Source organism: Thunnus albacares, chromosome 7 (genome assembly GCF_914725855.1).
Source record: "Thunnus albacares chromosome 7, fThuAlb1.1, whole genome shotgun sequence".
In the NCBI taxonomy this organism is placed as follows: Eukaryota; Metazoa; Chordata; class Actinopteri; order Scombriformes; family Scombridae; genus Thunnus; species Thunnus albacares.
The window spans coordinates 23,530,162-23,669,096 of record NC_058112.1 but is presented as its reverse complement, the minus strand read 5'-3'; the positions used below and the strand labels follow the sequence as shown (position 1 = coordinate 23,669,096).

The 138,935-nt window shown below is 40.4% G+C and overlaps 2 protein-coding genes and 1 long non-coding RNA gene across 4 annotated transcripts; 1 reads left to right on the top strand and 2 right to left on the bottom strand.

Moving 5' to 3' along the window:
* Positions 1-27,853: 27,853 nt before the first annotated feature.
* LOC122986039 (sialic acid-binding Ig-like lectin 5) lies at positions 27,854-31,347 on the bottom strand. The gene is made up of 7 exons (XM_044357106.1): positions 31,292-31,347; positions 31,053-31,146; positions 30,643-30,957; positions 29,246-29,542; positions 28,802-29,077; positions 28,609-28,720; positions 27,854-28,448 (listed from the first exon to the last, which is right to left on the bottom strand). The coding sequence occupies exons 2-7, from the start codon at positions 31,123-31,125 to the stop codon at positions 28,340-28,342; spliced, it is 1,182 nt and encodes a 393-aa protein (XP_044213041.1). The 5' UTR covers positions 31,126-31,146; positions 31,292-31,347; the 3' UTR covers positions 27,854-28,339.
* A 12,469-nt stretch (positions 31,348-43,816) lies between these two features.
* Positions 43,817-127,524, top strand: LOC122985719 (A disintegrin and metalloproteinase with thrombospondin motifs 20). The gene is made up of 39 exons (XM_044356578.1): positions 43,817-44,241; positions 44,436-44,797; positions 49,152-49,320; positions 59,498-59,751; positions 61,569-61,652; positions 62,696-62,820; positions 62,930-62,970; positions 63,311-63,416; positions 66,996-67,142; positions 70,347-70,488; positions 71,116-71,220; positions 81,569-81,714; positions 81,954-82,135; positions 83,250-83,386; positions 84,369-84,486; positions 87,831-87,926; positions 90,382-90,548; positions 90,700-90,829; positions 91,613-91,739; positions 91,833-92,043; positions 92,449-92,613; positions 92,933-93,103; positions 94,045-94,164; positions 95,499-95,606; positions 98,047-98,211; positions 99,138-99,407; positions 101,591-101,752; positions 102,031-102,207; positions 114,080-114,247; positions 118,323-118,496; positions 119,398-119,568; positions 120,667-120,870; positions 121,054-121,183; positions 122,891-122,985; positions 123,085-123,179; positions 123,380-123,513; positions 125,156-125,247; positions 125,583-125,687; positions 126,418-127,524. The coding sequence occupies exons 1-39, from the start codon at positions 44,151-44,153 to the stop codon at positions 126,505-126,507; spliced, it is 5,736 nt and encodes a 1,911-aa protein (XP_044212513.1). The 5' UTR covers positions 43,817-44,150; the 3' UTR covers positions 126,508-127,524.
* On the bottom strand, positions 105,009-112,304 carry LOC122985720. 2 transcript variants are annotated; one of them, XR_006404175.1, is made up of 2 exons: positions 112,026-112,304; positions 105,009-111,124 (listed from the first exon to the last, which is right to left on the bottom strand). It is a non-coding gene; the product is annotated as an uncharacterized LOC122985720 (long non-coding RNA). The 2 variants fall into 2 exon arrangements; XR_006404174.1 differs by having other exon boundaries at positions 105,009-111,105.
* Positions 127,525-138,935: the final 11,411 nt, after the last annotated feature.

Here is a 138,935-nt window from a genome sequence, read left to right as displayed (position 1 = left end):
ACATATACGCTACATGGTCGAAAATATGTGGACTATAACAGCCTCCACTCTTCTTAGAGAGCCTTCCACAAGACTTTGTGACCTGGCTGTTTAAGTTTATGAGTGTTGTTTATCAGAATGTGATTTTTTTTAAAATTATGAATTAAATGATCTATCAATATATCACTTTCTCTATCTACAAATATACATGAAAAAATCAAATAAAAACACTTTTACCTTCTAATGTTTGCACCTTAAAGGCCTAATCAGTACTTTTTTGACCATATACACTACATGGCCAAAAGTGTGTTGACATTACACAAATACATGTATATGATGAAACATCTCAATAACAGTTTGATGAATTGCCATGAAAATGTATACAGACATTCAAGGTTCCTAAGTGATGAAGCCTGATGACTTTGGTCATTGCCTGATTTTTCCTCTAGCGCCACCATGAGATTGACATTTGTGTTAGTTATGTCCCCCTCAGGATAAAATTGAAAACTTTCCATCTATAGCGGCATTTCAAAAATTTAATTTGTCAGCTATTTTAAGTTTTTGACCAAATACCTGGAAAATAATTAAATTCCCGTCAGCCTTAGCTGTACTTTGTGTTTAGTTCTAATTAGTAAATGTTAGCGTATGTTAACTCAGTTAAAAGTAGCACTTCAGAGCACAATATGTTACTCCTTCTACTAAAGACACAATTTTAGAGGGATACCAGTTTCCAGTCTTATTTGAATTCTGCCTTCTTTGCGGACTGTGCTTTTGAAATGTGTTACTCTGTCATCAGTCTCTCTCTCCCTCTCTCTCACTCCCTTTCTCTCTTTCTGTTGGCATTAATTGATCTGTATTTGCCCTGATGGATGTGGATTCATGAGTGGTATTGCTGGTTGAATAGAAGCAGGTAAGAACTGGACACACTATCACTACATGCTCACTTGCTGTGCAGGTCAGTCAGTCCAGCTGAAACCAAACACCAAACACATCAGAGTAGAAAAACCTCTTCAACTTGTTCTCCTTTTTCAAACTTCAGTAAAGGATCATGAGACAAACAACCTCATCAAACTCAACCTGTGTCAAACACCATTGGCAAACAAATGGAAGCATTTGCTCTTAAGTGCTTAGAGTACCATATTCTCTATGTGTTCTAGCAATACTGGATCTGTTCATGGTGTGTTAATTGCTATTTATACGGTGTTTGTTGAATTGTGCTCAGTTCCATGTGGACTGGAGGGGCTGGCTGTCTCGCTGGATGGGTGGGGTGATAAATTGTGAGGTGTGTGTGTGTGTGTGTGTATGTGTGTGTGTGTGTGTGGAGGATATTATGTTTTAAGACTAAGCATAAGAAAACATTTTGCTGGAGTAAAATCACAAATGAAATCAAACACTGAAACCAAACCAAACATGAAAAGAAATGTGTGCCCCAAACAAATTCAAATAAAATAAAGGGAAACCCAACTTTCTCAAAGTTTTAACCTATTTGAGTTTCGTCAATGTGTTCCATGAAGTATATTTATAGCCATGAATGGGTCACAACAGTCAGTGTAGTACAATCAGTTATGTACCTGCAAAGGCAGCTCAAAATTGACCAATGTTGATGACTCATGACAATTAGCTCTTGAGTTGGAAGGCACTTATTTTAAGTCATGTTGGGGAAATAAAAAACTATAAAAACATAACAAAAACATACGTGCTGGCATAAAACCAAAATGGAAACAGATTTTCAAAAAAATGAAACATTTTAACACCATTGGTATGTGTGATTGTTTTATGGCGAGCAGAATTACACTGACCCAAAGCATATGGCCATCTTTAATGTAGCCACAACAGACATCACCCACATCACATGCAAAAAAAATCCTTTTATGTCACATTTGATTTTTGGGAAAATCTTGATGAGGCCTAATGATGGCAGGGCGACTTTTGTATGATTTTTCACAGCTGAGCATCATTTCAGTTTATGTTCATGCAAACAATGTACACAAAATGATCTAAGCTGTGAGAGTCAACTATCACAAGCACGCCTGTTTATTATGTTTTTAGGGTGTAGGTGGATGAGAGCAAGCATGACATTCAACATAATAAAAGCTTGTTTGTTATGTTTTAGTGAGTCATAAACTAAGAGGGACTTTTTTTTTTCTTTCTCTTATGAACTTTTTATATCCTCTGACAATGCATGCACATGGCCTGAATTACATAAAAAGGAGACTTCACCACATGTGTAAACAAACTGCAATTAAGTTATTTTGTGTGGAACAGCATAATTAGAGCCATTACTGCAATTGTGGTGGCCAAGAGTGTGTATCCTCTTTATTCCTAATGTTTGATACTGGCTTTCACAAACACATAATCCTGAATTTATGAGCATAATGGGTGCTTGTCAGTGGTTGTTTGACATGAATTGTGTGTGTATTTTTTTGTGTGTGTTTATGTATGTATATGTGTGCGTTTGTGTGTGCAAAATGATTTGTGTAATTGCAGGTGTGGGCGAGTTTGTGAGCATCTGTGTGGTAAGTGGTGAAGTGTATCTGCCTGCCCTGTATGTGTGTGTGTGTGTGTGTGTGTGTGTGTGTGTGTGTATGCAACATCTGGGTGTAAACACAAGCCCAAGGTGGTGAGCAGTTAGGTGTTATATTTGTAATGTAAAGGTATTTGTCTTTTGCTTGGGTGACCTTCAAAGGATTGTGCGTGTGTGTGTGTGTGTGTGTGTGTGTGTGTGTCATTGCATCTGCTGGTGTGGGATAGCCCTCACACCTGTGCACAGGCGATGCTTTGAAGTGCCTAATCGTCTCCTTCATGCCTCCTCTAACCTTAGTGGCAAGATCCCAACACCGCACACACAGTTCACACGCAGAGAAAGGGAGCAAGGCCAAACTCTGGGCTCTCCTGTTGTGAGCTGGGAGCTTGAGTGAGCTGACGTGGAGGAGGGAGGAGAGAGTGAGGCTAACGAAGGGAACAAGAGGGAGGGAGACAGCGTGACAGTGAAGGAGTGAGACAGAAAAGTGAATAAAAAACGAAACCCAACAGAAGACACTGAGACACACAATAACAATGAGAGAGGGAGTAAGGGAGGAAAGTTGTGAGGGAGAGCAGAAAGAGTCGTCCCCTGCCGTTTGGGAACAAGGGCAGAGGAGGGAGAAGTGCCAGAGTGGCTTATATCAGCAGGGAGAAGCTCCACGGGAGAAGGAAGTGATCAGAGGAAGTCATATGATGTTCAGGAAACCTCCACAGTGAACAAGGACAGATGAGATGAGAGCTGGTACTAGACACAGTAGGCAAGATATCATGTATTATTATTACAGTTGAGTCACAGAGATAAACGGCTGTTTTTCTGGCAAACTTTCAAAACCCAGGTCATTTAACAACTTTCTTAATCCGAAACAAAGATGGTAACCAAAAGTGACATATCTGATAAGATAACAAGAAAAAATACTAAGATGTTATTATGTATGAAAAGATATAATACATAAAACATTTTATAGATGTCATACAAATCAAGAAAGGAGATACAGCTACTGTATAAGAAAACAGAGTTGAAACTTTGGAAACGGGTTAAAAATCTTTTGATTTTTGAAGGAGACACTTGTTTTTTGTCTAGTGGTAAGCATTGTTACACAAATTTCATTTTTTTTAAAGACTGCTGGGAATTAATCTATCAAAAAATAAATAAATAAATAAAACAGACATTTATTTAATCCAGTAAGACTCATTGAGATTCAGGTTTTACAAGAGAGTTGAGCTCATACAATCCTGTATTGTAGTTGCCAATCATTCCTGAGTGGGAGTAGGGGTGAACGCTTCACTGGGGTCATCAGGTGGGCACCCTCCTTCCTTGGTGTTTCATTGCTAGGCCCAAGTAGCAACAGAACATCGGAGGATCAGTCAAGTCCCGGTTCTGTCAATGATTCAGTCCTGTTTATGCAGACTGTAAATCATAACCAGCAGCAGCAGAACTTCAGGAGGATCAGTCAAGTCCAGGTTTCTTCTGTCAATGATTCAGTCCTGTTCATGTAGACTCTAAATCATAACCAACAGTGAAGGGTAGGGGTCATCAGGTGGGCACCTTCATTTTTGGTGTTTTGTTAATAAGCCCACGACACCTCCAGAGGGCTCAACGGTGACACCTGGCGTTCCAGGTGCACCCCCCTTAATTTTTACCCCTCCTGCTGGCTGGTGGCCATCTTGCCGCTCAGTTCTTGTCCTTTCTTTTCAGCCAGAGCCAGTTACTGCTTTGCTCCTTAGCCTCTGCCAGTGATTTGATAGCCTGTTGGAGGGCCTGTCCTCAGACTCCCATCCCTTTCAGCAGCCTGGTGGTTGACATGGCCACAAAACCCCTGCAGCCGTCCTTCACAGGGAGTACCCATGTTTTCCAGCCCTTTTGTTCTGCTTCAGTTGCTTCAGTTGTTAGGAGTACTTCAGCTTTTTTGTATGCTTCACCAACTGCATCCTCCCATGGCACCGTCAGTTCTATGATGAACAGGGCCTTTTGTGAGGCTGACCACAGGATAGGAACCAGCCTGAGACTGGTTGTAATGATCTCTGGTGGAAAGTTGAGCTTCTGGTCTAGATCGACCTTCATCTTCCACTCCCAGGCTGTATCCATTAGGCTTGATTCTTTTCTTGCAGTTGCTCTCTTTGGTACTTTTCCTGCTGGTACAAAGGCCATGGTGTTTGAGAAACCAGGGGTTGGGGGAGGGAGGGCATCGTTGTTAGTCCTCCTTTCTTCCAGCACTAGTATCAGTTGCCAAAGGACCTAGTTGTGCCTCCAGGTGTAGGGTCCTTGTGTGAGACTGGTCTTGCAGCCGGTGAGTATGTGCCGTAGGGTTGTTGGTGTTTGGCATAGGGGATATGATGGGTCTTCCCCAAGCCACTGGTTCAGGTTCTTAGGACTGGGAAGAACATCGTAGATAGCTCTGATGATGAAGCTAAGTCTGCCTCTTTCCATTTCCCAAAGATCCTTCAAGGCAAGCTTCTGGTGTTCGAGGTTTTCCCATCTTGTCCATTGTCCCTGTTTTGCCTGTGAGACTGCCTTTGCACATCGTTCTGCCTCCCTCTGCTGCCCTATCTTTTTTTACCAAAAGCCTGCTCTTCTAGGTAGGTGTTGCTCTGTGGCATGTGAGTTTACCTGTGCCTAGCCCAAAGCCATCTCTTCCATGCTGCACTTGGCCTACAACATCTCCATGCCTGAGAGCAGATTTTGCCTGCTGCACTGCCTCAGATGGGTTCCACTTTCTGCCTACTGCCACTCTGGGAGCTGCCGCCCATATTGTGGTGTCCTGAGTTTCTGTCAGGGTCATGCCCAGCCTTTGGATGTCATACTTTGGAGGATTTGTATTTTTCAGTAAGGCTAGTGATAGGCATTTCCAGAGCCCCGTTCCCATACAAGCAGATATTGCTGAGGCATTGTGGGAGTCCGAGCCATGTCTTGATGTACTGACTGTTCTCTCCAGCTTCTCGACTTCTTTGGTGATAGGAACCTCATAGATCATCAGAGGCCACATCAGACAGGGGAGCAATCCAAACTACAGGCACCAAAGTTCAACTTCCCTGGAAGTAGGGTCTTGTCTATTTGATTGTTTCTTCCTTCAGTTGCTTACTCTGGTCTGAGTCCTTAAGGCTCGCAATGTACCACTGCCCTAAGCTTTAGTACAATTAAAAACTATGGAGGATACTGAATAACAATTAGAATAGAGTAAAAATAGTGTAATAGTGTAATAAAAAACATGCTTAGCTCTATGACTTGAATGTAATGGAATACATGAGAGGCACAAACTAGGGTTCAGAGGCTGCCTGCAACAACTGTCCTTGATTTGTGATTATCATTGTCTACAACTCTGTGCATCCTGCTTTTCAGGTTGAACACTTAAGGCTTATGTAATTAGATGTACACCTAAAGTAAGACTCTCTGATGTATGTCTGTATGCAATACTTTGAGTAATTACTGGCTTTAGGCAGGTGCATCTAACTCTCCAGAAGAAAACTGGCAGATTTATGTTCAGAAGTCAACACCAAAGAGGCAGTGTGTACAGTTGCTGTGATTAATTAGCAGTCTTGTCGTGTAGTGTAACAGTTCACCCGGCTCATCAGAGGTCTCCCATGTTGGAATTCAAATGAGCCAAATGAATGGGAGGACCCGCTTGGGGAGACAGAGAAGAGCAACAGGGGGTATGGGCACAGCATCAGGGTCGAATAGAGAAGCTTCAATGTATGTCTGTATACCAACTGCCTGTCCACACAAGGCTTTTAGCAGTGTGCCACTGATAGACATTCAGAGTTCACAATAGGGAGTCTCCTCTCAAACTGGGACACTGTCGAGCCAGTTAAATGTATTTTTAAAGGAAAATCTCCTGGGAGCATTCAAAATTCTATTAGCTTTTGTTTTGGAATATGTTTTATTGCTATGATCTCAGAAAGTTTACAGCCTCATTTAAAGGCCCTGCCACAGTGCAGCATGGTTTAGTAATGCTAATTTTGTTCAAATGAGAGTACATGAGGACACTGTAGTTGCCTATTGAACACATAGAGGGCAGTAGTGGCCTGCAACTATGCATAATTGACCAATGTGGACAACATTAACACATGCTTAAACATGAGGAAAACAGGTTATAACATGAAATAACATAGAAAGGACGTAGTGACATTCCTAGAAAACAAATATGATTTTGTGCAGAGTTTACAAATGACTGGGGTTCATATAATATAAGGCAATACTCCAGCCAACCAGAAATTAAGGTCAATTTTGTGTTTAAAGTACTAATTTAGGAACAGTAACTTCTAATTGCCTCCTCATTTCTTTGCTGTGGGTTGTAGCACATCTAGGAAAATATCTGAAGCAGCTGTTTGCTTGTCCACTCTTTTCCCTGAGTCTTTGAAACACACACATCCACAGCTCATCGGGAGTCTATTTCTGAGGAATGATCTGGCGGCATCTTGAGTGGCAGCTTGCCGTTGCGTTGCACTCGAGTGGTCACCAACACTGCCTGATTGCAGGAGGTTGCCCTCTCATATTTCCTCAAAAATCTCTGGCCACAATCCCAAATTATCTGTCCAGCCGAGCGCGCCAGCATGAGAAAAAAAGAACACCCTCCTCTGGCTTCTCTGCTGCTTGAGGGCTACTTGTTAGTCGGGTGTATTCTGGGATATCTGGCAATATGCCATGAGTCTTGCAATGCAAAGCCATGCACGCAAGCACCTGGATTTAACATGGAAACACATAGGCCATGGATAAATACAACATTTTAGGTATATTTACCATATTTTAATATGAGCTTGCATTTATTTCAATAAAGGGGGAACTGCAAAATTAAGTATAATGTTGATTAAAATTAAATTGAATACATTTGCTCTTTTATTCAAACTTAAAGTGTTCATTTTTTAAAAAAAATCTGTACTCGATTGAAACAAAAGTATTTCATATCCAGGGATTACACTTTTATCAGCATTTAGCTATAACATTTGCCATTGACCAGAGTGTCAACCAAAATCCTCAACTGCAGTCTTTCAGCAGTCTGCTTTCACTTTCAATTTCTGACAGCCTCAAAGCCGTGCTGTTGCTGAGTGCTACAGACCCAGACCCTCATTACTCTCAGTCACCATATTGGCTTTGAAAATATGTAAATGTTACTAAGTAGGAAAGGGTATTAAATTTAAAAAATGTTATGACTTGTTGGGCATTTCGTATGAGGACACTCTTTTACATCATAAAAAATGTTATATTGGGTGGTAAACTGTTTTGTGATGAATGATGAAAAAGGTGTTTGGCCTAAGCATATTTCTGCAAACAGGGTGCCCTTTTCAGCCAAACCTGTTAAACTAAGGTGATTCTTTGGCTATGGCAATACATGTGGATTCCATTTGAATTAGTCTGGTTTGCATATTGTTTAAGGGACATTTCCCCATATTTTATGTGGATGACCAATCAGTGTCAATGGTAAATGTAGTAATTTGAAGCAATAAATTCCTCTGTGGGTGCTATATTGACCGAGAAAGCTGAGTTTTCCTGCTTGCTGAGCCATGCTGGCAGTGCCTACATGTACCAGGATGCATTATTCACAAGCTTCTGATGCCCAACCCCCAAATCCTTCCAAAACCCACAGCCACAGCCTCAGCCTCAGCCCCTCTCCACTGCATTTCTTCAGCCATATACTCTGGCTCAAATAAATATGGCTGAATATCTGAGTCAGCCAAAATACTGTAAGATGTATCCTTGTCCATAACATCCTCTGCACTCATATTTTGGGATGCTATTTTTGCTGTTGGAAACGTAGCTAGTTTGCCATACAAGCAAAGAGAACAAGGAAGTTTTTGAGCGGCATCTAGACCAAACCCCCTGGCTACCGAGAGGTGGAGACTAGAAATCCAAGCTGAAATAGCTTGTAGTTCTTCTAGTTTCAGAAGAACAACAAATTTTGTCGCTGTACCAGAGACACAGAGAACATCTGCCCACTATCACACTGTATCCTTAATTTGCATGGCTAGAGATGAGGCTGAAAATCGGTAAAATGTTCCTTTAAGCAACATTGCCATTTGTTTAATTGTCTGGTTGTGTCTATCTCTCATTGCATGGTTGGTAGAGAGTTGGTCTGAAAGTTTGGAAATTATTCTCTCTCCCATGCAGCAGTAATTACTTAGTTTCTTCCAGGGTCCTATTATCTTGACTATTTCCATCGTTATGTTTGTCTTGGACATTTCCATGCTTTTTGGTTGGCTTTCCCATATCACAGTTGAGAAAAATATTTCTGGATTTTAGTCTTTTTATCAATGTAGTGTGTCCATCCAGTCATTAGCCAAACCAGAAGTTGTAATGAATGATAGATGTAGATCAAATCAATATTTTTTAATCAATTGGTGCTTCTACTTTTAGCTTACTGCTTACTGTATGTTTTAAACAGATTATAGAAATTTCAAACCAAGTAAATTTTTTAACTTTCATCAACAATAGTTTTATCATCTAATTTTTGTAGTTTCAATCCTTCATACATTTTAGCCACAGTGCTACAAACTTGTATCTATAACTGCCACTTTCTATTGTATGTACACAATACTTCACTTCCCTGTGGTCAGAGCTCTCGAGTGTCCGCTCATTCTCATTGGGCCTATAACCTCCATTGGTTTGTATCAAGATTTCTATGGGGGATGCTTTTGTGTGGGCTCCCCAAGATATAACTGTGGTGTAATTCATGGGAATGGGGGGCTGCTGCAGGTCAATAGTGACCCCAAATGGTGAAAAGGCCTTCTGATCTTCTTGAAGCAAATCATTGATGGTAGGTAACCCCTGCCACTGATGCTTTGCTCCACCGAGGGCGGAGGTGAAAGACGCCAGCGAGGCCCTTTGACATCCCAGCAGGGACCCTGTAATCCAACGCTCGTCAGTGCTAATCCATAGCTTCACAGCCACAAAGAGCCCAGCAACACATGTGTTGCAATTGATAACATTCCCTTGACGTTAACAAGCATGTAGAAACCTCAATCCACAGATAAATGGAAGAAAACAAACATTAGTTAATTGTTAGTTAATTTATCTTTTGATTATGAGAGGGAAAATGTTTCCTTCAGGCTCTGATTGGCTGTTAATGGCCAGCAAGGAGTCAAGGGTCACTTCACTGACATCTGAGTTGGTCTTTCCCTTTCATTCTCACTTTTGCCATGCGAGTTTCCATGAGAAATGCCAAAACACTTGAGAGGAACTTTCTTTGAGATACTTTAGTATGTGAACTCCAGGTGGGCTAGGACACTAATCTGCTGCAGTCTCTACATACAAAAGCAGATTTTTTTAATGGTTTACAAAGTCCTAATTTGTTTAAGGTTTCTGATCTTTCTTTTCTTGGTTTTTCCCCTTGTATTGAGATCTTAAAATACCAGTCTTTAGCTGGATAAATAACCCAAGGCAGATTGGAGTGGTTGCTCCAGTCTCTCACAATGAGCTTCTCTGAAACTTCAAAGCATGTCTAGACCTCAGCTTTGAGGCCTTGAGAATATGTTCAGCTCACAAATGACAAAAGACCACCACAGGTGGTTTATTCTTCAAACTATAAAACAATGCCCCACCTTATTTGTTCCTCACTTTTTCTTGAAAACCTGTTAGGACATGTTGATGGATGAGGTTTAGGGCTATACAGAGAGGGAAGAGTAAAGAAGAGCAATAAATGGTTTGATACATTGACGGAAGCTGTAACATTTTTGTAATGTTTGCCTGTGTGCTTTTTGATGGTTACAATAACATGTAAATACATTTTCTAATACATAACACAAATACAGTGTAGAATACTTTAATTATTCACATGTAAATTATCCAGAAATCAGTTTAATGTGGAGTCTTGTACACTTGGTATAGCACAAACAAATAAAAAAGTAATACAAAATTCCTGTTGTAGAAAACAAATCTCTATATTTTAGGTCTATTCTCAATAATTTAATCAGTTGGTGGTCAAAGAATTCTACTGTATGTTCCCTTTCAAATGCATTCTCTGTCTGTTAATCCATCATTAAAATGGTGGGTATACAAAAGAAAATATTAGCATTTAAGTCACAGCTCCTCAGCAGCCCAGGATTGTGTTCTCTTTGTGGTCAAGTCATAAATCAAATCTTATAATCACACCTCAAAAGCACAAACATTGAGTTTCTATTCATTGTTGCAAAAACTGAGAGTTTATCATGCGATTCATTCCTTCCAGTGTCTAGAACCAAAGCCTTTTTGTATTGTGCATTGATTACACTTGGGGTTAATGCCAGCCAAGCTCTTATAAGGCACACCTAAAATGCTGAGTCATCTTAATCCCATGGATTTATCTTTTATCCATAGGAAAAACTGTAGGTGGCAATGTGTAGTGGACTATAAATAAGAACACAGGAGAATAATGGTGGCTGTGGATGATATGGAGGATTGAGCATATCCACAACAGATTTAGTCCATGGATTATACTGTGCAACAGTGGTGGTCAGGATGGTTATGTGTGTGAGAGCTATGGCAATAAATAGTTTTCTGTTGATGCTGCTCCCCATCATGATCATATAGGGAGTCTATTCTTTCAGATATATGGATCAAAACAGCACTAGTAGTATGACTTTTAGCAAAATCCAACACTACTTTAAACATGTGATGAAATATTTTAAACTCAATCTTCACATGCTGTCTTTTTCCCGAGCTTTCGACTGCATCTCATGGCCTTCCTCAGTGAATGAAACATGCCCGGATGTCATCGTGTGACCTAAGTAATGAACTTCAGTTACTTGATAACAGGTGAAACCTTGGGAACACACAACTAAGTAAGTTAAGTATGGTAGGTCAAAGTTGAGCCAGGAAGTACCTATTCAAAATCTGTATAGCTGTGACCCAGTTCAGGATTTGGATCCTTTTAAAGACATGGACCAATGGTGTGCGGTGACCAGAAAGGAAAACTGAGCCTGGCCTCCTCCCCAGATGAGACAGTCAAGCCTCAAGAGACCAGAACTAATGGTGCAATCTTTGTCAACACATAAAGTTTAAAATGATAGACTGCTGATATGCCATGTACCTGGTTAATCAAAAATGCATATATGAACTCCATTTATCTGTAACATTCGGGTTAATTACATACAGGCCCAACTGGAAAACAGAGTTAATATTTGTGTTCATTTAATTACATCCTGCGGTTCCTTTTTTCATTGGATCAGATCATGATTTGTATTTACCAGTGAAACACACAGTATTTCGTGACTTTATAAATTGATGAGGATTGCCTGAACACTCAAACAACAGCAGCCCATGATGGATTTTGGGATACTGAATGCTGCCAATGATACACCTGTTGTGTCAAAAGAACGTCACATGTCTTGTGAATCGGCCATGGCAGCTTATTTTGACCAATTCATTCTTGAAATTTGTACTTGAAGGATGCAAACCTGAATTAGGTTGCAGAATATGTTGACAACCAACAGTTTGGTGCCATGATCACTTGAAATTTCTCATCCAGAAATTGCTTTAGATAATGTTGTTTAACTGGACTTGTTTAAAGCCTGTACTACACATAACTTGTTAGATGGACAAACTGCAAAAATAGGACCTAAGTTGTAAAAAAGAAAAATACTTTCACTTTAAATTTCAACATGGGAACCATTGGCAGGATCACAAATTTCATAATCCTTGTGAAATACCTACAAAGGTGCTAATCCTGTCATGTGTTGTATGTGTGTCTGTATGTTAAACCTCTCCAGTGTTCCCCTCAAGAAAAGGTCTGGTTTTTTCAATAGGCTTCAAGTCACTCATGCTTCACCTTTGCACCTTTGGAAAAACCTGTCACATAAAGGAAGGCTTGTGGATGTTCTGAACAGGGGCCCCATTTCCGAGTACTTAGCTGTCATGTAAATCTGAGGGTGTCATCGTAAACCAAAACACACAGTGTTGTCTATAGCTCTGCCTGTTACAGTATGTAGACAAGTGCAGCTACTACTGTAGGGCATGGAAATTAACCGGAAAAAAATAAATATCTGCAATTATAGATTACTTTAAAGGATCAAGAAATGACAAAGTTGTAAACTTCCTTAAAACTCAGTGTTCTAGCTACCTAACATAGCCGAATGTGTCGGTAAATTATCAGTGTGAATCCTTTTAACTTCAATCACCATCTTTGGGATGTGGAGATGATTGCTACATGGTGTAATTGAAGAGTAGATCAAAAGCTGAGGCAGAGGTGCTCGCTGAAGACAAGTGTCAGGCCGAGTCCACGGATGGAGCTGCAAGTTCAGACTGTGGCACTGTAGGGAAACTGAGTCCCACAGATTACAGGTCTGGGATTATCATTATGGCAGTCACTGGGTGAGAAGCAAATCCTGCCTAAAGTCGACTGATCTGCAAATGATTTTAACAGTATACATAGATTGGACTACATACAGTAATTTGGTTTGGTGTGCCCTTACATGACCTCTGAGATTATGGTTAATAAATCATTTGATTATTTCATTTTTATTGATTTATTTATATATTATGTCTGTCTTCAATTGCTGTGTGCAATTCTGCCATATGCATGTATGTGTGGTAGTGTGTACATGTGTTTATGTGTGTGCATGTGTATACATACTGTATAAATCTGCCATTTAACTCTATGCAGATTTTTATTTCCCAAGGTGACCAACATTTTTTTCTTTTTCTTCAGTTATTTATTTTATCTTTTTTGAGTGATTTTCTGCCATTTTACTCTTTTATGCGTTTCTTATGTGTCTTTAATTTGAAGTGAAGCTGGAGTTGTCCTTTATTGCCTTTTATTTGTTTAAAACTTGGGTTAGGAAAAAAAAGGAGCTCCAACAAGCCTGGTTTGGGATTTTTTTTCTTTCTATATTTGTTCTATAATATGTTATAGCAACAAGACCTAAAATGATCATAATGTGTCCAAAATTACACTAAAACCCTTAAAAAACAGTATTGTTAATATGTAGTTTTGCAGTTATTTACAAGAAGTGTCTCAACGAACCTCTCAGAAAGCATCACTGGCCTCATTCACAAAAAATCCAAAGCACAGGTGAACTCAGGTTACGGCTGGTCATTTCCTTTCCATTCCTGACAGATCACCTTGAGTGTTTGTCCAGCAGGTCCCCCTACATCCAATCGCTAACTGCCCCACACCCATCATGCATACGCACATGTACACACACTCACATACGTCCCAAACCCTTGAATCCACCCTGCCACACCCTGTCTGTCATTGATAGAGTACAGATGCTATCAGGGACACATGCCGCCATGTCTGGTGGAGGCTGGATAAGATTGTTTGCTCTCTGTAGTGCACTGGTCACCTACTTTTCTCTGCATCTGTTGCAGAAGAGAAGCAAGAGAGGGAGGAGGCAGACAGTCAGATTAGACCCAGATAATGAAATGTTTCAACTAGACCTCCTGGACCACCAGGACAATTCACTGTTTGCTAATCCCCGCCCCCTCAGTTACAGTTGCTACGGCAACAATGAACAGTGGTCTTTGATTCGCAAATGATAGCTACTTGCATGAAATAATGCTTAAAGATTGAGGCTAAAGCTACATATCCCAGGAAAAAAGTCAGCATCCTTACCGATTGATGATACATGGATCATCAATCCAGGAGGGATTTTGCAAATCGTCAATTAAGAAAAACATGTCATGTTATTGTGTATATCTCATTAGAATCTTGGTCTATGTCAGGATACAGCAAAAGCCTCACACCACAAATTTTGCAAAGCGACTGATTTGCATGACTAATCCCGGGAATGCTCACTGGCAGTTGTAAAGCTATACTCTCTCCATAAACACATAATCACAACACAGGTCCTCAGGGATGAAGAAGACAAATTGAGGTGTTTGAGACAGATGCCAAAGTCAACTGATGGAGAGGGAGATATTCACCAGGGCTTTTATGGGTCATATATTTTAAGTGTGATGGAAGGAGGGGGTTAGCACGTTTACTTACAGAGTGTGTTCCTGTATGTGGAATGGAGGGGGTTGAGTTTGAGGGCTGTTAGGTATGTGAAGAATAATGTCTGTCGGTAACAGAGCAGTGATTTTTTTTTCCTGAAGTCTGAAGAGGCGTCATTGCCTCTAATGTCCTCTCAGACGGTAAGCACTGGGTCAAAGGGCAGGGAGTGTACTTTGTCTCCCTCTATGCCACACTGGAGGTACATGGTGAAGAGAAGGTAGATTAGCGACTGGGAAAAGACAGAAACCTTTTGGACAGTAAGCAGAAAAGTAAAAAATATAATGTCAGAAACAGAAAAAGGAAAACGGGAAAGAATGACTTTGCTTTGAGTTGTTTGAGAATCCCCTATCAATTTCATGTAGTCTACAGTACTTGTTGATCCATATTTGGGTCACCTTGACCTTAATCAAAAAAGCATATGATGTACCTGAACCCCCATCATTGTCTCTGAGCAGCCCCATCATCAAACCAAAAAGTAGGGTGAAAGGTATTGCTGATACTGACAAATCCACAAAGAATCACGCTATGCTGCAGTTCTGCTAAGCTCTACTAAGTGTTTTAGCTCAATGTTTTGGTTCACTCTTACCACTCTTATCAGTGAAATTTCCAGCTGCAGCAGGCAGGTGTTTTTAGTGAAAAAAGCTCTGATAAACCACTTCATTCCACCTGGAGTTAGTTAGTTAGTGCCATCCACTACCTTGACCCCCAGTCTTGTAAGGACATAATAAAGTACACAACACTTCCATTTGGCATTAGACATAAACGCGTGCACTGCAGAATTGTGCAAAAAGAAGGTATTTCCTAGTCTGAGGTTAGCTCTGGAGACTCTGCTCAGTGAAAAACAGAGTACAGCTAAAACTATCAGTAGGCCAAATGCAAAGCCATACACAATTAAATGGAGATGTTACTAAGTAATTCACACAATATGCAGTATTTGTTTTTGCTTGTCTGTGCATCTGCATGTTCAAACCAAGAGTTTTCTTTAATAGAATTTGTATTTGTCTCCACCTGCGTCAGGAAAAAAAGACCAGTGCCTCCCAGGCCATGATTACATGTTACATTTTGCTGTAACATTTCTAATTAGAGAACACACAGGCGCAGAGGATGTGGAACAAGTTGAGTCACAGTTGGTTTGGTGTAAAGAACAGAGCATTTCATGGCTACATATTTTGTTCACTTACAATTAAAATAAGTACCACAAACATTTTTTTAAACTTTAGATTCATTAGATGCTTTGTTTAATTTAATAAAATAATAATAACTTAAAAAACTACAGACTACTTTTCTCATGTGTGGTAAGAGCTTTGTGCCCCAATGCTGACCCTGCAGGGAGGCTACAAGGCTCTCCAGCACTGTACCAACATGCATTTTTCCATTGTTCCATGTGTGATTACATCCATGATGTAATGTGAGTTTGCTACACCCACCCCGAGGCTACAGTGGGACTTCTGCTGTTGGTGGAATAATTTGCAATCTCCTGTTTTGTTTGTTTTACCTCACATTGGATGGAATTCCCCTCTTATCTAAATCCAATGATTACTTAAACCTGGATGTCAAAACACTTTCCATTATTATCAGAGCCCTCTTTCCCCCCTTTTCCTTTGATCCCAGAAGTTACACTGTAGGAACACAGTCCTTGGGTCTTCTTTAGCTCAACTGAGTTGTCAGGCTCCATAACCACAAAAGTTAAGTCTGTCCGAGGGGACAGACCGATGGTGTCTCTGATCTCAGGATATACTGTTGACTTTGTTTGGGATTAAGACAATGTAATACTGTATGTAACTTTCTTTTATGACCAGTCTTTAGATTATATGTATGTTTGCAGAAAACAGATTACATTTGTGTGCAGCATTTGTCTTTTCATATCAAGAAAACAGGTTATAAATCAAGTGAAAACAAGAACATGAGTATGTTTTGAAAGTTTTCTCACTAAAGACAAGGAGTAAATATAATGTTGAAGTGCCATACAGCATAAGAAAATAAACAAGTCAAAGACACTTAATACACATCCAACATTTTTTGTCTTGAATAAAATAGATTGTTGCTTTGAACAAGTATAGTGTGTCACAATATAACTCATGTGACATTGTAAATGCTGGAAAATGGAATTGGAAAATTAATCAGTGTACTTTCTTGTAGGTCTCATAAATGCAACCTCTGATACACTGGGCTGAAGTAACAGGATTAACAAATAAAACACTTACACATTCTAAAGGGAAGGTACTTTATTCTACAAGACTGCAATGACTCCCACTAGTAAATGAATTGCCACCAAATTTGATAGCCTGTTTAGCACTTAGAGTAAAATCCCTCTTTGTTCAACAGCACAGAGATGTTGAGCTGCTGTTGATTAGGGTTTCAGCTTGTGGGCTGTTTTTGGTGCGTTTGCTGTGTTACTTCACCTCTGTGCTTGCACATTCCTCTGTCCCTTCAGTAACCTTGTTGATGGAGGTGGGGGGGATGAGTGTTTTGGGGTAATTAAAAGTGGGTTAAAGCATGGCTAAAAGCACCAATGAAAACTAAAAGCAAAGGGTTAAAGGGCATCAGTGGCTCCACTGCAAAAGGCTTTGTAGATTCCACAGATTTCAAGCAAAGGTTACAAGAAAAATGGCAGTGATCATTTTGGATTTTTTTTTTTAGAACAAAAACAAATTGCCAATTTACACACTTGCACCCATGCGGTAATATATGCACTTTTTTTTATTTGCACTAGTGGCAAAATCCTTTACTGATGTCATTAGAGATAATGATGGATTATTAACTGTGGCTTTAGTCTTATTTTCATAGTTTTGGTCATCATTTCTATTGGTTATGATAGTGTTGTATTCACCATAGTTACTGCTGAGATCTGGGAATGCAGCAAAATTGCTAAAATGAGGTCTGTTGGGGAAAGAAATATAAGAGACAATCAGACAGGTTCCAAGTAAAACAACAGTTTAGTCAGATTATCTAAACCACTTTATTTGAAGGTAAAAATGAGAGTGAGTGCACCCAAAATGACAGTAATAATCCTATATTGCACAGGAAAACTTTGTGCACACAACTACAGTAAGTACGGTGGGTAGATTTTTTGGCTTTGTTTTCTTTTCCAAATGAACCCAGGGGTTTGTTCAAAATAATCTTCTCACTCCTCATATTTTTTGCTAAAACAACAAAAACGGGATCCAAGTTTATGAAACCAGTATTCCCCTTTATTCCTCCTCAGATGTTTAACAGTACACTCACAGAACAGCACAGTCCTGCAGAGCAATTTTTCACAGCTCTACAGACAGACCAGATGGAGATGTAGAGTGGAGGAGGAAGAGAAGGCATGCAGGCAAAACCAAGCAGAAGAAAACATTACCTCCTTCAGGGCTTGCCCTGCATGTCTCCAGCCTTTTGTGCTGTAATAGCCTCACTAAAGTCATTACTTTCTTAACTGGACCAGTCCAACATACGTAGTTTATGATTCAGAGACACAAACACTAATGGCTGTCGTTTCCCCCTGGCCTCAGGGCAACAGGCCTGCATGCCATGGGAGGAAGCAAGGAGACACCTGTGTCACATTTCCCATAATCTCTGTATATGGGGGACAGCAGTGTGTCTGATGATGACCGAAATGTTGGTCCGCTTATTGTTTCCTGGGGGCCCAGTCTCAGATGAAAGCATAATGGAAAGCCATGTCCTTTTCGAACCTCTCCAAAGACACCGCAGGGTTTAGTAGGGAGATGGGGATGATAATTAGAAGGTGCACCACTAGGGCACCTTGTTCACTCACAATCACCAAAAAAAGAGTTAATTCCTCCTCACTGATTCCTATAGAACTCATGTGATTTGAAATTGCATGTGAATGAGCAAGCTGGGCTGCAAACAGCTGGAGTTTCTTTGCTTCACTAGCCTCTATGCATGATATTTGCTGTACATTGTAATGCAATGTTTTGGACACACTGAAGGGAGTTGGAAGCAATCTAGTACAATGAATAGAGACAGAGGTTCTATCTGGGGATCCATTCTTTTGATTTACTGGGACAAGAAATGCCATGTCAGAAGAATGAAAAGCCTTCACTCATATAAATGCCGTTCAATCCCTTCACTTGTCTTGACAAAGATGAATGGTTGGCTATACCGGACTTTTAATCAAGGCTTAAGAATACAGAATGTATCACAGCGTGGGCCAGCAGACCACTTTTGAATATCAACATGAAGTTTGGATCTTTTAACCAATAAATTAAATCACTTGATTTTTTTTAAGAGTTGAGCAACAATTCTATAATAAGTTTGTTGCTTTACAGCTAGAAAACTTCTCTGATTAACTCTGTTGCTACATGAGCAAAATCACAAACTAAGGTCCCACATCTACCCAGTCCAAAAAACTCTGACACCACCTTTAAGCCTCCAAACTCATTTTAATCAGAATGGAGTTCCTTTAAACCCTGGACCGTTGGAGGAGTCATGTATGCTGGGCTTGGCTTTGTCACCTGCATGTGGAGAAGAAGGAAGCAGTGGATGCGTGGAAAGTGTGAATGTGTGACGCGTTGGTGACTGTGGCAAGACCTTTCCGTGCCTCTCTTTTTTTCTTTAGCAGCACCAGGAGCCCCTGCGTGGGGGCCACCCCCTCTGACATCAGCGGGGCCCCGCAGCCCTGGGAAGTTGAGCATGTGAGCTTCCCCAGGTCATTAGGGAGAGGCTTGAAAAGACTGTCACCAGGAAGGAGATAAGCCGCGAGGGGCGCAGTAATAAGGCCTTGAATAATAGCCCCTCTGTAGAGAGCCACTGAGGACACAGACCCAGGGATTAAAGGGAGACTGAAAAGGAGAAAGTCAATGGACCTCCACAAAAATATGAACCAGAGTGCTGGTGAATGGTGGGGGGAGTTATCAGCATTCTGGGGACTCCTTCTCTGGGCCCCAGCAAGCTCAAGGAGAAGGGAGGTGTTCTGTGTCTTCTGGGATGAGACTGGCTATTTTAAAACAAAGTATTTCTGCTGTGTTGGCATGTAGCATTAAAGACACTGCACAGAACCTAATTTCACATGAACTTGGCGACCCTGCGGTTAGTGAAATCATGCTCTGAGTTGCCATGTAGCATCTTTTCTCCTTGCGTGTATTATTTTCTTACTGTACAAGAATGTTAATATGTCTGTATCTTGTATTGGTACAGACTGTGTGCATGTGTGTGTATTTGTATGTATCTACTGTATGTCCCTGACAGTATATGTTAAATCTCCTGGCAAATGTTAACACTGTCCAGGATTTTGTTCCTTATTGAGTCCTGATTTTACCACATCCTGTGAAAGGAGAAACTTTTTTTCCACCACAGGACATTTAAACAGCTACTCAATATTAGCTACAATAACACTACTGAAAACATGAATTTCACCTGCATGTTTGAAGTGCACCATATGGTCAGATATGCCAAGCACTGCCGAAATTAAGTATCTCTGCAGACCTGGCCCATGAAGATATATAGAAAAGGAAAAGGGAATCTCTATAATATGTGCACAATTATGTGTCTGACTGATAATTGACACATACCCTTGAAGTTTACACAACTTCAAGGATAAAGGTTCCACACTTCATGTACTGCCTGATTCCCAGACTTCCTTTAGCAGGACAGTTATTGATGCAGGTGTAAGTCAGTATAACCGCCATGTCTTATTAGGCTAAAACTTACTTTCCTACCTTGGAACGTGTTCCTGGTGCCGCATTGATCATCAAAGTGAGTTCAGATTGACAGATGGTTTGGCCCACTGCACTCATGGGCTGTAACACAAACCTACAGGGTAATTTGGCTTCATGCCAGGTATTGAGGGGAAGGAAACCTCACAAAGCTCTCTAATCTGTCAAAGGAAATTCAATTTTTGGGGACACCCAATAAAATATACTAAAATAGTCGGGGGGGTCTATTTGTGAGTCGCTCTTGGGGAGGTTGTTGCAACTGATCAATTGCCAAGTAATTAGGTCATTCCCTTCGATGCACACTATCTGAATCAATTTCCGATCTCACCGCAGTGCTGTACAGCTTCCCATAATGTGAGCCACATTGTCAGATGCTGGGAACAATAATATGAAGCAGACACGTGAGGCTGAGCTCAGGTGGGCCCAATCCCATCTGCTGGAGCCATGAGGGCTCTGTCAAGGCTGCCCTTCAATGCCACTACACTTATATGACAGTCAATGACAAAGTTACATTCTCTTCTAAGTGACTAATATCCAAGCAGGAGACATATACAGCTATACATTTTGCCCCCAAAAAACGCCAGGCTTTGTGATTCCTGCGGTTACACGCACATTACACCAAAGCGTACAAACACAAAACAGAGCTTAAACTCTACAAATGCCCCCGAATTTCAACACACACTTTCCATGGTTACCCAGTTTTTAACTGCACAAATGAAGGCTGGCCCACAAATGAAGTCTGCCCCTTTCACTCCAACACTCCAGTCCAAGAAGTCTTTTAGCTGAGCCCCTCGAATCTCAACCTCTCTCCTCACCCCACTGTCACCTCCCACACAGCTGCTTGCTGCCACATTGTCCCCCCATCATTGTCAATGTCACTGTCACCACCATGCACAACATGCGCCCACCCTACTGCTAACCTTTCCTCTCACCAAGCCTGGCCCCCGGTGTTTTAGCTGTCGATTGTCTGGGACATGGCTGTGAAGCTGAGTGGCGAATCAAAGCTCTGCTCTCCCGCAGCAGGAGACCCCCTCGACTCTGGCTTACTCTCGCCTGATCGGCAGCCCAAGGCAACCAGACTTCATTCCCCAGATCTCCGCTTTTAGGAACCCTGCTACTCCCCCCACTCCTCAACTGCAAACCCTGGCCAGGAGCAAGCCCAGAGAGACAGGCAGGTCTGTGAATAGGCGCCGAGACTGAATGGGCATTTCTTCAGACAAGGCTAATGGGTGGTCCCTTTACCTCAGGATTGGACTGCATGGAAGCAGCCCAGCCAAAAGAGCTCTCATGCAATGTCACCTCGAACAATAATCGGCAAGAACGCTCCAGAGTTTAGACTTCCTGGAAAGACATTTACTTTAACCCGTTTCTTTTTGTCAAAGGGATTTTCAAAGGCAGCTCTTGCTGCGCAGGGAGGCTGTCTTGAACTCAACTCCCCCAGCTTTTCTCTCTTTTCTCTCCCTTTCTTTGTTTGCTCAAGAGGTGTCGAGGATAATGGTGTCTTTAACTCACAAAGCTTTTACCTGAGAATATGTCCATCACTCTCATGCCACTTGTCCAGTTAGCTCAAGCCAAACAATTTGTACATTCACCACCCCTATTAATCTATTTGCTAATGTTTCTTTCAAATGTCAGCATCAGATCTGCTTTTTTACATTTAGTTGAGCACATGTGGCACCCCCAGTTCAGCGGAAGGAGTGCATGTGAGGTGTTGTGTGAGGCTGGGTGCAGGTGAGCTTTCCATGGCTTGTGTTGTGCAAACAGAGGCTGTCGAAATGCAACAGGGCCTCTGAGGTAACCACACCAGACAGATCTATGTCTGTCATCTCATTGTTGGACACACACACACACACAAATGCACAGTGCTGACACCGGTTGCATGTAAAGGTGCCTTTGATCAGAGTTTCTCAGATCTTCAGCAGCTTCCCTGCCATTTAGACCTGTTTACACAACTTTAGACTCTAACTAGCGGAGGGACAATACCTGGAACACCCATTTAAGGAGCTCGCGAAGATGTATAGTGGTGGAGGATGTCATATTTGGATAAGTTTGACCTTAGTTTGTCCTGTTGCTCAGTTCATCATAATTGTAGTCATGTTCCTTTTCTTCCCCTACCTTGACTTCCTTTTCCGCTTTTTCTTATTACTCTTAATGTTCAAACAAAAGATACAAGCATGTCAGTTTACGTGCCAAGTTTACTATAGGTCTCCACTTTTGTTTTGCTTTTCTACATCAGTCATTCTTTTTTTGCAGTGATAATCTGATACTACAGCTGCAAAACAGAGGCAACATGATGAGAGCTGCAGTCCATCGTAGACCATATCATGCTTAATAGAGATTCAATATTGTTTTATGAGCTGCACCGCTTGGGTGGATAGTGCTGAAACGCATGTAAGAAATCGAGCGGAGGCGGATGGATGGGAGATCAGAACCGGGTGGAGGCTGTGATGACCACGTGCTGAGCTCTTACAGCAGCTCACAGCCCCCTGATGGGGGTAGGGGGCCAAATGAAGACCACCTGGATTGGGGCTAATCCCCCAAACACTGTCCTCCTCCCCAGGATCCTTCATGGACTCAAACCACAGGATTTACACAGTTTTGGATTTGAAACAGGCCCATGAGTTTTTTCTTGGTCTTTTTTTTTTTGTTTTGGAGTGTAGATGGAGGCGGTGTGGAGGAAGGAGGTACTGAACCTTTTATCATGAATCTCTGATGTCATGAACTTGCCGAAAGTCACAACTCATGCAGTTCTACTGCAGAACAGTGTGTCGGAGGTTGTTATGAGTGATGGATTTGTCATTATAAAATGTTTTCATATTAAAAACTTTCAATTCCTAGTATCTGTTTTTTATTAAGTATTTGTTATCTGGAAAGTTTGTTCAATAACGGGGACAAAAAGTTCTTGTTACCAAACTGTGCATCTACTTTCTCTTGCACATTTGCTCATATCTGTTTGGTTTATGCCAAATCATATCTCTTATCAAATCACGGGACTACTTGACATAACTGTAACTCCAAGTGAATGCGCAGAGAATTGAGGTCTTCATTGTAGTGGTATTTAATCAAGATAAGATTTGCAGATACCGGATCTTTTGAAGCTATAAGATAGTAGCCTCCAACGATAATCTTGTTTCAGGTTTGACTTTGTTGCACCAAACTTAAATCTCATATTGTGCTGCACAGAGACAGCAAACACACACACACAGACACACATGCACATACACAAACAAACACACACACAGATAACATGATTAAATAAGCTATGGAGACTGGTTGTCTACAAATGTCTCACGATATGGTAAAAGCAGACAGCCGATTATAAGGTGTTGTGCCCATTTCCTCTTGGCTGCAGGTAGTGCCGGTACTGAAGAAAGGATACAAAAAGCAGAAAATACCTCAACATCATTTAGGCCTGTGTTTCAAGGTAGAGAACTGATTACCTTTGCTGTGGTGCAGATAGTGACTATCAATTAATGTAACACCATCTATGAGCAATACCATATATCACAGTCTGTTGTAAATCCATGAGCAACCAACTGGAATATGGTTAAACTTGTGTATTAGGAGGATATGGTGTTGCAACAGAGCCTACAGCTATGCCAAGTTAATGCAGACGTCCTCAAAAATGTAAGTGCTACATAGAGTTAGTTCATTAAGAGCACTGACTTGCAATAGCTGATTGACATCAGCTGTTTTATTTATGCTTCACAATCAATGATTCATTCAGCAGTGATTTGGCTACCAGCAGACTAGTAGCATCCACTCATATTCATATTGGTGTACATGGCGACCTTTATAACTTGACACTCCTCACTGACTGCTCTGTCTACCTTCATGTTGCAGCAAGTCCTTCCACCAACCTTTTATTTTTATGTGCTACATTTTTAGTATTGTTGACTTTTAGATTTAATGTTCATGTTTGTGTTCATTAAGTGAGGATTAGTTCTGTCAGCAGAATAGAGGTGTAAATTACTAAACTGATACAGATAATTTTGTTCAGTTCAGTTCAAAGACTCATAATTACAGACTATGTACTGTGTTCACTTTTTTTTAAGATAAGCAATGGCATCACTATTCAAATTCGCCTCAGTAAATACAACAGTAAGTCAATGCATCAGCATTTGTGCTGCCATGTCATTCAGCGCTGATTCTAACTGTCATCACTTCAATAGTATCTATATTTAGTTTGTTGCTAGTTCAAGCTGTTACGTACAAAACTAGGCAACACTATTTAAAAGGTTAATAGCTCGGCAGCCACTTATTATCACATTGTGACTGCTTCTGAGGGTTTTGCAGTCTTTAAGTAAGCTTTTAACAGAGAGGTAATTTAATGTGTATCACAGCTGAGCCAACATGGAGCCCTGCTGCTAAAAGCTACTGATTTGGTGATTCAGAAAAAACGGTGAGTCAGTCAGCTCAGTTTTAAGATCCTGTATTAAAGATTTGTTTGTACATGCTCTGAAAGCCTCTACAGAAGTATAATTGTTGCTGGATGGATTTGAAAGTGAGGAGATTCCATTTCAGCCATATTCAATTCTTTCTTATGTCTCTTAATGAACTTGAAATTATCAGGGCTATGGAAGCAAAGGGATATCACATAGAGAGAGCAAGAACTGAGACTGATCAGATTGTGATGTTTGTGTTTCCCTCTACTTTTTAAGCTACAGCAGATAAGGCAAAATGAGGAAGGGCTGAATAATCTTCCCCTTTTTGTTACAACAGACTATTGACTGCATATAAAGATGGACGGCATGACAGCTCCCTAAAAGTGAAGCCAAATGTGACATCATGATTTACAGCTGTGACAGCCGCTCTCAAACCTCTGTCAGGTGGTGTGATACAGTGTGTGTGACTGTGCGCAGTCTCTGGCTCCAAATGACATCACACAAGCAAGATGGCAGCTCCTGGAAATGAGATACTTTGGCTTCACTTTTGCATAGTGGTAGGATGTGGAGCTACATCGTCCATATTTATATACAGTCTATGACACAGACATACCATATGTTGTGAGAGGTTTATACATGCTATGAAAAACACTACAGTCACAACAGATACACATATTCACAATCTTGCTATTTTCAGTCACTGTATTCACTCTGTTCTGTCTCTCTATTGCTCTCTCTCTCTCTCTCACACACACACACACACACACACACACACACTCTCACACACACACACACACACTGGATGTCCCACACAGAGCAGCAGTGGGACTTGAACAAAGTGAAAACCAGTGTGCAGTGTGAAATCTTAAGCTGTCTTATCATGGAGCATTCTGACAACACTAATTTTAGACGTTCTAGTATATCTGAGGCCAAGTTATCTGTGGCTGAAAGTTCCTTCGACCCTCTGAGAGCTGCAATCTTTCACTGTGGGAAAACCAGGTCTTCATCAAGGGACACCTTGGCACACTGAAATCCTCCTTTGACAGAGTCAGCTCGAGCAGAGATTGAACAGAGTGTGGTTTTGAAGTGTCTTTGTAAGGACCAAATACACTCACATTCAACTGGGAATTCAACTGGGGATTATGGTTGTGGTCTAGTATCGGGTTTGGGTTTAAATTTTAAACAAATGTAATTTTAGGCTTGATATTAAGGCTTCAGGTGAAAGAAAAGGGATCTGACTCTAAAACAAATTATTAGACATGAAGGATATGGCTGGCAATTTTCTATTTTTTTTGTACTGTCAGCAAATCTTATGTGCAGAACCAAACCAAGTATTGTGTGTGTATCCAAATATATCATAGTCCTCTGTCCAAAAACTATTACTAACACATCAGTTAGCCACACCATCACACTGGGTGAAGTGTTCCTTCGCCCTGAAGGTGAAGGAACTGTAATTTGTTTAGAAACGGCTCCAATAACTAATAACAGCAATCACATTTTCACTCTCATGAGAGCAGTTCCTTGTTCCATACCACTGCGCATGCGCAAGAATGCAGCTCTGTGAACAGCTAGCTTGTTGTGCTATGTATCACAACTGATACTGAAGCACTGAAGTTCTTTGAGAAATTACGATGTAGCACAAAGTCAAGAGGTTGTAATGTGTAGCATAACAAGCTCATAACAGTGCATATGCATGCATACAAAGAACTGCTCTCCTGAGACTGAAAATGTGATCACTGTTATTAGTCTTTGGAGCCATTTCTAAACAAACTGCTGTAGCCGTAGTCTTTTGGGTGAAGGAACATGTCATGCAGTGCAACGATGTGGATCATTGTGTTTTAAGCATTTTTAATAGTTTTTAGTCCTAATAATCAGGCTTTGGATTGTGGTAGAATTAACCTTGGAGACAAAACACAAAACTGAGTTTTTCAGAAGAGTATGCAAGGTCTTCGAATCAAGAGAAGTCAAAGACCTGAGTTTTTCTGCGCAGAACAACTGACTTTGTCAGTCAATACAGTCTAACTTATACTTTTAGAATGATATGATACAAACACATCTCCTGATCCTTCCTACATCTCTCATTGGTCTTTTCTTATTCATCCCAGTAACTCCACTAAAACATCACTGGTTATAATATTAAAGAGTAGCTCACAGGTTTATTTACTTTGTCTGTTTATGCTTGGCAGACTATTGATTTTGTCTAGTGGCGAGGGCACCCTGCCCCTCACTGACTCCACTTCCGTGTCATGTCAGTTAAACACTTTCAAAATCAAGAGATGCTATATGGCCTTCAAAATACATGTGTAGAACAATCAAAATAAAGAACATATATCTAGTACATTAAGAATACATGAACACGTACACTTAAAGAATATATGTATGCTTAGTGAGTATATATATATATATATTACATCATAAATCTTCAACGCATTATCAAAAACAATTGCATTACACTATGATTTTACACAACAGAATACACACACAATACTTGTAAGTAGGATTAGTTCATTGTTGGTTTGGCTCTGCACAGATTTGCTGACGAAAAATATAGAAAATGGATAGAAGAAAAAAGTGTGTGTATGTGCATGTGTGTGTGTGCGTGTGTGTGTGTGAGTATGTGTGTGAGAATGTGTGCACAACACCTTTGTGCTACAAGGCTCTAATCCTGCTGTAAGGGAATGAAATGAGGCGAAAAGTAGAGGGACCCTTTGTGAGCGCGTAGAATAGCAGTGAGCTCAGTGGGTGTGTAAAAGGATGAGCCCTGCTTTAGACAGACTGACTGTTAAAGCCTACAAATCATCTTCTATGCCTCATGTACAAACCACTGGTGGCCTCAAATAACCATGATCAAAATCAAAGATCAAAATGATGAAAAAACAAACAAACCGATGACTGCAGTTATCAACAATATGATTCATATTAAAGATAACATTATTAAACTGTTCATGCTAGTAATCTGGAGGAAGTGCCGGTTCCTGTAATTCATCCATACATTATTTAGGCTTAGAAAATAAAAGCTCTCTCAGATAGTGTTTAATTTAAAACTGAACATCTAAAAAACTTGATTCTATTTACTTCAGATTAAGGGGATTTGAGCCTCCATATGGAGATGCACAGAGTTTAGCTGGAGTGACTGTGCAGCCCTTTATTTGAATTGAACCACTACTCCTCAAAATCTCTGTGTACATCTCTGGTCCAAAAAGTCCAAAAAACATTTCCCACCATATTTTCACTCTTCTTAGAACTTTTTTCTACATAGCATAGAAAACTATCTCTGAACTTGAATGTTTAATCTCAAAGTGGTGACTTGACTGCCCAGTATCTGGTCAATGTCAAAGTAATATGCAGGCATTCCTTTCAGTAGTTCACACTAGATGCCTGTTTTTTGCCAACAAGAGAAGTGAAGGAGTGAGAGGATGAAGACAGCTCTTTATTATTTGTTATTATATCAGAGATTTTCACTAAAAGCCGAATAACCTTATTGCCAAAAATGCTTCAGCAAGGAACATCTTGTTTTCTAACATAGTTATTTTTCACTTCACACATCATACTTGAAAAGCCACTGCAAGATTGAAACATAACTTAAATAACATGGTATTCACAGACAGAATTTGCAGGAAAGAAAAAAAAAACATAAATAGCTAAGTAAATGTATACATATATATATATATAAATAGCTTCAATCTCAAATGTTCTAATTTGCTGTAATATATAGCCCAAATGCTTCCAACTGACATGACTGGAAGCATTTCCATTTAGAAAGCCCTATCTGTAAAATAATGAGTGTGTATTCAAACGATATCAATATAACTCTACTCTGCTTTTGTTGTAATGAGTTTATAAAAACACAAACAACATTTAAGCGAAAGGGGGACCACATAATGACATGCATTATTCATCTGGGTTGTGGAGAAATAATACTATACTCTTGCTGAACATCTGCCCTGTTCAGGGAAGCATAGGTGTTGTTCTCTTCACAAAGGTTCTTCTGTGTATTTTTACGTCTGCAAATAAATAAATAAATAAAAACCTTAGTTAAAGAGCTCTGGTGAGTTTTGAGATATTTGCTGTCTTCAAATTACCAACTGACAATCCATGCTTGATGTGTTCATTTGTTTGTTTGGTTTATTAGAGTTCATATTCAAGATACTTGTACATTCTCACCGTTTGTAAGCACAGATGATCAGGCTGGTGAGGAGGATCAGGTTCAGACTGAAAGACACAGCTGCTATCCAGGTAAGGTTTGTATCAGCCTTCTCCCTCCAATCCGACCAATCTATAGGAATTTATTACAGTTTAAAACATTTTTCAACCGATATATCCAAAATTCAGATAACAGCATGCACTGGCTACTCACAGTTCTCTGTGTAGTTTTGGAGTGGAATTTCAATCTCAGCCTGCCCTAGTTCATTACTGCTGATGCATTTGACAGTGGAGTTGTGATAGTCTGCAAGGGGCATGGTGAATGTGCTGTTCACTGTTAGGATGCTGCTAGAGCTGGTGACTGAATATTCTGTAAGAGACGCCAAAGGCCAAGTGATCGGAGGCGGTGGATTCCCCCGACTCATGCACACACAGACCAGCAGCTTTCCATCCACCAGACACTGGGAACCATTTAGGATTCGAGGAGGAACTGAAAGGAAGGAAAAAAGAAGACAAAGAAGTGAGAAAATCCTGGAGAATTGAGTTATTGCAATTATTTGGGGACTGTTGCCTAATATGGGTGAACTGATGACTGAACTATGACATACAAACTTAATGTTGTTCATATCAAGTCAAACAAATGCTGCAGGATACTTACATTTCACAGTCAAGGTGACAGTTGTCTCAACAGTGCTGTCATAATATTCTGCCATACATGTGATGTTGCTGTTATGGTCATCCGCTGTAGGAATGAAGCGATATCTAGACATTTCACGAGAAATATAACGTTCATAAAAACTATGATCATGCTGCACTTCATGTGGTCCATCAGCCTTTGTCCATATCCAGTGGACTTTTCCTCTGTCAGAGCATAACCGATGAGGAATACACGTGAGTGTGGCAACTTCTCCTTCCGTCATGGGAGAAACTCTAACATATGGTTTTCGGGTTAATTCTGAAAATAAACACAATCAAGATAATCATCTGTCCAAGAAATTACATTAATATTACATAAATATTATTAAATTGCAACAGCAAATATGTTTTGCTAGGAATGTAAGGCTGAACTAATAACATTTTCTCTTATACAAAATGAGAAAATGTCATCAACATATTTGGCAAGTTGCAAAAATTTTGATTCTGAATGTATGAGTGAAATGTTGACTACATAGTTGTCGCTTTTTTCTCCTGAATATCTGATCTTGCAGTAAAATATCCAGTGGTAGTAACTACAGCAATGTGTATGTATTACAAATCACTGGCAGCACTTGATTAAGGTTGGGGAAAATACAGACAAAAGTCTGAAATGACTTGAAGTGCAACATGTAACCTTTAAGCAAAACAAAACAATCTTTCACTTATCGTAACCAAAGTGCTTCTGTTGTCTTAACCTAACCACACACAGGACTCAGGATGCATACCCTGATGATGCCAGAGGCCTGTGATCATAATCCAGGCAGTGATTACATTTGCCAACATAATTTCTAGGAAACAGGGTACATTTGGTCCATGCTCGTTGCAACCAGCCCAGTCACTTCAATCTGCATACAAATAACATGACTTCACACTTTAAATTGTGTGTAGTGCATATGCCAAAGTCCAATTTTGCATGCAGGTTATATGCCAATCCTGCATGGCCAAAGTTGCAAAGCAGCAGGAGAGCACTTCTCCTCCTCCTAACTGTAGATTTTTACCATCACGTTGGGTATTTTAACTGGAGATTTTAACTGTCACATCGGGCATTTTAAGCGGACTGGGTTGCAACAGATGGTGATGGGTTATCATGACTACTATTGTCACTTTCACTTCTATCTGGGCCTCATTTCCCATTCCCCATTCCCCATATTAAGGTTGAAATCAGTCATTATCAGGACACTGGGCCCTGTGGTTTTCAGCTTTTAGGGATGCATAGACACATTCAGTGTTCAACATAATGCACTGAAGCTAAAAGTGGTCCATAGTTTTTTATTTAACATATGTCATATATTTTTTATATTTTTAATCTCATGCAATAAAATCAATCAATGTTAAACAATCAGGAGACTTATTACTCACCAGAAACTGAGATCCGAAGCCTTTTTGGAAAAATATATGTCTGATTACAGCCCCATTCCAATTTGAAGCCATACTCATACTCTCCACGTGGTAGACCATCGATTCTGAGTGTGTTTTCTGACTCAGATTCCATATTGTTGACAACTTCTATATTGACATTCACCTGTGGATCTTGTTGAAACCAAATCTTTTTATATGGGGTTGTAACTTTGTTTTTTGGAAAGGTCAATTCGAATGGGATCCAGGTGCAGTCCCCAGACTCCAATGTAATATGTCCAGTCATGTTGATTGAAAACTCTTTGTCATCAAGAATTTCTGCCAAAGAAAAGCAAAAATACTATAATTTCCGAAATTCTATTCAACATGGGATATATGAATTTCTATTCACTGCAGTTTATTATACATCAAACCTTTGACACATTGAAGCTGGCAGCTGCTGCCCTTCAAAAAAAGGCTGAGAATCAGTGGGAAGATCAAAGTCATTATGCTTTGGCTTTGTAGGAACTGAGGAGAAAAATACGTAAATTAAATATTAATTAATCAAGAGCAAATATTACATTTAATAATAAAAGGCTTTTATATTTCCCTACACTTTCCCTCTACTTAATTGTCAAACACAGATTAACTATTATATAAAGTATGAACTCACCCTTCAGTTGGCTGTTCCTGTTAGATCAAGTCATGCATTAGGTCTGTGACGATGATATATTTTGATGAGCCTATTTTGGCAATAAGATGATCATTTCCTCTTCGTTTCTGCAGAGTCTGTATAAGGAAGTGGTCATTTACAACACTGCAAACACCACCTCACTTTGGTGGTTTTCACAAGATGAAGAAATAACCTTCAGACTGTTGGAGAAAGAGAAAGAGAAAGAACACAAACTCATATATTCTCATGTATTTTCTCATTTTTTTCATTTCTGGAAACCAGTTACAACCTCTATTGTGAGATATAATTTATATTTAGAAAGCTGTTGGATCAAGAATAGAAATAGACTGATAACTATGAAACAAAGGAAATGAGTAAACCTCCAGACCGCCTCCTTTTCAAAATTGGAGAGTAAAAGAAAATGAAAACATTTTTAAATGAAAGGAAACACAGAAGATATATAGTTCCAGAAGGAAATACAGGTCATTAGACTTGGCTAATTGTGAAATGACTACTTGAATAATTGTTCCACAGTAAGTACTATGGATAAAAGCAGAATGAAACACCATGATAATGTACAGCAAGAACAGGAGAGATTCTTCCCTCTGCCACTGACATCTTTATGTTAGCAGTATGTGTGTGTGTGTGTGTGCATACCAAAAATCTGTCCACAATATCTGTTACAATCTTCTGCATAATCTTCGAGTGCTCCGTCTCTTCATTGACTGAACTCTATATTTTACAGGATTTCTTTATTGTTGCTGTGGTACCGACTCTTGGACTCGTCACATGTATTTCTTGCTCAGTGTTTCTGAGTTTAATGTATTATTAATGAAAAAACAACACTTATACATACACTATACGTGAATGCTTCTGGAGAGTCTTGTACAACAATCAGATAAAATTTTGGCATCTTTAGTTTCTATTTTGTATTGCATGTTCAAATATAGTGTACTAGTGCTTGCTTCCTTTTTATACATCCTTATTTCTGAAGCAGGGGATGAGGTAATGGGTCTGAGAGATGAAGAAAGTGTATTTTCATTACCTTACTATCTGTAAGGAACATGCATTTGATTTTTTTCTGTGATTTTACAGAAAGTAAAAAGATGAGAATTACTGTAAAAATTACACAGAGGGCAGGCTACCAGACCCAAATGTCTAGCCCTATAGAGAATCACCATTTAAAATGAAGTGTAATTCAGTACCATAACTCAATCTGTGTCCTGAAAACTGGCTTTCAGCTTTTTATATGTACCCCAATGTTCCAAGTGTAATAGTGGAGCATTAAGATCAATTTATCCTGATAATACGCATAGATTTTCTCCCGGGACAAGCTCATCTTCTGAACATTCATCACAGAAGTACCGAGCTCTCATTGGGTGGTGTTATCTTCTATTTCCACCTCATGTGACCTCACTGTTATTTTGGTTACTGGTCACAAATAGTGCAACAGTTGTCCTGGCTGTGGCCTTTGGGGATTTATTACTTTATCTTGCAAATTCTCCTCTTTATTTAAAATGCGTGCAAGTCACAGGTCGGTTTTAAATCCACATGATGTGTCTGAACACTTATGGATGAATGCAAATCTTGGTTTTATTCCAAAAGTGTGTGCATATATAGAAACTCCATTTGAATGTGAAAACTGACCCTCACCATAGCTGATGACAAACCTCATGTGAGTACTAATAGGGCAGGGGAACAGGTAATTTAAGGATGCGCGCCTGTGTGTGTGTGTGTGTGTGTGTGTGTGTGTTTTGTGTATATAAACAGAATGGATGTCATCTCTAGGTATGAAGCCGTCAAGTTAGAGACAAATGGAGTAAAGTAATTTCCCGCTGAGCTCAGAGATATCTAAACATCAGCTGTTGACCCTGACCTAAGAAAACTGATGGAAATGAAAGGTTGGTGGGTGTCTGAGAGACAGAGAAAGAGAGAGAGGGAAAGGGAAAGACAAGGCTATATTTAAAGGCAAGAGAAAGCTATATTTATAGGTATACTATGCAGGATTTGTCAGTTGGTGTTTGTAAACATACAGCATTCAAATTTGGTCCCTCCTCCCTGTGAGCGAGTGAGTGAGAGGGAGAGAGAGAGAGAAACAGAGCAGCAGTGGTCAAGTGAGCTAGAGAGTGAATGAAGAGAGCGAGTGGTGCTGGCAAGAACAAAGCCGTGAATCAAATAAATACAATGTTATTTTCTTATTGTTTCATGGTGGTTACATTCTAAAGCACAAATAAACACACCTCTGCACACCCACATTGCCACATTGCCACATTGCCAGATTTTGTGTTAATGCAGAGCTTCATCCTGTCCGCTGTGGCCTCTCTGCTCTGCATGTGTGTAGCTCAGCCCAGCCGTCGGTCAAGCAGACACACAGACCTGCAGCTCTTTATACATCCATGACACAGAGACAGAGAGCAGAGCCGAGCAGAGGAGAGAGACGGAGACAGCGATGTAACCTGGTCTCTACTCTACAAGGCCCGACCTCACACCCTGCGCGCTGTTATTGGCTGGGGGCTACACACCCACTGCCCAAAGGTTGATGCCCAGAAGCGTCCCAAACACAGCGAAAAAATAAGAAAATAAGAAAATACAGGCAGAGGGCAGGGTCTGTGCAGATAAATACAATGCCACACAATTCTAGTGGGCCATAAGTGATGACTGAGAGGGATTACTTTTGTATGAGTCTGTACATTGTTTTTTTTAGGAAAATCCTGCATAGTGTACCTTTAAGGAAATAGTTCAACATTTTAGGAAACACACTCACTGGATTTGCAGTCTCCCCAATGGTTAAGATTATCAATATCACTCTCATGTCTGTGTGTTCAGTATGTAGTATTTGCTGGCTTAGCATAAATATAGGAACAAAGGGGGAAACAGCCTGACTCTTCAAAGTTAAAAAGTCCATTTGCCAACAAAGCTGACTAATTAACACATTTCTCATTTGTTTAATCATTACACAAAAAGCTATGTAAAAACATCAATTTGTGGTTGTAGGGGGAGTTATATGCTGTAACTGTTTTTTTTGTTTGTTTGTTTTTTTGGCAACAACAACCGGACAGAGTGACTGCATGGAAGTGTTGGGCAGATGCATAAACCACAAGGTGTTGTTTTGTGTACAGATTAAACAAAGAAGTTACAATGAGCTCAAGATTTAGAGCCCTGTTAGCTGTTTCCTCTCTGCCAAGCTAAGCTAATTGCTTAATTTAATCCACAGAACATGATTTTCTCATCTAACTCTCAGAAAGACAGCAAATAATCATTTCCCAAAATATCAAACTATTCTAACTGTGTTAGACAGCACAGAGGACTCGATGTTATTTCCCATCAAGTGTTTGCTTTACAACACCCCAACATGTCTCCAAATTACATGACAAAATACATGATTGATCCATACAGTCCAGAACTACACATAGACACATTTTCTGATCTGACACCCCTAAAGAAAAAAAAAAGTCACATTTTATGAAGTAACAATGCTATGGTTAAGGTTTGGTTAGGCTTAGGCATGATATTGATTAGAGTCAGAGAAAGATAATGATTTGGGTTAAAATAAGTACTTTGTTAAGGTTTTGGGACTACTGTGGTCATGGTTTACAATAATGTTAGCTGATTTCCACTTTAGCTCCTGTCATAATTACTACAGTGACTTGAGGTCTTCTGTCACTTTAATGTAAACTTTTGGGCACTTGCTGAAATTATTCTGTTGTTTTTCTTGATAGGACCGTTTCAGATTGCAAAATGCTTAGCTGTATTATAAAGTATAGTGATTTGTAGTACATGTGATAAAACATGCAAAATCACTGGTTATAATAAAACTGTTACTCAAACTCAATTTTTTATGTTTTAAAAGTACAAAACATCATAATTATCATCTAGTACTTCTCAGCTTGAATTTTAAAGATGGTTTTCAACTATAAGCAGTAACATTTCTAAAGAGAAAAGTAGATGAGAGCTCAGACCATCTTTACACATGATCTCACAAACATGCCTCCGTCTTCAGGATATTGTGTGTACACTATTAGTGGACCAGAAGAAAGATCCAATGACCCCCTACTGGACTGTCATCAAATCTCATGAGTCACTGCATGTTTAAAGTTCACAGCTGTTAATATCCCAAATACTAGGCAGCTGTCTCTGGCAGGGCCTGTGCCACTTATCACTACCCGATTAGTCCACTACGTGATACGAGAAAATGCAAAGCCCTGCAAAGCAAAATGGTCAGCATTTTTCCTTCTGGTCATACTTTGAGTAAAACATGATGAGTGCTGGTGAGTTGTGTGGCATTCAATCATGGCATGGAGACATATCAGGTGACAGATTAATGTCTGCAATGCAGTAAGTGCTGGCATTTCATGTCAAAATGTTTCCTCTTGTCAACTGGCCTGACACTGAGAACCAAGTCAATTGTATTAATTGAGCAATTCGATGCTGAAAATTTCCACCTGCTGGAGAAGACAAAGGCATTAGTGAGGAAAAAGAAATCCACACTCGCTGGTGAGGAATGTGAGAAAGACGTCAGAAGTAATCAGCACAAACTATTTCTATCGTGGGGATGGATGCACGATTGCTTGCAGACAACTGCAGAAAGGGAATACCTTTCTCAGTGAAACTCAATCACAGTCACATGACATGTATAGCAGGCCTCATGTTGTGAGTGGAGTCACGGTGGGTACATCCTGGGCACGAAACTCTTGCATAGCCTTAGATCATTGTCCACTCTGCGTAACGTTTATGAGTGTGATGTGAGTGTGATGTCTTATTACGGGAAATGACGCCCTCTCGGTGTCTGATCCTTTTAAAGTCAATTTCAGCATTAAACATGATCTCACTTCGCTAGACTGTCTGATTTGTCTCCCCTTTTTAGCGTAATTGATACAGTCATGTGATGCGTTAAACTTGGTCTTTATGACACCAGACGTTGTTTCCCCTTCAGACCCTTCCCCTAAACCAAACACACACACACACACACACACATACTCACTTTTCCTCTCACCTCTATTTCCCTACAGTCCCTATTAGCAGTGGAAATAGATACAGTTTCTGGTATGGAAAACAGATCCAAGTAAGTGTCTGGCCCTAGAGCGAACCAACTGAGAAGTCACAAATTAAAGATGAGGGAGTTTGTAATGGTGCATATTTGGAATCAGGCTGTTGCTTCCAAGGTTGAACTTATTTATTGACCGATAGATCTCACTTATGATGTAAATCTGGAGGGAGAAACAGAACATAAAGCAAAAAGAAGGAAGAAGAAGGTAGACAATGATCCTCGTAGTAGTATTTTCATTTTATCTGAAATGGTTATTTAACAATATGGTACAAAAATGTACCAGGAACTAACTGATGTTTAAAGAATCACTGATAAGTAGTTTCTGAATAACAGTGAATCATGGAGTACGTAGTACATGATGATAAGATACATGAGAAAAGACTTCAAGATACCATATTTATAAAACAGTACGTAATTTGTTCCCCAATATCTGAATCTACATACTGAGTCATTCCTGATTAACTCTGAAACAGCTGAGTGGCAAGTAAATAATAACTACTCCTTAATTTTGAATTACTTACATATTAATTACATTTTTTATGCCCCCTCAAGGAAACTGGTGCATCACAGTCATACTGTGTAATTCCCATGACACCATTATTACTTCACTATTTTGAAGTTGCATCAACCTACCAAACTGAGAAGTAGCCAATGAGTTTTACTGGTTATCCACAAATAGTTCCTGAAAGCTGCATGTGTCAATATTTTCACGTGCACAATGTGTCAAACGACAATGTGTAATGAGAGAGAGATCACTTCTAGTGATGAAACCACAACATTATTTTATTTATTTTCATTATTGATTAATCTGCCATTTATTTTCTAATTGAGAAACGATTTTGTCTATGAAATGTCAGAAAGTAGTGAAAAGTGTCTATTATAATTTCTTAGAGCCTAAGGTGATGTCTTTAAATGTTTTGTTTTGTCCAATAAACAGTCCAAAATCCAAAGACATTTACTTTACTATCATGTATGACACAAAATCTTCAGATTCTCACATGTAAGAAGAGGCAAACAGTGGATGTTCATCATTTTTCCTTATTCATTTATCAAGAGAGTCAATGAATTTTCTGTTAATCGACAAACTAACTAATTGTTGCAGCTTTATCTGATTCTGCAGTTCCTCCCAGCTCCACAGCTCTACTTTCCTACCTGCAACTTTTTGTTCAGTCTCACTTCTCAAAAAGTTACCACTCAGCATCAGAGTCAATATTGTACTGAAATTCATCAGGTGACTCCAAATGAATGCTAATGTTGCATTGATGAGCATCCATAGATATCAGAATTCTCAAAATTATTAACTATAATAAGTAATTGAAATGTACATTTAAACATTAAGTGATAAATAAAGAATGAGTGATACATTTTGTGCCTCTTAATAATGAATGACTCGTTAAAAAAGTGATCATTGTGCAACATTCTGGATATCATATTGTTTCATTAACTTAGCAAAGTCTGTGCTCAAGTAACTTAACAGTAGTCATAATCTCTGATACTCACTTATTTGGGAACTACTTATCAGTGATTCATTCATTATCAGTTAGTTGCTGATTTGTTCAACACTCGTTATTTGTTAAAACGATGTGTTCTGTACTGTCATATGTTACTGATAATTGCCTTGTCTACTTTGTTAAGTCACTCAGCAGGTTATGATGTAATGGCCTCAGCAGCACAATAATAAACACTGACCCTGTCATGGAAAGAGGATGTCAAAATACAAGATCTATATTTGTGAAAGCAGCAAGATCTCATCATGTATTTACACAACTGCCTTTACTACAGTCACCACAATGTACAATTAAAAGCCTCATTGTTCTGTTCCTTTTCAGCAAACAGGAATCTTTTTGTTTGCTGTCAACCCTTTTTACTTATTTTGCCATAACATGATGATTCATCAATGAGACAGTACTCAGGCGAGTGGTGAGAGAGTGCTGCTTTGACATTGTTTTACAGCTGTCTGCAGGGCTAAAAGAGACAATGCCTCACTCAATGGGAGCAGGAAAGAGGTTGACAGACCACTGTGTTTAAAGGGCACTAGGAATTCAGGGGCTTATGAAGCTTCGTTGCAGCAATGGGGGGCGGAAGCCTCTTTAGGGAGGGGGGGCTTAATCTGCAGTGCAAGCCAACACAAGTCTCAGGTGGCCGAGCTCCTTGATCACTGCACCATGAGAACCACCTGAACGGTCAGAGGAGGGGGAGGGTGGGAGCAGAGATAGGATAGAAAGGGAAGGTGTGTCCAGTATATTAGGGTAACTCCTTCAGTGACACAGTAACCTGCTATCTCCACCCCACTGACTTTTTCATCTATCTACAGATGATTCAAATTCATGGCATCACACAGATTACAGTAGTATTTACCTTCTTGGACACCAATGACTGCTACAGTATGAAATGCTATTTCCCTAAACTCTGTGGATTGTCAATATCAACTTGTTGTCAAACACAACTACAACATCATGTGGTGATGTATTGCAGTTTTTGGTTATTCTCTGTGGTCACGTTACAATCACAGGAGACCTCTAACACGTGCAAATATGCGTCTAAGAAAGCAAAGGTTGCAACATTGCGAGGAGTGGCTGGTAAAAGCAAGACCCTGATATATATCAGGAGGTATAGATCACTGTTATGACTGGGGAGTTCAAAAACCATTGAACCATGAGGGAGAGTGGCTCTGGAGCTGTTTGAGCTCTCAAGTCTGCGCTTTGCTAAAGTTTGGAGTGAGGGGGGAGGGGTGGGGTGTCGGTGGTCAAACCCTTGGGTGATAAATCACCTGACATGTCAGTGGAAGAGCTTCCATCGCTGCCTTTAGTTAGAATGTACAGTAGGAATAACTGAGTGCCGCTTTGTAGAGTGATTCCTGGAGAGCTCCAACCATATCTGGCAGGAATCTCTGGTATTGATTTTCAAATGCTCCACCGTAAAAACAAAATATGACAAGTAAATAAAGACATAAAAACATAAAAGATAAAACAATATAAAATGATGGAAATGACACATTTTAACTGTATTCATGTGAGTCAGCCACATTTTTTTTTGTCAAATCAACACACAAGATCTATGTTTCCTTGCATGTATCTCCCTGGATTGAAATAGCAAAATAAGACAATTTTAAACAAAAAAATGGGTAACAGCACTGCATGTGATCAGCATCACAAATCTTAAAAAAACATCAAATCAAATGCACCATACTTGATACATGATTTCTATTGATGTCTGGTTCACCACAGTTGATTGCTCCCATAAGGGGAAAAACCCTTGGCCACATCTTTTACATGCACACATGGCTGGAATTCCCTTCAAACACTATTTCTAACTCTTTTCTTAACACAGTTGTCAATCTAAAAGCAACATGTGCATGTTGGTAAAATAGTTTACATTACATTGAGACAAATATACGTTTTTCTAGTAAGACTTGCAAGGAGGTTCAATGATTATAAACTACAAGGTACAACTTAAGAATAAACTATCATGGAGCAGAATAAGAAGTGCAACTATCAAAACCACAATGCTTCTTATATTCTCAAAGAGTATCACTGAGTTTCTCTCTATTTTAACCCTTCTTTCACCAAATTTCTCTCAACCTCCCCAATCACCTGACCCAATAGGGTCAACTGTGGGGAAGGGCCAAGTAATGCAGAGGGTCAGTCTAGAATATGTCTTCAGCAGATTTGAGACAATGAGATTGTTAACATGTGGAACCGAACAAGCCCCTGTCCAGCAATTTGTTATTAAGACAGTGTCATTTGATCTGTGAAGCAATGACCTCAGTATGTGGACAATCAGGGGCTCCAGAGGGAATAACTTCCTGCCGCATTTTGTTTGAGATATACAGGAAATGGAAGCGTCACTGGCTCAGCAGGGACTGATTAATATTTGCGCCCTTTACAACCATTGTACATCCATATGTACGAGACAGTTTTTTTTTGCAGTGGGAGAACACTCCAAATTTTGAAGATTATACAAAGTCGAGACCTAACTCTGTACATCTGGCAGAAATTGGGGATGTTTCATCTATTAACTGTGGCATCTGTGGAGAATTAATGAGTATGTGGGTAGTTACACTAATCCTAAATAAGCTATCCAGCGCAGTCTCATGGATAACTTTAAAATGTGCCGTAGGTGATGTAAGCTAGTTAGTGGATGGGAGTAGAAGTGATGGCTAAAGGCCTTGGCACCTGTTAGCCGTGCAGTTCAGGATCCAATAGGTAACCTCCCTGCGGTAGTTGTTACACTCAGCCAGCTGCACATCTGGGGCTTGTCATTATTTTCACCCAAATAGGTTTACTTTAACCCCTTCAGTCCTTTTATCCCAACCCCCTGTTACATAAAAATAGATGATCTCTTTGACAGTATATTTTTTTAAAGACGTGGCTGTTTTTCTGTCCTTAAGAAGTAATCATTACACTGTGGAAATATCACTAGAGACTTAGTTGTCAAATCAAACATTAACTTTATGACCTGCTTTAGGACTGACAATATATATGATACAGTATTACTTCTGTTATATCACAAACATTTTTAGAGCTGTATTATTATTCATTATTATTAATTTTTGCACACAACTTTTATGAATTACATTCCTTTCGATAAGCTATATATGTAAATGTGCATTTTTGTCACAACTGGTTTCTGTTTGTCAAATTCAATTCTTTTTGCACATTGTCACTCGGCCCTTGATGATCAAATAACAGTGACTGTGGTTTAGTGGAATGAATAGCCTCACAGGAGGCTTGGAAACTGAATGAATAACACATCAGGGAGGCATCAGAAGAGTTACAGTGAAGAGATTTTGCTCAAAATAACAATAACGTCATCTCAGGAGCTCTGAAATTCAGATGCAGCTTAGCAAGCCTTGAACGCTGGGCCTTGCGTTGCATTTGAATGGGCTCTATCCATTCTTTTATGACTGCTATCAACTAAGAAAATGGAATGTGTGAATCTTGTTTTTTTTTATTAGTATGTTTGAATTGTTTCCACATGTGCTTTTCTTCATTTTATTTATTTTTTATTTCAGTGTGAGTTCAGTTCAAAGGGTTTTTTAAGCAGATATTAATATATTTTGATAGAAAAACCTGCATCTGGATCACCACCTCATCTTTTCATATGAATGCTGATGTGCATTGATTTCTCTCCATAGGAAATAATACATGTGATCAAGTTACCAATGACCAGCATATTTGCAGTGGTGACAGGGCCATATCTGATCATGTTGAAGAAACATAAAATTGTTGTGGCAAACCAGTGTTTGGTCTACCACATTGTGATTTTGGCTGAAATGTGTCCAGTTCTTGTTTTGTTTTTTCCTGTGAATCAGAAATGTTTGGAGAGAAACACAGGGGGATGGAGAGAGAGAGAGACTTTTAAAAAGTAATAGCCATGACTTGGAAACTAGATGTTTTGTCAAAGAAAGAGCTCACAGGATCCAAAAGTGTTTCCGGTGAGCCCACCGAGTCTAATTACTCACAATGCTGTGACATTAGTCTTCAAAGGACATGAAAAACAAGACTCCTTTCACACGTCCATCAACTTTGTGTTGGACTTTACGTGCCCAAATGATTAACGAGAAGCTGACCACATCATGGCCAAGAAAGTCTACTTCCTCCAATAGATGACAGTGAAGAATGGCTCATAATGCCCTCTGTGCTAATTATTTTGTGCTTTGATTGCCTAATATTTTCCCACGAGTTATATTACATACCACTGTGGATACACTAATAGTAACCAAAATGATGCATGAAATGTATAATATAGTCCACATAAACCTAAACATTAAGATGGAGTTAGAAATCTAATGATCTCATGAGCATCAGTGTGGATTACACAAACACTATTAAATTTAGGCCTACAGCCACATACTGGTGAGGTGTAACTAATCTTAAAACTGTTACTTTGATATAGATACCACTGGAGATCAGAGTATTTGAGTTATATCAGCTACACACTGAGTTCCCAGTTTAGGTACACTCTACGTAAGTACATGCAGTGAAGTCCAACACATCAACCCTCAAATAAACCTTTATGGTGCTCATTATATTAGATGTTTATTCAACTCCTCTTGCTTCTTATTACCACATAACCAAACAGAAAGAACAATAACTTGACCCATATTACAATCTGAAAGGTGTTTGTAATATTTACTCACCCATATTGTGAACAGTTTGTTTCCTATTCTAATATTTTGCTCTGCCCATGGACGCAATGACCATCCCCTTGAATCAACACCTTTCTTTTGAGTTTGAATAATGGTAAATTATTCAAATATGATATAATATAATAATAAGATAATATGATAAAGTGTCATTATTAAAACAAAAAAAAAGTCTATTATATCCTGACTGATTCTGGATGTCTGAGGTTGATATCAATATCCATATTTGAGTTTAAAAAACAAGATCATTACACATCAGCAGATTTCTTTTTCTGTCTTTTTTTAATATAAACAACATCCTCAAACATTTCCTTCCTTAAATTTTTCAATACTCTCTGGTGGACACACTACATAATGGTGATAGTGAGTGTGTTTACATGCATATTAGTAACCAGGTTACAATCAGCTTTCTCCAATGAGCTGATTTCTTGATTATCATATAAATGAGAGGTAACAGTAATTGAGTTAGGGGATTAGAGAGAACTCATTTCCTCAGGTACATTTCTCTTAGAGAATACCTATTTCTTGGCCATGTGTGCAAGTAACTGGGTTTCTAATCTCCATCTAAAGTCGATGTGCATGAGAAAAGCTTGTAGACATGGAAAGCGCAGAGGAGTGTTCTGGATGAAAGGAGAGATGTGCCCCCATATTTAAAATAACTCAAAGTTCAACTACAACTGAAACTAATGCAAAGCAGCCTGTAGAAGTCTAAACAAGTCAGTTTCCACTGCTGAACATCTGACTATTTGTTAAATTTAGACAGTGGTAATCAGCATGTACCACGTTCCCTGATCACCGATTATTAATCTGGTTTCTCTGAGTAATCTGATTACTTAATTGCATGTAACACAATCACTGTTTATAGTTTTAGCTCTGCAATTTCTTAGTTATCAGCCACACGTACACTGATACTAATGTTATCAGTGATAATCTAATATTATCAGCTCGACCAATTTATCGATCAAGATCTATTCTCAGTATACATCACTCTCTATAAGAATATCCTGATACTGTAAAATGAAGTAAGCCAACTCTGGGTGGTATGGCAGCTTTAATAGTGTCATTCACCTTTTGCATTGGCTCTTTCTTTTATTTCTTTCTTTCTTTTATTTATTTTTAGAAATCACTGCTGAGGACAAGGCTAAAACCCTGATCTCAAGATGATTGTCTTGTTTTGGTGGATTTTTATATATTGACTGGTGCTCCAGCTTCCTTCCAGGGTCTTTCTACTGCAGCGCACAAGACTGCCCCATGTGTGGTGGTCGAGGCGCACTCACCATTGGCTCGGGAGCCTATAGGGGCGTAGCTTCGCAGTTGGTGAGTGCTTAGGGTGCACGGGGTGTTCTAGGGATGGCTAAGGGAAAGCGTACTTGGCACTGATCCCTCCTTTCAGTAAAGACTGTAGTTCACATCAGGCAGCAATTTTTGCAAGGGGGATGAATGTGTCATAAATAGTTCGCGTTTATAGATGGTAGTGGATGCATGTTTAGCAATGCGATGAGGCCAGTGCACTTTGCAAGACTTGCGCTGCAGAGAGCCTCCGCAGATCCCACGACCTGTTGCTGACAAGCCGGGGAAAAGGAGAGGGAGAGGGGGAGCCGCTCGGGAGAGACAGAGGGTACTGCCTTGGAGACGACAGTCCGGGTTTCTTCGCGGAGGAAATCATGCAGTTTGCAATCTGGCTGGTTGGACTAATGTGTCATCTGTCAGCACTTGTCCGGGACACTTTGCAATACCGATTGCATCCGAAACAAGGTAGCGTTTTGTTTTGATTTATGAGTACGGTTAAATGATACTGTTGAAGGTGTTTTAACAGTAGTCTGTGGTGTTTGAGAATGATGCCTGGTGTACAGTAGGGCTGCGTGTCTGCAGCTGCAGCTTATTACACTGCTGTTAATGCCGCTATTCTGTCTCTGGATCACAACTTTCTCCGACTTTTTTTTTTGCAGAACGCTTCATCAAGCAGCTGTCATCGTATGAAATCATCACCCCGCTCCGTGTGAATGACTTCGGAGAATCATTCCCCCATAAATTGCACTACAGAAGGAGACGGAGAAGTTTAAATGATGACCTGTCGGGCTTACGGGTTCACTACAGGATTGATGCGTTTGGGGAACGCTTTCATCTCAATCTGACCGCAGACTCCGGCTTCATCGCCCCCTCTTACACAGTGACACACTTGGGAGCGGAACAGAGCAACGCCACGGACTCCCACTTCCATGACCCGAGCGATATGCGCCACTGCTTTTTCCGCGGACACGTCAACGCCAAGAGCGAGTACCCCGCCGTCTTCAGCCTGTGCACTGGCCTAGTGAGTATTGACTTTTAACTGCCTTTAAAGTTTTTTTTAGACGTTTTAATCAAGCAATTCTGACAGGCCTTTCTCTCATTTCAACGGATTTCATCCATGCATGTACCCTGTAACCCGCAGTTTAAGTCAAGTGTGTAGGACTGTAACAAGAGCAAGTGTTGCTAGACTAATGTCACAAGGAGAGGAGAGCATGCAGCCCTGCATCTCAGTCCCTGTTGGGGTGATGCTGCAGTTGCTCAGTGTAGTCTGGGTATGGGGGTGGTGTAGTGGGGCTGATGTTACAGTAAGCATCCACTCTGCTGAAGTGCTCTTGCCCTGATCAGCTCCAGGTTTGCTGCTCTGTAGCTGCTGTCTGACATCTGAGGAGAGAGCATATGGAAAGACAAATGTTCCCTACATGGATCAATAAAGTATCTGTATGGGATGAAATATGTAGTGTCATACATGTGCTTTTCATTTCTTAACCTTTTTTGCTGCTGCAAGAAACCTCTAAATCTTTACAAAACAATAAAGTTTAACAACAGCAGAAGTGCCAAAACAAGTCAATGAATTGATTTGTGAATCAAGAGACACTTTTAAATAATTTATAAAATACCAAACATTCGCTGGTTTCAGCCTCTCATAATTGACAACCTGCTGCTTTGTCTGTTTTATATTATTGTAAATTGATTACATTTGTGCTTGGAACTAGTGGTCAGACAAAACAGGCTACTCTAAGACATTATGTTGGGTTTTGGGAACTTGTGATGGGTGTTTTTTTCATAGTTTTTCACTTTTCATAGACAAAAAGTAATCAGATCAATCATTTATGACAGTGATCATTAGTCAAAGCCCCAAACAACAGATACTATCATTTAGTGGAAAGCAGTTGTTAGTTTTTTGATGGCCCTTTATCCTATCTTTTGGATCTTACAGGCTGTAATAGGGATTATTGGATAATAATGAGTTTACTGCCCCATTATTACGTATGGGGATCCTGATGCCCAAGTCATTTAGTTTGCTGACTCTTGTGTGAGAGAATCTGATAAGTGCTGAAGGGGATGACTTCATGGGTCACATAAGGTTACTGGTCCAGGGGCAGGGGGTTGACCTCAGTCGCGCCAGCCGGATTCTGGTGTGGACTGTGGTGGGGGTGTTTGGCTGGCCACAGCAACACAGACAGGCTTGTAGGACCACAGGCTTGGATTCTCCCTCCCCGTCATAACCCCTATCAGTGACATAATACTTATTTTAGATAGGTGCACTGTGTGCCGTACCAGGATAGCATGTTACAGAATAGGTATCAGCTGCACTTTGAGGCTTTTCTAAACAGTACATTCACAATGCATGTAGATATTGTTCTCCAGCTGAAACCTGGCACAATGATTAGAAATCATTGTTTTATCAATTAGTGGAGACTGACTCCTATTTAGTGTCGCTTTGGAGAAAAGAGACAGCCAAATAAAGAGTTTTTTCATGTTTGTATAGCAATTTAAGACACGAGGTATGCTGGAATTATCAGGGTAATAAGCCTTTAATTGCCCCTCTGCCCAACTTTGATGTATGACTCGCTTATCCAAACATGTTTGCATCCTTTTTCAAGAATCTTTGTTGGTTATCCGCATCATCACTCATTGAGAATGACAGGACAATAGAGACAGCACCAGAGGCTATTGGGTCATAAATGTGTCCGTATCTGATCACTGGGGCTTAATGGCCAGGCACATTTTGTTGGGATGAGGTCATTAAGGAATAATTAAGCCCTAAAACAAAGCGGTCATTCTAGAAAAAGCAGGTTCCCCTTTCGTCCAAAGTTGCTCAAAGCCATCCCCAGGGGGGAAGGAGGGGGGGTATTGGGGTTGAGGAGCTTTTGGCCTTTTCAAAGTGAGCTGTGACGAGCAGAAAAGAGGAGAAATGCTCTGAAGAGGAGACAACTGCCAATGAATGTTGTGAGGAACTTAAGGATTGATCACACCGTGGGAATGTTAGTTCCTGGAGGAGCTCTCTGTCTCAGTTCACTCACAGAATAGAAGTGTGTGGTGAGTCAGCCTGTTCTGAGAAATGATCTTTAGTCCAGCACCAAGTGATGTACCTCTGTGTAAAGATCAGGCTCATGACACTTTTATATCCTATTTAACTTTAGAGATTGTCTGCAACTGTACACCACTTCTGGATGACTCAGCACCCAAAAGAATTGAAAGTGTCTTTGTGGGATTTAAGGAAACAGATGTGTGCCAACAGTCATTCCTTCCATGTAATGAGTGTGACCTTGCTTCAAATAGGAGTCCCTCAGCTGTAAGGTCCAGTTCAGCACCCACTACTGAACAGCAACCATTGTGTCTGTCCAAACTTTTGCCAGATTTGCTGCTGAGCTAATGCTGGGAAACCCTGAAACTCTGCCCCCTACATTGACAAAAAACAGAGCATTTTTCTGTTCAGACTTTGGTTAACACCACACGAGAACTTAAGAAAGGCTCAACCGTAATCATCTAATTAAAGTTAACTCACCACGGATAGTGATTTACAAGATATGGATAAACATTCACCAGTTGCATAAATCTGCATAAATCATTTATTATTCTTAGATCACTACAACAGTAGTTGTAGTAAGGTTGCAACATTCTTATATTTAGAAATATTTGTGCAGGAATAATCTGCTGATGAAGTTCATATGATATGATTGAAAGCTCCAGAGTAGTTAATAAAATAACCTTGTGGTGTTATTTCCAAGGAAACAGAATGTTGTCTTTACATAGATAGATGATTTTAGCTGCCAAGTTATTGTCAGTGATTGATTATTAAGGCACACAAGTAAATGCCCTTTAAATTTGGATGATGTTATTCATGCATCTAACATAGTTTTGAGAAACCCACAATCAAATTGGGAATGTCATCACATTTTGACTTGCTAAATTAATTTGTATTTGAGTTCTGGTGTACTTTGGGTCTCAGTTGGCCTTAGGAGTGAATGTGAGTGTATATCAGTCAGACTTATAAGAGAATCTGTAAAGGCTCTTTCCCTTTTAGGATGGGCTCCTGAACAGGAAAATAAAGTAGTGAATGAATGAATGACTTTTATTTCAACTGCAGAGATAGTTTAGTGAGCCCTTTCATGTCCGTTTCAACTACTCCCGTAAAGCATTTGTTACAACATGCTTTGTCTTGGAACTGACAGTCTGCTACTTGGGCGTGGGAGGTACAACATTGTCCCTGCACCTACTGTAATGCGGCATTTGTCTTTGGTAGAAGATCATTCTGGATAGATTTGTACAAACCCTCTCAGCACTTGCTGCCATGCCACACAATTCCACTCTGGGTTCTGTCAATACTTTGGTCCATTCTTGCATAGCAGCAACAATTTCATTCATTCCCACTGGCTTGTCAGGTGTGAGGAGATGATAATACTCCAGGACAGCATCGTGTGCAACATTAAGACTCTGAGTGCTTATTTCCAGTGCTGAGGTTGTTTCTATTTTGTGTCATGTTTTCACAAGCTAGTCATTACACTACAGCGCTGAACACATGTTGCACTCAAGGCCTGTAGCACTTTTGAGGATGTATGGCGAATATGTGCAATCCTGCTAATCCTTCACCCTTTGAAAGACGCAGAGGAAAGGTAAACATAGAATTTGTACACGTTTTCCATATCCGATTCGTATGTTTTCCATTGACAAATGTCCATCACTTGTGTGGATGGTTATGGAATAATGCTGCCTTAAAGATAACATTCCAGTGTCCAATATCCTGTTTAAGTGTGCGCATGAAATTACCATACAAACACCATTGTGCCTCATGGCTGTGTGAGCTAAGAAGCTTTGTGAGGGACTGAGCTGCCAAATCAATATTAGCATTCCTCTGTCAGCAGCTCTGTCCATGTATAATGATGTCACTCCTCCCTGTGTCATGTTGTGAGGGGAAATGCATTTTCATAGTCAGAACAATCACACTAACTTAACAGCCTGCACATTAAGATGTGAAATGGTTCACTGAATCTTGATGACTTACAGTACATGTGCATTGATTAATGTATAGAAGGATAAAAAATGTCTTATGATTTGTTGTTCCTGATTCCCATGGTTACACTATCAACAATGACTGACAGCGTGCTGTAGGGATATTCTCTGACCTTTACAAGTCAGCATGTTCTTTCCATGTGCACCTGTCAAAAAAACAGAGCTTGTTCAAAAGCATGGAAATAATGAGCACAGTGGTGCCCAAGGGCAACACAGGATGACTGCAATTAGACCTCAACTACTTAAATGAAACTATGCCATAACCTGTAAACTAAACCTACACACATACTGTACAGTATGCACACATGTAAGTGCATGCTTCATACCAAAACCATCTATGACATCTCTTTTTTCTGCTCTAGATTGGAACTTTTACAACACAACGTGGCGAATACTTCTTGGAGCCTCTTTTGAATTCTGCGGGGGAGGAATATGATGACAAGCACAACAAACCTCACCTTATCTATCGGCATGAGAGGAAGAAGAACATCTCTAGTACCGACAGCAACACAGAACCCTGTGCTGCCTCAGGTAACAGACTACAGACTGCCTAACTATACTGCCTGTAACCACCGTCTGTCTGACTTTCTCCCGCAAACACTTACCTCCTGATGACCTGCATTCAATCTCTGAGCCACGGCAATAAAAACTGCCCTAAAATGTAAATTATACTCAATCACAATCTTTGGCTTGCAGATTACTCAAAAGATCTCAGCCTTGATTAAGGGGTGTTACTGAAAACTCCTTGACTTAATTAAGCAAAAACGCGCTCCAGTAATGCCTGGTGTTTTCACTCACATTCTGTTGAAGCATTCAATCCCATGTCTGTGGCGGAAACTCAAAGGGAAGGAATAATTACTTTTTAGTTTGCAGTTGTGATGAAAAGAACTGGAGAGGTTTTCTGCTTGGGAGGCTGCTTCGAAGTTCCCCCAAATTCATTTGAATTTTTATGGTTGAGGCCTTTAGGTGGTGTAGAGGCCCTCAAGATAAAGCGGGGTGACCAAGTGGAGTTCACCGTGATAGAGGGCCTTAGAGTCATCCTCGCAGGGATCTCTGTGGGCGGCCTTTGTTGTGCGATGCAATAAATCTTTTATGTGCAGACCGCTTGATTTGCTTGTTGTCTGAACCCACCCATTGTCGCTTGGTGGTGGCCATTGTGTGCGGTGGCGGTTTAAAGAACTGGGACTGACCTGATGGGCCAGGCCAATACCTCCTTAATATGCTTTGTCCTTTCACTCACTCAGCCTGTGTGTGGTAAACAGAGACTGAGAAATTTGGAGGGTCTCTCAGCCCCCACTCTGGGGCATTTTTAAATATACTCTCCTTGAAGAACTGTGAGTGAAAGCTTGGTGAATGACTTCTGACCACTCACTCCCAAGCAACATCCATTATCCATTCAGTTACTGTTTGTCTCTTAGCCACTTATCCCTTAATATCTACTAAACCCTGAGATACAACCTGACTTTTCATCTCATCACCTCATCTACAATATACTCCATGTAGAACATGATATTTAGTTTACAGCAGGAGATAGTAGGGAAGTAGATATGTATATGGATGAGACACCTGCAGAGCTCCATCAAAGGTTCAGCAGGTAAACAATGAGCAGGAGGATTAAAAGAACCAGTGGGGCTGGGTTAGGACTGTGAGGTGTCCCAAGCTGCGACTCCTCAGCCTTATCAGATAGGCCCCTCTCCAGATGTGGTGATAAATGGGCTCTTTGAAGGCCACACTGAGCCAAGACTAACAGGCCTCCTGTCTTTTTATGGGAAGGAGTGCAGTACACGCAGCTACTAGCAGGTTAGATATAAACACTGACTTGGCGCGTGTCGCTCTGCTTGCAAAACACTTGTAGTTGTTTTTCCTGGTCTTTGATTTGGACGTTTGCATCTGTTTGCTCATGACTGAAAACCTTGGACATTTTAATTGGATGAAATCTCAAAGATTAGGATAAGCAGCAGTGTTTTAGACTGTACCCTTAAAACTAAAATATGTACCTTTATGTATGTTACAGTAAAAGTGTGATAAAGCATCTAGTGTATAATTTGCACCCAAAGCTGAACATTTTTTCAGTAGCATATTATGCCTTTAACCCAGTAAATGCACTGTTTTTACAGATGAATATATGTATACTGATCTGTCAGTGAATTACTGTACTGTAATATTGTAATTTCATACAATTTCTGATTTATCTCATCATATAAATGATAGACCAAAGAACCAGTGGTGTTAGAGGGGGGCAGATTCCTTTCCCAGTATCTCCTCTTTTTGAGGACCTATAAAAGCACTCTTTGTCAGGGTCAGACCCTCACTCTTTTTCTCTTCTTTCTTTCTTTCTTCACTATGTTTCTGTGAAGAGGACTCTTGTCTTAAATCAAATTGGGAGCTGGAGTTTGAATGCTGAAGGGTTTGGCAGGTTTGGGACTTTGAAGAGGTCTGGGGGTTAAGAGGGCTCCTGGGTCTGAAACATGCCAACTATCTCAGTTAGTCCATACAGATAAAAATGCAAGATGGCTAACAATTCCTCCAATCCGCTTGCCAGGCAGCCTGTCCCTCTGTAAAGGTATTGTTTCGTTAGGCCCATCTCCTCACTGTGATTATTCATCTTCATATACCTTTCTCTTTGCTGTATCCTAAAGGAAACATATTTTTGAATAAGACAAAGATGAAACAAGTTGCGTTTTATCAAGCCGACCTCCAGGGCACAAAATGTTTATCAGCAGAAAGATACGTCTGGTGAGATAAGCTTTTCCCTCAGATATGATGTCTCATAGTACTGCCTTCAGTGTGTTACAGACAGCGCCAGAACAACTGGGACTTCTGTATCTTAAGAGTGTAAGAATTTCCAAAGTTTGCATAGTCTCTACACACCTTTGTAAAAATGTGTTGAAAGGAAAGGAAGGCTATGTTTCCACATAGAGGAAGTTAACAAAGAATAAGTTTTGTTTTCAGCTCTGGGCTTGTCATCTCCGACATGTATGATTACTTGACTTTTTTGTACATATGCGGTCACTATCTATGAAGTGTCAAAAACAGAGGTGCAATGATAAGGGCTTTTAAAGTGTTACCTTGATGGAAAATGAAGGTTTGTTATTTCAGCAGTCATGACATTTCCATATACCTGTCTTCAGCTGCTTTTCTTCTCTGTGTGTGTTCATGCGCTGTTGAGAAAGCATCACAGCATCATTCTATGTGCTGTTGAATGAATGTGAGTTGTGATATATTTTAAATGCAGAGTTTCCAAAGAATAACTACACCGGAAACCACAACAGCGTAACACTGCAGATCAGAAATGTAAAAGTAAATCAAGGTCTCATTGACTGACATTGTACCAACTGTACCAGTTTTCTGTCTGTATCAGCCAACCTGGGTGGCTTCCTTGCTGTTTAGAATACCTCCAGAGTATATAGCTGTTGAGTGGGTGATTAATGTTTTACAGTCACAGAGTGCTTTGTTGTGCCTGGTTCTGGCTTTTAAAAGCCTCTGGAGTAGAAGCTTACTAGGCTCAAATCACAACACAGCTCCGACCTTTAATGACATATTCTACGGGGTATGTGTCTCTGAGCTTGCATGTGAATCCCTGTGCCGTCCTTCGATGGAGATAGCCACAAGGATGAGGGTGGCTACAGATAGGGGCAGATTCTTCTCTCGTTCTCTTCTCTTTGCTCTCTAAAATCCATGTGAAGACAAGCAGGAGACAGAGGGAAGGGAAGTTGTACAGTATCTCTTTCTCACAGTTGTTGACTGCAAGTCTAAAGCTCTGCAGTGACATATATTGTATGAATTAGACACAGTGAATTGAATATGGACAGCTTGACAGCAAACATTACCAGCTGAAAACCCAAACACCAGTGTTCCAGTGTTGGCTCCGGGGTGCTTCATCCGATTTCTTGGTTTGATGGCTAACTGAGTGCAGCTGGGACAGCAAAGTGACTGGCTTTGATGCGGCAATACTTGGCACACATGGCATCTGTGCACCCTGACCCCCAACATAATCAGTGTATAGGATTCCCCCCTTGGTGCCCACTGTGTATACATGGTAGTTCAAATGCTAGCATCAGGTTTTTGGTCAATGGGTTCATTTACATGGAAAAATGCCCTCCCCCGCCTGGGGTTTGAACTAGCCGACTTGAATCGCTGCCCGCTCTCCCTTTGCGCTTTCATGTATGTGAATGGAAGCACTTGTTGATTGTGACCTCACTTCCCTCTTTGTTTGGAGTCACTCACTGGACGGGTGGATGTGACCTTGAGTTTTTTCCCCTCCTAGAGGTGCGTGGTTATTGGGCTTTCTGGCTTGTTTGCTGGGCCTCAGTCGTAACTATGTATGCATTAAGCTCTTTGTTTTCCTCTTACGCCGGCTCTTGACAGGGGTCAGGAAAGGTGGCTAGTCAGGGTGTGATGGACGGACGCTGAACACTCAGACAACCTCTCTCACCTTTAGGGTCCGGCTTTAGGTGGTGTGGAGCTTCTGAATATCAGATGGCTCCAAAAGGCTTAGGCGTGCTTTGTGCCCTCATGCCCCCTAGACGGACTGAACCTCCCCCATCCCAGGAAGCACCTATTGTTGCTGGGCAAAAACGTTTGTTTTGGGGCTTTTGTGTGCGTGTGTAGATGTGGTTTGCTTGTGAGTGTGTGTTTGTGAGAGTACAGGAATCTGTTAGGAGTGCATGTCATCTCCCTGGCCTGTCAGTGGACCAAGTATCCCGCAGAATATGGGGAATTGCTGACCGAGCAGTGCGAAGGAATGGAGAAAGGAGCTTCTTTCTCAGTCCTGGCCTGCGCTGCATGTGCCTGTCGGTCTTGCGCCAGAACTTGGCAGAGGCCCCAGCCTTTTCCCAAGCTCCCACTGAATGTCTTTCTTCTTTTACACCTGCTTCTCTAAAGTAGCTTTTCTCACCCATTGCCTTGCTATTAGCCTAGAAAAGAATCTGAATTTCTGACTTTTGAATATCCATTTCAGTGGACACATTTGCTATGAAATAGCAGGTTTGACAGATAAGTTTATTTTGCCATCATGCAGTGACTTCAAGTCTTCAGCCAAGGTGTGAGGTTCTTCCTCCGACATAACGCTCTGTTTCGTCATTGTCTCATTTTATAATGCAGTATGACAGATAGTGCAAGCAGCTAATAATATGGTCCATTACACTCATTGTCATCTGATTTTAAGATAACAGATACTCTGGACAGGTCCAAACAGGGCTGGGTAGCTATAGACAGTCTATAACTTTAATAGCTGCCATGTGTCTGCCTGCCCTGAGGCCTCAGCCCTATTGAACTCAGTGTGTTGTGTTGTCTCGGGAGTTCCCGTGACAGATTCCAGCTGGGGCTATTTTCTGCCACTGTCTACTGTCTGGGCATTCTTAGCAGATGGGGGCTGATTGGAATGGTTAGAGCAACTTGAGTGACAGTGACTGACTGTATGGTGGCATGGATGACAGTCAGAGGTTAGGGGGGGTGACAGGTGAGCAACAGTTTCCCACTGAGGTGGACTGGGGAGAGGCAGTGCTGAGAGCTGGCCAGTGAAACATCAATGTCATCGCCTGCGGCTCTGGTTGTTTATCATCTGAGAGGCCAGACATCACTCAGAACTGTGGACTTGCTTTGTTTATGTCAAGGCAAAATTATTCATTTCAGGATTTTAAATATGTTTAAAGATATGGGAGATGTAATGACTTCATCCATACTGACTGTATTGGAGAAGCATAATTTATTAATCCTTTAATTTAAAATTGTTTGTTATATTGAACTGTAGTCATAATAATTTTTTCCCTTTTGCTTATCTGGGATCATGACAACATTGCCATAAAAGTCAATTTGTCTGACTTCTTTTGGTTATGTCACTGTGTTCTCAGATCTCAGCAGTTAAACTGGTGGGTGCAATGTTATTCCTAACAACAGGAATGACGAATAGCCTTGTTAATCTGTTTATTACTGGGAAATGTCAAAAACTAGTGAAATGATTTAAATGAAACTTGATGAAAAGTGGGGCCATGAACCAAAAAGGTACTAATTAGTAGTGACTGGCATAGACCAAGAAATGTTTTAATTTTTCCATTACATCCTACAAATTTCATCCCATCCTCACCAAATTTAGTACATGAAATATTTAGATGTGCTTGTTTTTTGATTATCCATACCAATAATTGGTGACATTAACTGTCTTTGACATAAACTGCCATAAGTCTTGAATGAAGTGTGTAGATGTAACCAAACTTCAGTGGCCCTTTCACCTTTCAAAACTCTGCCATCCTGTAAAATCCAGTAACATTTTGTCCTTGTACAGTAGATATTCTCCATCCTCCGATCATGGTTGCCATCAGCCAATTAAAATTATTGTCTAATATTATATGTGATTTGATGCAGATCCAGATTTAGGTGCAGATTTTTTAAACATTTTCTATTATTAAAACACAGATTAAGAGGTTTGTGCACCTTGGGTTAGTTTGGTTGGAGTATGCACTCTCAATGTGAGGATAGCATGGGTTAGGTTAGTATGTTTGGACGAATTTCTTAAATCTTTATGTCAGAGGACTCTCAGCTTGAATCTGAGAAAGGAAACACTCTTGGGCCCCTGCCCATCATTAGGAGTCCAGATCCATAAGTATTAAGTATTTTGTCTCCTCAGAGGAGGTCTGCTACTCCAAACACATTCTTCAACAGACCACCATGCTGTTTTTAGCATGTCTCTGAACTGAAAATAACAACTGAACTCAGAGCACTGTAAGTGTACAAAGCCTAAAGTCTTCCAATGAGGTCAAAAGTCATGCCACTTCACTTTTAAAAGCCTTCTTCAGCAGCAACAATTGGCTGTCTCAGCTTCTCTTTGTCTTAATTGTGCCTCGGCCTGCAGGAGTTTCACCTTTTTTTCTCCCTCTTGAGTTCTACTGTTAGTTTTTTTTGAGGTTTTTATATCATTCTGTAGCTTCCCAGTGGTGTCCCATACGTATTAAAAACCGAACATTCAAATTTTGGTTAAAGTACGTATGTTTTACCATCAAAATGCTAGTTTCCCAAGCCCTTCTAAATACATTTCCCATGTGACCTGATGTAGGTTTCTGTATAATTTTTATGATGATGTTGCTACATATACACCCCCTAGTCTGCTCCGCTGTTGGAACAGCCCTAGCAACCTGATCAGCATTTACCATGGGCTCAAAAGAATATGGTTGAATAATAAAGCCCCCTGGCTCTGACTGTTGGTTTGGCGATGGAGGGGGAGAGTGGTCTTCCGCCTCCAAGTTCAAATCTTCCAAGCTAACACTTTCGTCACTCTCCATGCTTACACTGTCAGCGAACAAGAAGTGGTCCGGGAGGGGCAGCGGCACTCTAACCTGCATCACTGCTTTTTGCTAATGGCTGAGTGGACGTTTCCAATTTGAACAACCCGGAAAAGAACACAGATGGCGTCACCCTTTAAACTGCAGTAACCAGAGTGTCTCATATACAACTAAGGCACTACCTATACTCAATGTAAGGTATGCTGTCTATTTAATTGGCACCTGGGGAATAGAGCGCTTCAACTCTCAGTGGGCCATTGTCAAAGAATGTTAATTAGTTCAACAATAAAATGTGTGTTCCCCATTGATGGGCTCTTGGCACTGATACTTTTGACTGAACTGAAGGAGAGTCAAAGAGCAACTCTTTGATCTAGAGTGAAATTGAATCTCAATGAGATCATTTTGGAAAGGCTGGATGTACATGGGTGTGCTCAATCAGAAAGTGCATAACCTTAAAGATTATATACAAGCATCAAAATGCTTCCATACGTTTGTTTAGGAATGAATGTAAATAAATGCTTAAGTGTAAGCATATGTACTGTATGTATTCAAACCAAACTTTTTGGTTCCATACAAATCTTGAAATATGTATGAAACTGTTATAATGTGTGTGGAATACTTGTGCGTAATTGAACACGTGATAGAGTGAATAGATAAACATAGTTTGTAGTATTGGTTGTGTTTGATTATCTTTTGGCACAACGATGAAAAGATTTTTTGCACGTTTACAAGTCAAGTAGGCGTTAGAGCATAAAAGTGTGGGTCTGTTTTAGCTATGTGCATACTGGAGCCAACCAAATTACAACATTTATAAATGCTTACACTCGTGCTGTGCAGGGCTCCTTTCATTATTCTCTATTATGAGAACTGCTGGAGATCGGTTTTATAGGCTCATGCTTGTGAAATCTTTGCTAGTGTAAAACAGAAATGGAATATATCACATTTTGATATTTGATCATGAATTTGGACAGAGATGCAGATGTGTAGGCGATGTAGCTGATTTGGTGCCCAGTGCCCAGTGGGTGATGTCATGTCTCTGTATGTCCGGTGAGTCAGGGCAGTCACCCCTGTCTTCTCATGGTGTAAGTAGCAGCTCACTACCTAGTGAGAGGGGGATTTGAACCTAAGGCGATTTGGAAAAGGTTGTGTGTGGCTAATCTGCACTGATTCAAAGGCTATTATAACAGAGACCATATTTTCACCTCCTCCTCTTCTCTTTTTTCATCTCACACTCGCTTGTTCTGAGACTTAACACAAATTTCTATAGATGTAGATACTCCTCTTTGCGTTGTTAATCCCTTTGATGTCAGACTGTCTGCAGTGATGAGTCTGTTTAAGGGATTTAGTGAAGGGTTTGGCCTCAGAGAGATTTTTTCCTGGAAAATACAAAGCTCTGTTCTGGCCCAGCTGCCCGGGCGGTGTGCAAGGGCACAGGCGGGCTTGGCGCTGACTTGGATGCTGGCGCTGGCATGGGGCTGGGCCTCACGGCGGCAAGAGCTGTGTGCCATTGTGCCAGGGAGTCACGCTCCACCTCGCGTGCCCGCTGGGGGCATCGCTTGAATAATCTCGGAGCGCTCAACAAGTTTAGTGGGTTTTTTTTTTGCTTTTCTCTGACCTAACAGTTACACACAATCTCTCTCTGTCTGACTGTCTGGAAAGATTGAGTGTTGAGAAGACAATGGAGCACTTCACTATAATTGGGTTATCCAAAGTTGAGGAGGTTGTTTAGGATGACGGACTCCAAACTATGCTTGGCTCGTAAACAATGAAAATCATATAATGTTCACTGAATGTTATTTCATGTTTAATTTATATTGCTTATTAAATTCTTTAATGTGTGCACGTGTCCTTAAAAGCTACAGAAAACACTGCAGAAGGTTGATATAACTTGAGTTGGCATAAAAGAGGCATTTTGATAATAGAAATGATCTGTAACAGAAGTATTGAGACTGTACAGACTAAAAATATACATTTTTACATGAATTGAGGATGTAAAAGATTTGCTTCTATTTTTAATTTTTGTGAACACTAGATCAAAATGCTTTTGAGTAATAATAGAATCTGCAATTGTCAAAGAAATCTCAGATTGTGTCTTTACAGCTTCTGTGTCAGATTGTATGCATGCTTTGGTGGCTTGTGGCTGATCAAATCCATCTTCCCCCAGCTGAGAGATGGCAGAAACTACTGCAAGCAATCTTTCTTACTCAACATCACATGTGGTTATGCATCACTGCAGATCTGGACAACATAATGACCTGCATGCAGATACTTAGTCCTCAAGTAGGCTGTTTCAACACAAAAACCATCCAATGCTAATAAATTATCCATCTTGACTGTAACATTTCGACGGACTATGCAGAGTGTTTTCGATGTGTTCTTTATTAACTTGATTGGAGGTGCTGAAGGAGATGTTTCTCAACAAAGATCCACCAGTTAGTTTTGTGTATGGGGTGGTTTGCTGGTTAGTAACCACCATACTCTGCAACTGTCTCCTAAACAAAATCACCCTTTTATGTGGAGCTTTCCTGTGTGCTCCCTCCCTGGTTCCCCTGGTCTACCTGTGGATTTCCTAAACTCTGTTAGGCTACACTCTTAGGAAACATCTATGTGGACAGACATTATATGTACGTGTAGCTATAATGTCCGACCTTAACCTTTGTAGATTTCTCTTTTCCCTTTTCCCCAATGAAACAAGCCTCACACTTTCCTAGTCTCTCCCTATGTCTCCCTCTTTTAACTTTACTCTATCATGGTAAAGGAATCTATGGCTCATAGTCAGCTCAACACGTGCAGTTCAGCTGAGGGAATTCCAGTTGAGTATGTGCAGCATACTGTATGGCTGTCGTCCTAGTTCTTTTTTCCCCTGTCTAAAGCAGTTGTTGAAGGTGTTCACTTCTAGCCTATAAATGGGATCATTTCAATCTGGCATTAAATTTATTTGATTTGTTGCCTTTTGACAGGATTGTCCACATTTTATATAATTTTCAGATAATATACTAGCCAGGGTCACAGAGGTGGGATAATTTTAAGGAATTTTATGTCCCCTTGTGGAGTACACATTGAGGCTAGTCCCTCTGTGAGTCTGTAAAATGTCGTCATGGGATTTTCTCTGTTTGTATGGCTTGCACTTAAGCATAGGGAGTGCAGATTGCCTTCTCTTAGTCTCAAAGCTCACCACTGACCTTCTGTTTCTTGGTACAACTGTTTTCCTGAACACTGGAATGACACAATAATTTATGGTTTTTTGCCATAGAAGTCCAGCTTGCTTCTGTTATGTCACTGGAATTCAGCTAAGCTAAAACCCTTGGCTCTTAACTGTTGATGTACCATGCTCTTTGATGGAATGCCTATGTAACATGAAGTGTAATGTAATGTAAATATATATTCCTCTCCATATAATCACTTCTCATCACTTTCCTGTCTTAAAACAGAGGACTCCAAGAGGCCCGTCTCTTTTGAGAGCAGAGGGAATATGGGAGAAGAACTGGACACTCTCAGAGCCACAATAGACGATCAACATATTTATGACAACAACTCTACCGGCGCACACCCCAAATCCCAGCGCAGACGAAAGCGTTTCCTCTCCTACCCTCGCTACGTTGAGCTAATGGTGACAGCCGATGCCAAAATGGTGCGCCACCATGGACGCAACCTAGAGCACTACATCCTAACAATCATGTCAGTAGTAAGTAAAATAATGTTTCTAAAAATTACATTTTGTTTTAGTGTGGAAGATAAGTTTTTGTGCAGTATTACTAGACGATTTGATGTGTGTTTGCAGTGGGTTATCGCTCTAGATGGATATATACAAATGTATGCACACACACCTCCGTGTGATTCTTATACATGCACGTGCATACAGTTAATTGGTATTTATTTTAAAGCATTGATTCACCCTCAGATTTTACTGTTCAACATTTTGGTTGTAAACCCCTTGTGAGCCTCTGCTGCATCAACCAAAGTGGCCCAAATTGGTAAAATCCTGACTCAGCACCTTGACCTCTTTCTGAGTTCCATATCTGACTGGGCTGGTAATCAAGCCAAGTAACACTGTGATTGACTGTCTGTGCATACGTTATAGTAAGAATGTAAGTCTCTGCTCTGTGTCAAAGCAGGATAGGTTATCAATTGAACTGAACTGTGTGTACCTTACACTGTCTCTCACCAGTATGACAGACTTAATGTTCACAACACTCCTTAACTTATAAAGAAGTAATGATTGTCAGTGGAATGTTATCCTTAAAGACGGATGATAGGGTACAGTGAATGTTATAAAGTCTGTCTGTAGACCAATGGTGCAGATACACATTTTTCCCCTTTTTACCTCTTTCACAGCCTCTGAGTTACTTTAGCCATGATTTAACCAAACTAGCAGACATATTATAGAGCCATTTTAAGCAGAACAGAGAAATCCACCAAGTCTGATACATGCCATGGTGCTGATCCAATGAGATTTTTAAGTCTTTTCCATGCTGATGAAGTGCCCGTTAGGATTTTAGAAATACTGAGGTCATGAGGTTGCATTTACCTGATCGGAGACTGCAGATGGAAAGTAGCTAACTAAATCTGGTACAAAGCATCTCTTCTCTTCATACTGTACGTTTATAAATTTATGCTGTTGGTGCATGGTCCCTGTGAAATACATTTGATAAAATTTAAATTGAAATAATTCCAAAGTCTCCCAGAAGAACACCACCCACCTAAAAAATTTGAAACTCACTAAAATCTTATAAGTATTTAAAAAAAATACAAGTTAAACTCCTCTTTGTGTCATTAAACCCCAGAGATTCCCTGAATTATTACTACTATAGCTACAATGGTAGCTACAGCCCTGTTGACATTGTTGTCATCTTTGGATCATGCACTGATCGTACAATAATATGAACTGGGGCGAGAGCACACACAGCAAGGTTCTGTGTCACAGTTGGACTAAGAGCATGCAAAGACCAACTCCCTTTGCCCACTCTGAACAGGCCTGGGCCACATTTGCCTCCCCCCAGGCTAAGACAAGCTAAATGTTTATAGTGGACTAATGAGTTCCTGTCAGGAGGCTGCTCACGGCCTCAGGAGACCGCTGGCCGACCGTGACAGGGGTGCAGGAGAAAAGCAAGAGAGGGGAAAGCTACAGGGGGAATGTTTTGCTGTCTTCACAGAGGGGCTCTGAGGTCCAGCTTTGCTGACGTTTCACATTTGTTGCTGGGTCCAGGTTTTAGTTTATTTTTTCTTTGCTAAGGTCCATGCGGGAAATGTAATTGGTTTTAATACCCTGTTGATTAAACTTACCCTGAAGGAGACATTTTTTCTTTCTTTTGCCTTCACTGAACTGTTGCTATTTTGATTAAACCTCATGGAGATTAACCAAAAAAAGCAACAGCTGTATTTTCTCAGTCCAAGTATTGAGTTAAGTACAGTATACTAGCTTTTATACCATCCCTATCTGTGCTCTGGTTCAGGTTAGTGGAGGTTTGCATTTTTTGTCTGTGTGTTTTGTCTTTGTTACAGGTAGCAGCAGTGTACAGAGACCCCAGCGTAGGAAACCTCATCAACATCGTGATTGTCAAGCTAGTCGTCATCCACAATGAACAGGTGAGTGCGTGGTCTTGAATGCTACCTGTATCCAGGTCTCCAATACGGCTGACGTCAGTGCAGGTGTCCCTAGCCTGGCCTTTTCTCTGTGAGGCCTGTTTGAAAGGACACTGCCTGCCTTGTCAGTCTCGAGTCTCAGGAGAGGTCTCGACAGAAAACAAATGATGCTATAGTGAGGCCGCTAGCCACCTGCGCAGGAGATGATGCTGAAGAGTCTCACTGTAGTTTGTTTGGTCACTGTAATTGATTCTTAAATAGTTAAATTAATTTCAGGAATATGCCAAACTGGGTATCAATCACATACTGTATTATGACAATGTTTTACTCACCACCTTGGTTATAGAGTGTGTTGATTTCTCAACAGAAGCATCAACAGACCGTGTGTACTAATGTAAGGATGCCTATTTAGTTCGAAGTAATGTGAGGTTGTGGCTTGCTTTGTATTTAGCATCTGTGTATGCCAGACAAGTAGTAGTGTTTGAGAAGATGGTTTGTTTCTGCAAGTTTCCAAATGACTAAAATAAAATGACAAAGTACCCACTGTTCAGTTTTTATTGACTACCACCATAAGATAAAATGGGACACAATTGTGGCTTATTGCGCTACAAATTGACCCACATATCAAGGATAACTGTCTGGCAGACTGTATTGTATTTAGCCAACATTTCAAAATTACTGACTACCTCACATCAAAAATACCAAAACACCTCCACTTGAAATCTACAGCTGTTCCTAGAGGCAGTGTAAGCGGGATATTTTCTGTGTTTACTTACGGTCTAACTGAAAGACAAGTGTTTGACGTGAATTTTGTTGCTAGACTGAAGTTGTTTGGAAAGCTATAGGAGGCTTCTGATCTTCGCCCCAATCTACTGTATGTCATTTTTTTCCAAAGACCACTTAGAGAATAGGAAAGTTTGACAAATGAGAAATACTCCTTTAAAATGAGACTTAATGACCTACTTTCTACCATTACTACTCTCAACATTGCTACGTGTGCACACAGTTTCTTTGTCACATTTCCACTGGTGTTTCACCCATAACAGGAAGGGCCCACAGTGAGTTTCAATGCTGCCACTACTCTCCACAACTTCTGCGTCTGGCAGCAGAGTCAAAACGTCCAGGATGATAGCCATCCCTCTCACCATGACACTGCACTCCTCATCACCAGGTACATACTCACCTCCTATCCTCACTATGAAAGTAAAACTAAGAGTTTCTCAAGCTAATTCCTCTCTACATAGAATGGTAACAGCATTGTATGTATTTTTTTTTTTCAGGGAAGACATCTGCCGTGCGAAAGATAAATGCGACACATTAGGTAAACTTTTGCCTTTCTCTTTGCAAAAATATCTCCAACTCCAAGTCCTTTTCAATTAACTTTCCACTCCGTTAACCACAGCTCATAAACTGTGCAGTAATGAGTTTATGGCAAGCTGTCAGCTAATAATATTATAGTGACAGAACAGAGTGGTAGAAAGAGGAGGAGGGAGGATGGAGGGAGTCGGTGGCGGGGCTAATCTCTCTTACAGAACAGAAGTTTTGATGGTTTAATCGCCTTTAACACTCAAGCAGCATGCTTTTTTTTCAAATAACTTTGTGTCTGTATGTGTTTATGTGCATCTATGTGTTTGTCTCTGTTTGTGTACGTGACCCTGCAGGACTTGCAGAGCTGGGGACAATGTGCGACCAGTACCGGAGCTGCTCCATCAGTGAAGAAAATGGAATTAGTGCCTCTTTCACCATCGCTCATGAGCTGGGCCATGTGTAAGTTGCAGCACAGAACCTGTAGCAAACCCCTCCCCCACTCCTACCTCAACACATACACACACACACACACACACACACACACACATCCCATCTCACCCCCCATAGCCAGTCCTGACCAACAAAAGCCCTCTTATCAAGAGACGTAGGGCGCAGCAGACACAGGTGCAAAACATAATAAAGTGAAAACTTGACCTTTAATAACATGCCAGTCTATAATGCCTCACTATACAGCTCAAGAAGTTAACCCTCTGTTCTCTAAATACAGTAAATACATCCAAAGATTTCTTTAAAGTGGCACAGTGAACTTTATCAGACAGTACAAGGTTAAATATTCTGTTTAGTATTCGGGAGCTGACTTGTTCCCGGCCCTCCTTCCCATATCACCCCCCCAAAGACTGATAAAACAACCTGAAGATGTCATAGTGCCGTCATTTTAACTTGGCTATTAGTGAGTAAAACACTGTTATCATAACACGCTTGTCTGCCGTAGAATGTTTTCACAACAAGCAAATATTGCCACATGTGTGAAGTGGAAAAAAGGCTTGTATGTATAATCTGTATCCAAATGGCCAAGTCAAAACACATGACTGTATCTTTCACATGAATCACTGTTATTACAAACATCCATCTGGGGCAAAATTACGGTAAATCACTCATTACCGCCTCTTTCTTGCAATTCAGTTCAGTTCATTTAAATTTGGTGAAAATTTGGAAGCACGTTTTCATTTCACATCTTCTTTTCCATCTCAGTAAGATAGGAATGGTTTTTGAGGATGACAAAGCATCCCTCTTTTTGTGTCTGTTCTTTCTTGCTGCCCACCTCCCCTGCAGAGTAAAAATTTGAAAGTGAGTGAGGGTTTTCTTTCCGGTCTCCATGTCCGTGTGTGTAGGATAGTAAAAAGGATCTGTGTCAGAGAGAGGCCATGAACCATTTGGTAAGAATGAAAGATATTCTTCTTCCTCCTCATTGCCGCTCACACATTCTTCCAGAGAAGAGATTGTACCACAGCAGCCAGATGGACGAGTCTACAACCCCCCCCCCCCCCCCCCCTTCTCTTCCCCGTACATCTCGTGTGGATCTGTTTATGCTAAAGTTCAAGCAGCTGGAGGGCCAGTTGGCTCTGCCTCTTGGTTAATCGCAGCGTTCACAGGCGTGAGTGTTTAGCACTCTGGGAAAGCCAGTGTCAGGTAGTGGGAGCCACTCAAGAGCATTGCAGATTAAAGAAAGATTTAGACTAATGGATAGGAGGCCTTTCTCAGATGGCCGCAAGGACGTGTGATTGCTAATAGCCATCATGGGGATTTTCGGGCAAGGCTGCGTCACTTGATAGCCGTTTAAAGGTGACACATTTAAGGATTAATCAAGTTTGTCATTAGACGATACCAAGTCCTCAAATGTCTGAGATCACAAATAATTGGTCTATTAAAGTCTATAGCTGCAAACAGACTTTCTTTTTCAATGTCAAGGCTACACCACAAAACTTCACTGGCATTATCCTGATCACGCCTAACCTTAGCAAGCTGGCTAAGAAGATAAAATTACTCCACTGACAGTGCAGGAATCAATTTTCCAAGCTCTGTTTGTCTAGAAGTGCTGACAAAGGCTGTTTCTGCAGACTGCACTGCTGGCTGTGACTCTAATTCAAGTACAGCCGGTCTGTACAAAGTCCCAACCAAGTTGTCATTGCTCCAGTAGTACACCCTACTTATTTATGAGAATTTCAGCGCAGAAATCCATTTTGTCTTGGCAGCGTGGTATTAAGGGTGTAATGCACAAAGAGCAAAGCGGTTTAATCTGTTAAGAACTCAAACTAAAAGTGAGTGGACTTTAAAATTATGACATTCTGGTTGCTAATTGTTGGTTGTTGGGATTGGTACTCTCCTGCTGGAATTGACTCTTGTATTGATCTGTCCCCTGAGGTTTCTGAACAGAGAGCCACAAAACTGCCTGATTTATAACCTAATTACAATAAAAGGCTCTAATCTTGGAACTTCAAGCCAGTATTCTCATTTGTGCTGTTTAAATATGAGTCAAATAAACACACAAATCCCTAGATCATGATAATAACAAAGTCTAGTTAGTCGCAGCAACATATCCACTTGTTATATTTTATAATTACTTTTGTGATGTGAACTTTCCTCTCACTGTCTGTATCACTCCGATGCACCTGTGCACAAGCATATAGAGAGAAAGAACAGTTGCAAATACTATTTGAGCCAGATTCAGTGTTGTCAGTATCAGCCAAAAGCTCAGTTTGTGTGTGCAGAGCTCATTACTGTGCCAGAGGCTTAATTATTCCCTGGGTGTTTGTCTTCAGGCCCTCGGCCCCTGTAGGGTGGGCCTCATGCCAGCCATGCTAGGTCTTGTTTGTATGGTGGTATGGATTGACCCTCAGCCGCAGCCCAGAGCCCAGCACTGACCCACATCCTGTTGTAAACATCTGAGACATCATACAGCTGTGTGGGTTCCTGTGTGTATATATACGTGTGCATGCATGTGTTCATGCACTGTGCATATTTATGGGTATATGCCAAAACCGCAGCACAAAACAGGACATCCGTATTGGACAGCACTATTCTGGACATGATCAAGAAAACTTGCTTTATGAGCTTGCCAACCGCAGACAAGCTGGATGAATTCATTAGTTTGCAGATGCCATGCTGCGTACTTCACTTTATACATCTGTTCTTCTGTGAAGACTCTTGTCTTGTTTGGTATGACTGCTGGAACAATTAGTCAGTAAACTAATTAGAGGATCAACAGAAAATTAGTTACCAGCTATTTTGAGAATTGTTTAAGCCTTTAAGTAATTTATTAAGCAAAAATACCAACTTCCAACTTCTCAATTGTGAATATTTGTTCTCTGTTTTATATTTGTGTAAATTGAATATCTTTGGATTTTGTATTGTTGGTCAGACAATACAACAATACTATTTTATTACATAAAAAACTTGACTGATGAATCAATAATGAAAATAACCATTAGTTGCAGCTCTAATAACTACTCTGGTGAAACTATGACAATACCTGTTTACACTGGAGCAACATACACTTGTATGCTGATGTGCGTGGTATTACCTCCCCTACCTTTCCCTCAGCATTAAGCCCCTTGAGAATGTGAGATGGTGACCCTTCCCCTTTGAGGGGTGAGCTGGAGGTGATTCTCACTAGCATGTTGGCCGTGATGGTAGAGAGGACAGGTTAATAGATAGAGTAAGAGAGAGTAAAAGTAGGTAATGTACATGTTTTCTTGAAGCCTTTTGGGGATTTTACAGTATAAACATTTGGGAGATAGCACAAATAGGAAGGTGTATGCATTTGGGAATGGAAATGAGAAACAGACAACTGTAGAGAAAGGTGAAAGTGGGTGGCATTACTCACACATCTGTCTGTTGCTGTGTGTGGCGGCCAACAGGGATGGTGCAGATTGATCCCCTGTTAAAAATGACTGAATGTAAATCTTGTGTCACTTATCCTCCTAAGCCATTAAGCAACTGATAATCACTTTGTGTGTGTTCCCTTATATCCCTTTTTCTTCTTCTCTAACTCCCTTTCTTTTTCCCTCTCTCCACCAGGTTCAATATGCCTCATGATGACAACCCCAAATGTCGGGAGGCAGGCATGAAGCACCAGTATCATGTCATGGCTCCTACCCTCAACTATGATACCAATCCCTGGTCGTGGTCCAAGTGCAGCCGCAAGTACATCACAGAGTTTCTAGAGTAGGTACACCAGCTGTCTTTTTTGATAGTAGGGATGTAGGGATAGTAGGGGATGAAGGGAGTAGGGATGATGCCCTTTTCCCATGGAGGAGAAAGTAATGCTTCTCTATTTCCTTTCCAAACTGATATTATCACATCCACATTTTAAATGTGCTTTAACTTTTAGTTGTTGTGACGTGGCCAGCTAAATAAACAGCTTCCACGTCTCTTGCAGTGCTTTGTAGACAGGTCATTGCAATGTAAACTGTGTGGAGTTGTTATTGCCTGGTGTTGAAAGAGTATTTCCTGTTTGAATCCGGGGGTCTTCCTCGGCTGACCTGAGCGATGGATCTTCTGCAGCCCCTCCACGGTCTCTCCACTCAGTCAGAGCCCTGCTCTCAAGATCCTTGGCAAACAGTAATCTAGTCACTATTCCACTTTCCACACCAAAACCTGTAGCACAGGGCAACGGTTCATTCAGCAACTCCTAACCCGCACCATGGTCACCGATCTTGGTGAAGGACTTCCCTTCAAGATGGGAAATGTCAGTTATAATTGGATCTTCCCTGGACGTGACCCTTTAATCTTTGCCTCCTTTCCTCTGTTAATTGTGGAGGCCTAAACAAAGGACAGCCTTGTTGACCAGATGCATCTCGAGAACGCAGTATTAGCCGATTCCTCATATGCAGTTTTAAGGTTGTGTGTCCCGTAGTTTCCAGCCAGTGCTGACCTCAACACTGAGTGGTCGGAACATTCAGATGAGATGAGGAGAACCTTTATGAATCTCCTCATTATTTGGACTGGTCCTTGTCAGCTGTGTTGGGTTTCTGTGCGTGACTGGTTGCCACACAAAAACCAGTATGAGTATGATATGCATGTCAAATGCATTTAAACATTTAACACATAAACTTAACATTTGTTAAACATATGGGATATATAACAAACACTACAAGTATGGAGAGAGTAAAGCAGCACTTCAGGTTTAGTGTGGGAGCCACAGTGGTGGGAAAGGTCCTTGAGGGGTGTAGTCCAAGTGCTTTTGAAGTCCGTCTCCAGCCAACAATGAGGAGCATTGATTCCTGCGAGCACTTCTACACTGGCACTCCTGCCCAGTGGGCTGACCTGGTCAAGTACGTCAGTGTTTTGACTGCCCATTCTCCCTGAAGAGCAAATTCAATCTGCACCACTCTCCTACCAGTTTAAAAAACGAAAGGCCGCGCCACCTCTCCAACATCCCTTTTCAAAAGGCAAAGGATTCCCCTCCTTCTCCCCCTTATCTCACTGTTGCTGTAATAATGTGCACTGAACTCCCCCACCTGAGAGCTGATGAAAAGCGTCCTGCTGTTGTGCAGTGTTATTATGTGTCAACCGCTATATAAAGAAACCATTCATTCCATCCCTGGCACTGTGCCGCTTGATTTAAGCCACAAAATCCAAATATAAAAGTAAAATGCAAATCTTTGACTGTTGCCACCCACTAATTGTTGTGTTCGCTGGGTGTTGAAACCACATAATCATTAGCTGTGGGCGAGCCCTATCATTTTCTATTAAACACTTCAAAAATTATGCTTACCACACTAACAGCAGCTACCTTTAAAAAAACCCATGTCGAATCCTTTTTTTAATCTGTTTTTCTTTTCTTGAACAAATCAAGATGGCTCTTTATATGTGGCTCCAAATTCAACTAAACCTCTGTCCTAATTTTGTTTTATATCCCCATGTACAATAAGCGGTACATGCTGTCAGAGACAAACCTCTGAGCATTGCTACAGTTTACTTGGCGCTATTTGATCCAACGCTGTGCAATGATGCTCTGTGTCATTCAATCCTCTGCTAAAACCATCAATGTGACATATGAGTACCTTCTTGTGCTATCTGCTGAGGGATACCCAGTATGGTGTACATGGAAACTATTATTGTTTAGTCTCTTATGACATGCACACAACAGCCAAATATAAGTCATCTTATAAATAAACTCACTTTCATGTTTTCCAATGGCTGCCAGCTGTGGAATCTCTTCTGGTGCCAGAGAGAAATTGCCTCGCCGTCTCGAATTCACACAGCCGATACTCTTTAAAAAAGTTTCATTTAAAAAGTGACCACATTGACCCCTTCTCCCTCTGTCTGTCTGTCTGTCTTGGTCTTAATAATCATTCCATTAGGTTCCAGGACTCTGACTAGACAGATGACCAACTGCTGAAAGACACTGTAATATGGGACTGTCTGTATGATTCCTTGACAGGCACTGCTGGTTTATTCCTCTTACGTACTGTAGTCATTCCCCTACAAGCCGACACTGTTCACTGCAGTTTTTTACATTATGGGTGGAAATGAAAGGGGACAGAAACAAAGTGACGGTAATCCTGTGTAATTATTGGCCTGTCACATCAGCTGGTGCTTTGTGGAGCAGGTGTTTTAGCAGCTCAATCCAGGATGAAATTTGTCAGAGCGGTGCAGACATGTTGTGTAATTACACTTCTATACATGTCTCATGAGCCAGTTTCCTTTTTTAAAAGTAAACAACAAAAGAAGAGATCCTTTGAGCCTCAAGTCACTCTGCTAACATGTTTGACTAGGACCTTTTCACAACCGTGAAGGCTGATGATTTTATATGCAGGCTGCTGGTGCATACATTCAGTCCAGCTGTGTTTGTGGTCTCTTACTGTGTTGAGGTGTAGGGTGTGGCTGATATACATCACAATCTTTCATTATACTGCAATGCAAGGGACTTATGTAACTTTATCAAGGTGCTTTATGATTCCAAATTCCCTTGTTTGCTTCCAGCACAGAGAAATACGCCTTGGATAAAAATGTGGTCAGCGTGCAGATCCTTTTCAGTCTGTATCAAAATGCTGTTTTATTCAGTCTGTGGCGCCTGACTCCAGTTTCATAGTGACAGCATTTACTAACAGGCTATTGAGGGGAAGTGGTATCAGTCTCTCTGTTAGGTAACTTTACAGACCACCCACAGGGGAAAACACATCTGAGAATGGTCACAGACAATGACACAGAGATGTTTATTTTGCTCTTATGAAAGAGATGTTACATGTTGAGTCTTTGTGGGGTCAGAAAATACTGGATTATCTTGAAAGTTTTCATACCAAGAAAGTTTGCCTTGTGCATGTGTGTGTGTGTGGACATGTGCATTTGTCTGTTTGTGCACACTTGTATGGTTTTATAATTTCCTTTTCATTTACTGTACACCAACTACTCTCTTTGACATAGCACCGGCTACGGAGAGTGCCTTCTTGATGAGCCTATAGGCAGGACGTATGAGCTGCCTACCCTACTCCCTGGTCAAATCTACAATGCCAACAGACAATGTGAACTGATGTTTGGACCTGGTTCCCAAATTTGCCCTTACATGGTAAGTTGGCTTGCATGCAAAGCAAGCAAAACCACACTGAAAAAGTAAAAAATAATTAGGTCTTCAGGTGGAAGTAGATCTGAGATGATTGTTTTCTACCTAGAGGTACAGGAAACCTTTTTTACATATGTACCCTCAAAATCTGAGCAGATCAGTTATCCATACAGTATAAGCCAACAGATGTGAAACTGTATTCATTTTTTTGTGTGTACTTTTTATGGCACTTTATTGTAATGTACAACGGAATCAATTCAACTGTTCTTCCCATACGTAATGTATAACATGCCTTTCAAGGATACAAAGGGACAGATTAACTAAGCCTATTGTTGAATGCATAGCGGCTAATTAGAACATGATGCTGGCACATTTAAATTGCATCTCACAGATGTCTGGAAAGCAATGAACCAAAAAAGAGAATGTCAGTTCCCAGCTACTAAGACTGAGATCTGAGAACTGCAATCACATACTCCTCCTCCCACAAGAATGAAGGGAAATATAGGAGGGAAACAGCAGTTACAGGTGAACTGTGTTGGAAACCTGTAGAATGTGCACTCATTATAGACAAACTATTTTTTTTTATTCTGCCACAATGATTAATTGCTAGTGCTCACTTTTTTTTTTACGCAGAAACAATGCAAACGGCTGTGGTGTACAAGTGCAGAGGGGGACCATAAAGGATGTCGCACGCAACACATGCCACTGGCTGATGGGACTGACTGTGGTCATGGAATGGTAAGTTTGAAAATGTATGCAATGGTCTTATCAACGTGTTGATCTGTGTTGCTCGATGAAACTTTCTTTCAGGTGTTTCACTTGGTAGAGGGATGCTTATTGTGTGGAAGTTGATGTTCAAGGCTGATGTAGTTCCCAGTTGATACTATAATGATAACGAGGTGACATTTTTATGAATTTTTTTAATTCACTTTGATTGCATAGTGAAAAGTGCCACACAAACAAAGTGTGTCCTAACTGTATACTGTACAATGGAATTCCTAAACTCTTAGCTATATGGTGAAGTGTCTTCTTTACTTCTTGCATGTTGGGATGTAATGCATCTGTATCTCACATATTAAACATCTTATCCTCTTTCCATGGGGTAATGTGCCATTGAGTTGTTGCATTAAATTATCCTGATGCAAAAAAAAGCCCACACCTCTGGTATCTGAAGCAGGGTAAGAACAATACGATCATTTACAGCTACCATGAAACCAGTTTGGGCTAGCTTTAACCCAAATGTGGGTTAGATTTAAATATTTGTTTTGAATTGCCATGTTGCAACACTGAATGTATTTCCTCTGTTTACTAGTCAGCAGTGTTGTTAAAGCTGGTCTCATTGCACCTTAGACAAAATACATTACTGATACAAGCCAAACCTCCCATGCAGTGCCACTTTGAATTCTGATTTCCTTCTAGTTCACTTTCTCCACCAAGAAAAAGGAATAATTTATCATGCATTACTCTCCTGCCTGCTTTCTGGTTGTAGAAGCCCATGTAAATGTGGTCAGGTGATGGCCCTAGTTAGAAACTTGAAGCTTTACCCTCAGTGTTGTTACGGGGCCCCAACCCCCATTAGCCTTCATGTTCTCCTCGCTCTGGGATGCTATGCTAATTAGGGCTGAGACGGCGGGTCAGTCACTGAGGATACATGGAAAGAAGGGCTGCAGGGGAGGGGGGCAGAGAGAGACAGAGAGAAAGAGGAAAGAAAAGAGAGACAGAGGGGGTGAAAAAGAAGGAGAGAGAGTCTTGAGAGGGAAAGGTGAAGACGTGGGTCCTTTGAAAGAGGATGCCGCCCGCCGTTCACAGTTGAGTCACCTTGTTGTGAACCCATGACCCTAAAACCTCTTTAAAAGGCGGGTGAGTGGGTCAGTGGTCAGGCCGTAACAGAGCCCAGGCTGAGGCCAGCCAGCGCTCTCACAAAAGATCTCACATCAGTGATTCTGCAGAGCAGGAGGCGGGAGGAGAAGAGGGAGGAGGAGAGCTAGGAGGAGGTACAGGGGGATGAGGATATGGTGGGCTGGTGTTTAGCATTCGGAACATGCATGAGAGAGAGAAGGAGGGTTCTCTTCTTTCCTTAACCTTCTGCCCTCCAGGAGTCTTTTGCAGTGTGGGCCCATGTAAGTCTTATATCCCTTATATCCTTTCATCTGGCTCCATCTCCCACCTCACCATGTTAGGTCCTGGATAAGGGCTGTCTAGCGAGAAGAGGTTAACAGGGTATAGCTAACATCTTAATCCAACTACAACAACCCCGACTAAACAGTAATGGTCCTGGGATCGCAGCTCCCATACTGGTGTCAGCCTTTATGTGGGAGTAACACTTCAGGATACATGGTGTTAGTTTAATTAAACCAAGTGGTTTGCTTTAATAAACTACACGCCCTTAAACCAACTTGAGCTGACTTAGCAAGATTACAATGGATGTTTGGGCTTGAAACCCCGTAAACATTGATTTGGTGATTTGCAGATCAATAACACTAGGACATCTGGGTTCAAACCAGGTTCAATTAGTTTGAAAAGTGAACATTTTTTGGATGTGTAAGTTAAAGGAAAACCATTGTTTCAACTGCATTACAGTGTGTAGGGGGAGGACCTGATTCACACTGACGTATAGTAATTTAAATGCTGTTTATGTGTAACCTAAAAGTCTAAAAAAAATTACTTTTCAACCACATTTAGCCCCATTTTAAAGGACCAGTGTGTAGGTGTTAGTGGTGTGTAGCGGTGAGGTTGCAGATTGCAACAACTGATAACCCTTCCCCTCATCCTCCCCTTCCAAGCATGTAGGAGAACCTACAGTGGCTGCAAAACTCACAAAAAACACGAAAATCTCCTCTCTAGAGCCAGTGTTTTGTTTGTCCATTCTGGGCTACTGTAGAAACATGGTGGTGCAATATGGTGGGCTCCATGTAATGGGACCCACTCCCTATGTAGATATGAAGGGCTCATTCTAAGGTAACAAAAACACAACGATACTTATTTTCAGGTGATTATACACTAATTAAAACATACTTATGATATTATATTGCATTTCTGCTGAGTACGTTCTTCTAGATGCCATCAAAGTCTACACACTGGACTTTTAACCTACCCACCTAGACATCTTTTGATCCCAAGATCACATAATTAATCACTCCCTCCGCATTTTCTAAACAAGAGTCTGCTAACAAATGTGGTGGCTGTTGAACTAAATGCCAGCATAACCATGCAAATGCATTCACAGTGACAATGCTAACATGCTGATGTTTAGCAGGTATAATGTTTACCATCTTAGTTATGTGTGTTAGCATGCTAATATTTTCTAAATAGCACTAAATTCAAAGTGAAGCTGAGGATGATGACAATTCCATTAGTTTTGCAGGTATTTGGACATAAACTAAAGTACTGGACAAATAACAATTGACTTGGTAATGGCACTAGATGAAAGGTTAGTGGACTGCCAAAGTGATTACAATTCATCCTGATGGGGATATTAATGTCTGGGCTAAATTTCATGGCCATCCACCTTATAAATGTTGAGACATTTCACTCAAAATCACAAATGTCAACCTGATGGTGGCATTAGAAGAAAAGTCAGTAGCATTCATTCTCTGGGGACGATGAATGTCTGTACAAAATGTTATGGAAATCTGTCCAATAGTTAATGAGATATTTCAGAATTTGACTGGTCAACAGGTCAGTTGACATAGAGCCCCACTGTTATTGTGGATAAAGTCATATCTGATCTTTAAATGGTGGATGTTTACTGTATTTTTTTGTTCATTACTTTGTGTGTGTGAGTGGTGGCACCACCTTTGTTTGCAGTGCCGAGGGCCCAGTCTCATCTTCATGCAGGGGGCTGTTTGAAGTAGCATGAGTTGAAAGCGAGGGGGTCCCTGCACCAACACTCACCTGCCCATACAAGAGTGCTTTTATGTGGTATTTCTGTGTGGTGTGTTTGTGTGCGCGAGTATGTTTGTGTTCATCCGTATGCTAGCCTCAAAAGTCTGATAATCCGCAAAAGCAGATAATTCTTCTTGATGATCTTGTATCTTTTTGTATTAGTCTTTCTTCGTATCTCTTGGTGTCTCTCTTTCATCCTATAGCTACTTGTCCTACTTATTTTTCCTTCTGCCCTGTATCTTTCTTCTTCTCTTTTCCGAGATATGCTCAGTGTACTTAAAATATTATACCTTCTCATCTCTTATCCTGCCCCCTCTTTATAACCATTTCTATCCTTTCTCTTTCTTCCTACAACTAGTCATGAGGTTCAGGTCTAAGGTTTACAGGGTCTTGGGTCGGGCTTTTGGCTCAGAGGTGTCTACAGGGCATTGAAGGGGAGTGTGTGGAGGTGGGGTGGGGGGTTGTCAGATCTGGAGGATTACAGCTATGGCCTCTATGGGGGAAAACTAGCAGCATGTATTGTCTTAGCAACCACAGCTCCCCTTTAAAGATCCCTTTCTTAGCCTATCATTAGACCAAAGCCTACCGTGTCATTCCAAATTATTACATGGGAAATGTCATCTCTCGTAAAAAAGACATTTTCTCAAAGGCTAGCTGTCACCTCTTGTGTGGGGAGATTTTTTTGTTCTGTCGGGTTACGAAACAAAGTTGTGAGCGCATCGGGTAATTGAGGTCAGTGCCCAAAAAGTGGGAGAGAGGCACGTCCCCAAAATGAAGAGTGAAAAAAAGTTTGTTTGTATACAGCTTAGTTGAAATAGGGCAACGGGCACTGTAGGGTTCATGGGTAGTTTTCTCCCCCTCTGTTCCCCTTCTTTTCTGACTCTCTGCTTCTCCTCCCTCCCTCGCTCCCTCTCTGTTGCTCAACAGGCCCTCTCACAGGGCGCCGGAGTGAGTAATGCGGTCACATGACCCCTTGGCGGCGCGTCTGTCATCTGGCTCAGTGGGCCGTGCACTAACGAGGGCATCCCATCACTTGTTGTCTATAAATACCGCCACCACCCTCCCACCCTCCCTCCATCCTCTCTTCTCCTTCTCTTTCTCTCTCCCCCCTTTTCGGTCCCTCTCACTCTTCAAAAGGATCCTGCCTGTGTGCCTGTGTGTGTGCGTTTTGATTTTTTGTGCAAGTACATGCATGGTTTCACTTGTGTGTGTTGCGTTTATATGCTTGCAGAATTATCTACATTTAATATAAGTGTGAGCACACGGTCTGCACACACGTCTGCATGAGTGTGTGTAGATTAGGGGCCAGCCAGCATGGTCAATAAGGGCCTGTCAAGCCAAAGCTGGGGAACGCTTGGCCCTGTATCCACATCCCCGCCCTTTGAAGGTCCTTGTGCTGCTTCTCACCACGTTGTCGCTCAGTGGGTGGCAGAGGAAGAAAGTGGCAACTGAGCTTAAATAAACTGTGATGTTTTGTTGTCAAAGTTCTCATTGTTCTCAGTTTTGTGCAGTTCATTGAATAGCTTAAGTGTGGTCTTGACTGAAAGCACCCTTGAAAGATGTTTTTTGCAATTTGTTGCAAAATGAAATACAAAACATTCAAGTGTTTTTGATTTCATTCATTATCATGACTCCTTACTAAGCTTTTCTTTAGGTGTGTAAAAAGCAAAAAGCTTTCCCAGATACTCTTAACAGGGGCTTAATTGAGTGGTTAGTGTAAGTGAATAAACGGGAAGTTGTTTTTGATTTCCAGAACATTCCTCGGGAAAAGAATGACAACCTGCTTTGGTTTCAGCCAATTAGAGTGAGATAGTGAGGTCTTGAAAAGTGAAGCCAGGGCAGAATGGAGTCTGTTGGCGGAGGCGGTGAGTGTTGGCTGGAGCCTCCTGGCAGCCTGACAGACTTGTCGTACGATGCTGGGACGGGGTGTGTGTTTGTGTGTATGTGTGTGTTTGTGTGTCTGTGCGTGTGCCTGTACTGTAACTTGGGATTGTGAGACTGGTATCAGTGTCACTCTCAGCTAATCTCTGGATATTTGCAGGATGTTGCCACTTTGATTTGCCATCATCACAGACATATCTGTGGATTTGGGCTAACAAGAGGATTGTTGTTTTAGCATTCACGTACTTTGCTGATGGAATTACTGTGTCCGGTAGCCAGTGAGTGGAGCTTTCATTACTGGCTCTCTAGATTGTTGGAGAGGGGCAGATGATGTATTTGGTTAGGTGTTGAATTATGACAAAAATGTATGTCCTAACACTCAGTTATCAAAATCAAATTATTGTTTAAAAAGTGTATTCATTGTAAAGAGGCAGATGATGTAAATAAATACAAAAAGACAGAAACTTTTCGGGAACCTGGAAACACAACATCCAACATATACAGTGATGACACAAATGACAAATGTAAGCCTGTATGTGTAAGCCCAAAATTTCCACCAACTTTTGAGAAATATAGCTGTGTCTTTAGCTTGCCATATGTTCAAATTTCTTCTCCAGCTAGTTGCTAACTTTAGTTTGTCTCCCACTTATGTAGCATACAGTAAGTTCACCAGAGCTTATTGGTGAAAACAGCTACCAGCTGCTGCTGAAAACCAGTTTGATGAGAGCAGAATTTGCTGGCAAGCTGCTATTATCTAAATATTTCTATTATAAATGGATAATTTGATCACATGACTACCACAGAGAATTATTACCTGACTCTACAGTTAGCCTCAGCTCTGCGGAGTGTTTTAGCCTCTTTTACTTAACTCGTTTGGGTTTTACAGCCAAAAACGTGTCTGTTTTGGTTCACTCTCACCACCTCCATGAGCATTTTTGTTCAGTTAATAGTCAGATATTTCCCTCAGGAGTTGGTGACAACAAAAACAGAGCTAAAGGGAGAGTGAATATTAGACTTACATTCATCACAGGGATAGAAATATCTCCAAAGGAATGCTAATGTTGCTTTGTGTTTACTCAATTTGTAAATAAGCAACTGTTTGCTAACACATATCAACTTTATATGGTGACACTAGTTTATCAATGTTATGTTTCCAAAATCAAAAATCTTCAGAGTACAAAGAAAATTATCTGTAGGTTTATCTCTTCGAGGGACCCCTTTGACATTACACATAATCATTTCATCCATTGTTAATATAAAAAATATTGAATAGTTCAGCTATCTGCAGAGTTGTACAGAGATGATGATAAGTGAGAAAGACCTGGTAAAAGTGTCTCTGAAGCTCAGGTGAATGGAACAGCTGACAGGGCCAAACTAGTCATTGACTCTAATGACAACCTTTACATTTCTTGGAAAGATGTAGGGGGAGGAGAGAGAGCAGAGGGTGGAAAAAAAAAGATAGGAAACAAAGTAAGGAGATTCAGTGAGTAAGGAGAGGTTGGTTGGGGTCATGGTTGCATCATGTTGTCTCTTTTGCTCACCTTCCTCTCCCTCCCATCATTTCTCTTCCTCCTGTCTTAACACCCTTTTAACACAGGAGAAAGAGGAAATATGGAACTAACAGGGGAAAAAAATGCATGTCATAGCTAAAAAATGAGTCAGTGTAAATCCAGTCTATAATAACAGCTGTCATTTGACTTATTTCCTTTCTTCTGCTTTCCCAAAGAGATCTTAACAGAGAATTCTTTACTTCTGTATGGCTTCATGGGCCCTTTATTGTGTCTCACCTCCAGGTCAAATTATTTGACGTGTGATAGTGACTGATGCCTTATTGAAAATCGACAGTGGTGGTCCATCTTGTGCCATTTTGGCTCCATATGTTTTCAGATTTTTTTAGGATTGAAGTCTGTTTTAATTGTGTATTGCAGAAAAGACAGGGGTTTCGCTGCAGGGCGTTAGAGACAAAGACACAAACCCCCAACAGGCTAAGGCCAAAGTGAACTCCGAACCCAAAGCCATGAGAAAGACACCGCAACATGAAAGGTGATGCCTTTTGGAAATGGCTGTGTTAAAATGAAAGAGCGGAGGGCTTTTTAAATCAGTCCTCTGCCTTCTCATTCCTGCAGTGATGTATGGCTTGGGTTCAGAAATGAGATGCTCTCTGCAACAGTTTCCTGGCAATTACAGGGCGCTAACTTCCAAACCAGCCAGCTGAAGAGCTCAGAGCAGATGCTGCCGTCCTTAGATACTGTTCCCACTGGCGGGGTTAGCATGCTGGTAACTATTCTCTTGGCTGTATGGCTGAGTTGGTTCAACTTTATTTAGCAGGGTGTGTTTGTTGGTGTGTCATTGCAGAGCAAAGAGGTGAAAGTACTGCGTATGTTTGCCTGCGTGCATTATATCTATGTACAGTATGTGGAAAATGCATGCATGTGATATATGTGTATGCACATATGCGCATGTCTTGGTATGAGTTGGTGAGTCAGCGTGTGTCTTTGTAAAATTCCTAATTTGAAACACATGCTAGTCACAGCTGGACAAGTTTCTCTCACAAGACCTTCAAATGTCTCAACACATTCCCAATTGAGGGCAAATTTTGACAATCTTTCTAGGAAAGGGTCCTTAATGCTTGTTTGAGATTTGCCAAGACTGCCTTTCACCTCAGCGTTTTCCAAGGGTGTGTTTGTGCACTTCGGAAAGAGAGGCTAATTGGAATTGAGCGTGGCACCCAGATGCCTTCAGACTCTGAGCAATCACTCTCACACTTAACACACATTCACACATGTGCACACACCCCCCCAAACACACAAACACACACACACACACACACAGTCATGTGCATGCTCACATTGCAAACACACACACACACACACACACACACATACATCACACAGATGTTTTTTTCCTTCCACTCCTCTCGTTCCTTCTTTCTTCTTTTCACCCACATCACCTTTTCAAGCCAAACAAAACGGTTGTAAACACAGGGTGCCAGCGGGGGGAGTGGAATGCCTCAGAGGCTTACACAGGCTTTGGTCCTCTCTGACAGACAGTCCGCCTTGTGTTTGACAGTTCCTTGGGTCCCGCCGCCGGGTTGCACTGTGGTGGTCCCAGCGTGGCCCTTGCAATTTCCCATAGGGGGATAAGGGGGATGGGTGGCTATGGAAAGGAGGTATAGAAGGGATGCTCAGGTTGGGGTTGACAGTCCCTAAGCTGAGGTGGAGGAAGGGGATATGAGAGCTGTAAAGAGAGGGAAACTCTTTGTTGTGACACTGGAAAACTCTGGATTTACTTCTCAAAATGTGTATCTTCAACAATTCCATGAACTCCAGTTCTTCAGCTCAGTTTTTTCTTGAGGAGATTGCTTAATCTGTAAGGACCAGCACCTGTTTGTCTTTTCATGGTGTGAAAACCATTTTCACTTGTGGATGTTTTATCGCATTCCCTTTTGTGCTTTTCATTTGAATTGTTCTCTGAATCCATTGTTAGTGCTCCAACAAAATTATCAATAGCTTCAGTTTGCATTTACAGTGGACTCAGAAGAAAGGCCCAGGCTATTACTCAGACCATGTATGGATTATAGAAATGTTTGTGCAGTCCATACCCTACGGCTGTTAACACCTGTCTGTCATTGTGCACCTACTTTACACTCCATCATTAGGCCCACAAGTGTGTAAAACACACATGCAAACTAAGCCTGGATAGTAGAGCCAGCAGTGCCAGATTCTGTATATGGCTACATGTGTTTCTGTGTATGTGTGTATGACTTTGCAGTTTTGCAGGTGTTCACTGAAGGTAATGACTGCAAGTTTTGAATTTATGTTGCCAGATTAGCTGTTGTCCAGGAGACAACTTTGATTGATATCCTCCCTGGTTTATTAGTGTAATTATGAAAATTCACTGAAGCAAATCTCACATGGTTCTGAACAGACGGTCTCAGTTTTTATCTGAAATCAGGGATTGAATGTCTTGTAGTGGAATGGGCGTGCAGCCAGTTGAAATGATAATGGTTGCATTTCTCATCTGGAAGGAGCTGGCAATGAAAGTAACAACTTGCACTAGCAGAGCAAACTCTGAAACACAGTGCAAATGAATACACTGCGGTGTCCACAAAGAACATCCTCTTGTTCAGATTACAGGTCTTAAGCGGTGTACCTACAGCTTTAAAACATAGGTGAACAGGACACGTAGCTGAACAGGAGAAGAGAGCTGCTGAAGTCAAGCCAGTAATGAACTTTGTTCCTCTTGTTATCACAACTCTAGAGTTTCCTTATCACGGTGCCACTGCTCCCCATGCCTGTGTGCCCGGACGGCGGGCTACGTACATAGACAGACGCCGTCTTGTCCTGCATTCTTTCAGTGAACAGGACCCTCCGATATCTAACACAGTGAGAGGGGGATTTAGTTACACACAAAGGGAAATGGGCCTGCCGTGCTTTGCTTATGAAAGCAGTGTTAGCACTTCTTGGCAAAGGTTGGTTAGTGGGTACGCACTGTTTCATAGCAGGCGCCTTATTTTCTGTCACATTGGGTCTACTGTATTAAAGATTTTTATTATGTAATTTTGTATTTACAATCCAAGCTACTCCACTGTCTATGGCATAGCTAATGGTTTTTGTTTTCATATGTTTTCTTGTTGTAACCAAACTGATTTCACGTTGAAGGTCTAACAACATTTTCTATAGATGAGTCACATCAGGCTTACGATACTGTGCAAAGAAAGAGGCTGTGTCCTATGTATCTCGTTGTTTGCATCAAATTGTCTCTACAACTCACCATAGATTTCCGTATTGTTTATGAAAAGCGTTTTTCTCATCATCACATGAATGATATGGAGTCCCAGCCTTCAGTCCGTGACTGAAAGTTGGGACATGTGAGAAGAGCCGAACAGGAACCGGAGTCAGACTGGCCATCAGGAGCACCGGGAGGTGGGCTGGTCGCTATGTGGGCCGCTTGAGCACTATGTGGGCCGCTTTAGCAGCCCGTTATACAAAAACAAGAGCAAGAGAGATGCATCGTTGGCCCAGTAGCAGCTGCAGCACCCCTATCTATCACTCCCTCACTCCTCCATCTCTCTTTGGACAGCTGGAGGAGTTGGATGCATTCCCCAAGGCTAATCACTGAATTAGGATTTCTTTTAAAATATAGCTTGATGTGTAAACAGAGGATTATGAAGGCAAAGAGGAACACCACTCCCAGCTGAGCATGCACTAAATCTGCACCAGAGCTGTGTTTGTCTTCAGGAATGATGAGATGCAGTCATGGCCAACATGATGCCACAGTCATAACAGGATCTCTGTGTGTTTGTGTGTGTTCACATCAGTATTGCAGACACGGGATGTGTGTAAACAAGGAGTTGGATCTGCAGCCAGTCCATGGGGAGTGGGGTCCCTGGGGGCCCTATAGTATTTGCTCCAGGTCCTGTGGTGGAGGAACTCGGAGCACCGTAAGAGACTGCAACAAGCCTGAGTAAGAAAGAATCAGACACTTAAAACAATCAAAGCTGTTATACAATTAATATATGAGTGAGACTGTAAACCACTAAGAACAGTAATAAAAAAGAATAAGTGTTGTAAACAAGCTAAAGCGAGTAACAAGATTAAGTGAGCCTGAATTTAAATGGCATACTACACCAGTCAAACATGAACAAACACGAGCAAATGCTTTAGATTGAAATTAACTGTAGTGTCTGTCTTCTTTTCCTCTAGGCCTAGGAATGGCGGTAAGTTCTGTGTAGGACGCAGGATGAAGTTCCGCTCTTGCAACACTGAGCCATGTCCACGAGGACGGAAAGATTTCCGCGAAGAGCAGTGCTCTCAGTTTGACGGCAAGCACTTCAACATCAACGGTCTACCTCCCACCGTCCGCTGGATCCCTAAGTACAGTGGTAGTGAGTACACCAATGTAATCCTACAGCGTGTAATTTGAATGTCTTGTTGTAAAATGAGCCGAAACATCAAAGATGGCTACTATTTACATCCAACTATACAGTGTAGTTTGAAGCCAATGATACAGAGTGTTTAACTTAAACACTGCAAATGGCCATGCAACCAGTTTGAAATACGTTTTTGTCTGTACCCAGTTGTCACTATTTGTGTGCTTACTTGGGTTTGTGTAAACTTGTGGTACTATATTACAGTAAATCCACATTGTGTGTAGGAGGGATGTGGAGCCCAAGACATTCAAACTTTTGATAGATCTATATAGTTTAGTTCTAGCTTAGTTAATTTATTTGCCCAAATAACAAGAAACACACACACACACACACACACACACACACACACACACACACACACACACACACAAAAACATAACCCATTAAAAGAGTAAAAAAGAATTGTGCTGATGACATTTAAAATACCAAAAGGGCATCCCACCAAAAAGGAAGATAAATGCGTGTTGAAGAATGGGTGGATGTGTGAGGTAGTGTAAGGAGTACACGCCTCTGTGTGTGTGTCTCTTCTTTTTCATACTTTGCATGCCCATGATAAGAGATGCCCTGAGGTAAACCTGTAGCTGACACTAAACAACAGCAACATTAAAGCAGCTTGCAGCCCCTCCATATGATCCTCCTGGCAGCTCTCCCTGCTGTAGCGGTATCTCATTCCTTTGCCGAGATGGCTTGCTCAGCTACATGAGATTTCCATCTGGCAAAGACCACAATGTCTAAGTTACTGCAAGTGATTCATTCATTTAATTGATGCTATACAAGCAAACAGACCAAGCCATGGAGCCAGTATGCTGTCAGATACAAAGTGATTTTTTCAAACAAGGGGTAAGATTTTGGCAAATCTAGCAGAAGTCTGTTGAGCTTTGCAAAAAATGTAAATAGGTTTAAGATAAGAAATGTGAGCTGTTATGTCTTGTTTTATTTCATCAGCATGGCAAGTCATCTTAAAGCATTTCATCCTGTTATTGTTCAGGATTTTTGTTTTATTAAATCTCATTAACTCAGTGAGCAATGGCACAACTTTTCCCATAATTTGTATTCTTTCTCCATCCAGTACTAATGAAGGATCGGTGTAAACTCTTCTGCCGGGTTGCTGGGACTACGGCGTACTATCAGCTGAAGGACCGCGTCATTGATGGCACGCCATGTGGGCCAGACACTTACGACATCTGTGTTCAAGGCCTCTGCAGGGTATATCTGTCTGTGTCTTCTTCTGTTATAAACATGTACAAACACACACATACGATGCACAAGTTTCATCATCAATGTCAGCTTTTAGCCGTAGCTCCCTCTTACGATATCATGATAACCAAAAGAGTTATTACAGAAAAGGCTTTTATCCAGTTTCAAGCTTTCCGTTTTATATGTTTATGTGTGTCAAAGTTGCATTTTGGTTGACGCTAAAATACAAACTGAACTCTCTCAACCTGCTCTAGCTTTCACTTGATTCATGTGTTGAAATTACTGGAAAGGATGCATTTGAGTTTTCAGTGAGAGGATGTGGGTCACAATCAGAAACACCTGCATTTTCCAAGTCCAGTTGCACAAGTCCAGGGGAAACACTGCTGACAAATGTGCAGTTAAAAGGATTCAAACAGACCCAGTTGAACAGACCCCTCCTGTAGGGGTGGGGGCTGTTCTAAAGGGGTTCTGACCAGCAACAGGCTACCTACCTCCTACAGGCCTGCTTTAGGTGGCGGTCTAAAGCAGAAAGGAAGGGAGAATAAATAAAAATAAATAAATACATAAAATTCTGCCCTGACCCAGCTGTCCTGACCTGACCCACCCCAGATCCACCCTGGCGCCTCTTTGTCCTTAGAGCCCCTTTCACACAGAAAACCCACTCACCCACACAAATACACACACACACACACACACACACACAAACACCCACCTACACACATGCGTACTACAATTAGAGAATCTAAGCCAAACATTATACTTTTTTTGTTTGTTTGTTATATCGTTGTTCATGTTTTTTTTCCTCTTTTGTTTCGGTTTGTTTGAGTCTAGTTCTCCCTCTTGTTTTGTGCTGTGTCATATGGTCACATGTATTGCACTATGAACAAAAAACCCCAAAAAACATTCAATCTAATCATTTTAAGAACAGCATGTCACAATACATGAGTCTAAATCACTCATATCTATTTTCTCTTCATCTATGCCTTTTCAGCAAGCAGGCTGTGATCACGTACTTAACTCAAAGGCCAGGAACGACAAGTGCGGAGTGTGTGGCGGGGACAACTCATCATGTAAAACCCTGGCAGGGACCTTCAACGATGCTCAATATGGTACGTCCTGCTCCTCAGATCACACGGAAGAAACACTAATAGCCGACTGTTCATAAAAAGGTGCTGCTACTAAACATACTGTATGTCAGCAGCTTCAGCAGATGAGCTGTGATATATCTGATACACAATAAACATAGATTTCACTTCCACATGGCTACAGCACTCACGTGCTGTATTCTCATATTTAACACTGATGTCATGTCTGGTTATGTTTAAACATAGTAAGCTTGATTTTCAGCAACAATACGTGCCTCAGCCAAATTAGGGGAGTGCAGAACACCAATCTTCTCTTTAAGCAGTCTCCACTCTGTCAGGTCTTTCGATAGCAAACACAAACCTGACATCACCCCTTTAAACTGTCCTGCTTAATGTGGTGCCTCAACAATGGCCAACTGCTGATCGCATCCAATCCTTTTTAAGTCTGGGCAGCAAAACAGCAGAAGTATTAGTATAAAAGCCCTGGGTGTGGCCTCCATCATGTTTACTCCGCATTAGTTTGGCGCTGAGCTTTTGCGTCTCTATCCATCTGCTTTCTTTCTTCACTCTGTTGTTTAGTGGGGGTATGGGGTTTGAGGACTGTATTGAACCAAACCAGGCATTGACCTCAGCCCTGGAAATCTTAAGAGAGAGAACATGAGTGGGAGTGTAGCCCAGGCAGGATATCCCTCTGCTCCTGGGTCTGGGCCTGCCTTTCTCTCTTTCACCCTTTGTCCTTTTCTGTTTGATGTCTCTTTGTTTGTTAGTGTCTACCTTTGTCTGTCCTTCACTTTCTCCATCTCAATCTTAGTTTTTATCTTGTTCTTTCCTTTCGTTACTGCACCAGACTAGACAAGCTGAATTTGCAGACAAAACCAGAGCGGACCACTGAAATGATACAGCATTCGGAGTTTTTCTGAGATGTCTTACAATTTTTACTCTTCTTGGATTTGAACACTATCCAAGTCTTTAGCTGGTCCAGCCTTCAGTAAGTCAAGACTTACAGCCAGGTCAGGTCTAATGATGAAGTCAGAGTACATGCTATCAGCGCGATAATGGCCAACAGACTTGGATAGTCAGGAATGAAAATCAGCATTAGCCACAACAATTGATTGTTTTATCCCAAGTAGTGTGTCTTAGTGGAACACTAACGATATAACATCTGGGAAGCCACGAATGACGGGAAGCTGTGATTGGTTGGTGTCCAATGTGTAGTCTGCTATGTCTCTCTGACACAGTTTAAATCAGACATACTGTAGTGCTTACTTCAAAAAAACAAAAACATTGTGTACTGGTTTTAATTCAAGTCTGACTCTAGTCCACAGTTCAAGTCTCTCTAGATAAAACCGGCCAGTTAACTACCCAAGTAATTTGGAAATGTTTACCATGACTTCAGTCCTCTGACAGTTCGCATCACGGTAAGCTTGTGACACAAATTTTCCTCAGCAGGCTATTAATACTACATCATCTTCTCTCTTCCTAGTGGCAGGGAGATGCATGTTTGAGGTAAACCCCAGCATTCTCTAAGTGCGGCATGGTTGTGTTTTTCCCCCCGGGTGGTGTGTTTACTGTTCATTCTCGGGTCACTCTGTGGTGGCGGAGGATTGTGTGTGGTCAGTTGTTAAGCTGGGGGATCTCAGAGGCCTCTGATGGCTTGTGGATACCATGTTTCCTCAGAAGGGGACTGTGTTGGCGGTTTCTAAAGTTCATACGCCCCTGTTTTTTTTATGTGCTTATCCTGTCCCCAGTGGTTAGAGAGGGAATTTGACATGGCACTTAACCAGTAACAGTTAACACCAAGGGCAATTTTTTTTTACTGTAGTTAATAGGTCTGGGTTTTATAGTGAAGGTTTATTTAAAGTAGTTTCTTTTTACAGTTGTGTTTAGGAATGACAAGTAATTATCAGGTACTGTGTGGCCTCAGTGGGAAGGGTTTTCAGTTATGTTTGACATGGCTTGTGATAACACTGGATGTGTGTGTGTGTGTGTGTGTGTGTGTGTGTGTGTGTGTGTGTGTGTGTGTGTGAAAGATGGCTGATGAGAGGAAGATATGCAAACCAAGTGCTGCCCCCGAGTGGCTCAGGGTGTGAGGCTAGCCATCGTATCACACCAACTCACACCTCCTCTCTCTCATTTCATTGATTTTTTTCTGTCATTCTTAAGGCAGGACTTTGTAGTTGGAAGGCTGACCACACGGTTATCGGATGAAATCCTCAAGCTGAACTAACATGAAAGAAATTAGTGAATGTTAATAATTTGCTACGTAGCACCCACCATTATCATACCCTCAATCAAGCCTTTGAACACCCTGTGGTTTTACCAGACTGACCTAGTAGTCCAAACAGCTGCTCATCATACAGTAAGGTATACCCTTTTCCACCCTACATACCTCAAAGTGTTGCTGTAAACAGGAATATGCTGTTAATCATCTGATCTTCCCTATTTTACCTGTAGAAAAAAATTGATTTATTACGTATTCTGGGTTTACTTTGGTGTGCAGAATCTGTAGCAACTACTCTCATAAGTAGAGCTAGCTATCGTTTGAATTTTTTTGATACTAATGTTGACATGATAACTGTATTTTGGTTAAAAAAACAACAACAATAGATAAACCACAGTCTACCAATAAAAACAATATATCCTATAATTGGCAAAGTGATGATTTAAATCCAATATTGGACAATCAGAGAATAAGTAACATATTCAAATCTCAGCAAGCATTCAATATCAGCTAGTTTTTGATACTTGCTGCTACGGACACATTTCAGTTGGTAACAAAAAAGTATTAAGGTTTAATACCAAGCACTTCTCACAAGACCGTACAGATTCTTGCTTTAATCTGTCGTCTCTCCTCTAATTGACACAATCTTCTTTATATCTTACTCATTTTGTACTTTGACCCCTGTTCAATTTCTGTCCCAACATTTTTTGTTGTCACCTCTTGGCTTTCACATGTTTCCCTGCTGCTTACTTTTGCTCTCTTTCTCTGTCATGCTCACTCGTTTTCTATGTTAGTTTATCATGGGACAACAGGCCCGGTGTAGTAATTACAGGCCAAAGGTAGGTCCAGGGAATAATTACATATCATTTCACGGTTGGGCCTCTGAGACTAAAACAAGGTCTCCTGCAGGTTATTTGAGAGGACTAGACCTTTTTTGTATTTTTCCAAGTGTGACATTTAAATCCCCAGTGGTTGGAACCGGACTTCCCTGACTGGAGTTTGGTGTAGCATAGTGAAGCTATTATGGAAATCAAGGTGGGACCGCTCACTGCTGTTATTGTGGCTACTTTGTCTCTTTTGAGGGTATAACTATTCATGCTTTTTGTCTCATTCTATTACTCTGCCTGTCTCTTTTTTCTTTCTTCAGGTTACAACATAGTGGTCCGGATCCCAGCAGGAGCCACCAACATTGATATCAAACAAGTCAGCTACTCTGGAAAGCCAGAGGATGACAACTACCTCGGTGAGTATACTCTGTGTGTATGTATCAGTGCAAGGATGTTGTTTTAAGCAACACAGTATCAAGTTGCAAATTTTCTTGGGAGAATCAATCCAAAATGCAAGCAGTCCAACCTAATAAGTTGTATATATTGCACTCCTTTAGTTCTCATCACATAGGTCAATGCCATTACCCCCTCACACGACCATAAACCACCCAGACTTGGTGACCCAGAGCTGTAAAGGCAGGCTTTTAGTGATGGAAGGTAAAGAGACATGGGCCAAACTGTTGTCAAACCGTATTCATAAAGGAAAGGAAGCTGTCATTTGTACTGAGTGTGTATGGAGGAAACATTATGGGGCGTTGGTCCATCTGGTCATGGCAAAGAGGGTTGGTTGGGAAAGCAAATGGAGTGTCAGCCCCTGAGAAAGATAAATGAGGCAGCAATAGGTGCTAATTAGAGGCATGTGGAGCCCAGGCTGCATGAAAGTGGATATAGGGGTGTAGGGTTAGATAGACCCACCGGGCTCAGGGTGTGTGTGTGTATGATTGCATGAGAGAGAGAGAGAGAGAGTCAGACAGAGAGAGAGAAAAAACTGGGGGCTCTGCCTATTTTGTCAGGGTGGATGCCCATTTTCAGATGGTTCAAGTCAGATTCAAGATGTTCTCAAGTCAAATTGTCAGAAAACACATCTGGAAGGCTCTCACTGTCATGCTGCTGTGAAAAGCTTGACTCTCGCTATTGCGGTGCACTGCAACCGCACTTTGAGTGTGCGCCGTCCGCATTAAACATGGTTAATATTTGCAACGCCCTGCCAATTTTGTCATTCCGGCTGCTACAGTATGTAGAACATTTTTTTAAGAAGGGCACCACACCCAGTCAAGTCAGAGACTCTGCAAACATAATTCAATGCAAGTATTTAATGATAAAGCCGAGGGCAATTGTTTGACAAAGGGGAATCCCTGAGCTTATAATCACATCAAGTCATGCAAGTACACACAGGAAATGCAGTTCACAATTGCAGTTAAACTCCACAAGTACAATATATTGCAAAAAGTGAGGCTGAATCAATGCAGAAAGCAAAAATAATGTAATAATATTTTAAATAATATTTTTGACCAAATACCTCAACATTGATATTGCAACAATATCGTAGGGGTGACTGTTAGTGCTTTCACAAAATATTTACACAATGAAATTTTTCATAAATAAGTCATCATCATCAGTAATGTGTATATAATAACTAAGTGGGCTAGAACAGTCTGGTAAGTTCAGAAAATGACTTTACTGTAATGCAGTCTTTAAAACCAGGAAAAGACAACACTTATGCCATATCACGATATTGCGATATCCAAAATCTAAGACGATATCTAGTCTCATATCACGATACCAATATAATATCGATATATTGCCCAGCCCTACTACCAACATTAGAACACTAAATGAGGAAATATTTTTTGGAAGAATGACGTTACTCCCTCCAGCAGAGACTTGTAGTGGCCCAACATCTTATTTTGATACTTCATAGTGTTTCTTTTCCCCTTTAATCTAACACCCATCTATATCAAAATATATACTTTTTTTAAACAGCTTTTGTACATCATGTTAATTGAACTTCCAGTGTCTCTGTTCAGGCATCAAGGTGTAAATTTTTCTGTGAAATGGTCAGCACCAGGCATGAGAGAAGAGAGGGACTTTAAGATTTTCATATATGTTTAAGTTTAGCACTCTGTGTGTATACCCTTGTGTACATTTGCTAATGCATTTTTTTCCATTGCTGCAAAGTGTCACTGATGACAACCGGAGTCTGTAGATCATTGTCAAAATCCTGCAGACCCCCACAGTCGTCTTAAGGCTAAAGCTGACTAGCTGGGGTTCAACAACGTGCAGACTATAATGTAAACAAAGCTGCGTCTAGAGACTTAATCACATACATTGTTTCGGCATGCACTCTCAGATTGTAATTAACTGCATGTTTCTTGGAACCATAGTTTTTGAGGTAGAGAAAGAGGTGGTCGGTGTTCATTTTGCGTTCATGTGCTTAGTTGCCAAGTGTGAGCGTCTAACCATGTGTTCCTGTGTGTGCCATTTGTGTCTGTATGTTTATGTACTTGTTTGTATTTGCAGTCAACGGAGACCCTTTGTTTGCATTGCAATGTCAGTCACTAAGGAGAGTCACGCAGTCTAACTCCAAATGACTGCAATTTAGTGCCACTAGTGTTTCAGCATACCTCCCCTGCAACAATGGCTTTGCAGAACAATAGGTTGGCAACTCAAAGACTGTTTACTTAACATATTGCCTGAAATGACAAATGCCACATTTCGAAAACATTCCCAAAACCTCAATTCCGCAAGACACAAACTCATTCTAGGAACAAAACGTTCCTTCATTTATGCTGAATTCTTTCATGTTTCGAGTTCTGTTGTTTAGTTTTGTGGTCAAATTTGTTGTTTTTATCTGCCTGTTTCTTATCCCAGCATTATCTGATAGCCAGTCAAACTTCCTCCTCAATGGGAACTTTGTGGTGGCCATGTTCAAAAGGGAAATCACCTTCAAGGGAACTGTCATAGAGTACAGCGGCTCGGACACTAAAGTGGAACGCATCAACTGCACTGACCGCATCGAGGAGGAGCTCATTTTGCAGGTTATTAGGAGAAAGCTTTCTTCTTGTCTTTCTGTTGTCTTTTCTGTTGTCTTTCCTTCTCGTCTAACAACATATTGAGCGTGATTTCTGTCTACAAGGGTGATATCTCTGTGTGGAAAACCATTTTTAACTCCCATCATTGTTTCCAAAGGTCTTGTGTGTGGGAAACCTCTACAACCCAGATGTCCGTTACTCTTTCAACATACCCATCGAGGAACACAGGGAACAGTTTGTGTGGGATCCCTCAGGCTCCTGGCTTGAGTGCGACCGCATCTGTCAGGGTAAGATCTGCAGCCAAAGCAGCCAAATCTCCACACATGAAGAATATGGTCAATTTTCTTTGGTTTCAGTGAATCTTAAAAAGCTTTGCAATTGCACAAAAAAGCTATTGTGCAGTTGTGATACAAGCATAAACACATTTTTTCAGGGTAATTGTTAGTTCGTAAATTGCAATATTCGTCATTGTGAAGACAAGTTTATTGCTGCAGAGTCATGCGGCCGAACTGACTGTTGAATTTCACAGCCACTCTTAATGTAGAGCATAAAAATTCACCACTAATAATCTGTAAAAGTGTTAACTTTATAGAAACCAGCTCTTATTATAGAGAGTGTTATTACATGGGCATGGAGCTCAGTGTCAGTGTACATTAGGATCAGCATTTCTCTTGCATCACTTACACACACCTCTGGATTTAAAATCTTATTCACTCATCCCCTCCTTCCATAAATCCCCCTCCTGGCAACCCCAGTGTGACCCCGGCCAATCACATCGTCCAACACCTTCTCCTAAGCTTGGCCCTTAACCCAACTAAGCCCCTTAGATTTCCCTTTTAGAAGCAAGCTAGTCAGGCTCCCTGTGGGTCAGAGTGCACCCGGTAAAGAGATGTATTCATGGGGTCTGAGACTGACATGGACCCCTAAGGCTGTATGATGAAGGACTAGATGTCAGAGAGCTGGTCAGACTAGTTAAAGGTGAAGAAATATGATATTTTGTCAAGCGAACTCTGCCAGATGTTGTCTGATTTAAAACTTGCTTATTTTCGCACGTGTCTGTCTCTGTATAGGTGTGCGGAGACGAAAGGCAGTGTGTGTGCGTAAGAGCGATCACCTTGAGGTATCGGACCAACGCTGTGAACACTTACCTCGTCCTGTTGCTGTTACTGAGCCCTGCAACAATGACTGTGAAGTCAGGTGCGCATTTAATGCACAAAGAAAGACACATAGAGCTGCAAAAACAAATTCCTACAGAACACAAACATTTTTTCTACATCTCCTCTCACACAGGTGGCATGTCGCTGGAAAGAGTGAATGTTCAGCTAAATGTGGACCAGGTTACCGCAGTCTGGATGTCCAGTGTATGAAGTACAACCTGATGAAGAGACAGAGTGAGAGGGTGGAGGCCAGCACCTGCGGAGACGTCGCCAAACCTCAAACTAGAGAGCCCTGCCATGGGGACTGTCTGCTCAAGAGTTGGCAGTACAGCGCCTGGTCACAGGTATGGGGAATTATGTTATACAGTATGTTATGGGCAAACAAACTGAATATAGTTTGAAAGGAAACAAAAGCAAGAACCTTACCTATTTAAGGGACATTTTCTAGGCCTACACAGTGCTCAAATATAATCTTTGAATTTAATCAGTGCCACTTTTGATATAAACTATTGAGAGCCAACATGAAAAGTCATATAAACTTTGATATAATACAGTATAATCAGATATTCCTTAGAAATAAATCTGAAATAATCTGACATTTCTGTCCTAAAAAAATGTATTAAAAGTACAACATCAATAAAGCTTTTGGGTTAAATCTGTGCGATTTTGTGCTTTGCTGCAGAAAAGTGTAATATATGGATGAACATGATTGCGTGGGCTCAAAATGGTTCATATATTCTTGTAAACAGTGCTCTAAGACATGTGGACGTGGAAGCCGTAGCCGAGAGTCTTATTGTATGAACAATCTGGGCCGGCGGCTGGTGGACAGGGACTGCAACGAATACCAGAGGGTGGTCACCGAAATCTGCAACGACCAGCCATGTCCAAAGTGGACTTTCAGCGAGTGGAGTGAGGTGGGAACCTGTCACAGGCACACAGCCACACTTACGGTTCCAGCAAGGATAGGATAGCACAGCAAATCTCTCCAAACTTCAGAAAAACCAAAACAAAACTGGCCCTTAGCAGAGTATAATTCTAATATTAACACTGACATTTATTGACACTGTGTCAGAAAGGTGTTGATGTTTCTTTATTGTCATTTTACAGGCTATAGTTATATTGCTGTTGAATTATATTGCTTAATATCTCACATTGATTTCTTTTTCTCTCCCGCTTCCACCATTATCACACACCCTACCATTCCCACCTTCACCACCCACCTGCTCCTCTCAGTGCCTGGTGACTTGTGGGAAAGGGATGAGGCACAGGCAAGTGTCTTGCAGCATGGGAGCCGGCGAAGAAAAGCTGAGCGAGCACCTCTGCGACCTGTCCAGCAAACCCCCCGCTGTAGGGAACTGCGAGCTGCCTGAGTGTGCATCCTGGCAAGTTGGCGTCTGGGGAGCGGTGAGTCCTGCAGACACACACACACACACAAGACATAGACACACTGGGTGAGGTGACTTGATGCTGTGTTTGACTGAGGAAATGGGTTTCATGTGTGGCTTGCCGTCTAGGAGTTTGACTCCTATCGGTTACTCTGTGTATATGTATGCGCATGTGTGTGTGGTCACAGAGATCACGGAGAGAGAATGTGGTGTGTAGGCGTGATAGTGTATATTTCAAGTGTGTGTGTGAGTGTGTAACCTGATATACCAGCGCGTTATGGAGGAGTGTGCTCTGACTCCAGCTGCCATTTCCTCTATGGTGCTTTCACTTTGCCCTCATATCCTGTCAGACTAAACCTGACCCACAGTGCACTGCACACACACATTCACACACAAACACACACACACACACTTTCCTATACATCCAAATTTCTTTGTTTCCATAGATTTGGCACTGTTAGGGTAAAGCACAAACTGAATGAAACATGTATGAATGAATGTCTTTGGCCATTCATAGTCTAGTTTATACATCTAATGCCCTCCCGCATGTGTTTGTATGAAGTCAGATAGTTGTATTTACAGAGCTGGAATATATCGGCTTGTTAATGCCTATGTAATTATAATTTGCTGCTCAAATAAACCTATCCTATTGCACTTCCTCCGCTCTCATGTTGTACCTAAACGTGGTCGGATCACCTTGTATGTGAGTTTAGAATTGGGTAAAGGGTCGAGTTGAGAGTTTGGGTGTGTATGTGAATGCATGTGTCCGTTTGTGTGTGTGTGCATGTCAGGGTCTTAACCAAGCTCTGCTGAGCTGGACCTTGACTGAGGCCCTGTCTAAGATATCAACCTTGACATACTTAGATAGAGTTTGAGATAGCTTGCGGTTGACTGGGCTTCTCTCCTCTTGTGTTTGTGTGTGTATGTGTGTGTATGCATGTGTGTGATTTTGTCATTCAGTGTGCAGTGACCTGTGGCCATGGCTACCAGATGAGAGCTGTGAGGTGTGTGTCGGGAGACTACGGTGACACAGTAGATGACAGAGAGTGCAATGCTGCAGCGAGGCCCAGAGACAGTCAGGTAAAAAGAACAACATTCTCCACACTGCTCAAATAACCAAAAGGTCAACTCTTTAGGTTCACCGTTATTTGTCCCAGAGTCAGTGGTTTTCTCTTGGGATAAAGAAATAAAAGGCACATCATGAAAGACCAACAGCAATAATGCTGCATATAGCATTGAATGCAAATGTCACATGTATTGTCTGAGGTAAGACACAAGGCTCATTATAATTGGTTTAAGTGAAATTTCACCAAAAATACCAAGATCTTGTAGAAGTAGTGTATTAGTTTTAAGTTTTTCCAATAAATTTGAAAGTTGAGAGGGCCCTGTTTATTGTAAACTTCTTGAAAGTTCAGAATATACTTTCACTAACAGAGCTGCTAATTATTACTGCAGTTAGGCAAGCCAGACTAAGGTTAATATTCAGTCAAGAAATTTAGGCTACCTGGGTTATTATAACTTTTATATATAACTTAAATGATAGTCCCATTATTAGCCAACTTAAAGCAATATTGAGTGATTTTTTTGGCGATGTGGGGAAAGTGGAACAAACTAACACTGACATCACCTTATAAAGCTGATGTGGCTAACGTGTTTGCAAACAATTGTCTACACATTTGGTAGACACAGAACTGCATTAGCATTCATTTGAAATCGTGCTTCTGGCCATGACTCCAAATTAATGCTAATACAAGTCCTGTAAGTCAGATATTTACTCTCATTCTCTTTTATTGAACCCGTCCAGCTCCTGAGAGAAATTTCTGCTACTTAAGCTGATAAATGCTCCATTATGTTCACCAGTTAGTTGCTAACGTTGTTTGGTGCTAGGCAGGTTGTTTACAGTGGATATAGCAAAGCATTTCCACTGAAAACATACCAAAACATGAGCTGAAAGACACTATAACTCTCCATAGCACCCGCTTAATTTTTGCTGTGAGATTTGAGCCGTGAAACATCTACAGTGGACCAAGTGAGCCAACAGCTGCAGCCAGACCAGTCAGCAAACTTAGTGGTTTAGATGATGAGGAAGACAAGCAGAGCTGAATCATTGCCACTCAACTCCTGATTCTTGTGAGCAACAAAAACTAGGCACTGTAGATCCAAAACCAAACATTATTCACTGAGTACATGACCCAATATTTAAACTCAGAGCCACTTACATTGTTATTACAGTGGATAATTCTGGTGAACTTTGACGACGTTTCCTACCAGACCAGCCTGTGACACATTCATTCAATGATGTTGATGTTTTAGCTCATGACAACTGTTGTCTACTATACTTGTGAATATTTATTTTACTCCCATTGATGTATGACTCATGTATGACTACAGTGTTTGCATGTTTGTGTTTGCAGGACTGCGAAATGCCAGCGTGTCCATGGGCCTCTCCTGCACAAAGCACACCTCGTCCTGACAAGTCCACTCAGCTCCTGACTCAGTGGAGATATGGCTCCTGGACTGCGGTAAGGAAACAAAAAGCTATCAGAGCACATTACAGTCAGGCGTTTACCTTATACAGTCCAAATAAATATACAAAAGCAATGCAGTTTTTGTTAAATGGTAAACAAGTTCTTGCACTGTTTGGTTCATCTTTGTGGATGTGTAGGTTGAGAGAAAATAATCTGCTGACAAAGAAATATGAGAATATTGATGAAACAGTTTGTATATACTGTATACTATATGTGTGTGTGTTTCTTTGTGTTTAATAGCAGAGAACCACACTCTAGTAATGATGGGTCTGCTGCATATATGTTTACAAATAATAGGTTGACATATAGAATTTTACTGTATATCCCAGCATTCCTTCAGATAGTACATACTGTACAGGACCATAATCCTCTTTGGCATTGTCTGTTTTACCCCCTGCTGCATCTACACACTCTCTCACACACACACACCCACATATACAGACTCACACACAGGCTTCACTGTCTGGGCAGAGAGGCCCCTCTGTCTGTCTGATGCTTTGCATTGTTACTCGTCACAAATGAAAACCAGATTTCATCTAAACACGAGTCTACGGTTTCTAAGATTGAACCCCGTCTGTCAATCTGAGAGTCAGTGTGAGCTCACATGTCAAAGAGGCCAGCGCCAGTGTGGTCTTACAGACACACACACACAATACACATATACACATGCATACATTCTCCCAAGCAGCGGAACTAGAGTGTCATAGATATGAGTAGGATATTAATGTGCCTATTTGAGCTGGAGCCATTTGATTGCATTAGGTATTCATCCACTCAGAAACGTTAACTATGATGTCCTGTTGAGATGGCATGGTTTCACCTATAGGTGAAAGATGATCAGGGAGTTATTTGAGGACACCAGCGACGGTAGAGAAATTCCTTAACACATATATTTATGACACCAGGTAAAGAATCCACAGTATACAATTTACATGAAAAGTTAAAGGTATACTATGCAAGATTTGTTAGTTTGGTGCATTCAAAGTTGGCCCTTCCTCCCTAACTCGACCAGGGCGAGCTGAGAGCAGAGAGAGAGAGAGAAAGAAAGAGAGAGAGAGAGAGCAGTAGTGGTTGAGCGAGCTAGAGAGTGAATTAAGAGAGCGAGCAGCACTGGCGAGAACAAAGACGTGAATCAGATAAATAAAACCTTTTTTTCTGATTGTTTCATGGCAGTTACATTCTAAAGCACAAATAAACACACCCGCGCCTCCACACAGCCCTGCAGGACGGTGCTGCATTGCCGAATCTTTTGTGAATGCAGAGCCCCGCCCTTGGTCAAACAGACACACGGACCTGCAGCTCTTTATAGATCCATGACACAGAAACAGAGAGCAGAGCGGAGCAGAGGAGAGAGACAGAAACAGCAATGTAACCTGGTCGCTACGCTACAAGTCCCGACCTTACACCCTGAATGCTGTTATCTTAAATGTTAGTCATCTTAAACCAAGATATTACTGTATTGTGGGAGATCTTCTAACCCACAGGAAGTGATTGAAAATTTTTACTTCACAAGAACTAATGAATCAAAGCATCGGAAACTCATCTTTTTGGACCATGCTAAAAATGTGTTTTACATTTTACATTCCTATTGTATCCTTTCATATGAAACAAGTGGTAAGGTTGGTAACTTCAAATTGAACATAATTGCAGCTTACCGATGACTCACTTGATATTATACAGTGTCTGCGTAATTACATGTCTACTAGAGGTACTATAGATACATGATATATACAGTATATAGTGTTCTCTCATTACCATTCGGGGCTAACAGTTTGCAGAAATTGTATGCACAGCTTTCCTGGCACAGAAAACCAGCCAGTTTTTTAAAACATTCATTCAAATAACATAACATACTTAACATAGTTTTGAATAGAATTGGTTATAGTGGTTAAACTGGTTATGATTTTAAAGTGATGACATTTTTTTCAGAAGTCTGCTACAGAAAATTACACTTAAGACCATTATTTAAACATGTTTAAATACAATATTTTATCAAAGGCCCTACATCCGTGATTGGTGTTGATAGTACTCTCTGAATCCCCGTCTATTTAGATTTCTGTTGTTTGAGTTTTATAGCAGTTTGTTATAAGATGTCTAATTTCTAAATAAGGTCACCTTCATTTAATGTGCAAGTCCAGTTTTGGTAAAGGGAAGGTTTATCTTCAGTACTAACAAAGCTACATGTTTGGCTTTAATGAGGTCAGAAAATAAAATGAGGAAAAAAATAATTGATTTTGCAATTACAGTACTGCTATTAGTTTTACACGCACAGTGGTGAGTCTGTGGGACTCCAAACAATAAGGAAATAAGTCCAATTTCAACAAAACACAAGAGTTAATGGCATAACATTAAAAACCACATGATATAAACAATTTTAAATTCCATATGAGACAAATATTTATCTCAGCTCTGCTTGTATCTACATGCCCTTCAGTGCTCGGTGTCCTGTGGCAAGGGGAAGCGAGCACGTTATGTCAGCTGCAGAGATGCCCAGGGAGGAGTGGCCGACGAATCATACTGCGCCCACCTGCCCCGGCCCCCGGAGTCCTCCGCCTGCTTCAGCCCCTGTGGTCAATGGCGTGCCGGGGAGTGGTCTCCTGTAAGCAAAACATCTGACACTGTGTCCAATCAATACAGATGTTTTCCAGGAAAGAGACTTGCAGTAATCACTCGGCTCACTTTTCCAACAATGTTAAAATCACCCTGAAACAAAATGGGCATTTGGTACTGCTGTGATTTTGGAGTTAAGTTGTTTTTTTTTTTTTTTTTTGTGAATGTCAGCCAAAACTCTTCATGATCTTACTAAAAGACCAAGTGGAGTTATTTAACTGACAGTTCAGGAACCAGGGATGATTTACAGTACTATTTTCATGATCTTTTTAACCACATGTTCATGTGAAATGAAGTCCTTTTTAAGTATAAAAGCTCCAATGTAATTTTTCTCTGAGGACAAAGTCTTAAGTTCATTTAGGGCCAGTCAGCTTAAGCTGATATCTGTTCCCTTTGTACTCACAGTTACAGACTCAAGGGCTTCACATCACAGAGCTTCACATCATGAAGCAATACAATGAAAACAACACCCCCCAAATTTAGACCTTTAAAAATCACATTAGGGAAATTAATGGAAGAAACGTTGGGAAAGGAAGGAAGGGAGTCACAGTGAAAACAGATGGTCAGGTGAGGTCAGCCAGGCATGCAAACTGAAAAAGGGTAAAGATAAAAGATCAGGATAGTGTAAAATAGAATCAATAAGTTTTGCAGCCAGTCTACCATATTTCTGCAATACACTGGTCAATTCATCTCATCATTTCACATTAGTCTAGTAAATGGTCCTTAAAGCAATGCAGACTAGTCTATACTTTTACTAGAGTTTTGTGCTATGATAGAGATCAAACACTCTTAAGTGAATTATGAGAATTATAGGAAATAAATGAATTGAAATGAATATGAATAACATTTTTTGCTTTTGAAATTGATAGTCTGCCTCTACTCCCTTTTTAACCCAATGATTGGTTCTCTCCCCAGTGTTCAGTGACATGTGGTGTTGGAAGAACCACCAGACAAGTAGTCTGCTCTAACTACCACCAGCCAGTGGACCAGTCTTTCTGTGACGCAGATGAGAGACCTGCAACAGAACAGGAGTGTACTGCTGTACCCTGCTCCTCTGTTTACCACCGTCAGCGCATCAACGACCAGCCCTATGGATATCCTCAGGACCCAGGACACCATCCTGGGCACAACAGCTGGAATGTGCCCTCAGCAGACAACCAGTGGAGGACCGGACCCTGGGGTGCAGTACGTACAGCATGTGATTTTCACAATGCAGTATTTTGTCCAGTGTCAGAGTGATGTTAGAAATTCCATTCAGGATTTGCATCAGTCATCTTTCATTTACAGGAATAAATTTAATCCATTTAATCTGTGACCGATGGGATTAAATGAGTTAACGATGTCAGTTTGCAAAACCAGTGAAGGTCTTCTCTTGGAGGCTTATTTACATTTTCTTTATGGTAACAAAATTTAAACTTTCATAAGATACTTCATAAGTATATGCACTCTACAGTCCTTAGCACTGTATGCCTTACAACCTGTGCCATAAGAAAGGGACAGGTTGTAAGGCAAACAGCGCTAAGGACTGCAGAGTGTATATATGTGCGTGAACATAGACATTCAGTACTCTATAGCTGCATAACCAAGAAAAGATCTAGTTTCCCTCAGGGTAGAGCCTTGATTCTAAAGCTGAAATCAACTGAGCACAAAGAAACCCAAATGGTTTGAGGCCATTCAGGCGCTTCATGCTCTTGGCTTTGAATCAGGTTGGCACAAATGCAAGAACAATGCTATTTTCGTCAAGCACAAGTTAATCTCTTTGTGTTGAACTCTGTCTAGTAGTTTAACCTCTGCATAGAATCAGCTTATGCTAAAGTAGGTGGATTGGTGCTGTGATGGCTGTTTTCTGTATGTGGTTCTGTTGTGTTTCCCGACCAACCTTATCACAAACACAAAGTGCAAAGAGCTTTTTTTGGGGGGAAGGGGCACAACAGACCTTAACAGCATTTTACAGTTGGTACATGAGTTAGAAAAATGTGTGATTCTTACCAGTACTGTCATCCACAACCACTCGTAGGGTGCCTGAGGGTCTTCCTTTTCAGTTGATTAAGTCCCTAAAGTCCCTATAGCCTCTATATGTGCTCTCTCACCCTGAGTTTGTACTTGTGTTTGCCTTTGTGTTTTGTGTTTGTGCTTTCACTTGTGCGTATGCCCAGTTTCATTAAAACGGAGACCAATGTGTTGTGTTAAAGAGGGAATCTGCTCCCTGCTAACAGACAATTGAGTCCATTTTGAATGAAATGCCTTTTTTTTACCTAATAAGCAGAAATAAGTGAACAGCTGGCTGTTACTTCAACAATAGAGGAGGAGTTTCCCAAAAGCATCTTCAGGCTAAGATGACCTAAGTCCCATTATAAGTTTATGCCTAAGATGCCTTTGGAAAAATGCCTAAGTTATAAAAACTCTATTTTTATGTTAGTAGCTTGGAGATAAATGTTTTAAGGTTTTTTACTTTATCTGAAAGCCTCAAGAAGAACATTGCTCTATTCGTTTTATCCCCCCAGCAGAGGCATTCATCTCAGTACACTGTTAAGTCTCATATAATGAACTTGACTGAAGGCACTGCTGTTCAGGCTCACTTTGTGCTGTCCTCCCTCACATATATTGTAGAGCACTGAATGTACTCCCTCCTGTTGACAGTGAAGATGTGTTATTTTAATTGGATGCAGAGTGTACCTACCGCTCTGCTGAAGGCTGTGTTGTTCAGAGTTTGAGGTTGTCCTTTGTGGTCTGATGTTTTCCTTCTTAGGAAGATAATTTTGTGCAGTGCAGTTAAGGTTGGGCTTGGTTAAGTCAGGTATATTAATATAGTATAGTTGTGTATTGTTTACTTCTACATTCATTACCTTGGAAACACAACTATCCGTGGTAAAACGCTTAAAAAAATGCTCTACAGAGTTTTCAACAAGATCCCATGGACTTCCTCTGCAAATGGAACTTCCTCAGATGTCATCATGTCTCACGTGATGATACTTGGTCATATTTAAGGGGTAGATTATTGTGTCTGTCTTTACCTGACACAAGCCTAAAAATTGAACATGGAAGTCTATTGTATATAGTCGAAAACTCCAAGAAAAGTTTATAAGTGAAGCTTGAGTTAATAATTTTTTATAATATAAAACAAAAAACATCTGTATATCCATACCAAATAAACGTATTTATACTAGGTTGTTTCACCTGAAAAAAATTGCATCTGTTATATGTTTTTCAAAAGCATCATTTAAATAAATTGATTTTCTGCTCAGTTCCAACAAATAAAAATTAATCCGGATAATCGATCAAATCAAACCAATCATAACCAGTGAGTTATGCATGTTTGTGTGTGCATGTGTTGTAGTCCTCACTGACACACTGTGTGTGCTCTCCAGTGTTCCAGTACCTGTGCAGGGGGCTTCCAGAGGCGAGTGGTAGTCTGTCAGGATGCTGACGGTCGCAGCAACAGCTACTGCGACGAGAGGGTCAAACCTGCCGAGTCTAAGAGCTGTGACTCTGGGCCCTGCCCTCTGTGGAACTACGGTGTCTGGGGAGAGGTGAGGTCAAATTAAGGCTTAGGAACACAGTTTTCATTATTATTTTACACTTAATCATTGTTAACCTTGGTATATTTCCCACACTCCTCTTGTGTTTCATCCTTATCATCTTTTATGTCTTCTCTGTCTGTATGTCTGTCTGTCTTATCACATACTTACACAAACAGGCATTGGTCTAAAAGAACTAGTATTTGGGCCTCAAGGTCAAAGGCCTTTGTAATGCAGTCCTGAAGCATTTTAAAAGTATCCTGAAAATCTTTTTTGTTTGTTTGCCTCAGTGCACTCAGACCTGCGGTGGAGGAAGGAGGACTCGCCTGGTGGTGTGTCAAAGGCCCAACGGCCAGAGGCTCAGCGACTACAACTGTGACATCCTGGACAAGCCACCGGACATGGAGCAGTGTAACCTGCAGCCCTGCCCAGGCTCTGCCTCCTGGCACCGCCGACCATGGAAGCCGGTACGATAGTACTACCTTGTTCTCCTCCAACACTTATCTTCCTCACTGAGGGTGCATCACTGTGAGTAGACATGGTGTGTGCTAAAATTACTTCAGACCTGTGTGCTGAGTGTGTTTTTAACCTAAAAATGTGGGAGATTCAACTGAGCGTTGGGTATCTCGCGCTGCTGTTGGTTATCCAGCTCCAGCCCACCCAGATGGGGCCTGCAGTGGCACGGTGCTGATTAGAATCAAGAAAAAAGGAAAAAAATACACAAAAACACAATGCTGCTCCACTTAGGGGATCATTAAAACCACATGGATCCCATTTTGAGCATAGGCTCCCAATTAAAACCTATAAATCAGGACAGAGTTGTCCAACAATGCCATATATCTGTAGAGGCATAACACTAGACAATATTTATTTCATATATGAGGCGTGAAGTAAATGTTCTATGTTGTTATTGCTGTCTTCACCCTGTATCCGAAGTACACAAGTGTATATTTGTGTATAAGAGTTAATATTATGACCTTTATTGAACAGCAACAAATGACTGTTACTGTATTTTGTATATGTATCTTTGTACAGTGTGATTTTATTTTTCAAGTAGCTAGTTTAAGTTACTGAATATTATATTTAATATTTTTGCTGGTGCTCTTGGTCAGACCTCTCGCATCTCTCTATGAGTAAATACAGTTTGTACAGAGGAAAATATTTTCAAATCATGTTTCATTGGTATTTTTTGATAATGTGTTTTTTTTGTTTTTTTTTTACTTACGTTGATATGCAACTCAGAATGGCTTCATGTCTATTAGGTTAAAATATTTTAAATCATCTACATCACAGACATGTCACAGGAGACACCTGTTCTACAAAAGATAAAAACCAATCTCAAAAACGATACTTAAAAACTACATTTAAAGTAAGTGGCTGAAAACGCGGAGTGACTGAAAAATAAACATTGTAGGAAAGCATATATTTTGAAATATTAATGGTTATTATTATCAATTTTCAGTAAAATATATTGTCTGGCTTATATATACAAATAGGAAAATGGGCATAAATGCTGAGAAAATTACACTGTAATTACCATTAGAGCATGTTACTCCCCCTGCTTGTAACTTTGTTGTGGAGATATGTCACAAAAACAATGGCTTTTAAAAATGGATCAACTTCTGTGTGGATCAAAACATTTGTTTAGACGTAATCCTAACTTCATATCTGTGAAGTCCATCTGAAATTTAATCCAGTTGCTCTGCAAACAGCCACATGAACAGAAACGGCAACTTTAACATTCAACTCATAGTGTCATTGTGATATTTTACCTGTGATTATAATCTGGTGCTATAGAATTTTACATTATATAACGTTGCGTTGTCGGTATTGTGAGTTTTCCACGCTAATTTTATTTATTCTGTTAATGGTAGGCAGCATCAGTGCAGTTTACGGAACATAAAACTGTCAACGCAGTGAATCGAGGTTATCATTGAGTCGTTGTTTTTGAGCTTTCATCACCGTCTATAAAACAAACTAAAGCACACAGATACCTCCTCTTTATGAAATTATGGTCATTTGTTGCTGTGTCACTCTTTATTCCTTTGGCCGGTTTTTGTATTTCTGAAGGATTTTTTTTTTTTTTTCCAAATGAAATTTATTTATTTGTTTACAATAGATTTTAAATTGTTGCAGCTTTAATGTTTTGTTCCCGTTTAGATTGATGTAACACTTTACTTGAATTATTTGTCATTATCAACACATGTCACCTGAACAATCTCTTCTTCAAATTAGTCACATATACATTTTCAGAATCTAGGTCAACATCTGTACTTAAAACATGCTTCTGGGCACACTATCAGGTAAAAACTATTTGGTCCTGGCAGTGAAGAGCATAACAATATAATATACTAAAGCTGCAGCTCTATGGTGAATCAGCCAATATAAAGGGTAAAGAGCATATTTTGAATATTGGAACAATATTCCAAAAAAGCTGCTCTTATTGCATTTATCTAGTATAACATTAAGTTCAGGTCAGATTTTTTGTGTGCGGTGACATCTTATCCACATGAACTTCAAGCGTCCTTCAACATCCACAGTATTTTTGCCATATACAGTCTGTGTTGGGCTCTAACACTCAGGCAAGCAGACACTCTCCAGTGGTTGTGCAGCTTTGCAGATTCAGGCTCCTGCAAACAATTTGTGACCAGTTGTAAAATGTGACATGTAAGCACTCTGACTTAGATTTTGAATAAGGCAACATGAAATTATTGTGACACATATTTCATGTGAAGTGTTGCAGTTCGGGTCTGTATTTATGTCCTCCCCAGTGAGGATGTCTGCAGTCTCCTTCTATTTTCCTTTGCTTCTCTCGCTGTGTGTGTCATTCTCAACCAAGACTTCCACTGCAACCGAAACTCTTCAGCCATGGCAGTTTCCCTCCCACTACTTCATTTGTTTTAACCCTGTGGTGCGCAGCTGCCAAACTCCAGAGGGCAACTTTGCCATATTTTGCATATTTTGGTTCGTTGTTCTTTTTGCTATTTATTTCATTCACATGCAAAAATACATAAAACATGTTGAATTGGCTTTTTTTTCCCACTGTAAAGTTTATTAAAGAAACATAACTGTGAAATTTGTGTTGTTTCTCGATGCAATATTTTACTGGCAAACAAAATACAGGTCTGTACCTTTAACAACTTTAGTAATTGCTTTGTACTCTAAAAGAAAGGCACAATTCATGTTCAGGGTTTTAAGGACATACATAATTGTACATAATTGTACATATCCTACAATTAAAACAAAATAAGACACAGGACACTGCAAAATACTTAAAATATATAGTTTATTTCTTTAGACACAATAGTTATTATCTCATATACAGTAGCTTGATATCACACTAACGTGCACTGGTAAACCATGTGCATGTTTATGCACTGCAATATATAATGCATAGACGAAGTACTGTAAACAGCTTATAGAAAAGACTTGACTTGTAGGTCATTATGGGATATTTTGGTATTTGACCCTCAATTGACTTCATCCCATTTGGAAGTCTTTTTCAGTAATCCTTGTAATAATTCAGTCTTTGAGGGAATACTGGAAATCTTTTTATAATAGTATCTGTAGTACTTAACATACCTCTGCATAATTTGGTATAAAAACACTGCAGGCCTTTTTCTTTTATGAGTTTTAGCATTTCATTTTGTAATCTCCCCAAGAAAACTTACATGGTCCAAATCAAACTTTGATGGTGGGTGGCACATCTGTTTACCATTGTATTAATGGAGCTCTCTGTAATGCATTTGGCAGGAGACCGGCAGAGTATTACTTTTACTACAACAATAATTGGTATTAATTCATGCTGGCAAGGGTCGTTTAGCCGAGGAGATCCAAAAGCGAGCCGAGCAAAGCCAGTATTTACAGAATACTGCTGATTGAATTACATATGTGATATTGTCCTGGAGGGACTCATTCTTTTAGGAAAAACACATTAAAATATCTTTTTAGAAACACCTGCGTTAGAAGTAATATCAGGTGGTATCATAAAATAATATCTGTAGACCTTACCACGTGCCTCAGACACGTGCCTGTAGTCTGTATTTGTCTATAACCTTTTATTTACCAACGGCAGTGAAAAATGTACCTAATATAGCTCTATATAGTCATAACCTGCAGCGTCAAGTGTTTAGTTTATTAAACTTAATTATGAGGCCAACTTCAAAAATACCTTAATCCATGTAATCTCATTAAATATGAGTAGAAATTACAAAGAACCTTCATACCATTTTTAAGTTTATCAATAAGAAGACAAGATTTTAGGAACTCTGTTAGAGGACAGAGGGGAATAGCATGGCCTGGTGGGGTTCTTGTATTACATAACACTGTCAAAATATTTCTCATGGCTTTAGAGGGTGTCTTACCTTATGTAATGGCCTCTTCATGTAGGTAGTATTCCCCAAATATATTTCTACACTAAATAGAAACATCGATCAAATCGTGTGCAGCGGTAACTCATGAATTAAATCTATAATTGTATCCTTAAAATTAAAATGTCCTGCATCACTGTATGATGTTTAATTCCCTCTTGGAAAAATATTTTGACACAAATACCATTATCCTACCAGCTTGACGATATTCACAAATATGTGTTGCTTTCTAATGAACATTTGATCAAGGAGAGGATTTTTATGTTTGCCATTATTTATATAAGGACAATGATGTTGTTTTTTCCCCCAAATTTACCAATTAAATCTTCGCTTCACTTTGATAATATCCTCTGCAAAATCTGCTTGTTTTTCCCCTGAGAATCTTCATTTTTAATTATGCAGCTTCAGAAACTAAATGATCATCATGATCATCAAAACACATTTGTCATGTATTCAAAAGAAACGACACAAAACAATTACCACATTTATTGCACAAAATTAGAATAGCAGACACATAGTAAAACATAAACTATCAGGAATGTAAATATCATTAACTAATGATAATTACTTTAAAAGCAATGTCGATGTCAAATGTGTGCAATAAGCAACAGTAAGGCTGTGTGTGATAAATTGGCAACCGAGGCACCATTTTGGTAATTTATGCCTGTTTGTTGCTAACAAAAACATACCGTTTCCTGCCCAGAGTGGGTTTCCCATGGAGGGGGCTTGAAGTTGAGTGTCTGTGAACTAATCATGCTGGTTCAAATGAAATCCACATGCACAACATTGACATACTTGACTTTGGCCTGAGGGCAGTGGGCAAGAACATTCTCCAAACCTGTCACCCCTGGGGTCAGATGGTCGTGACATCATTGGGTTTGCGTTTCCTGATCCTGCCCATACGCCAGTCGAGTGTGAGCAATCAAATCGGTGGCGGCTGGAAGGTCCCACTGTGGTCCTTGTGAGCATGGTTCTTGTCATGGCTTTAATTTAAATCTGCGTAAGGAGATAATGTTTCATTTCGGCCTTAAAGAGAAAGCAAAATAGTTCAGTTGATGATTTGCTGGTCAAAAGTCAAGCACTGTTGCCCACAGATTTTGGCAAACTATTAGGACGTGGTGGGCAGAAAACCAGACGCTGCGAGATGTTATTCATAATATTCAGATCACAGTGTGGCTTTCACATCAGCAATGAAAGCCTCTTTTAGTTCAAGCAGTTGGAAAGCATGAAGAAAAGAACATGCAACACAGTATAGTGAGCAGTTAAAACGTGATATTAATGCTGTCTCTGTTGGATCAAAGCCCCATCTGAAGTAATAGGAGTTACCACATTGAGTTTGTGTAGGCCATTGGAAGATATTAAGAGAGGAGTCCATCTAGTCAGGGTATATGTTGTTTTGTGGGTGATCCACGCTAAGAACAGATGCACTAGACCAAATGAGAGGAGACAGGGCGTGAAGGTCTGGAAGCATTTAGGTTGGTCTACCCCAGGCTCATCGAATATTAGGGAACATGGCCTCACTTTGACACAGGTTGAGAGCGTCTGTTTTTCCTCAACCTGCTGGTGGAGTATTCTAAAGTGGTTTTAGGCCTGTAGGAGACGCTTCTCAGACTCCACTTAAACGTATATTCTTCTCGCACGAAGCTACCACCTCAGACTTGATGGGGCCTGGTCTTGTTTGGGCCTGTCGATGCTATCGAGTTGATGGAGTGAAAAGGAGTTCGTGGGACTCGCCATCTCTGTCAAAGAGCTTTTTCCCTCTTATGGGAGAAACCGTGATAGATTATGTGTCCCACAAGATTTTTCTTAACTACTTCAAGTAACAGGGGGCTAATAGTCCTTTATTTTAGCTCTGCCTTACATGCAAACATTAAGTTGCTGGTGTTTTAGCTTCTCTGGAATTTATTCACACTGTACTTTTTGCATCTGCTATACTTATAGACGTGAGTTAGCTACTGTCAGGTCAGCTTTTACTGGTTCTTGGTCAATATTAGCAGGACCGCTGGTCTACAGATGGTGAGGACATTCCAGTATGTAAGTCAGTCGTTGAAGTTGCAGTATTTTTCAGTCTTTTCGTTTAATACCAAAAGACACAAACATTCAAAGGAAAAATGCACCCTTGAGTTTTTGTGCACTGTATTTTTAATGATTTGTGATGTTCAATGTGCACTAGAAGGTGTTTTGTGAAGAAGTTTAGTTTAAAATATATACATTTTTCCAATATATATATATATATAAAAAAAATTTTTGGATGCACTTACTGTTGTTTCAGCAGTTGTTTAAGTGACAAGACTGTCAAGGAGGCACTGTATTTTACATCACTGACCACTTCATTATGCATTTGGGTCTACTTCCCTTCCCTTGAGTGTTCTACAAGGAGATCCTCCTTGTTGAGTCAAGGGGGTTGAAACTAAAACCTAATGTTTATTATTGATGTCGTAGACTGTTGAAAATCAAAATACTTTATCGCTGTGCTGGAAATGTATTGACCAAACAGGGTACATCAGGGATTGGATTGATGTTTGTATTTATCTACTTATTTCCTCATTGAGACAGTGTTCGAGTGAGTTTTTCATTTTGTCAAGACTTCCATCTGTGGACTTGGCTGAGACCAGGCACAGGGTTTGCAGAGCTTCTTAAAGGGACAGTGTGAGGGAAGGAGTTGTGTGTAAAACAGAGTAACATTTTGGTAAACACTTCAATTTGCATTTAAATACCAAATAAGTTAAATGTCAGCTCCATAATACTACCCTAAAAGGAATGTTATAAATACTGTGTGTGCTTGGGGATATGCATGGTAATGAGACACACACACACACTCACACAGCAGTTGTAGAGCTTTAATTTACACCATTAAAAACAGTGTAAAACTATAATATTTTCCTTATTCTTCTTGTATCACTTGCTTTGTTCTTTTTTTTGTAAATATAAATGGAAGGGCAAGATCTTTCACTTCACTGAACTTTTCCATACTTATCCATGTCTGCAAGCTGTGGCAAGCTGGTTGCTATGACAGATTAGAAAAGCAGCTGGGTAACATTTAGCAGGAAGAGGGAGTTAGACTTGGATGTCCTGTGTCAAAGGTGACTACTACTTTATGACTTTATGGCTGGCCTGCTGTTTGCGTTTTTCAAGAATTTGCTGTATTCAGTCTTTTCTTTAGTGATTCTTCTTTTTTTCCCCCCCATCTGCAGCATAGCACTCATCTGAGCAGTGCTGGATGTTTCAGTAAAACATGGTAATGGAAAAAGCTCTCAGTGGAATGTTTAGACAGGCGGAAAAACTCTGCTGTTTTGTCATTTGGTTTTGACTTATGGTTGCTTGGTATATCTTCTCTGAGTGGTGTTGACTTAAAAAGGAAACTGTGTTGAAGAAACTGTATATGCCTACTCAACCGGTTGTTTATTTAACTCTTTTGAGATGGCAAAGTCATACTTTGGCATGGAGCACAGAATATGCTGTTTAGTTTTAGCTGACTATTCGTTTCCAATCAGAAGCATGCTGTAGCTCCTGCAGCTGACAGTCTGTCAGGAACTACACTGACAGAGACAGGAAATAATTTCCACATCATACAATCAACTGCATCCTGGGATGAATAATATGGCAAAAATCAACTTGTCACATCTGTAATTCAAAAGTAGTTGCTGTACCTTTTACTGTAAAACATAATATGCGTATATTCTGCATTTGCATATGTTTGCATATACTTGTTTTTGTTGCATTAATCTTATAATTGCGATGGTTCGACATGTCTTGTAGGATTGATTATAGGCAAAGTTAGACTGAAATGAGTTGGACATACAAATGTTAGGATTTCACACCGCTCCTCTGCTTGGTTTCAAACAAGTCTGGGTGGCTATTTTGGCCTGATGGATAAAAGATCTATGACTCTTGACATTCCTCTGCCCCATGACGCCTCTCTTACCAGCTGTTACCATGTTGACAACATGTGTTGTTTTGACTTCTGTCTTTGAAACCTCCCTGCAAAACAAGACCATGAACAGAGAAGCAGCCTGAATGTTCTGTGACCCTTTATCTTCCTCCCTTTTGTCTCCTTCTTTTCTTTGATCTACAGTTTAATCTATGAACCAGAGAACACACTGACACTGGTATAGATATAACACAAGGCGTGAAACTATCTTAAAGTGCTTTCAGTTCCCAACTATCACTTAATTTGGTGAATAGATTATATTTTGCATCATAAATTTAGATTTTGCATGGGCATGGCCGCCCATAGAGCAGATAGCATTGTTTGAAGATACTGTATCTCACAACCTTGACAACATGCAGCCCAGGGTATAATTCTAGACTCCCTTTACACAGTCTAAACTTGCAAGTTTGTTCTTGCTCGGGGTCAACACTGAGCTCCTTTGAAGAGTGAGGGTAACTACAGTTAGCATATGCTTGGTATTACCATCCTCTTGCATTGCAAGCGTGCTGCAATGTGATCGGAATTCGACCTTGGCGTTCACATTTTAAGATATGGTCTCACTTATAACCCTCACATATAGCATACATACAAAAACTTTCATTTAAAACAACAATGTTAAATACATGATAGTTTATCTTCATCACCGATCTGCCAAAATCTGACATTGTGTCTTTTTATTTGTCAGATCCAGCATAAACCAGGGTTTACAAAACACTGAAGTCTGCTTTATCACCAAAAAAACAACTTTTATAGCATGATTATAGCTCTCACAGTAATAAATGTCTTCATACATGCTTGAGGCCATTGTGATCAGCGAACAAATAAATGCACATTTGAACGCAAAGCAGAGCCAAAGTGGTTAGTCGGTTTTGTGGAATTTACATTCTCTCTATGAGGTGCTGTACAGTCTTAGCTGCTTTGATTGACATATTGGCTGAGTGACAGATATTTCAACTCTAGACAAGTCTCTCTTGGATACCTAACAGTTTCCATGTGTCCTATTGGCTTACCTGTTTGCAGTCAAGTAGTGGGTGGGGTCATCTTGAGGTTGCCGCCTGCCAGTCCTAGACAAAGACATTGGTGCTCAAAAAAAAAAGAGTATCTAATATCAATCTTATTATCCTGTTAGAAATTATCCGTAAGAATCATATTTTATTCATTTGATCAAAATCAGACATCTCTGCTTAAAACTTCCCAGGCTGTTTTATGGTTTCATAGCATACAGAAAAGGCATGAATTAACTGGATCTGGTTTAGGCACTCAATTATGTGATTTGTTCCAGAACTGTGAAACTCTATCAAATCAAGAATGCCGCCCTGGGGCCATTTAGCAGAATAATTAGGAGCTGCCTGTTCATTATGTGTGGTTTTAAATATCAATTATGTCTTTTTCTGCAGAACTTTTGCTCTTCTTGGCGAAACTTGTCTTCACAAAAGCTGTTTCACTTGGCTGATTTTCAACTTTGCGCCACACTTAAACCGTTTGAGTCATTCCATTTTATAGTAATCCACATTATGCCTAGATGAGCCTCATCGGATTATACTAGATTTAACCCACCTAATCATGTGAAATTAATTGCTGGTACAACGTGGGAAGGCAAATCTGTCTCAGGACTGTTTCATTTCCCATGTGACCCCTTTTGATTTATGCGTTGTTGTTTTTTTCTTTCTCATGTTAAAGTGACTTGGAGACTTTTAACGTATATTAAAAACATAATTACACCTCAGCAGCATATTAGACTAACACCAGCACACCAACAAAACCTCTTTAAATTTGACATAACATAACATATGTATATGTAAATATATGAAAATGCTCAGTAGTGTGCCAGTTTCCAAAGAAAAAGCAAATAACCACATTAAAATTGGACATTCTCCAAATGCAGGCATTACTATTTTTTTAAATAGGAGAGAAGAGAGCAGCTAGACAGTGAGTTGTCAGACTTGTAGCAGCTGGAAGTAAGCGATAAGTGGAATAGCCTTACCTGAGTGGGTGCTGGTGAGTGAGGCAACCCAGCTGTCGATCGGTGAAGCAGAGGTCCCTGAGTCCTTGCCCTCTTCTTGCTCTCAGAGGTGAAGCTGTCCTCTGGTCCCACGCACTGTGCCAGCTCTCTGTGCTCTGCGTTACCAGCCCTGATTAACTAATGGCTGACAGATGAGGTTGGCAGGGTAGAGGGAGGAGCACATCGCCATATAATGTCTTTTCTCCCTCCGTTAAAATACAGATACAGTTCAGCTGGGGCGGCATAGCCCGTATGGCTGCGTTTTCCTTTCTTCCTCCCTTTTTTTTTCCTCTTTTTTTCCCTCCTTCTTTTACAGCAGTAAGGAGGGGCTAGCCCCCCTCATCACCCCCCTCAACATGTTTGCCTGTCTCTGCTCTTGTCTGAGGTAGAGGGAGTTCTGTTATCATTTTTGAGTGAGTGTGCAGCGGGTATGTGAATCTGCCATGCTCAGGACCAGTCACTCAGCTCTGGCCCAGCTTTGATGTTCATCGTCAGCTGAGCCAGCCCTGTGTTTAAAATGCCTCGGTAATTACAATGTGTATCATGCATGTGTGTGCAGTGTCAACCACTGCCCGCACCACACTTTAGAAGAAAAGGCTGGAGGTGGCTTTGTTTGAGGGGTTGAAATGGATACATGGAGGATTGTGCAACTCAAACCTTGATCGGTAGAATTATTGAACTGGGGGGAAAGTCTTTCAGCTCAGAAAAGAAGCTCAAGACATAACTGCAAATGTAGGTTCTTTCATTCCACGGTCATCTGTAGTATGATCAGTACCATGAGCACTCAGGGGAAAAAATCGTGTGTTTGGTGTTATGCAACATTCTGAGATCATAATTAGGGGACAATGCAATATTATGTTTATTATCTGGACTGGAAAATATGCTAAGACAAAATGTAACTCTCCTTGTCTTGTGTATTCGATTCCAGCACCCCATTTTAGAGTGGCTTTGTATAGGGGCGCTCACTCGTCAAGCAGAAATAGCGGGCACCCTAATTGCTGTCTGGTCCAATGGGGACCGAATACTCTAGAATATTTTCATCTACCATCTCAGGCAAAGGCCTTTGTCAGGGCTTTCATCAGGGTGTCTGGTTTTTATTCATTGTTTTTTTTTTTTCCTCCTTCGTTGTCGTCTCGCTAGCTTTCCTGAAGAATTTCTAAGTTCCTTATTGATACCAGATGATTGTCTCACCGTGCGCATGCATCTGTGTTTCACTCTGTATCAGCAGCTCTACAGCAGCTCTAGAAGTAATTCCACTGTTTACAGGTTAAATAGTTGGCTGCATTCCATCAGCGTGTGAGTGTTTGACAAAGGGTTTTGGTGAAATCCATTTAGGTTGTTTAGCTGAAATTTGTTTGCAGTTTGTTCACTTGGCCATGAAATGCAACAAGGAAGCTGTTGGTTGTACTGAGTGCACTTGTGTCGAGGTCTAAATCCTGTATATGTAATACTGAGAGAAATATGTTTACATCCATGGCTTTAGGTTATTCTCTTTATGTGTACTTTCTCTTTTTTAATGTTTAGTCAAAAAAGCAAGCTGGTGTATGGTATCTGGATGGCAGCGGTATCTAGCAATGATTTCTGCTTCCCCCCCCAATGCAGTGGAGGTGAATGAAATTTTGTTGCACTGAAAAATTATTTAAACAAATTCAGCAGCAACATGTCTTTTGAGAAACAGCGTCCTTGTTACCCTGAATAATCCAATACCTCACTATCAACAGTTTTCAGTCGAACTACTTAATTGTACATCAAATATGTTTTTTCTGGCACCAGTTCACTTAATGTGATTGAGAACCTCCAAACAAGGCTGCAGTTTAAAATTCATTATAGAATAATACAATTTAAAAGTGTATTATTTGACTGTTTTGATACCTTTGTAATAACTTAGTGTAACTGCACAGCGTTCACTGAAGCCCCATGTCCTCATTTAGTAGAGATATAGAGATATGAAGTTCTACAAGACTTTGCTAATATGCCCTCTTTTCTCTTGTTCTCTACTCAACACCCACCTCCCTTCTCTCCCCTTCACCCTCCAGTGTTCGGTGAGTTGTGGTCGGGGGACCAAGCGGCGAGAGATTGCCTGTGTTTATCAGAACCAAACCAAAATAGAAGAGGAGCACTGCAGTCATCTTCCTCGGCCACGGACACAGAAGGCTTGCCGGGCCCGGGGATGCCCCAGTTGGAAGGCCAACAGATGGAGGGAGGTATGTGTGTTCTTCTCACTGTCTCCTCTGGCTCTCACAAAGTGGCCTGGGCCTCTCAGGGACCATGGAAACTGTAACTGCTGCTAGCAGCTGAAACACAAACACAGCAGAAAGATTCCCAGAGGTTGCAGATGGAGGACATGTACACACAGAGCACCTGTCCAATCACCACTTCGTTTATTCTTGTTCAAGAGCAATGTGTCATTTCCTCAAGTGTGTACTAGACACCACAGGCTGGATATTCAAAACTGTTTATGTAGCAGTTTTAAATATTCAGAGAAAATGCTGAAATACTTACTAGTAATGTAGTGTAATCTTCAGCTTTACGCATCGACCACACACTGACAAGCGACAAGTGTTTCAAAAACAATTTCCTCACCAGTGTTGCATGACACAAAAAAGCTTGTTCATCCAAATAACATCCAATACACTAAATCTTCTAAAGAGTTTGTTTGTAGCTCAAATTCATTATGAGCTAACTTCATGAAACACAGTAAACACGGAGATCCAGAGTTGCAGCTGATGCGGATGTCAAGCTTGACCTCCCATACAGATGAAAGCATGGTGTCAAGAATGACACAGGTCCTGAAGCACGACAGTTTTCTGTACAGTACCATTGTAGACTGGTGCAACCAGACACTCCCAGGGCAAAGGCCGTACATAGAGGAGTCACTAGGGGGGGGTGAGGTCACAGTCACTGCGGAGCCGACCACACAGCTATGCTATCTAAGCATATAGCTGCGACACAGGTTTGGCTCAAAGTCATGTTGAGCTGCTACAGTGAGGAAAATGTTCAAACTCAAAGTTATAGAGCAAACTGAAAAGAGGAATGCTTTGCTACGTGCTTTGTCTTAGAGGAACGAGCTCACTGTATGTTCAGAAACATAGAATACACATATAGAAATCGAAATTTATTGCATCTCAAGGTGGGTGCCATCTATAAATTCAGTCTTTTCTCACACCTTTTAGTTGAATAATGTTTCCTGATTTCTTCCAAAATAATGTCAAAAAGATCTCTCCATCTCCTGTATGATCTCTCTCCCTCTTGCCAAGTAACTGCAAAATCTCAAAAGGTCCACGAAGACCCACGTCTGCCTCCCTCCACAAGACTCCTGCCACTCCCCACTCTTTGAGGGTGTTCTCCTCCCCTCTCTCACTCTCTCTCTCTCTCTCTCTCTCTCCCTGATGTCTGGAAGCAATCATCTTCCTCCACATACCACCAGCAACCATGAAATCCTCAACTAGAGCATAAAGACATGTTTTATATCTTAATATCCATGCATGTGACAACTTTGAAACCTCAGCACCCACTATTTGAGTTATTCCACAGCTACCCAGCCCTCTCAGTCACCTCTGATGGGGGGGGGTGTAATGTTAGTTGAGCGGAGGGGGTGTGGGCTGTCCTTTTAAACCAAGGACATAAGAATCATTCTCCTCTTTTCACTGGCTGCTTGTTATACCGATCACACATATTTACATTGTAATATTGTAAATTGCAGTAAGAGAGTCGGTACACCCAAATTGCAAAAAACATATTTTCTCACATATGTCTTAGCTAGAGAGTCTTGGTTTTATTTTCCCTGTTTTTTCAGATGTGAATCTCTGAAATATCTACCTTTACCCTAATACAATAGAGGTAAATGCAATTCTATTTGGCATTGAAAAACTACATCAAAACAGGAACATCTCTGTAGAAAAACAATGTCCCTGTTACTTTGGATAATCCACAAAACATGCTGTCAACAGGAACTACTTTCTACTGAAATCTATTTAAACCCTTACAGGTACACTGTTTCTGGAAATACATGTTGCTGAATGTTTTTAAATGTACTTTTTCAGTTCTGTTTGCAGCATGAATAAAAATATAGTGTATATATATTTCAAAACCTGTGCCAAAAAACCCTAAAGGTATCTTTATGTCTGGATACCACTAGAGGTAACTGAGGAAATATGTTTTATAATTTGGGTTAACTAGTCCTTTAAAGTCTGGAGCTGCTCACTCAACACTATTATGAAATCACAAAATAGTATCATTTTTCATCTATAGTTTCATGATGTCCCCACCATCTCTGATAAAGGAGCTGTAGGTCTTCTGCAGAAATACAGAATCAGGTTTCTTCAGCCGTAGCAGTTAACATTGTCTATAATCACTTAAACAGCAGGTTCCATTTTCAGGCTTTGTAAGACTTTAAAACATTTTTTTTGATTTGAAGGTCAGATTTCTTATGTTGCTTTTTGTTCTCTTTCCAAAACTCAAGACCTTGACCCTTCACATTCAACCACACAGTCTGCAATGATAACACGCGATTGCAATGAGAAACGAGTAACGCAAATACATCTGGAAGTTTTAGGAAATTTGATACTTGCTGTAGAATGCGTAGATTTTCTGACTATGTGAAATTGCTGAGGCCTGGCACTGTTCTTTGAGGTCTGTAGGAGAGTTAGACAGAAATCAGCCTGATCAGCTCAAGCCTTACAAAGCACTTTCTCAGTATGCAGGTATGCTTCTCAAAGCAGATCAAAGAGATTTTTGAGATAGACCTTTGTGTGACCCCAGCTATACGGCTCACAGAGAAGCGACAAACTGGCTTTAGATTTATCTATGTAAGTACATTGTTCAGGAGCATTAAAGCAGCAGCAGTGACACTGCAAACCAAACAAACACTTTAAAATAATGCCAAGTTAAAGTGGGACTGTGTAACTTTTCCAAGAAGAAGTAAAACAATCCTCTTTCAAATGACAACTTGAGTTCATAAGTAAATAAAACACACCCTTAATTAATTTAATGCACACCCTACTTAGTCCAGTATGACCAGTAGCTCAAAGCAAACTTTAGGTAGATTTTGCTGTTTAACTGACATTACATTTAAGTAATTTTTCTGACTTTATGACACTTCTTCTTGTGCTACTGTTACACTATGTTTCAGCATGTCACAGATGAACATTTCAGTGGTTTTATTCATTCCTCAGTGGATGCATTTAGAGAGCTGGATACTGGATATATTGAGGTGTTGACCTTGCACTCTTTTGAAAGTTGCTCACCTAGCACAAATGCCAAAAAAAGTTCTCTTTTGGTTTGCTTCCTCATTGTGTGTATGTGTAATGTGTTGTTCCGCGAGCCCACTGGCCTGTGCTATAGACTTCAAATTGAAATGACACCACACATATAGAAGTGGCTTTCTAGCTTTTGAGAAAGTTAAACAAATATTAAACCTCCGTTGTTTAAACTTTCATAATAGAATGAATCATATTTGAACTTGTTTACAGTTAGGGATGTCCTGTCAACAAATTTACAGACATGTCTTTCATAATGGTGGTCTTTAAGGAAAATGGTTTTGGACCACAGAGGATTTTTCTTGCTGTAGTATGACAGCTGGCCACTGGGACAAATTAGCAGCAAGGAATACACCCATGCACTCCACATGCTCTGAGTCAGGTCCCCTAATGATGATGTCTTTAAGGTAACTAACTCAAGAGAATCTTAGGAAATGAAGGGAACTGAAAGGGCCATTATCCTGTAATTGCCACTTTGTGGCCGCTGTGGCTGAAGGTAATAAAAAGTTACGTAGTCTCACTGAAAAGGGGAACCCCAGTGATTTAGTACTGAACTTCTACAAAATTCCATGAATTTGGAGGACTCACAAGAGATATCCTGACTTTTAGTCCCTAGTATGCCTCACGCTCCAAAAACACTGGATTCTGCATTTCCCATAATGCAATACAGTTATGTCTTTCATTATACCCTCCTGCTTCCTAAAAGCCCATTCGTTTAAACCCCACACCTTGAATTGCAGACTTTGTGTGAAAAATTTGAAGTCTCCAAGCCCAAATTTTGGAAAGCCCTCTTCAGATCCCCACAAGACATTATACAACACTCTCACAAGCTAAGTAGTACTCCTCCTGACAAGTAAATGGAGCTTCAAGTGTAAAATCAGCGGAGTTCCCCTTTAATGTCAGCTCTGAGAGAACTGCCATTAATATAAGTAGCAAACTTCTCAGAATTCTGAGAGAAACACATATTGAACTCCTGTTTGTCTTTTTCTCAGTCAGATGTGTGCTCTGTCTTTTTTACTAGTGTTCTGTCACCTGTGGAGTCGGAGTTCAGAACCGAGACGTCTACTGCAGGCTAAAAGGCACCGGAAAGGTTAGAGAGGATCTATGTGACGCTCACACACGTCCTGCTGTCGTCCGGCCATGCCAAACTGCAGAATGCACCCATTACACTTGGGTTGCTGGTGAATGGGAGGAAGTAAGTAGAAACTCTCATTCTTTCTTTCTTTCTCTTCCTACTTACAACACCCACCCACTCAGCTCTCCCAGTGTGAGACAGATGTACAGATGTTAAACCATCTTAGTAAGGATTTTATTGGCTGAGATCTCCACTCTCTTTCTTTGCATCATTAAATGGACAACCTGCAGGTACTCTTGTGCTCTTCTGTCAGTCATGTGGGCTTTGATGATAACCATCAGTCAGTAAATCATATCAAGTCTCAAAGCACTGATGGCCATCATCCCTTTTGTCCTCCTGAATATCACTGTTCTGTGTCACGCTAGCAGGCTGTTTTTTTTACTTGGCTCATCTTTCTTTAATGTCCCGTGCTTTGTCCTTGAAAGCGAGGCATGAAAGAGGGGCACCATGCAGGGACCTCGCACTGTATCCTCCTGCTGCAGGAATGCTTGCAGTGTTCAGATTCCTGTCTATGTTGCCTCGAGAACTTACACCCTCCTTTCTTTCACAGTTTGGCTCTGAAATCTTTTCCCTTCTCATGAGATTGCCATGAAATTCACAAACAGCAGATTTTTTTTCATGATTCTGGTCCATATCATTAGTTAAAATGCTCATATAAAGCATCACTAGTCCAGAGGGAAAACAGCTTAACTTTCATCTTTTATGGTAACATTGTCAAGTAGAGCACATGTTGGGGATCGTATCCGTGAAAGCTAGTGTAGTCATTGTCACACAACACTCTACTTGTGCAAGCCTCTTCAAAAAAAAAAGGAGTGTCCGTTTGTGACCATCTGGAGAGCTAAAGAGGTAGCAAGCAGGGGGCTGAGAAGTCAGTAATTTTGCTGAAAGTACAACACTGCCCCCCCTCTGCCAGCTCGTCTTCACTCTTACTGACTTCTCCCTGTGTTTGATTTCCTTCCAGTGTAATGCAACCTGTGGAGAAGGTATAAGAAGCAGGAAGGTGGGGTGTATGGGCCCAGGGATGACACCTGCCCAGGATGATTATTGTGAACCGTCATCCCAGCCTCCGTCACACCAGCTGTGCAAAGGAGCTCCCTGCCACTACATGTGGATCACAGGGGAATGGTCACAGGTAAGAATAAAATAACAAAGATCGAGCTTTGTTCTACTGCAAATGCAGCTAATGATTATTGTCATTATTTTTAGCCTCAATAGTTTGTTCTATGGATGGAAATCGCGGTCTGCCAGTCTGTTGGCTCACCACTTTGGTCCAGACTGAAATAACTATTGGATGGATTATCATGAATGTTTGTAAACTTTCATGGTTCCTAGACAATGTTTCCTGATGACTTTGTTGATCCCCTGACTTTCCTCTAGCGCCACTATGAGGTTGACCTTTGTGGTTTGTTTTGAGAACCATTGGATGAATTATCATGAAATTTGGTACAGATATTCATGCCACCCTAAGGTTGAATTATAATCACTTTTGTGTTCCCTTAACTTTACATCTAATGTCAACATCAGGTCAAAATGCTAATAAGCAAATGTTAGCATGCTAGTGAATATGGTAAACTATATATGGTATGTGAATTGTGTTATGTTAGAATGCTAGTGTCAGCATTTAACTCTATTCACCACTGTGATTAATTACAGCCTCACAGAGCCACTAGCATGGCTGTGGACTCTTAGTCTTGTTTTGATTAATTGTTTAGTCTATAAAATGTCAAAAAATAGTGATGAAAGAGTAAAAAATGTTTCTCAGAGCCCAAGGTAACATCTTCAAATTGCTTGCTTTATCTGATCTGACAGTTTGAATTCCAAAAGTATTCAATTTAAAGGATATAAAACAGAGAAAATTAGCTGATTCTCACACTTGAGAACAAGCAAATGCATTATCCAGCTTTTTTGCTCGATAAAATCATATCCTTTCACAAAATAGTTTTTACTTAACTGTCTGTTGATCATCTAATTGGTTAACTGACTAAAGGTTTCAGTACTACATTCTACAATCAATGTTTAAATAGAAATAATCCTAAATTAATAAAGAGAAATAGACCTATGCAGTCCACGAAAAGTTTATCAATCAGATGATAGATTCTCATTAATAAGTACCACTGAAGGCCACATCGAGCAATCAACCTCTGTATTTAATATTACTGCTGCACTGTACAACATTTACACATGCCAGTGTTATTAACTGTCAGTGTGTGTGTATTTGTGTGTGGCTCAGTGCTCTGCCAGCTGTGGTGTGGGCTACCAGCAGCGTATTGTCTCCTGCTCCATGATGCCCTCCTCTCAGGCTCCGCGCCTGTATGCTGCCCAGTCCTCCTCTGCCAGCACCCACTGTCCAGAGCCCCACCCTCCTGGCACCCGGCCGTGCCTCCTCAGGGACTGCCCACACACATCCTACTGGAAAGTTGGCCCGTGGAGCAAGGTGAAACAGAAATCACTTGTTAGGCAGTGAGAAATCCTCTCTAGCTGATTGCCATTTTCACAACAACACTTGACTTGAGCATTTTAAATGCTGATAAATCTCATTTTGGTTTGCAGCTTATTTCTGAAACTGTTTTGTTACTGTGTGTGTGAATGTTTTTGTGTGTATTTTTGTTTATACCAGTGCTCGCAGACCTGTGGGGCAGGAGTGATGGGGCGCAGAGTGGAGTGTGTGACCTCCAAAGGCCATCTGTCCAAACACTGCCGTCCTTCAGAAAGACCGGAATCTCAAGCTGCATGTCAAGAGAGAGAATGTGAGTTGAACTCCTTTCTTTTCTCCTTTCTTCTCCATGGAGTGCTTACTGCCAACCAGGAATGTGTAGAGTAATGGTATTAAATCGACTGTGCTGTGTATGGCGACCAGCGTATCTGATTGTGTTTATAGAAACTCAACGTTTTGCTTTGTTTTAACACATTACGCAGAACAGCAACCTCCACTTAAAGCCTCTTGGAGTGATTACTTTGTGGAACAATAAATAGACAGTCAGCAGTTTTCTACAAACTGTGATGTGGACAGTCTGTCAAAACGCCTCAGGGGTGTGTGCTGGGGCCGAAGCTGCCTTCATTGTGAACTTGCAAGCACTGTAAAAGCCGTCTGCAAGCAGGTTCGCTCACCTCATTTCAGATGTTTCGACGCATTGGGCTGTTGATTCCCGGCTTCTGCCAAGTCAGGCCCTGTTGAAATTAAAATGATATGCTTGGGTGACGGCCAGTTCTGCAGTAAAGTATTAATACTAATTAGCTAATCAGTGTGATATGGCCTCTACAACACTCTGGGAAAACAGAGGAGGCACCACAAATAATGAGACATTTGCATCAGCTCTCATTTAGGAAGATATTAACCAGGTTACAATCTTTTCTCATAGTTGTGTTTATAGTTTATGTAAAGGTCCCGTATTTTACAGTTTTCCTGAGTTTTATTTGAAGATATCCATAAGAAGGTATGTTTGTGGTTTTAAGTACCAAAAACCATCTCAATATAGTTTTACATCTCCTCTCTCTGGAGCTCTACTAAGAACAGGCTGTTTTGTGTCTGCTCAATGCCCCTCTGTTCTGATTGGCTTTTCTGAGTGCCACACACCCAGGCCAACCAAAGGTAATGTATTAAAGCCTACTGTAGCTACTGTAGGTAAAAGGTCACCGGTAAATTGCGATGGCCACCGCTGAGGATAATGTTATCCAACCTTTGGAAGGCTGTGCAATAACAAATTTGTTTGCTGACATCTAACAACTGTGCAGCATTTCCTCCGCTGTCTGTCTCTCCTCTGCCCTGCTCCGTGTGTTTATAGAAGGGCTAAGCCCCGCCCTCGAGTGAAACACAGAGAGCAGAGGAGAGGAGAGAAACTAGCGCAACCATAATTGACAGCAAAACTCAGTAGAGACTCTCACACTGAGCTGAAATGAAACAAGTGCACATAAATTAGGTAAATAACATAGATTTTTGTTTTTTGAATGTATAGTTGTTACATCACAACCTTATGGAAGTCCAAACGGCTCGTTTAAAGGCACATTTTCTGAATAAGGGCTGTGTGCATTTCTCTGTGGACTGAGCATTTTGATACTTTCACAGTATTTTATATAGCACCTATACCTGCTTTATAATCAAAAATGGAATGGAAATCTCCCTTTCTACAATATGGGACCTTTGAAAGAAACAAAATTAACAATTAAATACTTATACAAGAGGAGGCTGAAGAGGTGGAGGGAGTTACATATCTGAGAGCAGGCAGCAGTATAGCAGTGAGCATGAATATGCATACAAATGGAGGATGTATGGGACATGTAACTATGAAATTACTTCCGTGCCTGCCTGAACTCCCACATGGCTCCATTAGTTTTCGCTCTTTATGGCATTTGTTGATGACAGATTTATGGCAGTGGCAAACCTCAATGTCAAAGATTTGTTTCTTGTTTCTTTACTGTTGCACTAAAACAACCTCCTTTCATATTTCTTCTCCTAGGCCAGTTGTTCACTTCCTGCCGTGAGGTCCAGATGAGAAAGGGTGTGAGGATAGATGGGGAATACTATCTCAAAGTCAAGACCCGGATCCTACAGGTGTGTCTGTTCTGTCAGAGTTGCTCCGGCACACTTCATGACTCAACCTGCAGCTTCCCAACAGGATCTCATCTGTTGTCTCAATGTGTTTGGCTTTAGATTTACTGTGCCGAGATGCAGACTGATTTCCCCAAGGAGTATGTGACCTTGCGCAGCGGTCAGACAGACAACTACTCCGAGGTGTATGGGCACAGGTGTGTATAATCCAGTGGTGATGGATAGCCACTTGAGCTGTGACTCAGTGGAGCTTTGGATACGATTGTGTAATGTGTAAAGAATTATTGTACTTCCTGTAACACCAGGTGCATACAGTAAAATTTGGTGTTTTAGGACTGTTCAGATTCATGTGTTTTGTCCTAAATAAATCTTAACATTAATTGTCCTTACACCAAAGGTTGCTGAACCCCTTTGAATGCCCGTATAATGGCAGCCGAAGACAGGACTGCGACTGCAGGAATGACTACTCAGCAGCAGGATACACACTCTTCCACAAAGTTCGCCTGGACCTGAGCTCCCTGAGGATAATGAGTGCGTAATTACTGTGTGATAGCCTTACAATGTTGTAATGAGACCACACATCAGTGTTGTTTTAAACCCCAAACGCCTCGTCCCATAGCGCTTAATAATGCCTCATTCTAAAGCCTGGGCTGTCCAAATGCACTATGTGCTGCCTTTTTTCCACACTCCCTCCTCTGAAATCATAATAATGACCTTTCAGCGCGCCATGTTCACATCACAAGGCGACTTGGAGAAACTGGGCCTCTCAGCAACACGTGAGCATGAGAATAAAGGAATGCACGTGTGCACGTACAGACATGCGTGCCTGCTCTCAAGCACAGACAGACAATATGTAATTCTGCCGAGCATATCTTTTCTTGGTGAGCACATACAAGAAGACTGAAGACACAAGCGCGCAGTGCAAGCACACACGCCTGTGCATGCGATCACATCAGTGTCAAACACTTACTCATAATAGCATGTGAGTGATCGCACACTCAGAGACAGACACGCACACTTTTACACACACATCTTCAGGCAATACTCCTGTACTCATTATTACAGTCAGCTCCACCTTCCCTGTTGTGACCAAGTATGCCTTTGATTAGAGTATGTGGATTAGTCTATTGTGTACACACAATGTGTGTGTCTGTGTATGTGTGTGTGTGTGTGTGTGTGTGTGTGTGTGTGTGTGTGTGTGTGTGTGTGTGTGTGTGCTTAGAGGGGAAGTTGGATTAGAACCTACATAGTCATCTTCCCATCCTCTTCATCTGGTCTGGGTCCTGACAGCACATGTTCCCACCCTTCGTCTGCATGGTACTCATTTGGCTTTCAGGCGGCTTGAAGAGAGCTGAGGGGGGATAATGAGTTCAAGATGAAGGAAAGATTATGAAGAGGCACTGCTTTTGTGTGCCTTGCGCATCCTGTGAACTTTATCATCATTTCATACAGGCAACATGAAGGGAGGGCAGAGAAAGGTACTGGTCATGTTATCATTTGTGATGTGGAGGAAAGGAAAATGGCAAAAACTAAACAGCAGACACAGGGAAACAGGGTTCAGATTTATTTACTGAATTCAAAATGTAAATCAAAGATTTTATATGCATAACCAGTTAACTCTTAGACAGGATACACTACAGGATATATAAGTAGCTGTGTTCATAAAAGTGGTTTCTTTCTGCCTCCAGTTACACCTCAGGGAAATACCCAGGTTCACCAGCTCTGAGGTTTATAAATCTCTTATAAAATATTTTATCATCTCTTTTCCTTTTTTTGTGAGAGCAATGCACACAACATTCAGGTAGTCATTAATTTAGTTTTAATTCTTAAAAATGACTGCTTGTTATTTGAAACTTTTGTTACTTAAAATTGTTTGATACTAAACATAAATAGAGTTGTTAAGGGACTTAAAAGATTTCAGATTTTCTAAGTAGATTTGTTACTGGATGCAGATTTGAATCCCAACCCCAACTGAGAGATGTTTTTACAAACAAGACACCATCTGGCAATGTCACAGTGAAGTGACATTGACCCTGCAATGAAATTTAACTGCATAAACTGTACTTAGTGATGTTCTGTGTGGTTATTTACCTTACAGCAGCTGTCTTCACTCTGTGTTTACTTCTGCTGTTGCACATTGTGACTCTAGATTTGTATCTTTGCTGTTTAACAGTCACAGACCTCCACTTTTCCCATACTCTTCTTGGTCGACCTGTGCCCTTTGCTACAGCGGGAGATTGTTATAGTGCAGCCAAGTGTCCACAGGTTGGTGAAATACTGTTCATCGTTGCCTCATAGCGGTGTAGCAATGTGTGTTTCATGTGTGTTCTTTGTGGCATATGTTTGTTAGTGGCCTGAAGGTCAAAGAAGTGAGATTTGCTCATATAATTTCCTGGGCCTGATGCAAATATGCCATTGAGCAAGGCTACTACTCAATTACTCTGTTAGAGATGCTCATCAGCACCATGTACTGTACCTGTAGTTTGTGTTTAAGCCTCAAATCCTCTGTAGCTATTTCCAAAAAGCATTGCTAGTTCTTACTCGACATTCCTGGTTAAATAACTGCTCAGAAATAACTCAAGTCTGATGTGTGTTCGCAGGGTCAGTTCAGCATTAATCTGATTGGCACTGGCCTCAAAGTGGCTGAGGCCACCAAATGGACATCTCAGGGCAACTATGTTTCCATCAAAGTCCACAGATCTGAGGTAAGAAGCGGTAGATTTATATGTTTGTCTTTTGCATTGGATGACGCTATGTGGCTCTTAAAGGACAAGATGTGTTATTCTATTCTTTACAAGCCCATTTTTCCTACTAAGGATGTAAATCTTTAAAAACATCTAAAAAATATATTTTTTTATGTTTAAAAAGGTTAAGTAACTTCCTAAACAGCTGGGTACTGCAAGTATTAATCAAACAGGAGTAAACAGTGCATTTCTCGGGGACTATTATCAGCCACCAACTTATACAAATTAAGTGCACTTGTGAGTATTTGTTTCACCAGGACGATTTATGTAGCATTGACTCAAAATAAACTACAGTCCCCATGTTTATCGTAACAAAGGAACATGTCACTGAGTGCAACAACGTGACTCATTTATGAGGACAACAATGGAACTCTTTGACTTAGAGGAAAGAGCTATATCAAGCTACACAGTCAAAACTTGCTAGTAGGATCAGTTCATTCTCGGTTTTGGTCTTTTCATGGATAATAAAAAAATATTGAATATTATTAGTGTTTTCCTTTTGTTATAAATTTTGTTATGAATGTAGTTTTACTGGGGTGTAATTGTGCTTCGTGTTGGGTCTTGTCATCTGAATTGCCCTGTTGTATTTCTGTCTGATTCACTGAAGAGGAATCCCCAGTGACATTTATGAAGCTCTGTAAAAAGTTGCCCTTTGCCCACTCTTTCCTCTCTCATTTTTCCCGGTCCGTAGGATGGAACAAGAATCTACGGTCGCTGTGGTGGTTTCTGTGGGAAGTGCATTCCCCAGGCTCATAACGGCCTACTCCTTCAAGTCCAGTGAGGGCAATGCAGAGACCAAACCCCTAAATCAACCTGAAGACAGTAGCCCAGGAACATGCAATAATAGTGATTTGTTGGACCCCATAGTCATCTATAAGTGTGGTGGAAAAACATCTAAATGTAATGATCCTACAATAACATCACCAGTTCAGTTCCAAATGGCAGCTAAAACAGACAAGACACTACGGACTATGCAGTACTACAGGGTCACTGTCAGGTCCTTCAACCAAACTGATAACTCTAAACAGTGTTGCAATGCAATCAAACGCATTGTAATCTAAAAGGTTATTTTTCCTCAGACACAGATATGCATTTTTAGTATCATACAAAGGGATACAACACTTCAAAACACTGGGAAAGCAACTGCACATACAGGAGAACAACTTAACAGACCTTCTCCCATGACATGAGGTATTCTCATCTTAAAGTAGCAAGTTTTTATTACAGTGTTCTGTCAAATGAAGTGCGTTCTGTTGATAAGAATAATTTCCAGAATTTTATCATGAGGTGCCTGGAATTAATCTTGTTGTATGTTACCTTATTCATATTATATACATATATTTTTAAAGGTACACTGTAAGCATTTAGTTGCAACTTATCCTACTGACTTTGATGGAACAGTATACAAGTAAACATATGTATTAATAATCATTGCAAGACATATGAATAGTATGCAAGGGATGGTTGTGCAATTGTCTTATGTCTGCCGTTAAGCTGATACAGAAAATGAATAATACAAGAACAAATTGTATCTGTGGTAAACATGAAGCCACAGCTGCCAGCTGGTTAGCTTAGCTTAGCACAAAGGCTGGAAATAGGGGGATAACAGCTAGACTAGCTCTGTCTTAATGTAACAAATTCCCCCTACTGGCACCTCTAACACCGGGTGCAGTAAATTCCTGGAGCTGGCACCCGGATATAAATTGGAATGGCACTTTTCTTTGGACTGAGCCAGGCTAGCTGTTCCCCCTGTTTTCAGTCTTTATGCTAAGCTAAGCTAATTGGCTGCTGGCGAAAGCATCATATTTACCATACAGATATGTTGGTGGTATCAATCTTCTAACTCTTGGCAAGAAAGCAAATAACCATATTACCCAAAACATCAAACAAATTCTTTAAGGCTCAAGACTTACATAAAGAGTAAGCTTGCAACTAACTACTGATATCCCTCCAAACCTGCCTTAAGTCAAAGGTCAAACTTTGATACATTAGGAGTCTTTAGAACAACTACAGATGATTTTAGTTTCCATTATTATGTATCTCTAGAGTCTGTTTGCTGCATCTGTTGTCAGGTATTTGACAAAACTACTGAAAACTGCATAGAAAGTCCATTGACTGACACACGCCTGTCACATAGAGACAGATAAACACTAGTGCTGTGAGGAAAAAGATTAAATATTTCAATATTTTCTACTGTTTAACTGTATAAATTTAATTTGGCTTTTTATTTTTAGACTTTTTTTTTTGTGTCTGTGTTTTTCTTTAATTTCATCACACAGACAAGTTCTCATCTGTTACACCGTGACACAGTATCAGGTGTGATGTCTCTCCTCACACCCTTCAGTGGGCCTACTGTAGGTACCTGCAACACCTACCTCTCACAAACCATACTCTACTGAGATATGTGTTGTAATATATTTATGTTTGACCATATTTATTCTGTAATGACTTGTAGATATGTTCCATGTTTTAAGGTACAATGACTACTACCAACAGTGAAGCCATTGTCTGTTTATTTTTTTGTCCTTTGTCTGCTTTGCTAAAAAAAAAAAAAAGGTATTAGCCTACTACTATTTGTAGTGTATAACCACTAACTTTAAATGAGGATCTTTTGAATGGTGCTTTTGAACTACTAGAATTACCTCTAATCTTGAGAAGGAAAACACTGGCTTTGGGAATGATACTTGCTGTGGCAGAGCTTCAGTTCTCTAACTGTCAGGGTTTGGCGTAGAAGTCTCTTCAGCAGATGTAGGATCTGCCTATAAAGCATGTCACAGTCCTCTTATTAATGTAGCTGAAAATCTAGCTGCAAGGTTGCCAGATACAGCAGATAAACCACTGCATGAGGAAATCTGCCCTTGAGTAGTACTTCACTCATCATGACTGACTTTCACCATGACCACTACTACAACTCTGTATATTATGCAACCTAACATGCTGGTACTTTGATGTTAAGCTTTAACCAAAGTTAGAAGATAGATGCAGATTCGACTTTTTTTTTCTTCTCAGACAATGCAGCTTCTTTTGATTTAAAGAATGGCTGAAAAATAAATAAAAAAATAAGTCAATGAGCAGCTAGAAAACCTTTGGCTATCAATTGATGGTCAATTGTGCTATGAGGTCTGTATCAGAAATTTAAAGAATACTTGATGCACTATGTGCCATAAATTTTGTAGAAATGTAATCCTGTTTTTTTTTTGTTTTGTTTTGTTTTTTTTTTGTAATAACCGTTAAGAATTGTAACTTATGATATATGTGTATTTTTAATATTCATACTTGAATTGTAAACAGTGTGCTAAATATTGAATGGGCATTGGTACTGAATAGAGAAACAGTGTGCTTGTTTGCCATGCTTTATCCAAAGATGTTTTTAAGAATCATATGTACCTACAGTATGTATGTAGCCTGTATAAAAGAAATGAATGATTGATTCTGGTGCTATGGTTACTAATTATATCAATACTGTATGTCTTGCTACTACTAACGCTGTTAAAAAATGAGTAATAATTAAAAAAAAGCTTTTTAGCTGACTCACAAGTTGATTTATGTTTATTTTATCTGCACAACACATTTAAAGATCCCATCAAGACATGTTCTAAGATGTACGTAAAATAAATAATACTAAATAATAATTTGTCTCATATAGTTTTTCCACACAAAAATCTACTCCACCTTTATTAAAAATTCCACAATCTATCAATATTTTTCATTTCAAAAGTTTAACTGCTGAGCACAAGATGTCTCCTAATTCACTGAAAAGTCCATTCTCTGTATATGTATAAGTGCACTGGAGGTTTCAAGTTTGTGTCACACTTGTAAACTGAATACTGGACCAAGACTGGGTCCAAGCTAGTTTTGATGTCACAAATCCTTCTCATAGGTACCCGCCTTAAATTCAGATTTTTAGTGAGTTCAGAGAAACTTTCCCACGTAATCAAATGAACATGAAAACAACCTTCTAGTGTCAAACTCTGCACATACATCATGTTGCAGAGTGACGCTCAAACATCCAACTGAAGGAACAATAACCAAAACAAATTTTTGACTTTAATAAAGACATATTTTTAAAAACATTTTTAATATTAACACTTTCCACACCAGAATTTTACAACATTTAAGACAATGTTCAAATGTTCAGTTCAATTACCCAGTAAAAAAATTCTTCTCCCTCTCTCTCTTCACAGTAAAGTCCATTCTCAGTGTATGTGCAGCGGAGGTTTCAAGTTTCCACATCACACTTGTTTAAGATTCACATTCGACCAGGATTGGCTTCCAAACTAGTTTTAATATCACAAAATCATGCTCATATGTGCATCTCAAATTTAAGGTGAAAACAGATGAATGTCAAAACCGCCTTCTGTTGTCAAATTCTGTACATACAGTACATCACTCTGCACAATGAAGGTCAAACATCCAAGTGAAGTACAGTACAATAAACAAAATACATTTTTGAGTGTAGAAGGACTTTAATATTAGACAGGAAAGAATAAAAATTGTGTTAAAACTACATTTTGTGAGTAAAAATTCAAGTCTTTCCTCTCCACCACAGAGAAACCAATTGGTTAATAAAAAAGGACAGCAGGTCAGTGCTGGCTGGGTGTTTATGTTTGCCAGATTGTGGGTCAATGTGGTTTCACTCAGTGCTGCAGGTTGCATTTCCACAACATGACCTTCTGGAATTCAGTTCCACTTAAGAGACACATAAACAGAGCAAATATCTTTTTAATACATTTCTCACCAAAGTACACTTACTCTTGAGTTCTGGAAACAGATGACGCTGTCAACTGCCTGATGGATCATCAAGTCGCTATGTCAAATCAAAGAATGAGGTAAGTTCCCATTAAGCTATGAAAATTTCACAAAGAGATGGAAAGAAGCTTTTTGAGGAATTATGTCACCAAAGTGACTCAGTAATAAAGGTGCAGGTACCTCAGCAAAAGGCAAACTGTTTATATACAAGCCACTTTTATAGGGCTCATTGCACAGAGATAGCTTTGTACATTAAATGAAAACAGATACTGTGGTCCCTCAAGAACTGCTTTGATTTCTTGCCAAAAGCCTGCCTTGGTTCCTAAAATCTAATCTGAGGATTTGGAAGAGACCTGAGGCACAGCAACAGCTCCCCTAAAAAGTAGTTTTCCTGTGAAACCAAGCTGTGCCGAGGTCTTTCCAAACTCTCAGGTTATATGGACAAGCTAGGAAAAAGTTTCCCTGGCGTGTTTGCTGTGAGCATAAACCAGACATCTTTAATGACTGAGCTGAAAAACACAAACCTGCACTGAGAATCCTCATAAAAGAGACTAATGATTGATGTTTACCATGTACCACAGTCTGCTTTGAGGTAACAGCACAGACATTCCAGTGCAATCTGCAGCTGCAAAATGCTCCAAAGACCATGTATCCAGAAACCACTACTCAACAGGTTTGCACTGACACACTGGAGTTGATCTGATATATTTGCAATTTTTAATGCATATGATTCTGTGCTTACATATTATGAAATTGTAAAGTTTTATGACAGTTTTCAAAAATGTAATTGGATTATATCCCAGATATTTTACTGTGTTGTTGACAGGTTTTGTCATAAATATTTGTTATTCAATTCCTGCAATAAAATAACAAAATAAAAATAATAATAAATGAAAATAAAAATAATTTCTGCCACATAAAATGTTGTTATAGAAGGATACTGATAAATGTGTTTCATGCATAACCGACCATTACATGACAGCAATATTTCTTGGTGAATTACATACTAAAAGGTAAGCGTCCACCTAGTGACCCAAAGGAACATGTATTTTCTTAAAATGAGCAAACATTGACCCCTAGTGTATCAAACAAGCTCTTACATCCACTGTCCCTGGTGGGCATATGTGACGGAAACACAAGAGCCATGATAAATAAATAAATATGTCCATAATCATGTTAATTTATGTAAAAGTGACATGCAAATGTAATAATAGTTAATAGTTAATATTTACAGGTAGATTATACTTGGAACATATAAGTGTGAATTGTTTATTTTATGCATCCATATCCATACAGACAGTCCAGGAGTATTTTTATGGTTTGTACAGAGGTCTTCTGCCTTAACTTCCTCCAAGCTGGCTGACATTGGACGGTTTAAACAGTATGATGACTGTCAGCACAAAAGTGCACCTACGGTACTGGGTTTTGTACCTCGGTGTGATAAAATAGAGGTGAAAGTTATTCATTAGCTGCATCAGCTCATAATAAAGAGGATGCTGTTTATGATGGAGTTCCTGCTGCCAACAGAATATCTAGGATCAGTGCATTTTCACCAGTTTGTTTACTGCACCCGACCTATGTGTGGTATAATCACAAATTCCTTGCTTGAAAGACAATGTGCTAATGATTTCATTTAACGTTTTACTGTTACATATATTTTACAATTGTTGAATGTTTAGTTTAGTGTAGAGCAGTGTGGTCAACTTTATAAATACAATGCACCTCTATTGTTGACCAGTAGATGGTGGTAAAGCATTGTACAACCATTGGCATATTTCTATGTGATTTCTAGAGGCTGAAGTATCTAATGATCAGGTTTTTTGTCTTTTGTTATTCCGACAAATATAGTATATTAGTATATATGTGGTGTATGTGTGGGTGTGTGTGTGTGTGTGTGTGTGTGTGTGTGTGTGTGTATACAGTATATTGTGTGTCATATATTTTGTGATTTGTGAAGTGATTTGATAATTGAATATGGGTGATATGTGTTGGATTTTATCCTCTGTCTGCAGTTGTAGACATTTTATATACTCTTACCTTTTCTGTATTTTCTCTAAAGTACATGTTTGTACTATGCTAAACTACAGTGAAAAGAGACATCCAGCTTCCATGTTCAGCTGTCCTCTAAATGATTATCAGAGTGAAAGTTGTTGCAGTAAAAGAAGGTTGTTTAAGCAAGATTAAAGCCTTGTATACCTCACACATACACACATAATCCCCTCTCACCCTGCACTCTCTCACACACACACATCCTATAATGGAACAGTTGGCCTTGAACAGTATCAATTTCATCTTTTGATGCACCATGTCTGCTTCAGAAATCCATGAAAGCCACACACGATTACACAGTTATCTCTGCTGCCAACTGGGCTATCAGTAGTTTGGGGGGTGGAAGCTGTTGGCACTTTGCCTCACAGGCATTTTAGACTGTCCTGTCAGTCTGACTGCCAGCTTTTTGAAGGAAATCATGTCAGCTTTGACTTTAACTGGCTGAGACTGAATGAGGTCATTTTTAGGTATTGTGTTACATGTCTAGAGTGTCCATTTTGTAACAGCTGCATGCGATGTGTGGGGGACTGCAGCCTCGGTCCAAAGCTGACCACCTATTCACTACACATGACTGGGTGGTATGCTGTCAGAGACGGGCATGGTCCAACTGGAGGAGGTATGACGGGGGCGGGGGGTTGGTGTTGGACCCCTGGGGTCCGCAAGTATGTGCCAATAGCCCATAGGCACATGTGGTGTGGTGAAAAATGGACTTGCATTGTTTGATCCGTGAATGTGAGACTGTGGCGTGAATGACACATTACAGCTAACAGACGGCATAACACAGTCACTGAAGGATTTCCATATCTTCTCAGGGATCTTTTTTAAGACTCCATCCAATAAGGCAGGATATTTTTTGGCAGGTCATATTTTGTAGCCATTATTGATGTTATAGTGCTCTATTTGTTACACAACCAAAGCTGTAATTCTCACAGTGAACACAGCAAAATGGCAATAAAAGTCTGCTGACAGTCATTTAGGAAATGCACACAATTATGACCAGTGGCAGTGTTTTCGTTTCAGAAAATACTTTCCTATTGTAAAACTTTAGGCTGTTAAGCAGCCTGGAAAATGTTGCCCCATGTCAGCATAGTTAGAATGAATGAGGCAAAGGCCAGACACGGCTATAGACGTGAGCTGTGCCGGCCTTTTGTGTGTGAGACTAGCAGGCAAGACACTCGATGACAGCAGAGGGGGGGAAAAAAGCTAATTATTTTTAACAGCTTAACACTCCAATCAAATGAGCTTTCTGGAGATTTTTACACACTGTTGTGGCTCACGTCACCAGGGTGTATTAAACCTCTTAACAGAATGTTGCTTTTGTTCTCCTGCATTTCACACTAACAAGAGGCCTGTGAGGTATACACAGTGCAACCCAGTTAGTCACGCACAACCCTGTCATGTGATGACACAGACGACTACACCATACAAGCAACTGAAAACCTCCAAAAAAGAAAATAAATAAATAAATAAATCCCACATTTTATTTCTTGTGGCTTCAACATTTTGGGGTTTCATACTATATACAGAAAATAAGCGACATGCTGTATGTGTTCAGTGGAAAAGTTTGCAAAGCTTATGAAAAAGATGTTAGCGGTCATGAGGGAATTCTTGTCAAGGTAGCTCAGAATAGATTATGTCCATTTTTCCATGCTCAATTGTTTTCCTGCTGTAGAGGACCAGACTTTTTTTTTTTTTTTTAACTGGAGGAGGATGCATCAAACTGCAAAACATTGAAATGCAGCCAAGGAGCTCTTCCTAAAACACTGAGAAGTCATATCTTATAAAACCCAAATTGTTGAAAGTAGCATTGACAGAGTGACTAAATAGAATAAAGCATTAAACCGGCAACGTCAGTGATTTAAGGCAGAGGGCAGACATTAATGTCAATTCAATATATTTTCCTCTTGAATATGTTTGGAGGATGTTCACAGAAAAAATGAACCCAGTGCCTTTGCATTATATGAGCTAATGAGGGCACTGTTGTCCTCTTATTTTTGCACTAATTTATGCAATTATAATATTCAATATTATTATGAATATTATTATTATTCATTCTAAAATGGTAGATTAAATAAAGAGATATTCTGGACATCCATAACAGCAACAGAGAGAGCAAAGAGTCTATCAGTATGATCTAACAGTGGTAGGTAAGAGCATTTGGAAGTGATTTATGCTCTGTTTTGCACTGATCCATAACCCTGCATTTGACAGGGTTAACTCACATCAATCACTTCTTTGAAGGTCCTCCACTTTTTTTCAGCGCTTGACTAAATAATAGGTTCTGGTTTCTTGTACCCAAGAGACATTTAGACTAGCCCTCCTCTGTCAAAGGAAGATACAATCTCTGGACAAGAGAAAAATGGGAAATTCCTAGACACTTAAAACATTTGGTTGCACACTCTCTATGACACTCAATTACAAAAACATTTCAGTTATGATTTTTTTTTTTCTGCAAAAAGAGTGTGATCATGTTTTACCCACAAGAAAGTCCCGTTATCATCGAGCTAGTCATCCTTCAAAAGGCCCTCAAACCCCAACAATGTCCTTCCCCCAAAACATCTCCACCCCTCTGACTACCTGCTCTAATTAAGAAAGCCAGTCTAAGTGGCCCTCTCTTCCTGTCTGGACTACAGACAGTGTGTATGTGTATGTGTGTGTGTGTGTGTGTGTGTGTGTGTGTGTGTGTGTGTGTGTGTGTGTGTGTGGTATCTCTTTGTATTAGTGTATTTGTTTAATTGCACACACACACACACACACACACACAACTAGTCTATTAGTGTGAGGCAAGAGAGGCACTCATTCCAGGCTGTCTCATACTAGTGCCACTCAAACCCAGACAAAGGCACTTCAATGAGCCAGTACAATAGCCAATGACAAGCTTTTATCACACCATTGACTCTTTTTTTGTGACCAGATTTTTATTGGGTTTCCTTTTTTTCCCCCCCTTTGCTTTCATTATGGAGGAGATATTATATATCGAAATCAAGTAACTGAAATATTGCGTTGACACTAAGGTAATCACATATGCATTATAAATGTACACACATTTACATTCACATAGTGAGATGAATGATGAATGTGTACCCAGGAGCAACAAAGATAAGCACAATGGTGTGCTATGCGATAACCAACTGTCAAATAAAATGTGATCGCAATATATTGTAAATAATTTTCAAACCTCTATTTAGTCCTCCTATGATCCTGATTATAACTTAACCTGCTCAGCCGTCTTTTTGACCCCTCCCCACCCTTCAACTGAGCTGAGCTCTAAATTCTTTTAAACAATACAGTTATAATTAGATCTTATATGGTCATTATTTCCCCTTTCTCCCTTTTTTTAAAAAAAAAAAAATTGTTTTCTATATTTAAAAAAAAAACGGAAGGGGTAGGACCCCTCTGTGTTTGTGCTGGTTTATTGTTATTGTTATTATTATTAGTTTTTTTCTACCGCGGCTCAAATTGCTATGAGCTGGAGTGAGCTAAAACCATGAAACTTGGCACCATAACTGGACATGATGTGCATGTGCTTCCCAAGAAATATGAGACCAATTAGCCAGATGGTGTCGCTGTAATTAAAGTCCAAAAATTCAATTTTGGAAAGACCCCGCCCCTCACACCGTAAGTCCTATTGACTTGAAATTTCACACACAAGTACAGCTGAATGTGCTCTACAAAAAGCCTCTTGGACCATAAAGGTCTGCTATGATGGATTTTTTGCACAATACATATTTTGAAAAAAAAACAGTAATGTGATATCTTCTTTTTGGATTTTGACTCAATCAACACCAAGTTTGGCTCAGTTGAAAAACATGGCTGCCATCAACTAAAATATCTTCAAAGGGCAGGGCTTTGAGAATATTGGCCACAACTCATTAACCACTTGTCCAACCATGATAAATCTTGGTACATAACTTCAGCCCATGAGTGGGAATAGCTCCAACAAAGCATTTTGAGCCCAACCCATAGGGAGCACCATAATTGCCACAAACGTGTATCTGCAAATCTGGTGGAGAGAATTTCACCAAAATTGGTGTGCATGCTCTGGGGGCAAGTATTAACCAAAATCTGAAGCACCATATTGATCGGTGCAAGTGGGTGATGCCTATCTCATATTTGCTCATAACTCAAGATGCCTTTGAACAGTCCTGATTAAACTCACTGGAGACATCCTGCGATATCTCTTGAACAAACACACATATTCCGTACCAAATCCGATGAAGGGGGGACGAATGGCGGAACTTTGAATGCACAATTATTGAAATGCTGCAGGCTTTCTGATGATGAAACAAGTGTGACAGGTCTCTCTCCTTCCTTAAACAAAATTAAACTAGCCTAAGTGACTTTGCTCACCTTTGTGATGATTTGGTGCAACAATTTCTACATTTCAGTAACGGTTGAAAACTTCTCTCATTCCAACAGCTGCCTCTGTGTGGTCTCTGCAAGTATGTCCAGTATCATCTTATGTTGCAGCTGACAGTGTAACATCACCTGTAGACTGCCTCCTATCACGGAGCGCTTTGCTTTAGAAATATGCTTTTTAGTATCTAACCTCAACTGAAAGCATTCCTTCTTTATTTCTGTCACAGTGAAGAGCTGTTCTGATGACATATTAGCTGGATTCACATTCTCTAATTGTTTTGGGTCTCCTTGGGTCACTCTTAAATTTGTTATGTGCTTGTTTACAGATTTCTGAAAGCAGGACTTGAAGTTGTGTAGTGTATTTATTCTTTGGGAACTTTTTTGAGAATGAAACTCACTCACAAACGGAGTGAAACATGGAGTCTTATGTGGCAATTTTAGGGGTGTGGATTATACTAACGATCACATCTCACGAATGCACACCTCCTCATGAACAGGTGGCAGTCATCAGGCTGAAATGAGCAATTTACAACAAGTTTAGGCAGCTAAGAGAGTTTGTTGAATCCCATGTAGTATTGTCTCATTTTCCTCTTATTGCTTTGTGCAAGAACAAATATAAGAGTAAAATAACAAAACATTCATGCATGAGGCCCATTACAAATGCATTCCAAATCCAAAATAATGCTGCAAATTGTAAAACACATGCAAATGTGAAAATACAAACATGAAGAGAAATTACCCCTAAAATTAAAATGTGCAACAATACCAAACCAAAACCAAACCACTAACCCAAATGCAAACACAAGGAGAAGTGCAATGAATACCAAAACACAAGCATGAATTAAAACACAAACATTAAGAGAAATGCAGCGTACCCCACTAAATCCCACTAAAACACATTTTAAAGTGAAAACACAAACATTGTGAAAGATTTACATGCATAGCAACAGTAGCTAAGGGCGGGGGGAAGCTTAGCAAATGGTCAGTTGATACCAGTTGATAATAAATGTCTGGACGCTTGTTTGAGTTGCAGGTGGGTAGAGGTTTGTCATAAATGACATAAAATGAAATGTACAGCAAGGCCCAGCATGTACCTCTTGTACACACTATAGTTCCTAATTGCTCCTATGTGTGAGTGGCTGGCATGTGAGGACTGCAATTTTTAAAATGATTAACATTGTTGCCTTAAAAAGCTAATGTTCTTGTCTGAGAAACAGAACAAGAATCTTGAGGTCAGAGTCTGTCTGCTGTGAGAAATGGTGTGCTCTATTTGATTTGCCTTGGAGTAAATCAAACCAAAGTAACCAACATGCATTCTCAACTTTCATGTCAGAATACTGCTGATCAATCTTTCTGCCAGCACTCTTAAAATGAACCATATAGCCCCTTTCCTGTACTGGAGTTCATTGTTTTCAAAAGAACCTCGAATTCGAACCTCATGCCTTTACCCCAAGTCACTGTTCCCATTTTACACATTAACATCCCTGAAAGTGTTGAATAAAATACAACGTGTCCTGTAAGATACATTCACTAGCTTTTCACATGCCATGATGGCAGCAGGATTTTTGACTCTGTTTTAGCACTCCATATGGTACTGCAGCTCAGCAACGTACACTTCCCAGCTGCTTGTGACACATTTATTGGCATAGGTGCAGCATCAGTAGCCACTTTGACCAGACTGTCTGTCAGTTGCCATAAGGACAAGATCTGACTCAGATTAATTGGCCCAGAAGACTTGTTAGACACATGATTAGATGTATTCTAATTAGACATGCTTGGTACAGTAGTTTCTTTATAACAGTCAATTATAATATAGCATATAATATAGACTGTTATAGTCAAATAATCTTTTGTTATACTGTTTTTATTGCTTTGTCCTCTATGACCAGTCCTGACTACTAAAAATACACTAACGGTGCCTTGTTATAAATGGCTCATACTTTGTTCCTATTATTCCTGTTTTAGGTCTAAACAAAAATGGCATGTGTCTCATACAATAGTGATTTAATCTTTTACTTCTCATTTAGAGATACTGTAATGTCTATTGTTGGC

Bases quoted from the DNA above. Each gene is read 5' to 3' on its own strand.
- LOC122986039 (XM_044357106.1), bottom strand. From the start codon at position 31,125: ATGACTTTGATCTTCCCACTGATTCTCAGCCTTTTTTTGAAGGGCAGC. The intron at 29,543-30,642 runs GTGAGTAATAAG...GTTTATTTTCAG, and splicing joins GCTTCGGATCTCAGTTTCTG to AATTAACCCGAAAACCATAT. The intron at 29,078-29,245 runs GTAAGTATCCTG...CCTTCCTTTCAG, and splicing joins TGTCACCTTGACTGTGAAAT to TTCCTCCTCGAATCCTAAAT.
- LOC122985719 (XM_044356578.1), top strand. From the start codon at position 44,151: ATGCAGTTTGCAATCTGGCTGGTTGGACTAATGTGTCATCTGTCAGCA. The intron at 101,753-102,030 runs GTGAGGTCAAAT...TGTTTGCCTCAG, and splicing joins ACTACGGTGTCTGGGGAGAG to TGCACTCAGACCTGCGGTGG. The intron at 114,248-118,322 runs GTATGTGTGTTC...CTTTTTTACTAG, and splicing joins AGGCCAACAGATGGAGGGAG to TGTTCTGTCACCTGTGGAGT.